The sequence below is a fragment of the Thunnus albacares genome, chromosome 1 (assembly GCF_914725855.1).
Source record: "Thunnus albacares chromosome 1, fThuAlb1.1, whole genome shotgun sequence".
NCBI lineage: Eukaryota > Metazoa > Chordata > Actinopteri > Scombriformes > Scombridae > Thunnus > Thunnus albacares.
The window spans coordinates 22,500,321-22,644,499 of NC_058106.1; the positions used below are offsets into that span (position 1 = coordinate 22,500,321).

Genomic DNA, 144,179 nt, shown 5'->3' on the forward strand with positions numbered 1-144,179 from the left:
CACCCTGCATTACAGATATGTATCTATTCTCCATCCTCTGTCTAATCTTGTGCTTTATACAGCAGTGGAAGACGCACCAATACAGTAATGTAAAAGTACTCCATTACAAGTAAAAGTCCTGCATTACAAACCCTACTTAAATAAAAGTATTAGCAGCAAAATGTACTTTAAGTATTAAAGTACTAATTGACTGATATATTATTATATATTACATCATTAGATTATTAATACTGAAGCATAAGTGTGTAAGCAGCATGTTACTGTTGTAGCTGCTGGAGGTGGAGCTAGTTTCAACTACTTTATATACACTTAGCTAGTTTAGTCCAGTGGTTCCCAACCTAGGGGTCGGGCCCTTCCAAAGGGTCACCAGATGAATCTGAGGGGTTGTGAGATGATTAATAGGAGAGGAAAGAAGAAAAAACAAAAGTTCTGATACACAAATCTGTTTTCAGTTTTTGGGCTTTTTCTCTAATCTTTGATTTTTGGTGAAATATTGTATCATTTGAACATTTATTGAAATGAAACCATGTGAGAAGTTTAGAGGGAAAAATCACTATTTGGTGGAGCTGTTAACAACTCATAGACATCTGAAATGTGACCCTGACTACACACTGCTTTTTGTAAGACGTCAAAAGCCAAAAAGGTTGGAAACCACTGGTTTCATCTTTAACAATGTGTTGTATTTTAAAAGCTTGTTACATTATCCATTGTGTCAAATCTTCATCTGAAAACTAACTAAAGCTGTCAAATAAATGTAGAGGAGTAGAAAGTACAATATTTCACTTTGAAATGTAGTGGAGTGGAAGTATAAAGTAGTAATAATAATACTCAAGTAAAGTACAATACTTAAGTAAATTTACTTTCCACCACTGGACTTTATATTATAACTCTAACTCTATCGTCCCGTGATGTTCCGCGGGCCAAAGTTTGGTTATCAGACTGTTTACCATGATGTAAACCAAAGGGTGAGTTCGTTATACTGTCTGAGGTACTATTTCGGGAATCGGTAGGGGCGGAGTGTAGCTACGCGTGTATGGGTTTACCAAATTTAACTAAAACTCATTAAAAGCAACTAATTCAGTTGTTCAACTGTACATCTTTTTTCCCGAGCTAGATTTGATGTGAAACCAAAAACCGGCCGCTAGATTGTAGGAATCTGATGTGTCACCGCCCGCCGGGACGTCACTATAATAATAATTGAGCGCATCCAACGGTCCAGTATGCGGAAACTGACCTTCATCTCCGGAAACTGCCAGTCAGCTGCTAGGAAGCTGAGGGTGTTTATCCCTGAGTTAGCTCGATGGCTAACGTCGTCAGTCATTAGGCTGTAGCTTCTTCACATCGCTGGCGCTGTTTGTGGAAACAGTTGAACGTTTTCTTTTATTTGGAAACTGAAGATCTGAGACACACTGAGAAGATGAAGTGTGCGTTTCTGCTCCAGGTTCTGGTGCTGGCGGGTTTTGTGCCGTTCATAGAAGTGACAGCGAAGGTGAGGCTAATGCTGGCTAGGTTAGCTCGGGTTAGAGAGATAGATTAAATCTCCTCACCCAAATCTATATAATCGATGTAATAAAGTGTGTTTCAATGAGCTAAAAGACAGTTTGAGGTTGTCTCGTGACGACCAGAGAGGAAAAGTCGCAGGTGACGTCACGCTATAATAAGGACATATGACCACAAACACTCAGTTTATAGATTTTATTAGGTGTAGTTGTCTAGATACAGTATCATATAACATTGAGCATTATAATCTTTATGAAGGGAGGATTTATTGCATGTGTAGCTGCTAGTAAATCACTAACCACTTAGTTTGCATGCAGTGCAGGTTATCTACGGGTCTTAAAGTCTTAAAAAGCAAAGATTTAGGATTCCCTTTAAAAAAAAATTAAAAAAAGGCCTCAGAAAGATTTTAAAGTCTTAAATTTCATTCACGAAGGTCTCAAATATTTTTTCCAGCCTGCCACAGGCATTAATGTTAGTTACAAAATGCTTTTTAATGTAATTTTAGCGAAACCTGGTGGTTAAAATCCCCGATTTTATTGTTCCAGACCTCTGACCTTAAATGAATTAGTTATCTTTTAATAGGTTTATATCCATCCATTCATCCATTCTTTATCTGCTGCTTATCCACATCCAGGTCATAATTATTGAGTCATTGGATACATTATTGGGAATGTTATATGTTGCCAGGAAGTAATGACAAAAATGTTAAATAAATGTAAATAAGCTGACATTTATTTCACATTGTGCTTGGTAAATAATTATAGGCTTTATAATCCCTAGTGGTTTTTATTGATATCTTTAATACTTTGAACATGAAACAGGTATCAAATTGAATTCTATGCGGTGTTAAAAATGTCTTAAAAAGTTCTTAAATTTAACTTGATGAAGCCTGCAGAAACCCTGGCAGTGTGATCTAATGACACAAAGGGTCAGATAAATTAGACAGATATATGTGCAACAGAATGTACAGACGACAACAGGATTAGGTTAGATTAAGATTAGATTAACATTATTATTATTATTATTATCATCCCAGAGAGAAACTGGTTTGCAGTGTGTGCACAAAATTTAACATGCATAATAAAAGAAACATACACACTAAGAAGACAGATATTATGGTACAATATGGCTGACAAAACAAAACAGGTTATAAATTGATGTATATTTGGTGGGAGACGTACATATTGCGGTGCTGGTGTTATGAAAGTGTGTTGTGTGTGTGTGAGAAAAGTGGGGTATATACGAAGAGGGAGAAGAAGAACAAAACAAATAAATGAAAATATATAATATGTATGAACGATCTCTTACAGAATTCCGAAGACATCCGCTGTAAATGCATCTGTCCACCATACAGAGACATCAAGGGTCAGATCTACAAAAATAATGTGTCTCTCAAAGACTGGTATGTAAAGTGTTGTTTCACTATGATTGCTCACTGCACACTTCCCTGAATGATATTAATTTCCTGCTTACTGGCTCACTAATGGGGTTCGTCTTCTTTTCCAGTAACTGTCTCCATGTAGTTGATCCAATGCCGGTTGATGGGAAAGATGTGGAGGCGTACTGTTTACGCTGCGAGTGTAAATATGAGGAGAGAAGCTCAGGGACCATTAAGGTAAGTTGATGATGAAGTAAGTGCTTCAAAGAGTGAGTGATTCATGGTTACTTTTCATTAATAACCAGGGCTGCAATTAATGATTGTTTTTGTGTATTAGTGCTGAAGCAATCAGTTGATGTTGATTAGAGGATTGACAGAGAAATTATCAGCCACTGCTTTGATTATCAGTTTATCATTAAAGTCATTTTTCAAGCAAAAATACAAAAACATTCCTTCGTTCCAGCCTCATAATTGTGAGGTCTTGCAGCATTTCCTCGTCATATATGTGATAGTTAACTGAAAATATTTTGGTTGTTATTTTAACAGAACAAGCAACCTGAAGATGCTCCCTTAGGCTTTAGGAGATTACGATAAGCATTTTTCAAAATTACAATTGATCAATTTCTTCAGAAATGAATTGTCCTATTAATTGATAATAAAAATTATTAATTGCTGCTTTATTTTCACGATCAAATAATCTGTCTATTTTTAGAGATAACTGGTCTATAAAATATCAGAGATTTAAAAAAAAAAACAAAAAAAAACAAGGTGAGGTTTTCAATTTTTTTGTTTTGTCAGAGAAATAATCCAAAATCCAAAGATCTTCAATTTTCCAAAGATATAAAACACAGCAAAGCATCTCACATCTCACGTTTGAGAAGCTGGACTGAGTGAATGTTTTGCATTTTTGCTTAATAAATAAATTAATCAATTCTGAAAATTGCTGTCAAAGAATCTTCTGGCAGTTGACTATTTGCTTATTGACTAACTGTTGCTGCACTACTTCACTACAATGTTTTCAATGTTTGGATTGCTTGTATGTTAAGGGGAAACCAAACTCACCTGTAATCCTTCCATATATTTAGTTCACCATCATCATGTACCTCTCCATTCTGGGCCTGCTGCTTCTCTACATGGTCTACCTGACTCTCCTAGAGCCCATGCTGAAGAGGCGTCTGTTTGGACACTCGCAGCTTATCCAAAGTGATGATGATGTTGGGGTATGTGCGACTCTTTATATCACATACTGTGTCAATAACCTCTCTTTGCATCGAACGTCACGTGTGATTAACACCATCTGGGTAAACTTTAACAAGTTTATGGGTCTCTGTGTTCATTTTCGAACCATTGTGGGAGGCGAGGGAATTGTATAGGTGGATTTATATTATGTCAGAAAGGCATCTAATGTCCAAATTACACTTAAAATGCAACACAGATCATTTCTTAGCCCCATCTGGTTCCACCTGAACAAATGCTGCAAGCAGTCTTGTGTGGTAAAACCACAATCTAAGCAAGAAGGAGTGATGTATATTTTTTAAAAAAAAGCTCCCTCGTTCTATATCAGATAGATTTTTATGTGTGGGAGGGCTCGCTGGATCACTGGAGAATCCATTAGAAACCACAATCACAGGCAACAGACTGCAGCAGGGAAGCTCTTAAACCAAAGTGTGTGTGTGATGCAGGCAGCTCGAAGCATTTTCTCTTCACAACACAATATGTTGACTTGCTTTCGGCATTAACTGGATCGTGAAACATTGTGAAAATAAGTTCCTTTTTTCAGGTTAAAGGGTTAAAAGGTACCTGGTTAATGCAGCTAGATTTCTACTGGGTTATTTATGTGAACATGGACGTGACAAAGACCACAGACAGGGAAAGCACTTTATGTCTCTGATAGTGGTACAGCGGGATTAAATCACTGTTTGTAGCTGTGTGTTGTTGTAGCCAAAGTACAAATCAAATAAAATGTGTTCTCTGATCTCCAATTGCACCTGCATTGTCACGAGTTCCACAAAAAAGAAGTTTATCTTTTTTAGAAAGCACTAAATTAATCACTTGGAGCAAACAGGTGTTTTAGAGTAATTTTACGATTACAGCAAATGCAAACTATTCTTCTTCTTCTAATTTCTGATGGTAATCTTGCTGTTTGCATAGTTGTAATTTTCCAGTTTCTAGCAATTTAAGCTAAACATATTGCCATTAAAATGGTCAAATGCATAAAAAGAGAAGTAAATTAGTTTGGTCTCCTTCGGTATGACACAGTGTTTTAGATATCGACTCCCCTTGTCCTTTGCCTGAGGGGAGAGGGGAAGTGCAGCTGCCTTGCTGAGCACTTTGTGTTTTCACTGGCAGAGTTCAGGGATGAGGAAGTCCTACATGAGAGGTTTCTCTAAAAGCTTTTTGCTGTAAAAAATGTGTCTAAACAGTCAGCACAGAATGTTTCACATGGTTGTTGTGAGTCATTTCTTACAAACCACTTAAGAGTTAGGAATGGAAAATGACAACAAAGTCAACAACCAGAAATTAGCTTAATGCAAGAAGTTGTTCTGGTAAATAAGCTCTTACTTGTAACTTTATAGAAGTTACTGTAGTTAACCTTTGTAGAGGTTACTGCTGTTTGTTTTCAATTAACGAAAGATATGTGATTAAGTTTCTGTTCCCTGTATTTAAAGCAGCAGAACAGAACATTTCTACTGCCAAGAGAAATGACAGTAATACTACAGTTATCTAATTGACCCAAAGTTCAGACTTAATATTTGTTGCACAGTAGCGTCCACTTAAATTGTCACTGGATCAGAACAAAGGAAGAGAGATTTGTAAGCACAGCTAATATAATCGGAAGTACTGCCGCTGCATTAATTATAGAGGAAATGGTGGGCTTGTAATGTTTAGTCAATCTTTGATCCAGAGAGGCTGTTAAGTAAAGACTAGAAAATGTTGGTCTACTTAACTCAACATGTTTGTCACAGATGCCAGTGGTGATCCTCTCGGTCCTTTATTGTTCTGAACTTTGTTTTATCATGTGGTTTTCTGATAATGACAGTAATAACAACCTTATTTTGTTGCCCTTAAAAAAACAAAAAAACAAGTTATAAAATGTTTAACAAAAACACAAAACCAGAAAATGGCCTGAATGAGAGCAAATTAAACACAACATCTTATTTTAGCAAATTACATTTAAAGTATGAATGAATTAAAAGCACAAAAAAGATTCAGAAGAAATAACAACTTATGAAAAGGCAAGTCTATGTTGTTTTAAAAGAGATTTGATGGGTGGAAGGTCAGAAATACACAACAAATACAGTCTCAAGATCCATTCTGAAATGTGCTCGTAACCATTGTCAGAAAGCTAAAACTGTGTTCATATACAATCTCCTTACACGGAGTCTCAGGCCCTAATCACACAGAGTGCGTTTTGCATGCCGCAAAACTCTGCCTTTTTTGTTGTAGCCTACAATTTAAAAAAAGAGCACTTTGCTGCGTCTTTTTTTACATTTTTGCTTGACAGTCCAGTCACCAGATCACCTGTCCTTAGCCTCATTGTTTTGCTGTGAAGTAAACTGACTCCAGTCCTGCGGTTTTCTGTTCAGATCATGATAACTATGGTTGGTAAAGTCATATAGCTCCAGGTATCCAGCAACAGCCACCACTAGTTTGTTCTCCATGATTGTTGTCTCCACTTCTTGTTGTCACCACCACAGAAGACCTGCCTTTCAATTCATCCGATTGGATAATGGGGAAAAAATGCAAATGACATCAGGCGTTTTTCCACTCTGAGTTGAAGTTTTTGCAACTCTAATTGTTTTGGACACCCTTGCAAAGCGTCACTCTTATTGAAAACAATTACAAAAAGGCATCGCAGGCTGCTAAAAAGCGCTCTGTCTGATCAAAGCCTTATAAGAGAGGCTTATTACTGACTGCTGTCAGATAAAACTATGTCAGACCTTCTCAGCTGATCATATTTTTTTTTCCTGTTTGTTTTCATTGTGTGTATTCAGGACCAGCAGCCTTTTGCCAACGCTCAAAACGTCCTGTCCCGTTCACACTCTCGACCCAACATGCTGAACAAAGTGGAGCACGCCCAGCAGCGCTGGAGGAGGCAGGTCCAGGAACAGAGGAAGTCTGTGTTTGACCGCCATGTTGTTCTCAGTTAAACTGCCCCGCAAGAAAGAGTTACAGGTGGAGCAAAACAACAAAAACACTGTGACAGAGCCCTCGATTTATATCTCTTCCTTTCTCTCATTTGTGGTTTGTATCTCATTAAGTGTGACTCTGTAGACCAGAAGTCCCTGGCAGACATTTAATCAAAGCTAGGAACTGTTGCATAGTCTACAGGCGGCACAGGAGATTACAGTGAATTCATTTTTGCACAATGTTGAATGAGAAGTCTTTAAAAGCATTTCCAGAAGTAGAATTTAATCTCTGCCTGCTGTCCAATTTGCAGAAGTGCCAAGTCACTGGAGAATTTGTAATGGAAATTTGATGGTAGAGACTAATAAATGCCAGATAAAAACTTTCCAAGTTCATGTTTCATAACATTCTCCATCTCTATAATCTTCTGGCCAACAGTATGAAGCTGACCAGTCTTACAATTTTACAAGCCAGCGTTTTCAGCATCAAACATGCAGATGTTTGTTGGTGACACTCCACATGGCTGGATAAATGGTCCATCCCACTTGACTGCAGTAATCATCAGTTAGCACATAGCTGGTGGGTATTTTCCACCTAACAACTAACATAATTTAGAACTACTGCTCTCACCTTCGATTTAAGGAAATCATGTAAAATAAAAATCATTCAGCTTTCTTTGAAAATGCATGTTTTATAATAAATCTTTTATAAATGTGTTTTCAATCCTCCATCCTTACCGTAACATTTACTTTCTGATAACTGGTGTGGGATCCATCATTTAATGCATTCAATGAAATTTGATATTTGAGAGTTGTTTCACTTGAACCTCGTTGCAGGTACTGATGCAATTTCTTGGTGATGTCATACAGTAGTAAACGTAGCTGTGCTATTGATCCTTAACTATTGAAGACATTTGAACTCAGTGCCCTCTTCAACTGCCTGAACAAATATAATATGTATTTCCTTTATGTTTGTAGCACGTCTGTGTGCTTGGTTTAACATCACTTCCTTTATCAAGGTCCTAAATAATATTTGTTGTCTAACAGGCAGCATTGAGTGGTGATTTTCTGAGTTACAAGAAGTTTTTTTTTTTTTGTGTATAGCTGGGCTGGAGTGGATGAAGAATCACAGCTGAGAGTCCTTTGAAAGTGTTCTTAACTATTGTATATGTGATACCTTTAACTTTGAAATAAATTTATGTAATATTTGTGATTCTTGCATTTGTATTGTATTGAAACTTCTTTGTGCTTTACATTAGCAGCAGGACAAAGCAGCAGTGCTCACCAGCAGTTAGTACATATAAACATACGGATTTAAAATGGTTACAATCATCAAGGATTAAATCACAAAAAAAGCCAAAAGGCAACAAACAGTATGACAATAACAACATAGTACAAATACAAACATGCCAACAATTATATACAGTATATTCAAATGTGAATTAACATGGTTTGTATCCTCTGAGCTCCCTTCGTTATGAATATTAGGTTATATATTACTGAGAAACCATCTTTTCAAGGCCACTTTGAATGTGTGCTCTGATATGATGAGTTTAGACTTGAAGGAAGGTTGTTCAATATTACAGCTGTGGAATAAAGGAATGTATTTCTACCCATCAAAGTCTTATCACCAAACAAATGTGTAATTTTTCAAATCAGTGGTGGAAGGTAACTAAGTACATTTACTCAAGTACTGTACTTAAGTACAATTTTGAGGTACTTACTGAGTATTTCAATTTGATGCTATTTTATACTTCCACTTCACTACATTTCAGAGGGAAAGATTGTACTTTCTACTCCTCTACATTTATTTGACAGTTTTAATTACTTTTCAGATGACACAATGGATTATATAACAAGCTATTAGAATACAATACATTGTAAAAGATGAATACAGTGGTTTCCAGCCTTTTTGGCTTTTGACGTCTTTCAAAAAGCAGTGTGTAGTCAGGTCACATTTCAGATGTCTATGAGTTATTAACAGATCCACCAAATAGTGATTGTCTCTCTCGAAACTTCACACATGGTTTCATTTCAATAAATATTCAAATGATCCAATATTTCTCCAAAAATCAAAGATTAGAGAGAAAGCCCAAAAACTGAAAACAGATTTGTGTCAGAGCTTTGTTTTTTTCCTTCTTTCCTCTCCTATTAATCATCTCACGACCCCTCAGATTTATCTGGTGACCCTTTGGAAGGGCCCGACCCCTGGGTTGGGAACCACTAGACTAAACTAGCTAAGTGTATATAAAGTAGTTGAAACTAGCTCCACCTCCAGCAGCTACAACAGTAACATGCTGCTTACACACTGATGCTTCAGTATTAATAATCTAATGATGTCATATATAAGACTATATCAGTCAGAGGGACAAAATTAGTATTTTAATACTTAAGGTACATTTTGCTGCTAATACATATGTACTTTTACTTTAGTAGGGTTTTTAATGCAGGACTTGCATTTGTAATAGAGTATTTTTACATTGCTGTATTGCTACTTTTACTCAAGTAAAGGGTCTGAATACTTCTTCCATCACTGCAAATCAACATAAAGTAAAAACTACTTGTGGCCTTTTTGAGGTAAAGTGAAGTATTGTGCGCTGATGCCTTTGTGGCTCAGAAAATCTCCCTTAATTGACCCTTTTGATCATTTTTTAACACTATGTTGGCAATAGTTTTCTGATCAATAAGTATTTCACACTGCTAAGGGAGAAATATTTTACAGTTTAATTTGGGTAAAAAAGGGTAAAACTACGATTAATTGAATGTATTAATTTCTAGCACATTCAAGAAGTAAGCCTCTAAAACATCTGGAAATGACCTATAAAACTCGTCGTTCACATCTGTTGGACCAAAACGCGACTAATTGAATCTGCAGGCTGTCTAAGACTATTTGATTCCCATTAAGTATCTTCTTTTCTTTTAGCCGAGTGATTTACATACCGCTGCGTCACCATTTCCTGTGCAGTCCACTTTTTTTCATGCAGTTATACTGAGGAGACTATTTTTCCACAGAAAAAGAAATCAGCTTTCAGGCTGCACAGACAGAAAAGCGACAGAGCCTCTGTTCAAGAATGGATCACTGAGAAAACACCTCAACAACACAGAAAAGGCAGGTAGGCTTTTGTTTAATCTCATTATATGTTGCAAATGTAGAAATCTAACGAAATCTGAACTTCTTTTTTTTCTTTACAGTAACTTACAGTATTTTCTGGCATGTGTGATAGATATGTTAATAAGTAAAGAAAATGTGCCTGTGTCTTCTATAGTCTGCTGTGTTGTTAACATGGTCAACATGGCAAAGGTTAAAGTTATTAACAGACACTGAGTTTGATCGATGTTGGTAAACTGTCAAGTCCACTGTTCTTTAAGGGAAAACTAGTCCCTCCAGGCTTTAGTGCTGCATTTGCAATATTCAGCCTACAGGGGGCGCCTCAGCCTTTGGATTTGTTCTGTTCTAATAATCAAAGTCTTTTTGCAATCTCCAAACATTTTTCATACACTCACCTTTGCTTACTTTTTTCCTGCTTATCCCAACAAGTTTTAGTTTTCTTTGGACATTTCACCAACCTTCTCTTACAACACAACACACTCACAGGTACAAGCTCCTGCGTATGAAACATTACACCGTAATTCAAGGTTTCTGAGTCCATGATGTTGTGGCTGCTGTGTGGTAACAAAACAAAAAACAAAAATGCCATGAGATAAAGGAATGTCCTTGTGCTAAACTTTGCTCAATTTGTCGCTGTTGTGCTGTCGATGCTGCAGTTATTCAAAGCTTAAAGCGTTTTAGTGACAGTAAGACAGTGTTTTACCTTTTAGACAAAACATTTCAGTTTGTTATTCATCAGTTAACAAAAGAATGAGTTGAATAGCTGCAGATTATTGTCTGTTAAAAGTAATCAGTTCATCATCTCAGTACTTTTCTTTCCTTACTGAGTGTTTGTGTATCACTCATTGAATTGATGATGTGTTATAGCAACAAAAACATGAAGGCATCCTCACCTCTGACACCATCAACACATTAAGGGAGTCATGATGTTGGTACCAGATTTCATAGGCAGCAAAATGGAGTCTGCATGAAAAAAACAACAACAGTCAAAACAGGTTTTTAAATGCGCCTAAGGCTGTAAACTCTTGAATGCATGAATAATCAAACAGCTCACATTCTTGAACAACAACAGAGTAGCTAAAGTAGCACAGTAAGAGTGATGTGCAGTCAAATATTTCAATAAAACTGAAGAGATAGTCGCACTATTTAAAATTCATTCTTTCCACAGAAGACACTTGCAGCTTATTTTCCTTTGCAGCTGCGACCTCTGCCAGACAAGTTGTGTCTTCTCAACCTGACTCCACTTAATCCTGAAGTTTAAGAGTTGCCTCAGGTCGCTTTCCGAAACCAGATACAGTGTTTATTGTACCAAACATATTTTTTATTACAAAATGGAGCAGATAACTGTGCAGTGACTTTGGCCTGTTGCTGTTCTCTTCTCATGTGTGTTCAGTATTTCCATACTCTACTCCACTTCCTCAGTCTTTGTGAAACGCAAAGGCTGACAGAAAGGATTAGAGGTGAATTTTTGGAGTGTAGGTGGCAAAAGCCCCACAGCTCTGTGGAATAATCCCCCTCGAACGTCTGAGGATTTTGGATTTACGGTGGATCCTAAACAAACACACATAAGGTTCAGTGATTTTATATCTGACAATAAATGTTCACTCCTTTGTGACTGCGGTTTTAGCTGGTGTATAATCATGAGAAGCCAAGCATAATGGAGAGTCCTGTAACAGCTGTAAGGATTTCATGTATTAACGCGTGTATATACATGGAGTGGACGCATGTTGTAGTTTGATTTGTTTAACTCTCCTGTGTCATGCGAGAAAAAGGAAGTGGCTTCTCATGAGAAATCCAGATGGCTCCGCTATCAATGGAACAATGAATTCCACGAGTTTAAGCTTACTTTTCTGGTAAAACATCCCACGAAAAAGCAGCGAGTGTCTCTCTCTTTTGTGTTCAGGCGGTGAGGATTCGCAGGAAGGTCGATCTTTACGAGACCTTGAAAGGTTTTGAGTCAGGCTCAGAGAGAAAAGTTGCACAGTGGCAGAGCTGTAGGCTTCCTGCTGACTTGATGCTACGAGCTGTGATGACGGATGTCTGGGTTTTGCGACTTCCTCTGTTCCCAAGTCTGGGGGATGATAAGACACCCCAAGAGACTGAATGGAGCAGGTTTTATGGATGGGTAGTGCTTCAACATTTGGTGTAAAGATGTTACATGTAGCAGCATTGAGAAATACCCATAAATGGCTGCAAGATGCATGTTCAGTTGTGTTAAGGTTTTGATATATTGTCAATAAAAAAAATTGAGCTCTTGAGGAGCTTGACAGTTCATTCTTGAACTTGGAAACCGCCGCCTAAACACCCTCCACTCGAGGTCCACTTATGAGCTCGTTCTGGAGCTTTTGAGTGTATCATACAGTCTTCATCAGTGGATAAAGTTTGTTCAGTTGTCATGGAGATTCCATTGCATTCCATTGCATGAAAAGGCTCAATCTTACTGATAAATCATATTAAAAAGAGACAGAAAATCCCTAATTTGTAAATCCCTTAAATTATGATTACCCCAGTAAATGAGATTATGGTGCATGTAACAGCAGAAGTTAAAAGATTAGCTGAAGACAAAATGAGCTCTTTATATAAGTATGTTTTGTTTATTTTCTGTACTGAACAGATACTGACCAGTGGACCACTGAGAAGCACGCAGTAGAAGTTTGAAATACTTGCTGTTGTCTGGTGTAATCTTTCTATGGAAATGCACAACATGAACTGGACTACATTAGCCGATATATAAAGATGTATTTTCATTTTTCAGAGCCACAGTGAGAGTTAAGAGGTTTCAGTTGGTTGGAGTTAACTCAAACTGAGGGGGGATATTACATTTTGGGCGAATATTGACATTTTTGTGGTCACCTTCACTTTGGTCCTTTTGATTCAGCCCCAAAGCAGCAACACTTGATGTCAAAAAAGTCCAAGCACATGCTATAGAATATGATTAGAGAGAAGTAGTGGTGGAATGTAACTAAATACTCCAGCATTGCACTTGAGTATTTGTACTTTACTTGTGTATTACAACTGTGTATTACTTTATATTTCTACTTCACTACATTTCAGAGACAAATACAACACTACTTTATCTGACAGCTGTAGGTATTACAGTATACAGTAAATATACAAAAACATCTGATCAGTGTCATATATAACAAAATGTTAAAGATTAAACTTCCTTCTTAACCAGCTGCAAACTTAAAATGTTGTTTAACCGTTAATGCACCAGAGATAATAATTCAATAATATAATATCTATAATAACATAATATAGCTAACAGCACTCATTCTTTTACATTATTACATCATCTTACAAATTGCTTGACAGTATGTAAAGTACTTCAAATTAGTTTCAACTGCCAGGATAATATAATACACTGTACCGTGTAGTCATATAACACTGATAAGGACCATGCTACTGCATAATGAGTATGTTTACTTTTAATACTTTAAGTACATTTTGATGATTATGTAAAGGAGCATCTTTAAATTACGGTATTACTAGCGCTACTGAAGTAAAGGATGAATACTTCTCTCTACATTTATCTTTACATTATTGTTATTGGTGCATGTGGAGGTGGAGCTAATTCTACTTTATAATTGGATTTTCATTGGATTTTCATTGGTCAGATCAATGTATTGGAGTAAAAAGTACAATATTTACCTCTGAAATGTGTACAAGAGTAAGTTGCACAAAATTGTAGTAAATGTAAGACAGACGGATAGATAGATAGATAGATAGATAGATAGAAACTTTATGGATCCCAAGGGAAATTTTGGCATCCAGTAGCTTATATGACACCTATAAAACACCAATGCACACAGGAATAAAAGAATAAAAACACAGCAGTGAAGCGATAGTCTAGCCAATGGAGGTAGTGCAAATACAAGATGATCATCAATAACAACAATAATAATAATAATTACTGTAAATAATATAAAATACAAACTGGAGATAAATATATAAACAAATACAAATCGTGTGTAAGCCTCACATATCCAGTAACAGACAGTCCAGCGGTCCCACTAATGTTAGATACATAATACTGTCAGCAACACTGGATTAAAACTAAATTCAGTGCTCTGCTCTGCTCGGTTACAACATTCATCTTCTGACAAATGAAAGACAGCTTTGTGTGTGTGGGTGAAATGTATTCAGACAATGTGTTGCAGCGCTGCCAACCCGGTTTGGTCCCATAAGCAGACCCCATTCAACTGGTGAATATTCATCCACACTCCTGAGCCCAGCATGACAATAAACAAGGGGGGGGGGGGGGAGAATAGGCTGAATGCCTGGTTGAGGAGGGCATGGGGCCAAATCCCGAGAAAAGCGGGGGGCAAACAACCCGTTTCCACGGCAACAAGTCCTGCCTCCCACCCCTGCAGGCGGCTGTGAGAGGGGAGGCAGGAGGCTTTTCTTTTTTTCTTTTTTTTTTTTTTTTTTTTTTTTTTTTTTTTTTGTCGGTTTTGGTTGGAAAGACATGAGTCGGAGTTTATTGAGGAGGGCAGGTATCCGGCAAAACCGGCCAAAGTTTTTCACCGCATAGACGAACGGGATTTGTGCGTCGCAAAGGGATTACAATCTCAAAATGTCAGCAGCGATGGATATGAGGAGAGATTTGGAGGTAAAAAAAAAAGCCGTCAGTTAGTTAGTTACTGAACACGACTTTTCAGCCGGATGGTTAAATGTTTACTTAGCGGTACAAACTACCGAAAAGATCTACAAAACTTGTGTAAAAAGGTGTTGTAAAAAAGTTTAAAGTGTAGTCCAAATCTCCATGTGACCATATTTGGTCATAGACATGTTAAACCATGAAGTGCAGAAGCTGGTTAAAAACACCAGACTGTTGTTTTTTTTTTCTTTGACTTGACCCTTTGAATGGAGAAAAATGTCCCAGCGGAGAGGCTGCGGGTTGTAATTAACCTAGACTAAGTTATCTAAACTAAGCTAAACAGCCATAAAGTTAAACCAGCAGATAAGCAAGACCAGCAGGACTCCAGATCACACCACTCTGGACTGGACTCTCTCAATGTGTCCTTTTCCTGTTGTAGGTTGGACTTTAGGAGGGCAATTTTTTGTCTTTGGAGATAAAACCCACATGAAAAAGTGTGTGACTTTATAAAGCTCTGTGTTCCGTATTGATTATGGTCATATTTTATATAGTTTCATGCAAGACTGCACTCATGCAGCTGTCTCAGTAAGTGCTGTATGTATGTGTATGTATACAGTATACACTGTACTGATGTATGTACTGTGTGTACATTAAGGCTGCAACTAATGATGCTCTCATTATCAATTAATCTGTCGTTTATTTTTTCAATTAGTCGTTTGGTCTATAAAATGTCAGAAAATGGTTAAAAATGTCAGTCACTGTTTCCCAAAGCCCAAGATGCAACCTCAAATATCTTGTTTTGTCAGCCCACAACCCAAAGATATTCAGTTTACTGTCATAAAAGACTATAAGAGACCAAAAATATTCACATTTCAGAAACTGGAACCAGAGAATCTTGGTGTTTTGTCTTGAAAAATTACTCAAAACAATGAATCAATTAGCCAAATAGTGGGCAATTTATTTTCTGTTGATCGACTTATTGATTAGCCTAATTGACTAATCGTAGCAGCTCTAATGTACGGTATATGTACTTACACAGGTATAGCACTGATGTACTGTGTGTACATTTGGGCTCCAACTAATGATTATTTTCATTATTGACTAGGCTAATCTGTCAATTATCTTCTCAATTAATCAATTGAATGTTTGTCTATGAAACAGTGAAAAATGTCCGTCCCAGTTTTTCAGAGCCCAAGACAGAGTGTTCAAATGTAGAGCTAAAACGAATAATCGATTAATCAAATAACCAATTAATCACATAAGCTATTTTGATAATTGATCAATCATTTTGAGTAATTTTTTAAGAAAAAATACTAAAGCTCTCTGGTTCCAGCTTCTTAAATGTGATTATTTTATGGTCTCTTTCGTCTTCTATGACAGTAAACTGAATATCTTTGTTTGGGTTGTGGTTTTGGTCGGGGCAAAACTAGACATTTGAGGTTGGGCTTTGGGAAACAGCGATCGACATTGTCACCATTTTCTGACATTTCATAGACCAAACAACTAATTGGTTAATTGATAAAATAATAGCCAAATTAATCGATAATAAACTAATCGTTAGTTGCAGCCGTATTCAGATGTCTTGTTTTGTCGGACCAAAACCACAACCCAAATTCAGTTTACAACGGTATAAAACAGAAAAAAGCAGCCAGTCATCACATTAGAGAAACTGGAACCAAAGAATTTGGGCATTTTTTCTTAAGAAATGACTCAATTATCTAAAAAGTTGCTGATTAATTTTCTGTTGATCGACTAATCAATTAATCAATAATCTAGGTATTTGCTGATTACTTTTCTGTTGACCGACTAATCGATTTATCAACTAATCATTGCAGCTCTAGTGTACATACAATACATGTAATATACAATACATTGAAGATTTAATGTAATAATTTAATATTGTAAAACAAAAGGCAGTTAAATGTGCCATGTGTTCATTTCAGTATAGGCCTAGTTGTTCTTTTAAATGTATGCATTTGTTTTCACATGTTTATTTATTAAAAGGATATCATTTTAACTTTAACTACGTTAAAGATTTCAATAAAATTTGGTGCAAACCAAGCAACAAGTGATCGATGAACCAAGTGATACGGATGCAGCTCCAGAATTTTCTTCAATTATTCCCTATCAATGAAAGATTAGCATTTTCTAATATTTTCTATTAGCTCCGGCACTTGGATTAAGAAAATATAACTCACTGTTTTCTATCTACTGTGTATTTTGATGCAACAGGTTCTATTATTAGAGTAATTTACTGACTTGGCACCACATTTGTAGTTCAAGTAAGGGGAGTTTTCTGCCTATCATGACTGTTTACATATTAGTTTCCTTGACAAAATGATACATGAATGACTCAATTCTTAAAGGCTGACTTTACAAACAATACAAACGTAACAAACTGAGCTGTTAGAATGCTTCAGCTAATTTTATTTAGCCCTCTTTATTTCCCAAAAGACTTTCTATTGTGCAGATCAAACAATGACCTCACTGGACAGGACTGTCAACATAAAGCTATTGAGGAGGTTCTTCTCTGTTCCCCTTTCAGTGCAACAGCAGTGAGCCTGGCCGGTCACCAGACACATTCAAAGGGACTGTTGTTCATGCAACATCACAATAACACTTCTCTTTCCTCTTTTTTCATGATACTGTATAAATACATCTAGATAGTTTTGCTGCCAATCTTAAAAAAAATAAAAACAATGTCTCCTTATTACATTTTACAAAGATTTTAACTGTGATAGTTCACATCTCGTGAACAGTTTTGACTTCCTGTGTATGTACTTCGGTAAAAAAAGTACTTCTCAACCAGACATTTTTCAACAGCAAGGTCTGTGGATTTTTATAAATAGTAAGTCAGCATGTTTATAAAAAGACATTGCTGATGAGTTTTTCAAATGTACACTGTGTGCTACTGTGTACGCTATATTGAGGCTACAGCCAACCGCTCTAAACCTGAGCATTCACATTCAAAATATGTGTATAAATAAATAGCCTAGCAGTTCAGGAAAGTTTTAATGTGTATTTGAGTGAATTGTCCCCATCTTCAATAGAAAATTGGTACCCTGTTAGTAGCTGATTCATACGCAAATTCACACAGCGATGAATGTAAACTGATCAAACTTAATAACCAGAAGTTGGTAAGATATTTTACTCAATACATTGTTGACTGATCATGTGGCTAAATATAAGAACAAGGTAACAAGCTACTCTGGCAGTGATGTTTGAAATAGTTGCTGTTGTTCCCTCAGTAGAAGCAGGGTAATAATTGGAGCAGCCCTTTGATGGAAGAGAGTATTTTTTGTCCTGTCAAACCTGCAGTGTGGAACTTTTACATATAAATGAATGTCTGTTACGTTCAAGCCCTTGTCAAATGAGTTCACACAATGCTGATTAAGCCTATCACCACCAGGTAAATCTCTCTGTATTTCACAGTATACTGGAGTTTTTAATCTGGTGTTGGTTTGACATTCCCGCTCTGGCTAGATGAATGAATACTGTGCTCTATGAGCAGAGCATGCGCACTAGAGACTTCCATCGGCCGAGCTGGCTAACTTCCAATTAGCCCTCTGCTAATTTGAATAGGATAATATAATTCAATTGTGAAGCTCTTCTAGACTTTCCAAATGTTATTGGACTGAATGAGTCATTTTGCAGGGGTTGTGTGATGCCCAAAACAATTAATCCACCATTTTAGGGTTAGGGTTAGGGTTGCAACAGTAGCAATGGAGTAGGCTAAGGCAGCGCCTATGACGTAAGTGTGTGTCAAAAGTGTTTTTGCAATTACTCTCACTGCCGGGCAGAGACAAAAGTCACACACTCCAGCTATAAGTCTTTGAAAACCTTATTTGTCTAGCTGAACTTAGGTGCTGCAGTTCTGGTAATTTCAGGAATAACTTAGTTTTTGGTAGTAACAGTGATTTACTTTGAGAGTTTCACAGATTTTTAGACAGCACATAACTTTTTAGTCAGTCTGTCTGTTGGTTGGTTGGTCTTTCCAAAACTTTTGTCCAGACTGAAATATTTCATCAACTACAGGACAGATTGAAAATTACATTTTGTGCAGACATTCATGGTCCCCAGAGGATGAATCCTACTGACTTTGGTGATGTCCTGACTTTTCCTCTTGCGCCACCATGAGGTTGATATTTGTGGTTTTGGGTGGAATATCTCAACAACTATTGGATGGATTGCTATTTTACTTGACACAGACATTCATTTTCCTCAGAGGATGACTTTATGTCAAGCACCATCATCAGGTCAAAATTTTAATTTGTCCCCCCAGCATCTCTAGCATGGCTGTAGACTCATCTACATCTTGTTTATCTTCATTTATACTGAAATGTTTTTGGGAAATCATTGTTGTTCATCAGGACTTAACTTCCCACTCATACAAACAAACACATGCCTTGGAGTTGCTGAGTACAAGAGTCTGATGATACTTTTGGCTGTAGAGCAGCTCTGAAGGAGCAGTTTTGTTCAGTATCTTGCCGAAGGGAACTTCAGCCTTTTTTGTATGCATAATTTCCATTTGGCTGATTTCTCAGTCAGGACCATGAATCTTAATCAGGGTTGAGGTCATAAGACCATCTCTTGCTGCTTTACCCCCAAGCTTTACTGAAGTTATCAACCACCGAGAGAATTCTTCCTTTGATACGAAGAAATCTTGCTTCCGTGCTTCATTGACTTGCATGAAGCTACCAAGCCGATGTGCATCTAAATACTCATTCTGTTCAGCTATATTTGTAACCTCCACTACAACCTCCGCTGTGGTTGTAGGCTGTGGCTGTATTGTACCATGTTTCAGCTTTTGTTTCACAGTCACATGGCTCAAAATCACACATTAAATGAAGATGGTTCACACACTTTAAATGCAATGAGGTGAGCAAGTAGAGTATGAAATAGCACAGATTGCTTATAACCTCCCTACTACTTACTAGGATTAAGAGAGAGTGAGTCACTATCCCAGAGGTAATGACGTGCTGGAAGAAAGCTTCTGCAACTGTGTCTGTGTTAAAACAAATGGAGCAGAGTTGAACTCAAGGTCTCCTTAAACAATTCTTTGTGAGTTTACAACATTGAATTCTAATACATATATGTCTGTTTTGTTTATTTATGCGTCTCTTTTTCCTGGAAAACATGTTTGACTCTGCTGAGTAGTATATGAGAGGATGTCTTTTAGCTTGTCCTGTTGTCTCCCAGTGCTAGCTACATTTGTATGACATCATTCTTTTATAATCCCTGGTTATAAAGCCTCTGACTTTGCTTTGACACGCGTTGCTATGGAAACGTGTTGCTATGGCGTCTCTTTAATGGTATTCCTTTAGGTTTGCTGTATAGTAGGCTAAATATATAGCATTATAAACAACAACAACAATTAATAATCTCTGTATACACTGTACATTTAGTGGTGTGATATGTTTTTTTGGGTGCAGAACTATCCTTTATACTGTGTAACCGTAACTTGACATCACCATGTGAACACGCCGCGCTGACTCAGATAAAAGCAGCCCACCGTCAGCTTTGATGTCTGTGATTGCAAACACTGTCAGCTGTGTTTATGAAGCTTTAAGCTCTTTAACACTTGTCAGAACCTGTTGATATTCAGAATTAATGGTGCATGTCATCTGCAAAGCCTCTTTATAAAGTAGACAGCTAATGGCCTTTAATAAATTACTTACTTTGTCTGGGAATATAATTATCATATTTTGACATGGAGACACAATTTCCAGATTGTTTGATATAAGGGACTTGATGCCATTTCTTTTTCTAACATTGACATCATACACATGATGGTTTTCCTCATGAGATCACTTCCAGTTATCTTCATTCAGTCACTGACCTCTTATATCACAAGTACTAATGTAATAAGTAATAGAAAACAGAGGACATTAATTGAGAGACGTTGAGCAAAATAGTGATGGAAACAGATTTCTGAATAAATCTCCTCTTGTGCTGTCTTTATGAACATAAAAGTTGTTGATGGAAAAACACATTTTCTTTTGCTAAGTTTTTGAAATTTGTACATTTAGGTGGAAATATGATGACAGAAAATCCAGTCTCACCTTATAGATTATAACCTGCTTGACTGTTGACTGACTGAAAAATGTGCTCATTGAAGAGAATGTGAGCATCAACGCAGGTGGTGTACAACTTATCATATATTTTTGTTGGGTTAGTTAAACTCTGACTTAAAGACAGGGGCAAACAAGAATACATCTTATCTCCTTTATGTCCTTGCAAAAGTCAAAGACTGTGTGTCAGAAGTCACCTCTGTGACAAAAATTCGAGCCCCCCCCCCCCCTCCCGTCAATGCAGCTCAGATGGATATAAGCCTGTTTTCCACATGCCTGCCTCTGCAGCTGTGCATGCTCATATCTAGGTTACACAGAAGGATTTTCCCTCTTTTCCACAAAGAGCAAACACACCATGATTACTCAAAAAAAAAAAAAAAAAAAAAGCTGAAACGGCTAAAAAAGGAGATAAAAAAAGATTTCAAGAATTGGTTCCACCTGGCCAACTGAGCTATATAGTGGCAGCATGGCAGAGTATGTGGTAGAGTATGAGGGTAATTATGTAGGTATGGCTATGTGCAACTGCCAGTAGCATCAACCTTGGTGGTTTTCTTTTACACTTTTACAGACACATAGAGGCTGTCAGAGCCTTAAATACATACATTTAGAACATAATACATCAGTCTTTCTGTTTCAGCGCAGACGTTTTGCTTTCCCCACCATGTTTTTCCTGCTACGTGTGCGCACATCTCACATACGCAGTTCATGCGTGTGTTGCAAATGCTTTAATGTGAACTCTGATGATGCAACTCAGCCAGCTCAAGTCTCTTTTTGTTCATAGCGCACAAAACTGGTCTGTCTGCAGATATTGCAACAATGGCGTGGATCAGTGTGTGGGCTCACGCTCTCATGTCTGCCAGTGAGTTGTGACGTCTGGAAAGAGTTGAGAATTTACAGAGATTTTCACTCTTCCTTTGCCCATTGCTTCTTGGCTACACGTAAGCTCTGTTGTGGTTTTCAAAAACCTTGAGGACAGGTTGCTGATCAGCAGAAACAGAGGACCGGGTCAGCCAGAAAAGCTGAGTAGCAACAGACTGGATAGAATTACAGTATTAGCCTCTGTTTATGGAAGCTGTTGTGTCTCCCCCTGCATGCCTTTCAGGATAAACAAAGATCTTAAAGGAAACCCAGTTGCAGGAGGTTAATGAAAGTTTGTCCATCATGACATCATGTGCTGAGAGTGTGCATATTTGTGTGTCGTCTTTGTTGCATGAGAAAGAAGCTCTTCTTGGCACCAGGTCCAGGTGTTTCAGCCCCTTTCTTGTGCTTTCTTTCACCCTTTTAAAACATTCTTTAATACTTTGAATGCAGCGGCGGTCTGATGGATAGGGCAAATACTAGTACATTCCTGCATGAAGTGAGGAGAACTGTGTATCAGATGATCTGTCAAATGTGACAGGGCCAAGGACGTGTGGGCGCTCTTTTGAAAAGATATTTAACCTAATTAAGTCTCTCTCTTTCATGCACACACACACACACAAACCCACACACACACACACACACACACACACACACAAGACTGATAAAAGACTTACTTTTTAACCACATCTCCCTCTCAAGGACATATTGAACACAAAGGACTCTTTTATTCCAGCCCCAATAGTCTAATGGAGACACTGTTGCAGTTCCATTTCATGAATATGCTCTTTTTGCTGGGGAAAATATGCGTCACTGATATGCCTCTCATGTAATCAATTAGTACTTTTTGACTTGAAAATGGCAAAACCAGGAAAAAACCCACAAATGGTGAAGCTAGATCATTAAGATGATGGTGTTGAATTTCTCAAGGGGACAGTTTGGCTTTTGGGATTATTTCTCATGTTTTAACCAAAGACAGGCTAACTCATGGATGAGTCTTTACCTCCCTCTGTGTTGAGTTTGAGGTAATGGGAATAACTGCTGGGAATGTACAAACGAGGGGAAGGAGAACTTTTACTGTAAATTCTCTAAAGCTTGGTGTCTTGTGTGATTGGCTGCTAATTGTAACTTACATATTATAAGTTGCTCATTTTAATTATTTAATTTTGTCTCAAATTCCATTAAATTTTGTTTATGGTCAGTTGTGGTCACTAATTCATTCATTCGCTCAGGGAGGGGGATCTGAAGGATGATCCGGGTCAAACAGATGTGGTTAAGTTACTGAAGCTGCGATATGCCAATCTGGAGGACAAATGTGATGAAATTGGTGCTTCTATGGAGCATTGATGTACACGGAAAGTGGCGTATCCTGACATGTTGACACGACCCACGATGATGCACATCTAGCTGTGCGTGAGCTTACTTAGAAAATGGATTATGTGTTGTCCTTTAGACTTGCTTGTGTTTGTTACCAAACCTGGTTGGTCCGTGACATTAAATTCAAAACTTCATAAACACAACACTCCACTCCATTGTCTTTACTTCAAGCATACTTAAAGTAAAGTCAATATTTTATATAACTTGAATATTAAGGGGGCGTTAAAGACACAGTAGATTGCCTGTTTCAGACAGAGGCTGAACTTGGGGGCTGCTGCATGGAGAGCCAGTATAAAATAAATCAGGAGGTTTTTTGAACTGTAAATCAAGCGAGGATTTATACCAGTTGGTCCCCAGAATATAAATATAAACCTGGAAACGTGCATTATACGTCCCCTTTAATGTTGTTTCATGCCCTGCCTAGTTCTGTAGAAGTTTAGCGCCAATCAGTGTTAGCTTTGTCATCAAGACCCAGTTGTGAGTTAAAGAATGCTCCAAATGAGCATGAAACTGTTGACTTTTCACAGTTGACCGTTAACTTGCCTTCGGCTCTGACATCTCAAGAGAAAATTTGTCTTCAATCTGGTTGAATGCACTTTAAAGGTACTCTAGAGCTTTGTTAGAAGTGGTTGTTTACAGACTGTGATTTTGTGTAGGGAGATGGTATCAGACCTCAGGAAGTCAGTTGGCTAACGCCTTGGTGTTTACACTGCAAAGTCCGTCTTGGGCCTCTGTGACCCATTTCTGTGATTGTAGCTTTCTTAGTCAAAAAAAAGAAAAAAAAAGAAGAGAAAATCATGAATTCATAGAAACGAATATAACAAAGGCGTGAAGAGCGGATATAATTTAAAATGTTGGCAATTTTCTTTTCTTGGCTTCTTACAGCTGATTGCAGTTTTTCTCTAATCTATTTGCTTTAAGGTGTTACAAATTAAAAAACCAATGCTTAACGTGTCAGAGAAAAATCTTATAAGTCAGTGAAAATATTCAGTCTCACTACCAAAAACATAGAATATTTTTTCAGCAGGTATTAATCAGAGATAATGTTACACAGCTGCCACTGTGTCTGAATGTTATAGGTTGAAATATTCCACCCAAATAACATTCATTTGGTTTAATTTAGAGCAATGTGTAAGATTATATTTCTTAAGTTACACATATTTTTTCTCAATTTCCTTTTTTACGTTATATTTCCAGAATGGTTTGTTTTGCTTAATCATGCAATCATAGATCAATTATTTAGCTAATTTTTGTTTATTTTTGGCTGGACTGGTCACAGACCAGCCTTCTAACCGCAGTTGTCCATGAGTGAGTGAGTGCCTGAGTGAGTGATGAAGTTACACGATTGGTTGGCCAGCTGACTGTTGGAGTTTCCCCATTGGCTGTTGCTCTTTCTTTCTTTATGCTACCTCAGTACACTTTACCAGCAAATATTACTGGGATCTCTACAGAAAATTGCAGATAAACATTTAGTATCCAGGAATTCACTTTATAGACACTGCCACTGACTATCTTTGTAACATATTGGCCACAGTTTCACACATTTCACACGCAGTCGTCAAGACTCTTTGCCCCAAATATGGTTAAAGCTCTCTAATTTATAGAAATAATTTGAGAATGATTCTAATTTTGGGACAAATGTCATGTTGCTTGATAAGTAACTCTCTCTCTGAGTCACCTGCAAACTTGTCAAACTTTAGTGCATGTATATCAGTGCACTTTTATGTTTAAAATTCTGTCTATGTCACAGAAACTATAGGATCCTAGCGATCCTGCCCTATTTGAACCAGTTTTCTGTAAAAATGCACTTTGAGTGTAATGTTTTTTATTCTCCTCTTGTTCTCTAAAACTCAGAATGACAACAGGAGAGGAGAATTGTGAGCAGGACAGGACAACACCATTCTTTGTGTCTGATGAAAATAATGATGCATGGCCCGTCCTCTTAGCACAGTCCACAGTTACAGGAAATAGCTGACAGCAGGAATGCTCCCTCTCTCTCCTCATCTGTCTCTATAGGACTCAGCTGCACTACTGGTTGGCTGGCTACTTCATACAACAACTTCCTGTAAACAAGTCATGCTGCCAAGCACCCTCCCATCCTCCACCTCTGATCTCTATGGATCTCCATTTGACCTCCTTATGCACCAGAACAATTGCTTTGAGCTTTCTTGAAAGGGTCAATGCTGCATTTAAAAAAGTGATTTTCAGGGGCAGTGGCCTCCAGTTTGAGAAGAGGGTTTAACAAACTAATGGGTCTAATTTGAGATTAAGTCCAGACAGTGTTTATTGTAAGGAAGTGGTCTTCACAGTTCTTTTTTGGTCTGTTAGGACTTGTTGTAGTGTTGAATAATAATAATAATAACAACGTGTCTGTGACTGTGAGAGCATGCTTTTAGCAATACCCAACAGTGACCTGAATGCTTTTAACATCACCTACAGCTGTTCACCTCCATTGAAAAATCTGTTCACCCGCATTGTATTTGGGTAGAGGCAGAAATCTCAGACAGGGATCATTGGAAACCTTGGCATATAAAACCAAACCTATCTGCATGGTTTGATATTGAGCCACTGTAGACCAGTAAATATTGGCCAAGCTGATGAATTGGCTGAAATTAGATTATTATATGTTGGTACATGTCAGCTAATAAGTAACAAGAAATTGCAGAGCAGAAATGCCAAAGATATGATTGCGGTAATTTAGAAACAGTGTCTCCATTATGTTGTCTGTCCAGCAGAGAACACTGACAAGTTTATTTTTAAACACAAGTAAAAAATTACTATTGGAATTGTTATTGGATGTTTCTAACTCTCAGTTTATCTTTTTCTGTGGCAGCAATGTAGTTTTGTGTTGTTTCATGTTGTTTGATGTTCTAGGTGGAAGAATAGCTGTGGTAGAAGCAACAGAGTTTCTCTGGCACAACACTGTCTAGGACTGCAACTAACAACTACTTTCATTATCGATTAATCTGCAGATTTTTTGTTGATTAATCAGTTAATGGGTTTACAATGGGTTTAAATCCCAAAGTGATATAATCTAATTGCTTGTTTTGTCCAACCAACAGTCCAAAACCAAAATATATTCAGTTCATTATTACATGAGACAAAGAAAAATAGCCACCAGCTGCAATATTTTCATTGTAGATTCAACATGGCAGGTGCGGTGAAGTGCGGAAATCTGTAGCATTTCTTTATTAGCTTACCTTATGAAATGTTGTCAAGTGCAATAACTCACCTTTTACTCTACTCTTACGTTTGAAAAAAGTAGAATTTAGGGTTCAAGTTCACAACAATATTGACTATGGGTTTATACTAATCCTTTATTAAGCTTTTAATGCCCTATAATAAACTTGTAGTTATTATAGAAACCAGTGTTCACTCTTTGATACCAAAGTTAAGCAGTCAGAGGTACATTAAGCCAGGTGGTGTGCAGAGCTGGGAAGTCAAATGAGTTGACCTATTCATACTGATGGCACAGCCACTTCTGTCCTTCGTCCTTTCTGTGGTCGTAAAGGAATGTTGGTCTTCTGTTTTTTTATGTGGCACTGGTTTTAAGTCCCTGTTCATCACGGTATTAGATCTTTTTATTACTCTATTGAGTCTTATCCCAGTGCTATTATAATAATAGCATTAATTCCCAGTCTAATTTTCTAATTGTACTCACAAACCCAAACAACCATAGAAGAGTTTTTAGTTGCCGTTATTAGTTCATGTTTTTTGTAAAATACACAGAATGCTGCAGCTTTTCTCATGTTTAACATCCTTGTGTTTGTCCATCAGGTGAGTGGGCGGCTTGCAGACGAACATGACTGCCAACAAGAGTTCGAAGGCTGCGCCTCGTACAGGAGGGGTTAAAACTCCCCGGGACATCCCCGACAGGTCAGTGACTTCTGGGAAAGGGTGGGCTGGTTGGTATGCTCTGCCAGTTATGTCAAATGGTTTTCAAAGTATCTATCTGACTGGATTTTTTTTTATTATTTTGATTCGAAAAAGAAACAACTTTTTTTTTTTCACTGCTGGGAAACTACAGCCAAAGATTGTCAGTCATTATAAGACTCCCAGATCTTTTGCAAGTACGATCCTGTATCCTGGACAAGGGCCCCATCCAACTTTTAACTGTGAGTGGTGAGCTGAAGCTTGTGGTAGCATGTTGAGAGCTGACAGTGTCCTGCTGTGAGAGAAAAACAAACTTTGGGGATGATATGTGATATCTTGACTGTTCAACCTTACAGTCTGTCATCCTGTCCATTTTTACCATGCCCAAAACTGTCTTCAACCAGAAAGTCTCAAAAGGAATAGTCAGTTTGGTGAGAAAAGGTCTAGTCTTGTGTCACAAATAGTAGTTTAACATGACAATTGTACGTCACAACTGTGAAATGTTGTCTGTTTTCACTGTCAGCAGTCACGCCATCCTCTGACAGGCTGATGGCTGATTTTCAAGTAGATGATTGTTATCAGTGGTGCTTCTTTTTCCGTTTCTCACACTGTATATAGCAATTTTACTATTTGACTGGCAGTGTTGCTCATTTATTCCTTCCTGATTTTCTTGGTGGTTAACACACAAGACAATATTTCTCACACAGTGGATCCTGTAAACTCAGGCAGCTGTTTTCCGTAACTGCTTGCGGCAAAAGTTAGACCGACTGGAAGTGGCAAACCACACAAATTTTAATCGTAATGCTAATATTAGGATGTGGATAAAAATCTGTTGCTATCATTTGCTGGTAAAAGTGCACACAGAGTTGTGCAATGTACGTTATTCCCAAGGTAACCTGGTGAATATAAATATAAGAAACACTTATCTCAGAAGCACAAAGCTCTCTCACCCCATTGGCTGCATTCCAGTGAATGTGAATGTGCATTTAACCTCTTTTGATTAATGTATTTGTCTTTGTACTACAGTCTTATTAACAGCTTAGTGGTCTCATGGGCTCATGTTACCCTAGATTCTTTAAGATTGCATTTAAAGCTCATGACGCATGCATGCTTTGCTTCCACACAATTTAACAGATGGAGAGATGTTAGTCGTGTTTGGTAGTGCTGCACAATGTTTCCCTCAAAATATGAAATCAATCCGACATCAGTCTCTGAGCTAAATTACACCTACGCTGAACATTGTAGCCACATGGCAATATGCACCAACATGGTGGGAAAAAGAACAAAAACAACAAAAAAGCAAAAACAATCATCGTCCTGTGATGTGAGTCCACTGTGAGGGGATAAATGAAAACTTATACAGGATCTTTCCTGGCAATTTTCTGACGTTATAGTTTGAATACATGTCCTACACCTCAAATATCACAGTGAAATACAAAAAACAATCCAGAGAGCGATTTACTACCATCTGTGACCAGTGTTTTATATATCCAGAAACGCATATTCACTAGATTTATCTTACTACTAGTTTTATCTTCTTTCCTGATCTATTTGTATATGTACTGTATGTACTAGACATGAGAAAATTTAACCTCAAACTCTCTCGATTAAAATCCTTTGTCCTTTGGATATACTGTTTGCTAATACAAGTGGCAAACAAGGCATGAAACTACATACTTATCTATGTTGAACTATAACAGTAGAAGTACTGCTCCTGTGAAAAGTCTGCTCCCTCCATCCTGGTCAGTAACAGGAAGTGGCTTGTGGTTAACTTGTCCTGGTAGCCTGAATGAAAGCCAGAGGCCAGGTCGTCACTGGCATCCAGTGCTTCGTATGGTACTTTATGTGTGGCCGGCCCAGCTGAAGCTGACTAAACTGGGCTTATTTTTACAAGCATGATCCAGACCACCAGAACCCCCTAAAAAGTCCCCAAGCCCCCAGCAGACCCAAATTCTGCACATATTTTTTTCTTTTTGTGTCTGAAAGTGAGTCTAACATAGTGTTACAGTTACAACATAAAGATAATGAAATGATTTTAAGATTTTATTTTTACTGTTATGAGATCTGTTGCTAGGTAAACAAATATGCTCATTCTGTTTATTAGATACTGGTGAATGAACCGAAACAAGTACACAAAAACCAAATAATGATAATATCAAGATGAAGTCAACCATGTGCATTAGAAAGGATATTAGATGCTCATTAGTGTGTGTTTGGTCTGGTTGCTACTAAAACATAGCCATTGATATTTAATTTCAGAGACGCTGTTCTCTCTCTCTCTCTGGCTTCCTACTTCAGCCACATGACTTGGCAGTTTAGTTAGGAGTTTTATCCTAGGAGCCAGTTAGGTTTTAATTCGCCAGACAAATTCTAATAGCTCCCTATTGAACCACTGCAGCATGTCATGTGTTGGACTGCTGATTAATATCAGAGTGTTCAAAATGTATTTTCTTCATAAAACATACAGTGTGTTTGACTTGCAGTGTTTTAAATAAGAAAGTCTGACCTACTTAAGATTTAAATTTTTCCCTTCAAGCTCAAGTCAGTATACTGTAAAATGACACTAATTACTGTATGAGAGTAAGAATATAGTCAGAAGACTTGTTTGGAAACTGAAATGCCTTAGGAAATAAAAACTATTAAAAGTGAATTTCAGACATACTGACATTTAATAATCAATCAATACCAAATATTAGATTGAAAACAACAGTGGTACTAAACTTCATAAGAACTATCATATCCAATGAATTCCTTGTTAACCAAGCGAGGAAAAATCCTGTTGATTCAAACCATTTTTATGCATTTCTGATTAATCACAGTACCTTGACTACAGAGCCCCTTAAAAATCTATGCATAGCACACCAGAATATGATAGAAGAAATTCTCAGACAGAAGTCGCTTTGAGATCTCATATTTCTTCAAGGGAGGTTAGATAAGATGCATCCATCATACTACTTGCAGTTTGCAGGTTCCTAGGTGTTGTAAAAGTCTCTCCGCCCTGGAGCATGAGGAATGAAACCAGGGAAGGGCAGATAGGTGTGAAGCCAGATCTGCCCCAACCTGCATTTTTGGATCACAGTCCACAGTCCTCAGCTTCCTCCTCCCATAACGCTTGTTATTCTAACCGTGACTATGACATCAGATCTCCCAACGCTTCACTTTCGCAAGACTTAGCCAGATTCCAAGTCATGACAAGGTTCCTGAAAGACTATGAGTAGTAAGGTGTCTGGAATCTACAGGGAAATTTTGTCTCTCTGTGGAAATCTTTAATGAGGCGAGCACCGTGAGAAACTGTGTTTGCGTGTGGTTAAGGATGATACAGTCAGCAGTGAGCTGGGGAATAGCACCTAGTATAACTTAGCTGCAGAAAGCTTTGAGGACCAGAGAGGAGCAGGGAGACTTTTACAGGTAAGACCACTGTAATAAATCTTTGCTTAGAGCTTTCTGTGTGAGGTCCACTATGATTCTCCTCAAGATAGTTTGATTATGTGGAAAAATCCACAGTGGCATTTTAATGTAGTCTGTATTTCCTTTGGCCTTAAGTTGAATCTCATGTTGCCAAAGACAGAATACTTTCCTGTGGTTATTTTAAATAAGTAGCTCAGGTTTTCATTTGGTCTTTGATCTGGGAAATTAATTCAGAATTTTCAGCTGATTCTTTAAGAGTTTTCTTCCATCTGTTCCATATTGAGTTTCTGTTGCAGTAGGGTTGAGTGGAGTTGTTGGCAGCTCCTGTAACTTGCCTCTTTTAGTTTATTCATATCTATTAGACTGAAATGTTTTTTTTATTTTTAAAGAAACATTTAAATATTTGTTCACACCTTTCTCTGTCTTTTTTTAGGTGCCAGTCTACATCACCTTGTCCTGCTTTATCTGCCTGCCAGGGGCAGAGCCAGCAGCCTCTCCTCAGTGACGGTGAGAACTCTGGGAAACAGAGCAGGTACCTCAGGACTGACGGCAGGTTCCTGGTACGTGCTGGCTGGAACAGCAAGGTTGCTACCCTGTGCAGTGGTGCATCTTTCACTGGTGATACTGATTCCCACGGCCGTCTCGTCAAGTCCAAGAGCATCAGTTGCCTGGACAACAGGCTCTCCATCTATAAGCCCCCAGCTCAAACCAAGGAGTGTCAGGAAAGTCAGGGCGTCCACCAGCTGAAGGACAACCAAGGGGATCTCTCTCTGGGAGATGGACTTAATGGTAGGCCCTTGAGTTGGAGCACACTCTCACTAGGACCTTCCTCTAGCCAAAGCCACAAGCGCACCCTCTCTCTCACCCACTCAGTAGCAGGTGTTCCCCCCACCACAATCCGCAAAAAGATCTCAGAATGGGAGTGCAGGAGGGTCGCTCTGCCTAGGATGAGCTTGTGTCTGGATAAAAGGCCAGGAGGAGAGCGCGTAGGGGGCAGTGAGGGCTGTCCGAGCCTGCTCTCTTCTCCCTGTAGCGAGAAGACGTTTGACTTTAAGGGGGTTCGCAGAATGAGCACAGCATTCTCAGAATGCTCCTACACAGAGACAGAGGAAGAAGAAGGAGTTTCAGATAAAGACGGCCTGGGTCGCTTCCAGAAAAGGATAGGCAAGACAGAGTCTTCAGGAACATTTGTACGTTCCCTCTCTGCTCGGAAGGAGACATCAGCAGTCCTCAACAGGATACAAAAGATAGAGCAAGCCCTGAAGGAGAATCCCAACCCAGCTCCTCCACGTTATCTGAGTAATTGCTACGCTCCAGACAAGATAAGACAAAAGTCTTTTGTGATAGGTGATGACTTGGACAGTACATGCACCAGCAAGCGCAGCAGCATTTGCTCAGTGGCCACTGAACCAGACCCTGTTTTGGTGTCTGATAAGCTCTCTAAACTCAGACAAAGGTTTAGTGTGAGTTCAACCAGGTCTGAGAGCCCAGAGCCACCCAGCCAACAGACTTCTGTCGGCACTCCAGTCAACCCCTTACCCAAACCCAAACGCACTTTTGAGTACGACGCCAAACGGGACCAGAAGGGCGCGTTGCCATCCAATGGACTACCTCCAGCCACTGAGTCTCCCCCGCCTCTTCCCTCGACCCCTGCACCCAGCATGACACGCACAGCAAAGTCGGACGGGAGCACCCCCATCAGAATCCAGGACAGGTTAGACAAGGATCAGTGTACTTATGTCTCTCAACTTACTGACATAAAAATACTCAATATTATTGAAAGTCAGCTCAAGCTTGGAGAGCTGTTGTGTATCAGTTTGTTTCCTACCTTCTCAGACAATAAAACATTTGTGTCCTTTATTATAGTAAACAGCATGTACTAGAGATGTGATGCTACTGCATAAATGTGCACTGTACAACCTGCTTTCTGCTGTAAAGCATAGATGCTAAAGTTTCTAACATGTCTGATAGTCTTGTGGGGAACCTGTGGAGTGTTTGCTTTGTTGGTGTTGTCGATTAATAAGTTACTTATCAATGTGTCCGGTGTAGTGTTGGAGCAATTTGATTTGGTTCTCCTGAGTTTGTTTTAGTTAGGATTTGAAGTGGAGATCAGTGTTGAAGCTTTATTATTATCCATTGAACAACAATAGTGTTTTTACTTCATTTAAAGAGCATTGTGTGATTTTATAAAGGCTTTTCCAATTTAATCCATCATGAGTAATGTCATGATTGGTTTATCATAAGGTGATTGCCTATTGGATATAGGCAAATAACATGTTTATTGTACTCTACAGACCAGATACTTCTCAGAAATTAATTTGTACACACTCCTAGCAAATCTATGTTCAATTTCTTACTGAGTTCACTTGTACTCATACTGTAATTGAAGATATTGTGATTCTCCAACTTCCTTTAAACTGGCAGCAGTGAATATCTAATAGAAACTAGTGAAATCTGACACTGAATCATCACGCTCCTCTGTTGTGTTCATATTGGCTTAATCTTTGCTGCTGTACTATTACTACTATTATTTTTATTCTTAACTTATAGTTCTCAGGCTCAGATGTCCTTAGTTTTCTTGCATGAGGGTGGGGCCTCTCCAGATTTTCCCAATGTAAAATGGGGATGAAAATCCTTAAACGTTCATCCCTTGGACTGTGTTTAAAATTCCTGTGGTTCAAGCAATTTCAGACCAAGCTTAAAAGCCACGAGCTGTCGATGGGGCGACATGACCTTACTGTAGATCCCTGCTCTAATGTACCAAAGTTTCTCTGCAGTGCCACAGCTTATGATGTGTATCTTACAGTGTGCAAAGAGCACTCAGAAATAGTAAGATATCTGCATGTTTACTTGTGACTTATCAGGAATTTCCTTGTGATTGGAGCACATGTTATTCATGGCATTTCTCTGTAATTCCCTTCTGTATTTTAGTGGCTTCTGATTTGCATTTGAGGGATATGTTAATTTTTTAAACTTGTGTTTATAAGTATTAGAAGTGTCTTAACCACCTATTCAGCTCTTTTCTGTTAGCACTTGGCCAGTCTCTCTGCCTTTCTTTCTTGTGTTTACAACATCTTTCCCCATCTTGCTCTGTTTTGACTTTTTTCATTTCTAGAGAGTCGTGTGAGTCGGAGGATGCTGCAAGCTTGCCATCTTCGTATCCGTCCTCACCTGCAGAGAATGGCACACTAACCACAGAGACACGGAGTCGACCCAATTCCAAAAGCACTTTAGAGGAGAATGCCTATGAGGACATAGTAGGTAAGCACACTGCTATGCCAGCTTTGAAAACAGGAGAGATGACCTGTGTGGTATATGTGCGGCCTTTTGGATACTGTTTGCTCCAATTCATATCAAGGAGATGATGTCATATTAGACAGTAAACGGTTATGAGTAAGACAGTGAAAGTATGTGAGTAAACTGATAGTTGCTAGTCCAGATGAAGTGTTAATGCTAAATTCTGGTAAGACTCTGCAGCACTGTGAGGAAATGCCTTGAAATGTTTAGTTTTTTTGACACAGGTCTGTTTTTCATGGCTTTGCACTGATTTACTTTTTAGATATGTAATTACACACTGACTATGAATTGAAAATATCCATGATGTATGATGGTGATGGTGAGTGTAGTAGTGGCCAGTAGTCATGTTTTACTGAAAGTGATACAGTAGCCCCTGTTTTGCCTGGCTTAATACAGTTAAATAAGATTGTCAGGGTAGCTCCTCCTCCTGCATCTGCCTCATGTAGAAGTGTGGGTTATAGAAAAAGTATCAGCATGGTAGCAGTCAATGAACACTCCTGGGGTCTGAGAATGAAATGAATGGGTAACATGTGGTTGTATAGGCTGGATTTTACTGTCAAGATTGTCTGGATGTCCACAAATTTCACACCGCTGTCCAGCACTATCTACTGACACATACTGAGAGAGGATGAGCTCTCAGAATCTAAACTCCGCCATTATGTTTTTCATAGAGATGGATGTATCGTTGCAATCAATGATCGTGATTATTTTAGCCATAATCATGCAGCCTGAGGACAAAACTAAGGGTAAAAGAGATCTCTATACTTACCTTAAATTTGGATTATTTAGCATCATCTTCTCACGTTGCAACTCTTTTAGAGACAGGTCGTGTATCTTACTGTAAACAGGACTGACACAGAAGTTCTCTGAGGTAATGTGTGCATGAAATTCTTGATATATTAAAGCCAAATTCCTTTCCACTAGCAAATGACCCCAGGCCTTCTGCCCAGTCCAATTCCCAGTTCCCCTAGTGCATACTCAATGCGGTGGAAATGTGTGTCAGAGTGAGTATAGTGTGGCTTAAATATCATCAATTCTGTGTCTTATGGTGAAGTTTGACTTTTAGTTGTGGTAAAAAGTTTTAACACGCTGAAATATCTTTCATGACGAATGTTCAGTGATGACCAAATAAGGGCTAAATGTTTTTGATATGCAGGTATTTCGTTATTTCATGGTCTTTCTACAAGTAGTCCTGTTGATCTTGAACAGTGATTAGTGCCGTGCACATCAGAGGTTTACTGAAGCTGAGGATGTGCAGCAGTCTCAGAGAGAGCGTAAGGGCATGACTGATTTTCATATGAATCCCAACAAAGCCTCCATTGTTCCGCCAGCACTGTAGAGTGTAGAGTTTGCAGTTTAGAGAGGCACTTCTGCCAGTGTCTGTTTGTTCCTGACAAAGAGATTGTCTCCGAGTGAGTTTGAAATTGTTCCAGCTATTTCCAGCTATTTCAAAACAGGTTTTCAAACTAAGTCCTAATGGAGTAGAACGGTGGTATCCAACACCACTATGCAGTGGTTTACAGGTCAGATGATCCATTTGAGAAGCAGCCACAGCAGTAGGAAACGAGCCATGTTTCAGTCCCTCTGTGCCCTTATTTTCACAAACAACTCACACAGAGAACCAGAATTCCCCACTTATTTCCTTGGAACATCTACTGTATCATAGTTAGCATGAATTTTATCTCATCATCTTGGTTTTTGGTATCTTGTCTTGATGCCAAACCTCAGAAGTAATTTTTGACCTGTGCTACAGTGCTACTGTAGTGTGTAGTTGATAAATGGTGTGTCAATGAGTGATTTCTTTATAGGTTGATGAATCACACCCTGTGTACCAGTGAAGCTGTGATTCAGCTTTCTCTATTATTGAGTCCTGGCGTGGTTCAACCTCACAGTGTTGCGTTATCTTCACTGATGTAGTTTGCTGCTTTGTGAATAAAGGTTTGGAGCCCTGAGAAGGTTTGGTACATGTAAGGAGTGATTGAAATTCAAATCAAGTTGCACTGGCTCCATTGAGCCAATAATTTGTTATTCTTTGGTGCAAAAGAGACCAAAACTACTGTGCATTACTCTGCGTAGTTTATCCAATGTGGTCACAAGCAGACTGTTCTCATGATGGACACACTGTATAGTTTGCAGTGCTGCCAAATGTTCTTGCAAAACTGTAACCTATTTTTTCATCCCATGCACATTTGTGTTTAAACTATGAATGGGCGGGCACCGCAACTATACTGTAGTTTGTCCACTTTATAGGGTAAGCTGATACTGACATTGTTGGTATAGTTTGTTCTGTTCCTCACCCTGCCCAGAGAGTCCATTGTGTACACAGAAATGTACAATCACAGTTTGCAGTTGAGGTGTGTCCACTCCCTACATAATACTGTGTGTCTGGGAGTGTGTTAGAGAGAGATCTGGATGTTTGCAATCAGAGGAGTAGATTAGTACCCTCCAGTATATAAGCAGCTATACAGACATATCATTTTCCCAGCAGGCTCTCATTACAGCGCTGCTTCAGTTTAATGGAGTTGCGGCACAACGTGGGGTCAGACTAAGCCCTCTTATTCCGCTCCTCAGCTTCAATGATGCACAGAAAATCACTCCAGTAAGCTAATTTACAATGTACAGCATTTGAAGTGTATGTTGTCTGCATATGAGTGCCTGAGTATGAGTACTTACCTAAAACAGGTTTAATAGTTAACCTAAAAATAAAGAAAAGAACAAAGCTCTGCCTGTAGGTTAATGTTAATCATTTTTAACATGCACAATCATTATTTGACTTTGTGAGTTCATCAGGTTTTCCGCTAACATACTCAGGAAGAAGGAACACAGCTACTAAATAGGTTTTGTTTTTTTCCTTTCTATTAACAGATAACACTGCTTTTCTTTCTTTTAAAAGTTCCTCTCATGCATTTCGACACCATCTGGCTCTGTTTTTATACTTCAGTGTGGTTTCTTCACTTTCTCACAACCTTTTTCAGACCCTGCCAAAAAGCTATTCTCAGAGCGCATGTCTGAATAGACATGGACTGTGGTGTTACACAAGTTTTCTCTTTATTGAAGTTGGCTCTCTGCCAGGTGACATCAGTGAGAGCTGTGCAGTGCTCTGTAATGTGCCTTTCTTTCCTTTTCTGCTATCATCTATCGACTGAAGTATCTACAGAGAATACAGTAGCAAGGTCTGTGCTTATTGGGACTTGTTTAGATGCAGTGTTGCATTTTTCATGTCAGTCCTTAAAATGAAGTGAGTAAGTAGACCCTAGTCAGAGTCTCAAAGCGTATGGCTCTGCTCTATATTTTTCTTATTGTCATGTGCAGAGCCAAACCAACAAAGAACTCATCCTGCTTACAAGAATTGAGTGTGTATCCAAAGCCTCATATATCGTATTTCACTGGGCCATAGACCTCCGTTGTTGTCCAAAAACTAATAAAAACATATCAATAAGCCTCACTGCTGCGCTGGGTGACATCCTCCTAGGCCCGGAAGAGTTTGGGCATGGTAGTTTGTTTAGAAACAGCTCCTAAGGCTAATGACAGCAATCACGTTTTCAGTCTCTAGAGAGTAGTTCTGTGTAAGGCAGACACCACTGTGCTTGTGCGGGAATGTGGTGCCGTTTACAGAACTTTGCTAGCTTGCTATGCTACATATCTCAACCTCTTCACTTTATACATAAGTTATTCACAGTGGACAATATAGTATAATAGTATGGAAAATGCTTCAGTACTTCACAACAAAGAAAAATAGGCACAGTACCAGTCAAAAGTTTGGACACGCTTTCTCATTCAAATGAATGGGAAAATGTGTCCAAAATTTTGACTGGTACTGTATAACAACGGCTATTTTAATCATATTTCTACAAACATTTAACTTCTATATCCAGAATCATTGTCTAAGAAGATGACCCTCTTCTTCCTCACTGAGAGCAGACAGTTTGCATGCCTGGACAGTGACTCACCAGCAGCGTTGCGTCCAGCAGTTTCAGCTGGGCCCAGTGGGGCCTGTGGGGCCCAGTGCCAACAGCAACTGTTTTGAAAAAAGGGAGTTCACTTGAGCTAGCTGGGAGTGACCTTTGACTTACCTTTAATGACTCATCTCCTTTCAGACAAACCATAGGGAGGCTCTTTTGTGCCCCTCACACCCTTTACTGCCCTGTTTGCCCTATTTGACCCCACAACCTCTTCTGTCTTCTGTCAAAAACAGCCTCTGACAGTTGTTGGCTTTGCTCTTGACATTACGTTTGAGCCACACTGAATATCTACATCATTCCACAGAGAAGGAGAACCCATACGAGGATGTTGACCTGAAGCGGAGGAGTTTGGGTCGAAAGTCTTGTCTTTTGGACAGCAATAGATCTTGGACCACCATGGACAGGAAACTGAACTCTCCACCTCAGGTAAGTCATAAGCCTGCTGGGATTGACAGCACTGGTATGTTTCCCTCTTGTAAATAGAGCTTGTATGTTTTTTTATGTGGAAAAGTGAATCCCCTCACTGGATGTCAGTGCTGAATATCCTAGACAAGATCCTCTAAAGAATCTCATACTTCGTTTGTTATGCTACAGGAAAAAGTTTGACCTGGTGATGTTCCATAGACAGGTCCAGCGGCAGATTTGTCTCCCATGAAGCATTTGTCTCCCTGAAAAAACGGGAATCATTTTTACATCATTAAAAAAAAAGTAAAACATCTTGAATTAATGGACTGGGACGAATACCAGGTGAAATGTTTTAAACCTTCTATATTCTGTTCTCTGTGACTAGTTGCCTTCCAAACCCAGTAGCCAGTCCCTTCGCCTCACTGGGGGCAGCGACAGGAAGAGCCACCGGCTGTCACAGTTGTGCAAACGCCACAGCCATGATGAAATGCTGCTTCTCCCCCAGCGGGGTATATCAGCTTCACCTTGTGGCCTGCTGGATGATAGCCTCTGTGGCACCAGTGATACCCTGGCCTCACACAGGCACTGGAGGATCCCAAAGGTAAACATGGCTAGATCCTACACAAACACCTTCACTAAATCCTTGCAGAGCACTGTCTGTGTTCTTGGTCCTCTCCGGCTTCTCAGACCAGCTCAGGTTTCTGTAGAAAACCCAGTCAGAGTCAGAGCAGATCGGGATCATTTATAATGCCTTCATTTAGACAATAGATATTGTTACACAGTGCTTCAATGCATGTAATCACTGCTTGAGTTTAAGCCCTTGTGGTACCTAACTCTCATTTAAGCCATTAAGTTCTATTTTTCTGCAACCCTTAAAGCATGTACAGTATTTTACAGTGTTACTTTTGGCTAGGTACACCAACTACTTCCTTTATACTTATGATCAAAAGAAACAAAAGTTGAGATTTCCCAACAGAGAATCTCTTCTTTCCTGTGTTTACAGCTGGTCCAGAGGATCAACTCCATTTACTGCACTAAACGTGGGAAGAAGAGGCTTAAGAAGCTGTCCATGTCCAATGTTGAGACTGCATCTTTGAGAGGTAAGGGTTCTTTTTTTTCCCCCCTTTATCCACTGGCTAGATAAGTGTGTAAATATTTGCATCTCAGCCACCCACATAGAGTTCTAGCTGTGTTCCTTCTTGTGACATAAACACATGTTTGTGGAATTGCCCTTTGACCCGTAAAATATCTTCTTGTTTGTCTCATGTCTGCCTCCAGATGACAACAGCGAGAGTGAGAGCGACTCTGATGACAGGTTCAAAGGTGAGTGACCACAGAGTCCATTTCCAGGGGTGAGGTGCTGGACTTCTGTTTGTTCTCAGCTTTTTCTTGGAGCTGTTTTTCTCTGTTTGTGGAGCAGCTTCACATGGCAGTTTTGGTTTTAATAAATTACCTTGCTTGACTGGATGAATTGTGACCAAAACATTTGCCATATGCATGGATTACCAGTAAATCATTCAACATTTATTACATGTCAAATTTAATGAAACAAATGAATACTTATGAGATTTTTGTTTTATGTCTGTTATTGACATGAGCGATCAGTGGTGTCAGTGAAAGTGAATCACAACAGCAAGTACAGCAACATATATATTATAATTTCTTGACAGGCTGAAGATTAATTCACTGTGAGTCTAAAGTTGCATTTCAGTGTGAATGAATGCTTCCTTCCCTCCTCAGCTCACACCCAGAGGTTGTTGAAACTGCAGTCCATCCTTCGACGGGCCCCCAGCTACCGCACACTGGAGCTGCAGCTTATTGAGTGGCAGGAGAGAGAACTCTTTGAGTATTTTGTGGTTGTTTCTCTGAAAAAGAAACCCAGCAAAAACTCCTACTCCCCAGAGGTCACCTATCAGTTCCCCAAGGTAAAGTCATGACAATTGTAACTGAAACCTGCTGTTGGACCTTTTACATCTGGCATAACATATATCCTCAGTGACTGAATTTATTTTTACATGGAGCAAAAATCCAAAACGTCCATGTGTCAGTGCCCCCGAAAATGCTTCATAGGACCTGTTTTAGCTCAGAAATTATAAATCCAAAATACTGCACAGATACATCGCTGCAGACCTTGTCTGTAAGATTTGATGTAATTTGAATTGCAGGCTGGAGGGTCAATATGTAGTTAAATGAGAAAAACTATTTTAAATGGTTTTATTAATAATATTAATAAAAATTTTGCATGTGGATCACAGCAGATTTTACTTGTTGTTTACTCTTTGCTTGTAGTGCACAAGAATATTTGTGCACAATATAAATAAAACAGGGACCCATTCTTAAAAACATTGCTCCCTAGCACTACTAGTGGTCAGAAACTGCACAGGGTATCTTTAAGTTTTATAACACAGTGCCAAGGGAGTCTTGGGAGCCTGTTGCAAACACCAGAACCCATTTCTGTAGCAATTATTCAAAGACATATTTTAAAGATGTTAAGATTTGGTTCAGCAGAAGTGTCCCTTGGGAGAAGTACATGTCTGCCAGCCAGGAAGGAGGAAACATACACTTAATTGTTAAGATGATGAGAGTCGGACAGGGCAAAGGTTTAAGCCTGCATGGGAGAACTGTTAGTCTGGGCACTCTGAGATCTATGGGGATCTTTAAAAAAGGAGGCCAGAATTGTCTGAATGAGTATGAGCTAATTGAAACTCTTCTCCTCTCCTCTCCTCTCCTCTCCTCTCCTCTCCTCTCCTCTCCTCTCCTCTCCTCTCCTCTCCTCTCCTCTCCTCTCCTCTTCTCTTCTCTCCTCTCCTCTCCTCTCCTTTCTTCTCTTCTCCTCTCCTCTCCACTCCTCTCCTCTCCTCTCCTCTCCTCCCACAGCTAGAGAGGCCCACCAAGCAGATAAGGGAGGCCGAACAGAGGCTCAAAGCCATTCCTCAGTTTTGTTTCCCTGATGCAAAAGACTGGAGTCCTGTATCTGAGTACTCCAGGTATGGCTGAGAATCCTCCACATTCAGGGTCAAATTTATTATTACAAACTGGTCTACTGTCTGTTTGTTGTTACAACATATCAACTATTGTATAATGAAAGTTTAGAGGAAATGAACTACCTACCTAACTACTGTGCACGCAGAGCATTGTGAAGCTACATATGTTATCAATAATTATTTTATGTAACGCTTAGCAACACAGCTGTTCAGTGTGATTATCTTGAAAACACCTCCACCCTGTTATTGCTGATATGAAGGATAACATCTTTATCCGTGTAATACAGCAGCTGATAGGAGCTCTGTCTGTACCTGCCTATCTTACTATGTTTATTCATGTTGATTTTCATCTGTATTCACTTGTTCTTTGCTACAGTGAGACCTTCTCCTTTATGTTGACGGGAGAGGACGGCAGCAGGAGGTTCGGGTACTGCAGACGCCTGCTGGTAAGCCACCGTTCAGCTCCCCGTCCTCTGCTCCCTGTTCACACCCTGCTGAGCCTTGTTTGTTGTGACAGACCTTTTCATTCGAACATGTGATACGGTCTTCCTGTGTGTTGCGTGACTGTCCATTGTTGCAGCAGGAAAGAAAATCGATAAAAAAACAAAACAAAAACAAAACATGACGGGTGTGAAACATGTTGGAACACAAAAAAGATTCACACACTTATGATTGCAGCAACTAATCTGCAGGAGGGTGCAGGGACTTCTCATCCTTTTGTTGTTCAGGTTTGTCCAGGAAATAAATGCAACAGCAGTGTAATATTACATGTAATCTGATATTATACATTTAGTTTGAGTGTGATATAATCATAAAATGATCTTACAAAAAGATAATTACATATAATCTTAATAGAGTTAATACTGCAAAAAATTCAGTAATAGTCAGAAAGCGCATAATAATAATTTAAGCTGAACCCCAGTTAAAATTGACTCATTCGATTTAACAAGAGTTTCTCAGGAAAGGCAAGACAAAGAGAAACCATGAAAAATTTTAACTTTGTCATTGTGGAACGTTTCCTCTATATAATGAGGCTGCAGAGCACTTTGAAGTTTTTTGTTGAGCTTCCCATTTAGCTTGCGGGCACTGAGCATGACTGTGTGGGATTCTGTGAATGTGGTGGTGATTTTGTTTGCCGTTTGGTATTTCTGAGTGTGTTTACAGTACTGCAGTGTGTATGTTCTCAGAGGTTTACTGGGAGTGTCTCTACAACTCTGTATGTGCTGGGTAACATCTTTTTGAATTCTTTGACCACTAAGTTATGCTGCTCTCATGCATGATGTCCTCTGATGGACTGAAATTCCTCTCAATAGAAGCAGATTTTAATGAAGGTAGAGGAAGAGGTGAGCCGCTCTCCTCCAGTAACTTTGTTTCCTCCCTGCTGTCTGTCCAGCAGTTGGCAGTAACCAAGCATTCCTGAGGACTTGAATCAAGCTCCACATAGTTGATTTAATCATCCATTTGGAAAAGCGGAGGAGAAACAAGAGGAGAAAATTGTATACCTAATATGGACAAGTGGTTTGGCGTTTCTTGAGTGCTTGTGTTCATTTGTGTCTGTGTGTTTGAGTGTCTGTGCCTGCGCCCCCAAAGTCTGGAAGCACATAATGGTCTCTGAGTGTACATAGGAAGGTAGATACGATCAGCAGAAGCAGATAAATCACCTGTGTTTAGGAAGTTGGTATCCACATGAAAGACTTTCACCTCAGATGACTAGATTTTAGACTTCAGCTGCAGTATTTAAACAATTTATCTGTATATTATCATAGTCTGATCCTTTATGTATTTGTTTTTTAAATACATCCCACACCCTTTGATAAGAAAAAAACCACTGTCTCCTTATTAAAACCGAGTCCGTCATCACCAATCAGTTTCTTATGCTTTCTCTTACAGCCGAGCGGGAAAGGACCTCGCCTTCCAGAGGTGTACTGTGTCATCAGCAGACTGGGCTGTTTTGACTTGTTCTCCACGGTGAGCTCAGTCTTGTCCATTCACATGCACACAAACACATATAGGCAGCCACAGTCAGCTAGCTGTGTGTGTGGTGTAGCTGTGGTTAACCCCTCTCATAGCTGAAGTAAATGACATTCAGCAGACCTTCTGCTGAATGCCTGTTCATTGATAAACCTTATTTCAGTCTCTTTTTTTCACTTTTCTGATTTCATAGAGTAATTGTTTCCTTCGCTTTTGTCTCAGTGGTGCTAACAAAGAGCAGAGCTGTCGGTGTGTTTGACTTTTTCAGCCTTATCTGATTACTTTTTAATTCAAAGTGATTGAGTCCAGACTGGTGAAACAAAGTAGCTGCTAGATGACGTGAAAATAAAATAGCATGGTATGTTTCAATATGCAAACATCTGCGGTATTCAGTGTTTAATAATGGCGTCCTTGTGAAGCCTTTTAAGTCTGTAGGCGAAGTGCGATCAAAAGTTGGCAAATATGAAACCTGAAATGAAAAGTCTGAAATGTTTTAGTTGAGTTAAAGCAGAATAGTTGTGCCATGTAGCTATTGATGCTTTTATAATTTGTCGTTTAATTTGCAAATTAAGTGTGTACTTGTACTATGGTTTGTCTGGTTTTACATCATGTGATATTTCAAGAGTGAATGTCTCAAATGGCTCTATTTTATGGATGGTACAGCAGCACACCTGTGAATGAATCTAATTTTTTGCTTTGAAGACTTTTAAGTGTTTTCCAGGTTAATGAGAGAGGATGGCAGTGTATGATTTCAGAGGTAGTTGTGTGTGAGAGAGACAGACAGACAAACAGAGAGATGGAGAGCGAGGTGATATCATATGACCTTGAATACGAGTGATTCTCCAATCAACTTTCCAGACAGGAGGCAGCTTGGACCAAAACAGGCAGACAGGCAAACTGGGTGGAATTTTCCAATCACACAGGCATGGAAAGAAATGAATTTGCTATTTTTCAAAACAGAAAACGAATACTGAGTTCCAGACAATTGCTAGTGCTCAGATACATAACAATATGTTATATTTCCATGGTTATTACCCTTGATGTATATATATATGTATATGTATATAGACAGATAGGTAGATAAAGCACTATGGACCAATTTATAGGAATACATTTCCACTGAGACTTTTGTGTTGTTGATGTTACTTGAAATATGTTGAGGAAATAATGCTTTTTCCTCTCAATGTTTAGATCCTGGATGAGGTGGAGAGGCGGCGAGGCATCTCCGCAGCCCTGGTCTATCCCTTTATGAGGAGTTTGATGGAGTCACCCTTCCCTGCACCAGGGAAGATCATCAAAGTGAAGACCTTTCTGCCTGGTGCAGGAAATGAGGTCAGAGCTGCTGATAGAGCAGAACACAACTCTTTTTTTCTGTTCTGACTTTTATTATACCCATCACATGGTCTTGGTAGCTCTCATCTGATAGGATGTTTCATTAAAACTTCCTTTAGTTACTCGCATTGTTTTCACAGTCAGTTGTGTGACAGAAAATGTTAATGAAGTCTACAATCTGCGATGACTTAAATTCCAGTTCTTTGTGTTTGTTTAGGTCATCGAGCTGAGGCGGCCCACCGACTCCAGACTGGAGCATGTGGACTTTGACAGTCTGTTCAGTTGCCTCAGTGTACGGCAGGTGATACGTGTCTTTGCCTCGCTGCTGCTGGAGCGCAGAGTCATCTTTGTGGCTGATAAACTCAGGTGAAGCTCCACCACCTTCAGTTAGTCATAAGTCTTTCCCCCTGCAGTGAAATGCTTTGATGAAGAGAGAAAGGGAACATTTTTCTGAAACAGGCAGTATAATAAATACTGATAACCATCTCAGTAATAGTATTACACTAGCAAAAGTGAATCATCTTTGTCATTATCTGCAAAATATAGTAATTTCACTGAAACAAAGGCATGTCACGACAGGGCATTCTTGTTCCTCTTGCACTGTGAGAGATTTGGTCTGTTACCTTTGTTTGACCCTTTGTACATATTTTTAAATAATTTGTTCAAAAACAAGATTATTTCACAATCGATGATTTCATGAATTTTTAACAAAATAATGCAGTCTCAAGAACAATGGAGTGAAAGTTCATTTAAATGAATTCATGTGAGCCCTCACAGGCTTCAGCCCTCCCGAGAGCCTCAACATGGATGAATGGATGAATAGATGGTTAAATATCACTCATGGATGGAACTTTTACAGAACTGCATTTCAGTGTTCAGTGTACAGAATACATCTTGTATTTCTAGATTAGTTTGTCCCCATAAAGTCATGTCGGCAGTAATATTTCTCAGCAGTTATTATAGTTAGTTTCTGACTTTTCTGAAGAGAATTCACTTAATGTCTATCATCCAACATACTTAAGGATAAAATTTCCTCTACATGACTGGCTTTTTTTATTTGTTTTAATTTCCATTGCAAAATAACTTAAGTTAGTTGGCATGGCATGTGACTACAGATATTATGATCATATGACAGTCAAAAGACCATATTCAGGTCTGGCTCACTGCAAAACTCATAAATATCTCTTTACTTTCACAAACAGTCACTCTGACAGAGTCAGCTTGTGTCCCTCAGCCTGTCCCAACTGATGATGGAAGAATTGTAGTTACTTTTCTTGTAACTTCTGACAAACATGCATATACACCTAGCCGTATACTTGTCAGCTGGGGTCTAATGGTTGCCTCATGTGTGGAACTAATTGATTACATTGATTAGAATGCAAAGGTCAGACAACAGGTTATTTAGTCAGTCAGTCAGTCAGTCAGTCAGTCAGGCCTGAACTAAAGTGGGTCACAGAAATGAGCGTCACTGCCAGAGGAGAATAGGGTGGGGCTGATAAGATGTGAAGGGTCTCTGAGGACTCGGTGTCCCAGTCTGTCCTCTTGTTACAGAATAGAGAGGGGTACTTTTGGAGCGTTGGAGGCAAGGGTGGAGTGGGAGGAGATTTGAGGAGAGAAGTAATCTCTCCATGTATCAGAGCCCAGTTTAAACAAACATCAGTGGGGGCAGTGACTGTGAGGGGAAGGAATGCACTTCCTGTGTGCGCGACTCTGCCCTCTGATCTGTGGCTCGACTGTCACCGTTTGACTTATGATGCCACGTTCACTCCCTGCGTATGAGCGGCGGCACTCTCTGTGTCCCTTGAGAAAATCAGTCTTAGATGCTCATTACCAGAGGTGATAACATCAAAGAGACACTGGGTGGGAATCATGAACTAACTCATGACTCATAACACATACTATTATAATATATTGTCCAAGACAGTGATGATGTCCCTTATATACATCTTTCAAGACAGTAATTAATCACAATCTTTGTAACTGACTAAAAGAAATATACTTATAAACTTCTAAAAAAACTAATTCAATCACCATAAAAGATTCAGTCATATAGTACATAATTTAATGTATTATAAAATGGTGTTTTGTGTAACAGAGCATGCAGTGTTTGAGCCTTTTTAACATACACAGTGCCACCATTCAAATTTAAAATGGTCATAAATTTGCACGTGGTTAAATTACTATGAAGCAGAACACTAGTTAAAATACTTGCAGTGAAAGTAGATACATATATTACATTTTCAAACTGCAAATTAAGTTACAGAAAACTGAAATAACTACAAAAAAGAAAATTACAAAATGAAATCTATAATTTTGTGGCTTAAACATACAGTCACTATCCTTGATTGATGCCGTTTACTGTGTGATCAGCTCAAACCCTATGTGCGTGTATGTGGATTTAAATGTGCAAGCGTGCATGTATACATGCAGAGCTCCTGTGTTTTGGTTTCTTTTGAAAACAGTGACAGGGCCTCACTGCAGCATTAATGACTTCTATGATAAAAGGGCTGCTCCCACCGGGGCTCTTGTATAATAATCCATTCCCAAAATACCTCGCCAGTAGAGCATGATGTATTTTTCTTTGCCTTGAAATGTATATCCAATACAAGCAGGAACTGAGAGGAAAAGCCATGTTAGGAAATCGTTCTCTGTGGGATCTTCTATCCTCTGTTTCTTTGGCATGTAGCGTTCGCTTACCTGTTGTAATATTACACCGAAACCTTTGGGTTTTGTTTTTTTTTATCAAAGGAGGTTGTGGCTTCTACATGAAAGTCTGCAAAGACAATTTCTTTTAAGTGATCGTTCACCATCTGCTGCCCGTAATAACACGTCGGATGCCAAGTCAGATGAATTTATCATCAGCTATGTCACTCAGTAATTGCTTAATTCAATTGGCCTGCAGATGCTGGGTGAGTTTTGTCGGTGCTGTAGACTTATGTAAACAACCTCTGTCAGTCCTCAGGCAAAGGTTGAGGACGGTTACCAAATTGTACGTGCATGTCTGGATTTATCTCTTGGCATGGTGATGAAGTACTCCTACAGTAAGAATTTTACGCATTTTGGATCTTAATGACTTTCCCTGATGTGACTCCATTGTTCGGTAGTTCTCAAACCTTTTTCTGTCAAGTCCCACTTTGGATGACCAAAAAAAGCAATCACACCCTCCCGAGCATAAATCCAATAAACTTTTTATCAACCAATAAGACAAAAATGTTTGCACAAAAGAAATGTATGTTATATTTTCAAGTAAATTTATTTATTAAGTTATTTATGGCATTTCTTATGCACTTGTATTTGTTTTTCACTTTAATAATAATAATACTTTAATAATAGCGCTCACTGCACTTGTACCAGGTCAGCTACTTGAGAATTTGTACCATGGCTCTTTTTGAATCGCTGTCCTCTAACGCATGATTGTCTTGCCTCGCTTTTAAGTCGCTTTGGGTAAAAGCGTCTGTCAAATGACAAAATGTAAATGTAAAATGTATTAGACACACAAGACACAAATCTTTACCTCTATATTGATAATGAACTTGAGAGCAAGATAGGCTTCGTCATATTTTGGCTACGACTGATGTGTTTACTCTGAGCATCAGCTCTTTATTTCCCTGCAAGCATCAGTGCACATGGTTGGTTATAGTCCTTAATGAATTGTATTATTTTAACTGTACATGTTTCTACATGTCACAGCGTCGTCGTCCCTCCAGTTTGAGAACCACAGGTTGAGATGATTCAATCCTCCCTGCATCACAATAATTAGATTCACCACACTCACATAATATTTGTTACAGTGAGTGTGTGTCTCACATACTGATTTTGGTAGCAAAGAAGAAGGGAGGGATATAATGAAAGCTGAGAAGTCTTTGTTTGAGAGGAGGAGAGAATGGAATAGTGAAAAGGAGGGGACTGTAGAGGTAAACTAAACAATGGCTCTGAAAGCTTTTCTCTTGGCCATGTTGAATTAATCATGCTCACTTTTCTGTGGTACAGGCGGCTGCTTGGGTTTCTGCATAGACCCTCTCTGGTTTCTCCTTAATGCTGTTCATTTTGTTCATCTCCATCTCTGCCAAAAGCAAACTCAAAACTGATTATTGAGGAGTGCCCTGGTAGCCGAATGCCACAGCACATGCCACATAACCGCAACGTCCCTGGATTGACTCTGGCTTGTAGACTCTCGCTGCATGTCATATCCCTCTCACTCTCCTTGTTTCCTGTCTGCTTCTCCACTATCAGCTCTCCATTAAAAAAGGCAAAAAATGCCCAAAAACATATCTTAAAAAAAACAACTGGATAGTAAAAAGTTTGTTTTGCTTTTGTTATAATCTACTGTTCTGAAAGTGAGTTCGAGGCATATAGAGCACCAACATGTTTAAACCTCAGACAGGTAGAGTTATCGTCACTGCTGCTGGCGTTTTTCTAATCAAGTTCATTTCATTTAGTCCTCCATTATTCTCAAACACTTTTTCTAACATGCTCTGCAGTGCTGGCAAAAGGCCAAAACCACTTTTAACAACTTAACTGGTTTCCCATGTGGTATTTAACTCGAGAGGTAGAGTGAAATCCACACACTGTAAACATGTGAAATGTTTCTGTTTTTCAAAGAGAAGAGGAGGTACCCGGCCATTACCAGAGCCTGAACAGCTGATTTTTACATCAGTGTCGCTTTCGTGAATGTTTACATCCCTGTGTAGACGCTCACATACACATGTGGACGCTCGTATACACAAACACCTGCACACATTCATCTGCTCTCTAGACAGCCTTGATCAAACTCAGACATTATTGTAGTTTTAATAAGAACATGTATAGGGTTTCCCATCGGGAAGACATTTTTCATTGTAAAATGGCTTCTGCTGCCGTCTGTGGAGAGAGGGAGCCGAGACAGAGAGCTGGAGGTGGAGAGCCTTATAGACAGGAAGAGAGGGAAAACCATTTGGGGACTAAGGGAGCGGAGAACATTCTGCAAGAGGATAAAAATACACCCTGCACAGCTTGTCATAGAAATCCTATAGGTCTATATGTACTCTACTGCCTCTTTATATGATTTCTAGGTGTTATTTTGACCTTGGGAAGCGCTTTAACATTGAAGAATGGTTTTGCAGAGCTTTGCAGCACAGCTGGTGTCTGACAGCTGTGGATCAGTTTGCTCTCAGCCTAGTCCTCTTTGTCCTGTGGAATCAAGACTTTTCAGAGCCAAGACTGGTAGACACAGTGCGGTGCTTTAGTAGAGCTGTGAAGCATGTGGTGGCACAGGCTTTTGTCTCCCTCCCTCTCTTTCTCGGACACTGAAATTTTCCCTCCTCCTCTGGGTTTCACTGACTAAGCCTCTCGATCCCATGTTTCCTGGAGTATCTGCCAGTTTAGCCTCACACACACTGAACCAGGCCTGGCAGACCTACGAGAGCTAATATGCCAGGATTAGCTCCCAAACCTCAACACATAACAGCTCTGCACAGACCTCACCTCTGAAGACCTGCTTCTTTTCTATTTTCCCAGGATATGCTGGCATAATAACTTTTATATGTATTTCTGTAATTAAATTTAGTTCTTGTACTATAATCTTAGAATATTTATGCTTGTGTGATGTTTTGTAGAATTGTGGGGTTACATTTCTGTTTCATTAAAGTTGCTCTGATCAATATTTCTATATTAACAACAGTTCAAATGACCATGTGTGATGTGAAAGGTGTGGCTTTTAGTAACCAACTAGAGTTAACAGCCAACTCTGCAGTTCCCCATCAGTTTTAGCATCTTTCAGCTAATTGTTTTGGTTTTACGGCCCATGACTTTACTGGGGTTTTTTTCACTCTCACTGCTCTCATGAGCTTCTTGTTTCCAGCAACAACAGGCAGCTGTTTTCAGTAAAAAAGGCTCAGATAAATCCACTGTATGCTTCATGCCTAGCACTAAATGGCAGACAGGAAGAGTTAGCAACTAGCTGGCGAACATAGAGGAACGTTTAGTGGCTGAAAGCCAGATATTTCCCTCAGGAGTTGGTGGAGACCAAATGAGAGCTAAAAGGAGAGTGAATATTGAAATTATATTCGTCACATAGCCCAAAATACAAATCAGTGCTAATTTGGCTCCATATCTGCTTAATATATAAAAGGGCAACTTTTTGCTCACACTACAAATTAGTCCTCTTTTAGCTATGCTTTGTTAGAAACTAGCGAATGTAGCCTAAAAGGTTTTGAGTTAATTTGTCCTTCTCTTGTATGTTTTAAAGAGGGACAAAATAAAAAAAACATTAGTAGTATGTACATATATACACAATATACACATCATATACATATCACAAAATAACAAAGAAGTGTCAAATGCTGAAGTAAAAGGGGACATTGCCCACAAACTCTCCTTTACCCACTCCGCCTTAATTCAGGATGTTTAATTTCCTGTTACTTGTATGTTATCCTCACCTTTTAGAAGTCATTTCTCTTTGTATGGCTTTTATTATGACCCATGTGTGATGTTGGAGTCTGGATATAACACGAATGTCCCTCACTTTTTCCAGAGTTGAGTGGCAACCTCTGGTAGTGCAGAGTGTTTTCACTGCAAGTTCATCTCCTCCCAGGAGTGTGTGGTTGAGGAATGAGTGTAATTGATCCTTTTGGTATCAGTGTTGTGTCGGACCGCGTGTAGCCTGTGGCGAAGGTTTTCAGAGATCTGTGCCCCATCACTCCCTGTTGGAACTCGTCAAACCCAGGAGACGGGATCTGTTAGGAATTATAAAACCCTCCTCAGGCAAATGGAAATTAGACCGGCCAAAGCAAAGCTGCAAGTGCTTGATGTTATGAGTGAACTGGAAGAGGCCTAAAAAGACTGAACGCTGTGGTTATTATAGCCTTTGGGTTTTCACTGGTGTAATTCTATTTTACCCTGTCAAGAAAACACATTTTAATCTTGGCAATTTGACTCATGGGAAGTTAAGATGAAAAGGCCTGTGGCAAACATATAGCCTGGGTTTGTCGTTTATCTCAACACATTGATTATGGATTAAAATACTCTCTGTTCTCTGTATGGTCTTCAAAGGTTTCTCCGTCTGAAGCTGAAACTCAGTGTAAATGAGGTCACATAAAAGGGAGTAACTTGTGTTTACTTGGATGTTCTGTCTGCTGTTGATGACAGCAACCACAGAAAACATTCCTCATTAAAAGTGTATATATCTCAAGTGGGGTGCGTTTGCATACCATGTTTGATCCCTGGTCTTGTTCTTGATCCATACTGATTTAGTGCTCCACTGTGTGTGTGTGTGTGTTTGTGTGTGTGTGTGTGTGTGATTGGACCCACAGTTTATTTTCACTCTCTTTGTGTACATGGACTGGACAGTATGTAGAGGACAGAGGGGAGGAGGGTCAGCCACTGTCAACAAGCGACGGATCGTGAGAAAGACAGGCTGCTATTTGTGATCTTGATGTTATACCACAGCTGTCAAAGTTAAACCGAATTGGTGCTTGTTAGTATTGCGTCAACAAGCCTCCAGTTTAACTACAGCAACATGTCAGAGTCACGCCACCCCTGCAGATAGAGTAGAGTAATGTCATAATAATGCAATTCATGGGAATCACTCACATCTATGTGGTTTGTATTAAATGGATTCACACTCCGGGAGAAGTTGAAGTGCACCCAGATTAAGCTTTGAATCATTAAGAGAACTTGTCCAGAAGCTGTTGTATTGTTGAGTCCTTCAGAAAAAATCTTTTTGTCAAAGTGTAAGAACTGTCTGTTTGCTCCTGCTGTTATTCAGATGGGCTGCAGGAAGAGCAAAGTGTCAAAGCCAGAGTACATAGTTGTGCTGATATGCCTCATATAAAAGTAACCGTTTCAAGGAAAAGAGGATCAAGTAGTCAATTTAACTTTGGGAAAGAACTTAGAGATGGAAATAGACTGTTTAGGCACTTATGGTACACTATGTCCCCCAGTCAATGATTTAATGATGGTGATTTAAACATTTTGAAGCAGCGATATTCTTTTTTTTCACTTTATAAAAGTTCCTGATTGCAGAAGGCTCTGTTTTAGGAAAAAGTTTAGGAAAACTCACCACTCCCCTTTCAGCCTGGGAAAAAAAAGGTTTTCATTATCTCATGAAACATCTGCCCTGCTTTTAGTTGAATCTGGTGTGGCCCCTGCAGGGCGGTGTTGTGTGAGTGTGAAGGTTATTGATGTTGTGTGCCCTCTTTTTTTATCAGTACCCTGTCCAGCTGCATGCTTGCAGTGGTGGCGCTGCTCTACCCCTTCTCCTGGCAACACACCTTCATCCCTGTGCTGCCGGGGTCCATGTTGGATATTGTCTGCTGTCCCACTCCCTTCCTGGTGGGGCTGCTGTCCAGCTCATTGCCTAAACTTAAAGAGCTGCCTGTAGAAGAGGTAAGTTCACTCTCTCTGGATTCTCTCTGACCATCTGGTTGCAGTTTCTTTCCCAAACGCTGTTGTCTGTTAGATTATATGGATATCGGTGATTGTTCAGTCTGTTTCTTTTTGTTCTCTTTCTAATTGAAGCTTGTTTTTTTGGAATAGTGAACATTTCTGTCTTGGCTGATAAACTAAAGCAATACAGATTCAGAGTAATTCCATTATAAGTTTGGCTGGCTGCTGCTGTATCTGTTCAACCTCCTCTGCCTCTGGTCTTATTATATTAGGGAACCAGCCAGGTGACTTCCAACCATAGGGAAGGATTCAAAACTGAGGCCACAACTTTAGTTGGTAACATTCAGACCATGTGCGCACTGCTTTTACGCAGATCACAAATGACTGTCCCTCGCAAATTGTAGATGCATTTAGTTTAGATTTAGATAAGTGAAATTTAATGAGCAGAAATGATCTCATGTTGCAAATTTGGTGAACAGCTTCACATTTCAAAATATTGTATAGTTCAGGTTAACTTATAAGATGTGACTTTTTGCTTCTTATTGATTTCCTTTTTAGTAAAAGCGTTGAGTGTTTTAAATAAATGGCTTTCAAAGTGTTTCTTGTTACCTGCAAAGATCTATAAACTTCAAGTCCTACCTTTTTTGAACTTTGACTTTAGTTCAGACAAGCCTGTGAAGTGTTGCTGACCCTGAAATAAACCCTGCATATATTACATTCATACTGTACATGTCTGTGTAAGCATTTCACACAGATACACAGCAAGTCACCTCAAGTAGTTCTGATGAGGTCAGCTGGTAAAGAGCCAGTAAATAGCAGCTGAAGATCTCACAAATAATTTTGGCAGAGGAATTTGACAGGCCTAGTGAGTCATGCTACTCAATTAGTACATATAAAACACAGAAAAATGAGGAGATGCTGGTTTTTATTACATCTGAAACATGACACACTTATCTTCTTCTTCTTCTCAGGCTTTAATGGTCGACCTGGGAACTGACCGCTTCATCCGACAGGTTTGTCTGTTAACTTGTGAAGCAAAAGATAAAGGTTAAGTCAAAGTCAAATAATTTTATTTGTATAGCCAAATATCACAAATTACAAATTTGCCTCAGGAGGCTTTACAGTCTGTACAGCAACACAAGATCATCTATTTTTAGACATTTGATTCTGATAAGAAAAAACTCCCCCCTAAAAAACCCTTTAACAGGGAAAAAAAGTAAGAAAGATGATAAAACATGCAGTTCTCTGCCTTTGAAATTAATTATCCAAACGTTGTTTATCACTGGTGACTGCAGTGTTTTCTGTTGTTTTATAGATGGACGACGAAGCCTCGCTGTTGCCGCGGAAACTTCAGGCAGCCCTTGAGCAAGCGCTGGAGCAGAGGAATGACATCATCAATCAGGACTCTGATAGCGAGTCAGACGAAGGTGAATAAGTGACAAATCATCTCACTCTATCAAGACAGATGTTCTCCTTGTTAATTTAAACAGTTTCTGTAGCAGAACATGTTCAGTCAGTCCGTGTGAAACTCACTACTTACATCATGTTGTCGTCTACGAGACTCGTCATCACTGTGAGTCACTATTGCTCACCTGGGAAGTGAAATAATATGTTTTTTTCTGCTGATGAGAGGTATGTGTTGAGCTGAACGGTAGTAAATTATACGTATTTTTCATGTGATCCACAAGGTTTTCATTATTCTAAATAATTTGGTCATATAACAACCCTGTAACAACCATATGTGCAATTATGAGAAGAAAAAAACAGTCAAAGATGCAATTTTAAAGTATTTTTCTTTTCAAAATATTTTTTTTAAGATTTCAAACACAAGGACAGTACCAGAGACGCAGCAAACTTTTTCGCATCATTTTTATATATTTTCAATTTTGATTAATTCTTTTTTTATACGCATGTGGAATTATATAAGTTATTTAAATCAGTATTTCCATATGCCTCAGGCTCAGTTTTCTTTCAGTTCATATTCAGTTGCTAAGATTAAAATATTGCTGTGAATGTTGTCATGTTTTGCAAGTTGCAGCTGTAACCTGATACCTGTACCCACACACATGTACCTCCCATATGGTCTAGCGGTTAGGATTCCTGGTTTTCACCCAGGCGGCCCGGGTTCGACTCCCGGTATGGGAACTTGAATTTTGTCAATTCCTCCCAGGGGATCAATAATATCTTTATTTTGTAAAGCAGCTTTTAAAACAACAGTAACAAAATACTTCATAGAGCAAAAATGAAGTCAAGAATATGGAGATGAGATGCAAGATGCTAGATGTTACTTTTTGAATGACGTGCACGCTTTCATGTATTTACACTCACCAGGAAGAGAGCCCAGACGTGGCAGAGACTTTCTGTCTTTCTGCTTTCCACGTCTCTTCCAACATAAAACTTTTACCCAACAGTGAACACTGTTGTTAAATCTGCTGCCTGTCAATCACATCGTGTTCAAGCTGAAGCAAGACACTTGCGCAACCTATAGTTTAGCTAAAAGTTTAAGCTTGACTTTACACTATTACTACCACACACAACAATTAAGTACCTCATAATATTTACAGTGTACATTTTCCAATATTTACTTTCAACAATAGACAACTATTAGAAGAAAATAGTAATGAGTTAGCATAGTAAAGTTAAGTAGCCAGGGAATGCAGTAAAAACCCCAGTATAGCTGGAATTGTCCTTTAATGACTCTTGACAAGGCCCCAGAGATGCAGTTCGGGTTCCTCGGTTCTTGTGGATTTCAGCTATTTCTGTAATATTCACAGAGTTTCTTGGCAAGTAGCTTTAGACAGATTTCTCTTTTGTTCCTTCAGCTTCAACTCATACTTTAAGAAAGTCTTTGTCAGAAACCTCAGAGTTGTAATTCACTGTCTTTTGTGCAGTCATGAAGGTCTGGGCCTGTGCCTCTATAAGCATGCTGAGAGATTTAAATAACTTCAGGGTAACAACCATTTATCATCAACAATACTTTGACCATCACCAATGTAAAAGAAATAGTTGTAATAAAGAGGCAAATGCATCATCATCATTATTATTATTATTTTTATGTCTTTTTTGTTGCTTAATTGGATTCAGGCTGTAGAATCATGAGATATGTCTCTGAGTCTCCACACAGTTAACAAGAGTACGATAGTTTTTATTGTTTGTGTGGCTGTTAGTGTTGAGCCAAACCATGTTTCTATTTTAATCTAACTCTGACTGCTCTGAGGCCACTTAAAGACTCGTCTGACAATTTCTTTGAAACATGTAAACATGCCAACCACTATGAAATGTCTGTAGTGAATACCAATATACTTGTAATAATGTGAATACTCTCCTTTTCCTTGTGTCTGCAGAGTACAACTCCTTAAACAGTCTGGTGTCAGAGGCTTTCATCCGCTTCTTCCTTGAGACCATCGGCCATTACTCCCTGTTTATCACTCAGAACGAGCGTGGAGAACGCGTATTCCAAAGAGAGGCCTTCCGCAAGTCTGTGGCGTCCAAGAGTATCCGTCGCTTCTTGGGCGTCTTCATGGAGTCTCAGATGTTTGCAGGGTTCATTCAGGATCGGGAGCTGAGGAAGACCCGTGCTAAAGGTAGACTGTCCTTCTCAGAGTGTCACTTATTTCTTACTTAAAAGTTTTACTGTAAGGCAAAGGCTGAACTGCTCTCTATGGATTTCCACCCCTGCTCTAACAGAAGATACCGCTCTAACACTGACCTCTAGTGGCTCCCTTGCAGATAAGAGTAATTGTCCTGTTTGTATGTTTGTATAAAGACTAATGTGTCTTTGGAAATGTTTGGAAGTAACAAGAAGGAAACATTCCCTTTTCATATATATATATATTTAAATGTCTTGTATTGTTCTGTTGACAGGTCTGTTTGAGCAGAGGGTGGATCAGTATCTGGAGGAGCTGCCAGACACAGAACAGAGTGGAGTCAACAAGTTCCTCAAAGGTTTAGGTGAGTTCTGCAGGAGACATAAAGGACTGGGCTCAGACAGGAAATTAAAATGAGGCTGCAAACAACCTAAAAGAGAAATTCAAATATTTTTTTTTATTTTATTTTGTCTAACATTCTTACACTACAAGATTAGATTACTGATGACACTTTGTTATTACTGTTATCTTACCAACTACACCAACTTTCACCTCTTTTCATGATCACTATTTGTTGTTGCTACTAGTTTGCTAAGGAAGCAGACAGTCCAGATCTTAAGTCATAAGTATCTCACAGGGAAGAAAACATCCACATTCATGATACGGTGTAAGATTTTATCACGTTGGCAGATATTCAGATTTCTCCACAGACTACCGAGGGACAATTTGGGGTAATTCGGCCCAAACTTCCTGTAATCTCAGTCTGGCTTTATCACCATTTACTGTATAATAACTAGACTTAAGAACATTTACATCACTGTGATTATGCACCTCATGTGTTATGCATTATACATGATTTAATGGATTTGTTTTCACTGTTTTTAGGAAGTAAAATGAAGTTTCTCCACAAAAAGAACTGAGGGGAAACTGTTTTCAGTTGTATACCAACAACAAACTGAAGACCTGATGTCCCAAATCTCTGCATCATGATGATTCTCACTCTGTTTTTTGTGTAAACTTGTACATATTTCACTGCAAGCTGGCTGCGATACTCTTCAGTGTATGTTTATAGTCCCTCATGAGATAGTGATAGCAGGGCGGTACACACCAGGTGAGCCGTAGAGTAACCACTGATGTCCAGGTGTGCTTGTAAAGAGTGTTATCAGAATGTGTGAGCGTATGTGACTTGATATGGGCATAGATGTACAGTTTCTATGTTTTCATTTTGCATTATTTCACCACAGTGTTGTCCTCTGTTTAAGGAGCGTAGAACCTATTCGAAACTGTACATGCATTAAGACAATGAAGAAGATGATTGTAACTGTTCATAAAGTCTTTTGCAATCTTTTATTAAAAAAAACAATAATTCAAATGCAGCAAATGGCTTAGTGTGCTACTGAGTTTACTAATAATATACATGTTACATATTTATGTTGGTAAATGTTGTTTAATGGTGAATCTGAGATCCAGACTTGCTGCCATCCTGAAGTTGCTCTTATTTTTCATACATCAAGACTTCAGAAAGAAGCAGAAAGTTACTTTTCCTGTCATATGAACCAATTATCAATAACAACAATCTGGCTTTTATAACTTTCTTCATATTGTTTCCCAAAAACAAGTCCCAAATCATGTAGATATCACTTTGGGAAAGAGAAATGTGCAATTCATGTTTTGCCACATGATATAAAATCACCTCATTTTACATGTGACAACTCAATGACAGCTTCCCCCTAAGCTATGCATTAGGAGAAGCTGGTAAGATCCCTAAAGGCACAGTTAGTCTAGCACCAGCTACCACATGCTGCTGCTAACCTAATTATGTCTGTGCACATCACTCTGGTGGCTGTCACTGCCATGCTGTTATTAGCTCTACTAACTGAGAGGCTCACTGTTGATTTCAGCCGCCATATTACTTTTCCTCTGCTTGTGCCCTTTATGGCAATTAAGGTTGACATTTGATGTCAAGTAAGTGTGTTCTGTGTTTAAGATAAACCTGCACACCAAACTTATCTTACAGGACCTATAGTCTGTGATGGAATATAGGAAAGTATATTAAACAATTATGTAAAATTTCATGGTACAGTAGAAGCACTTTATTTCCATTTTGTGAAACTTTATACTTTCACCTCAACAGCTACATTTCAAAAGAAGATATTTTACTTTCTGTCCACTGTGTTTATTTGATGGCTATTGCTTTACATATTAAGAATTTACATATCTACACAGCAGTAAAGGACATGTGGTAGTGATACTGGACCACCTGCTACATTAAAAGACCTTTTGCAAGTTAATGCATCAATAATTTAACACCATGAAGGGGACGGTTCAGAGTGACTACTTTAACTTCAGTGTATTTACTGTCACTGCTTTTATCTGTGTAATAAAATGATTGAATGCTGCTCTTTTTATCAAAAAAAGAAAAAAAAAAGTTACATGTGGTAACTTGACTCAAGAAAATGGTAAACCTTCTCCTCCTGACTGTCATTTATTTTTTTTAATTGTTTTGAAATTTCCTGTAATTTGATGCCAATAGGAAATTTCTAGACTTTTTGTTTTCTGTGATGATTGTTTCAGTCCATGTCTTGGTATAAAATATGACAGTAGATGTGAATCATTCACATATATTTAGTCTTTAATAATGTGTCAGCAGTAGGTAATGCACCTGTCTGATGTGATTTCTTACCTGCAGGAGCAGGTGGAAGGTTACCAAGTACATTTACTGTACTTAAGTACAATTTTGAGCTACTTGTACTATATTATTTAACATTATTCCATTATTCCATACTTCACCCCATTTTCAGAGGTTAACATACTAATGTACTTTTTATCCCACTACATTTATTTGACAGCTATAGTTACTGGTTGCTTTGCACAAGATTAAAACCTGTAATAAGCATATAAAATATGATTAATTGTCACATAGCACATTAAACGACATTAAAATGTTGCTTATATGTCAATGCATCAGTAATATTATCCAATTCATTAATATGATATATAATAACGTCACACTATTTTTTTGCTTAGTAAGTATTTTTTTAATACAACTTTTAGCTAAAATAGAGAATTTTCTCATTATAGTATTGCAACTTTTATTTATCAAAAGATATGAATACTATACATAAAGCCATTCTTCTAAACTTTATAAGAATACAGTGTCACGCTACAGCTTTGAGAAACGTCAGAAGTATTGCATGACTATAAAATCTCACGATTAACTGCGAGACTTGCAAGCTCCAAAATTTGGCCGGGCCAAAGAGCGACATCCGATGGGGGGACCGACACTCGGAGCTGCACGGGTCAAGGTAAAAAAAAAAACCCTCTCACTGTAGACAGACACATAGCGCAGGACAGCTGACATGATTGACAGGCTGACAGCAGAAGTTGCTCCGCAGACAGACTCGTCTCCTCTGGACTGAAAACATCCTCACACGCGCTCACACTGATGTCTACTTATTGGTTTTGCATGAGATGTGCACTTGACATATATATATATGTATACACACAGTTTCTAGATGCTTTGTACTGCGTGCTGTCCGTGCGTGCCGACTTTGTGTTTGCAGACTGTCCTCTTGTGTTTTGGATTGCACCACGCACGATGCCATGATAGGGGCGTAATCTCATGCGCACTTTCTAAAAAATAATATCACGCTCAGTGATGCGCTGGAGGTGAAGCTGCCAATGAAACGCAGAGGATGCGGGGGCAGGCACTCTGCAGCTCTGACTGACACCCTTGTTGTTATTAAACGAGGACGCATTAATAAAGTGCTGTCAGACTGACACGTTTATGAACAGGTGGAACATGAACGTGCCATAAGGAAAATCACTGGAAATCCCTAATTCCCACATCTTAACAGTGAGTAATAAGACACAACACTGTATTCATACAGGGATGTATTGTTGTATAGTGATAAATAAGCCTCTGACAGTGACACCATAAATGATGATGGTTGCAAAAATGAAGATGAGCCTGAGTTAAAGCTTCCTCTAAACTTCACAATCACAGTAGAAAGTCTTGAATGTGGCAGATATTATCAGGGGAAAGTTTGCAAAGACATGCCTGTAAATTATGGCTGCACCAGCAATATAGTCTGCATGTTATGATTTTTTGACTGAGTCCACATTCCCTGTGAAAAAAAGCCTGTGAAATAGTAAAAATTCTGGTGTAGAAATACTAAATAAGTTTATTATATTTTATTTATATGTTTATAAAAATGTTGAAAATTCAAATTTAAAGATATGTAGTCTAAAAAACACAAGAATCATCCTTCAAATCTGTTCAGAAGAGTTCAAGAATATCTGATACTAATATCGATGTTTAGGAATAAAAAAATGTAATTGTATATTGGTCAATATTTCCTTAATTTATTTAACATTACACATAATCTAAACATATTTTAGGATCCTTTAGATTTGGTTATTAAATAATTTTGACCATGATATGTACTGAGAGGGACATCTCAACATGCCAGTGCTCGCTGGTGGATGGACTGGAGACACATCTGGTATGTCTGTAATGTCATTTGTTGTTCCATACGGCCCACATGTACACCGATACTGATCTATATCAGCGATAAGCTAAAATTGTTCTCTTATTAAATATCAAAATGCCTGCCATCTGTTTTATGTATTTTCATTGATAATTAACAGTTTTGTTTGGCAGCAGGTAAAATATTGGCACAGATTGTAGTTACATTTTTAGAAATGAACTTGCAAAAAGCTAAATTAACTCTGCATTCATCACTACTTTTTATATCAATATATGAGTAAATTGCTACAAATAATGTGAAAAATATTACTCACAGTGACAAAAACATAGACAAAAGAGAAAAATTATCTGACTCTGCTGCTCTTTGAATCTTTATATCTCATTGTTTCAGTTTCATGGCCCACACTTCTGCTAGTTTGCAGGATGTGCAAATATGTAATTGTTTACTCACACGTTAGCTGACTTTAAAATAACTTCAAGTCCCCGTCCGCTCAAAAAAAAAAATTTCTTCTTGTTTGTTCAGTTGGATATTTGAGCTTCATTGTGCAGAATGATGTTTGTGCAGAGTTTCACACTAGAAGGCTGTTTTCATATTTATCTGCCGAAAGTGGAAAGTTTCTCTGAGCTCACTGAAAATCCAGTTCTAAGGGGCAGGCCTACGAGCAGGATTTGTGACATCACAACTAATTTTGATGCCAATCCTGGTCCAATATTCAACTTACCCAAGTGTGATGTGGAAACTTGAAGCCTCCAGTGCACAAACACTGGTAATAGTCTTTACAGTGAAGTAGGAGACATCTTGTGTCCAGCAGTTACGTTTTTTAAATGAACAATATTTGCATCTTCATAGATTCATAGATTCTGAGAGTTTTTATTGAGAAAGAAGGATGTAATGTAATTTTAAGGATTTAAACGTAGTAATTATACTTTTTTGTGGAAAAAACATATCAGACACACATTATTGTTCAAAGCAGAGTATTTTTATATGTCTTAATACATGTCTGGAGGGGATCTTTATAAGAGCGAGAATATGTCAGAGCTGTGTGTCTCAGCTTGTGTTAAACTTCTTCTGGCCTCCAGTAGCCAAACAATAAATGGCTCTTTTAACTGCATGATGCAGGTTATACTAAGTTTTAAAATAGAAGATCTCTGAATGCACAAGAGTGAGGTGTCACAACAAAGAAAGTGAAGCTGCAGTAACAAGCAGGACAAGCAAGTGGATCTGCTTTAACCGTTTGACAGGAGGCATGGTGAGATCCCATCAGCTGTAGCAGTTCAAGCACCCCATGAGTACAAAATATTTAGTGAAAACATCTCATAACAGTCCAGTTTCTGTGTTAAACTTACAGTGACCGAAGCTGACATCTTGAGCCAAGTCGGTCACCAGGAGTTATTATCATTCAGTAAGGATTTCTTTACAATTTAAACTGATAAGCAGAAGACTAGTGAAGACTCTTTTCTGTGGATGAATTCCTTGGCAGAACAGAAAGTGAGTTGTCTGAGGAGAAAAATGGTAAAATGTCTTAATATTTTAAGACTGGTTGAAGATAATCCTGCTTCCTCTGTGATCTCATCAACCTAATGTTAATAGATGTTACATAGGGGTACTTTCAAGGGAGAGATCACTGCGCAGGTTTCTATTATTGTGACATCTCTTGAGATGGCATGCATAACTGGTGCCAGGTTCACTTAGCTGTGCAGGGAAGCTGGCGGGAGGTTTCTGTTTGAAAGATAAATGCATGGAGAGTGCAGTGAAAGTATGTGCGCAGTCTGAAGATGCTACAGAGCTGAGTGAACAGGAGGCAGCGTGCACTACGACTGACTAATTGTGTTTCAAATTGGGTCTTTGAGTGCACAATGGGGAATGGGATTGCTCTAAGCTCCCCACTGAAGCACCCAAGGATGAGAAAGTTGTCAGATTTGTAGGTCAGGCTGCAGGGGTTGTTGTCAGGCAGACTTGCTCACAGCTTCGATGTCACAGCGGTTTGATTTTGGGCTATATTTGATGGTGGGTGTGTGCTTTAAGTTTCGACTGGTTATAACAGTGTCCTGTTCCCTGTTCCTTTTTTCAAGTTTCATCTGCAAAAGAGAACAGTTGCGTGTTTTGCAGATATACAGTCAGAGTATCGTAGCATTATCCTCTCTGTGTCTAGATTTTACAATTAGCTCATTTTTTTTGCTCTTATGGTATTTGCTGTTCATTTTCTCTAACGTGCTGTTTGAAAATCTTAATTGATTTCACAGTGTTAGAGGGAATTACAGGAGTGTAGCCTAGTCCCATCTGGAGCTTATCAGAGCCTGACCCGGTTTTGGTGTGCTACGTTAGCGTGCAGCTCCGCTGGGACCTGTCCCCTCCTCGTGCTGACAAAGGGATGAGGAAGAAGGCCACAGCCAGCCCAGTATAGCCCAAAACAACCTGAGCCTCACATCACCTAGTCCTGCCTCACACTGCTTGCTCTAAAGACCTTAACAGTGCTTACAGTACAATTCTTCCCTCCTTCCTCATTGTAGGTCACTTGGTCTTCCTTCCTTCATTTTGGAAAGCGCTTCCGGGGATATTTTGCCCTACAAAAAAATAATTATCTTATCTCCCTAATTCCCAATTATTATGCACAGGCTTATTTAAAAAAAAAGGATTAGATTTTCTCCCTTTTTTGGTGGCTGCACCAGCGAGCAGGGGATGAATTTGAATGTGACACTCCTCTCCTCCGCTGCAGCGAGGGGGTCCTACACATGGATGAACTGGGGGAGGAGAGAGCACAGTGAGGCTGTCATGTAAGCCGTCTCCTCTGAGGCCACCTCTCGGTGCGCACTGCTTCCTGCCTCAGGTAGAAACCTCAGTGTTTCTGTTGCTGAGGCGTCAGACTGCTCGCTCTCCTCTCCTCTCCCTCCCACTGAGAAGGCGACTCCACTCTCCAAGGCACTGAAATGGACAAGGTAAGGTATTTATTTTAGCGTTGTTTCCTATCTTGATTTTAACACTCTTTTTTTCTGACACAACTAGAGGTTGTTTCTTTTTGTGCAGCAGTTTCTTAATTTTGCACTGTTGATCCTGTGCTTGAACCCCTTCAGGGCAAACTGGGGCCTTTTTGTGTGAAGTTTGCATGCTTCTTATGTTTGTGTTGGTCCCTTCTCACCCCGTCAAACTAGTCAGATATTAGGAAAACCCCTGTTGTTGCCCTTTAAAAAGGCACAGTGTTTAAAACTGGAGTTGGGTGCTGCTCAACTGCAGAGGATGAATTTCTCCACAGGGAGTAATGAAGTATAACTTAGGTGAAAATGACTTTACTGTGCATCATCTTACAAGATTTCTGGTGACAGCTTTTGTTCTCTTTTACTGCTTTTATAACAAACTCAGATGTAAACACCAGGGACTACTTTTTTGATAATGACTATGAAAAATTATTCTTTGATTTCTTATTTGAACAGAATTTATATCCTCTGTTTTTAATGTTTGACATCATAATGTTGAAATGCTTATGGTTGAAAAATTAAATCAGTTTCTAAATTATAGTACACCAACAATGCTCCTGCACAAGTTCAGTTTTATCACGGTGAGGTTTCACTCATATGCTTCTGAAAGTCTCCGAGGCATGCATGAGCAAAGAAAACAACAACTCTCTGGGGTGTGATCTAGCCCAAAGTAAGGTGCGAACACGTATGTTTCTGACATATGCCACCTCCTCTTTTTATCACTTGGCCCTGTGTGTGTGTGTGTTCAGTGTATACTATATTTTCAACACGAGGTTATTCTTTGTGTGTCTATCAGAGCTGCTCAGAGTGTTCAGAGCCAACACTTGCACAGAGCCTGTGTACACTCTGCAACAAGTGGTTGTGTTACCAGTGCACAGATGCACATCAGCATCAGAGAGCCACTTCAACTTCCCAGTACACAGACTTGCACCAACAACAGAGGCCCAGTGCTGCCCAGTGTCCCGACATGCACCAGAGAGGCTCCAGCTCCCTGCCTCCGACTGGACAAGGCAAGCATGGCTATTTACATACTTCAAGAGTGTGTTACCTCCACTCTCCAGGCCAGTATGACAGATTATTAGTGGGGCTGTACAGTCTGTCTCTCCCCTTGTCATCTGAGACAACTGCTTTGTTTTCTTTCTTGTGCCCTGTCTGTTTGTTAATCATGTGTCAGTAGGAACCATTGCAATGAATTATGCATGATGGCAACGATGGTTGATAATCGTTCCTGGAGATCCCTGTTTTATTGCACCTTTATTTAACACGTGGCCCAGATTCTTAGGGGCCTGCATGATTTAATTTTTTCTAATATTAGTGTGTTGCTATTTAAAGACCCTCCAGTATGTGTGGCAGCTTTGTACCCAGCTGCTTTTGCAGATCTTCTCAGCACTAGTTATCAAATCATAATAAAAGGACCGTAGATGCTTTATTGTGATGTGGGAGTGTTACTGTTTGGTTTGTATATTTGTGAGAAAAGCAGTGTGACTGCGCTTATAGACAGGATGTGGTCAGTCACGTTGGGTTTTCTGCACACAGGATGATGCTCAGCTCTCTACCACAGATCTGTGATAAGCAGCCATATACAGGCAGGAGGGGGGTTGGTTGAGGTGAGGCGGCCAGCAGAGAGCAGTAGGGCTGCGTTCATTAGCCTTAACCAGCTATTGTTAGATTAACGTTCTGTGGGCCAACAGTTTCTACAGTGACCTATTTAAAAAGGTGTGAAAGATGTTTTTGAGTGTGTGCCTTGGTATGTGTGTGGTTGCTGTTGCATCAAAAATGGATTGGACAGCACTGAAATATTATGCACTCACATCTTGGTCACTCAATACTCTTTTAAACGGTCCCCCTGCAACCTCAACTTGCAGCCTAATTTCCCACAATTGTATCATCCTTGCATCAAAGTACAGATCAAGGCCAGCCTTAATATTACATGCATGCCAATATAAATCATCATTTTACTTTTACCCACCTACTGTTTTGCCTGTGGGATTCTTCACCATATAGAAGTGTCACAGACTGCTTATACTGTGAAAAGTTTCATGATTTTAAACATGTAATAAGTGTATCAATAGATTAGACCTTTGCCTTTCAGTCATTTTAACAAACCCCTGTGGAAAAAAAATGTCCAGGTACAATTCCTGGCAGATTATACAACTGAAACCTTAAAAACATGCTGTCTACATATCTTCAAAGTATAGTCTAGCAATCCAAGCATGTAATAAATCCTTGAAAATTTAATGTCCAAATTCCTTGCAAGGTTCTAGCAATCAAAAATAGACCATCGGTTTTTACAGGGTGCTCCAGCGATTTTGGTATTGCACTTCAATAATGTTCCGACTTGCAAGAGACAGATTTTTAAAAGAATGGCCAAAATGGCCAGTGGCAGAGCCTGAAATATCCTGACTTTTAGTATCAGCTTTAGGTCAAACCCCAAAAACACATTTCCCATAATGTGACTCAGTAGTGTCTTTAGTTTAGAGCCTCCCTGCCTGGTAAATGTCTTTGTCATTCAAAGTCTTTGTCCCAAGTTTGTAAAGGGGTTTTCTGTTACAGTTTTGTACACTCCAAGCCTAAGCAGATAACCTTTGCTGACACCACAATGATGTCATCGGGGTAATTTTTCTGACTGAGCCCCTCAAGATCCAGAGACATTATAAAGCTTTTTTCACTTTTTCAAATATGCTTAAAATAGTACCAGTACAAGCATGTGTTCTCCCCAAATGTGTTCTCAGCTTTTGCTTACACGCTGCACACTTATGGCGCTCTTCTAGCTGTGGGTGTGAATTGCTTGTCGACTGTTGCTAATACTCAACGCTCTCTCCTTCCTTCCTCCCTCCCCTCCCCCCCGTCTGTTTTTTAGGCCCGGGGTCGTATCCTTGTTCCCTCCTCATGTGCCACTCTCACAGACAGGAGCCCTTGGAGCTGTTTTGTGAGTCATGTGACCTTCTGTGCTGCAGCAGCTGTCACCTGTCCTCCCACAAAAACCACAGGTCAGTCCTCTGACACCCAGCACAAGGACACTGCCGAGAAGGGCTAACCACAGGTTAAAAACTTCCTCTGAGCAACAGCACTCTCTAAACGCCCTGTCACTTTTATCATCACTATCTGCATACACTACCCTTGGCCCGCCTAATGCCTTTTAAGTATTCATACACTTTTGTTTTCTGTGATGTTATAGTACAGTAGTTGCCTCTAAGGTCACCTGCATAATGTCTTGTCCCCAGGAGAAACAAATTTAATTCCGGTGTTCTTCGAGGAATAAATTAATGAACTTTCTATCTGGCTGATGCTGTGATCTTGTGCCTCTCATGTTCAGGGTGGTGCAGATTGGGAAGGCCCTGCAGGATCAGCAGTGGTTGTTTGAGAGCCTGATGGTGCAGGTGGAGGAGAGGAGGTCTGCAGTGGAGAACAATGCCAAGCAGATAGAGGACAGGTTGGTTTAGACTCAAAAAAATACTTAAATCTGAGCAGCATCTGTCACAAAAACTCAAAAATTGAACAGTGTTGAATATAGAAAACTAATGCATAAATTAATGTCTGGAATGGTGCTAAAATCTTCTGCATCTGAGATTTTTCTGCTAGGAGTGAGACATTTATTTTCTCTTTTCTGTCTTTGTAGAGTTCATGGAGTAAAGATTGCACACAGGAAGGCGGAGAACCAGATTAAAATGGCAAAGATGATTATGATGAATGAGCTTAACAAACGAGCCAACCTATTAATAGAGCAACTGGAGGTAATTACTGTCTCTCTTTCTTTCTTTCTTATTGTTCAGCCAGTCGTGAATCTGAATGTAAAGAATCAGTAACCGTTGTGATGCAATCAGTCTTGAAAGCAAGCAAATGCGAGTCCAAAGTAATCTGTCAAAGCTGCTTAATCCAACATCTCAGGAACTATATCTGTCAAAAAAAACACAGAGCCATTGATTAGTCCACAGTCTAGTCATGACTCTCTGTGTGTGCCAGTGATTACACATAACTGTATGCATTTTATTGGTTCTTGCAGAAAATCTCAGAGGACTTCCAGCAGCGTCTGGAGGACCAGCTGCAGGGGGCAATAGAGATGTGTGGCCAGCTGGACCATGTGCAGAAGTTCATCACCTGGGCTACAACTCACCATTGCAGAGGCCCGGTGCTCTTCAGCAGGGCACTGGTATGCTGACAGGCCAGTCAACAGATGGCCAGTGTCTTACTGTAACACACACAGTCCTATGAGGAAGCAGTAATTCATTTCTGTGGGGAAGAAGAAAAAAAACCCAGTGCCTCTTTTTTATTCCTCATTAGTAGTTACGTGAAGTCAGTTAAAGGGATTGTTAAGCCTGCTGTTTTAGCACACGTCAAATGGACTAAGTGTAGGTTTATTTTTAAAGGGGAACTCCACCATTTATACTCATAAAGGTCAGTTTACTAGCCACACAGAGTACTACTCAGCCTGTTTTACAATGTATTCTATATCTCTGGAGGACCTTTGTCAGTGTTGAAAACACTGTTGTCTGGTTTTTATGGAACTTGATCCACATGAGGGACAAAAAGTTAGAATATCTTTGCTTCTCTGCTTCAATTTTGAGAATTCTCTTTTAAAGTTGTCTCTTGTACTTTATGGAAGTGCAGTACTAAAGTGCGACTACTCTTTTAACCTAAAGTTGAATGTTAGATATCTGTATTATTGGCGTTTGATCCCAGTGGCTTGAGTTTCAACGAAAATCATAAATCATTGTCTTTCCAGGTGTGTGTTGAATGCTCATCCGTAATTTTACTATGGAAGTCAGTGATGACATTTGAATACAGAAGTCTCTGAAATGCAATATAGAAAATATATATTCTTCTTTCAGATTTCACTCCAGATGCAGCAACTGCTTGAGCCATCACTTCACCCCGACTCTTGGAGTCCCGTGAAGATCAAATTCAACTGGGATGCTAGTTACTGGACGAAGCAGATTTCCTCTTTAGGTAAAATGAATGTCGTTGAAGCAAGCTGGAATATTACAATACTACATGATGAATTCTCACCAATCAAAATCGAAGTAATGCATTAGAATAAAAAAATGAAATGTTTTGCATGACAGAATTCAGTGAATTTCTTAAAGGTTTTTAAAAATGTTTATGATGAAATTGTCAGTGTTTCTGATTTTGTTTTCAGTATCCTATTAATATTTTTTTTTGCAAAAGGAGATCCCTACCCATTCAACAGGACTTTATACAATGTAGTTATTACTATTAATATTATTTTATGCATGACCTATGCCATGTTGTTTTTGAACACAGCTCTTAATGTGACTGTTGCTCTGCAGGCCAACTGACTGTTGAGGGAGGAAACTTCACCTACCCTCAGGGTTTGGCCTGCTCCAGTATTCTGAGGCCGCAGCCTATCACCTGCTTGGCTCTGCCGTCTGTGTGTCACAGAGGACTAGAGTCAGGCTGTGGGTACCAGACCTGCTATGAGTCCCAGATGTGTTGCCTGCATGGTATTCCCTCTCAGCCAGATCTGCCCAGACTGGACAAAAGCCAGCTGGGAGCCACAATTTACAACTCCAGCTGTGTTCAGCCCACCCTTCTCGCTGCCTCCCTGCACCAGAACCAGCAGCTCCAGAGGTGCTGGGACCCAAACAGCTCCTCAGCCTTACAACCATCCTCACAATCATCCCCTGTCGCGATGATCCAGCTCAATTGCAGTCGTGCATCCTCATCCCAGCCACAAGCCGCTGCCTCCCAGCCCCTGTCTCAGACTAAATCTTATCTCTATCACCAACACCAGAGGGAAGCTCTATCAGACAGCCAGGCTCAGCCAAGTGCAGACCGTAGCAGGCCAGGCCGGGGCCAAATGCATGGCCAGCGTCAGGGGAAGGTGCCCACTAGCACAGCTCTGCAGCAGGAGCTCAGTCACACAGCTGTGGACCGAGATGTGATGACTGAAGAGAACTGGGAGGAAAGATGCAGAGTTGAGGAGACTCGCGGACAAACAGCAGCGGTTGAACGTAGAGAGCTACTGGATGAGGAGCTGCAGCAGAACAGGAGGGAGCAAAGTCCTGTCCAACAGCAACATCACTTCCAATTTTCTCCAGCAGCAGAGCTGAGAAAAGAGAGGACAAGACCTACACTGATGCTCAGAGACCACAGAGATGGCAGGGTGAGAGATTAAGTTAACAAAACAGCTTGACTGATACTGGATATTGGCAATAAATCTATTTTTTAGCTACCATTAAAAATTGTTTTGGCAAGGATCTCTCAAGTTTGTTTTGGCAGACATATAGTAATATTTGTAACAGTTATATATGTATCTTTGCTGGGAATAAAATTATTATAGACACCTAAAATTAGCAAAACTAATACAACAAAAATGCATTTAACAAGAAAAATAAGGGATAAATTCAGCCTGTAAAATATTCATGTACTGTAATTTCTCATTTAGCCAATATATGCCCTGCAGATTGGTCAGGCTGTACTTAACAGCACATCAGTATATAAAATACATTGTTCTGGTTGGAATAAAATTTCATAGTCATGTAGTGAAGCAGCATAGTTATGAACATCATTTAAAAATTTGGCAACAGCAGCTGCTGTGAGATCAAAGTAAGGCATGCGGTGGGACTTTCTGTACCTTGGTCTTCAATTTTTCATTTCACACGTGGTTCTGCAAAGTTTCTATGGGCACAAGAAGTTTCAACACAGCTCACATCTCATGATATGGTAAAAACCACAGAACTCTGTTTACAAACACCTCTCAAAACCACAGTGCATCGGTCAGGTTCAAGCTCATTTCCTATGAAACACAGAAATTCAAACACTTCCTGAGAAAACACAAGCAACAAGACAGGCTGATTAATAGGCAACAAAGCCTAATTTGGAAATAGTACCATTAAGTGACAAATGCCATTTAAGTCAACACAAAGCCAGTAAGAAAATGTTATATTTATGGGAAGCAGTTATTTTATTTATTTCTGAAAAAAAGAGAGTGTTGAATCCAAGGCAGGACTATATGTTCACTATTAATTATAATCCATTAACGACCGAAACTAAAAGAAAACTGTTTATTTTAATGCCAGAATGATGACTTCCCACAGATGACAGCTAGTCTGAAAACAGATGGTACAACAGAAAAATGCTTCTTCTTTTATGAAGAAAGGGTGACAGGAAAACAAAGAGCTGCTCTGACAATTAAAGTTGAGCTGTTTATAGCAAAGCATCCTAGAAACCAGGAGAGCACTGTTCAACATAATCATACTTCATGTCAGAGATTTGAACAACCGCATAATCGCCTCTCTAAAAATCCTCAAAATGTCCGATTACAAACACAAATATCTATTGTCTTTACGTTTTCAAGTCACATCATCTGAAAATGACATGAAACCACTTGGGTGCAGTCATTTACTGTATGTACTTAACCTGTCATTAATGAGTCGCTAAGGGAATAGTGGGAGCTGCCAGTTTGATTTCAGCTCTGGTTAGCGCTCTGAGATAAATTCCAACACCCCCCACCCCCATTGTTCCAGAGAGAAGGATTATAGTCTATTTTCCTCCACAGTCACAATCTTGCGTACCTCTCCCGAGGGGCATGGATCAGGTAAGTGTTTTAATCGCATGATACTTAAGAGCACATGCTCTGTTGTCAGCCTGGCCTGAATATGTATGATCGTACACTAGAAAAAGAAAAAAGAAAAAAGAGGGGACGCTTTAAAAGAACTGGTGTGAAATGATTTGTCAGCCCTCCTGCTTACATTAGCTGAAGACAAGGCTGATGTGTGTAAAGGAGCTTTTTGGGATACTTGCATTAATTAAATTGAGGAGGAGGAGAGTGGAGTAATAAGTGATTTGCAGTTGGCTTAATCAAAGGGCCACACTGCAACCCGAATGGTATATTTACATATGATAATTGGTGTTGTAACCAATCCTTTCATTGCCTGTACAATAACAGTAATATATGCAGCCATGTTTATAAGGATTGAGTTGTTTTGAATTAGTCTTAGAATAGGCTCTGAGTGATGTTTTTGTTAATTTAGTGTGTGCCTGTGTGTGTGTGTGCGTCCGTATGTGTGCCTAAGTGACACTCAAGGTTGTTTCCTGTGTGCTCCTTCTCTCTCCTCTCTGTTGTTAAGGGCATGAACAGGTGCATCTGTGCACGTGATACAGCTTGAAACCGCTGCTCAATTTTGTATGTTTTCTGCTCCTGACAGAGATCCACGTCCCTGGAGGTGTCCATGACAGCCCACGAGTGTGGATCTGACGTACAGAGCAGCAGGCTCAGCCCTAGTTCAGTGTGCGCGAGGAGGAAGAGACGCTCCCAGAGCATCCCGGCAGAACTGGCAGCCCCATCCACCAGGCCTTACACTGAAAGGCCCACAGGATGCACTCCCAGCCTGGAAGCAGGAGCTGCACATAAGGTATCAAAATATAATCATGCATGGGGAGGAACTGAAGCTCTGCTGTCAGGAAGAATAGAGGTGATTCCCACAGAGAGAGCAGATATTCCAAAAGTAAACTCGCAGTAGTTGACAGAACTTGCTCAGTTGTCATGGACTTGTAGATGTTCAAATTTCGATATTTTCTGACCACTTTAAGGTCTTCTTGTCCATGTTAAATAATAAAGACGAGAAAAATGGAAATTTGAACATCTATAATTTCATGACAGCTGGACAAACTCCATTTGCCAATGAAGCTCATGTGATTGTAAGCTCCAGAACAGCCACTAAAGAGACCTTGTGGTGAGTTTGTTTTCTCAACTGCTGTGTCTGAGGTTGAGAATGAAATCTGCCTTTAGCTTCAGATTTGATCCAAATATATATTTTATAACACTTCAGTCAGGGGAAAACGAGTAGTAGTGGCTCCAGTTTTGGCAATGTTTGTATTTTAATACTTAATTTGAAAGATAACATGCTTCTATAACCACCTACAAAACCCTTTACAAGTCAGTGTTTGGATGAAACCCTCCCACTGTGGTCATGTTATGAGTAAAGGCAAGTTCTTCTCAGCCTGAGAAGTTTTTACAGTAATACAAGTTTTACATGATGTCTGTTTTGTTCCTAGTTTGCTGGTAAGGATCCCAGGCAGAGGAGAGCTTCAGATGGCGTGCTTTGTGTTGTCAAGGAAACTTCGTTTGACATGGCCCCCTCCAGAGGCTACCGGTCTCCATTACTGTCCTATAAGACAGAGCCAGGTGCTGGAGAATTGCTTTCAACCATTTACTTACATCTTTGATTAAACAAAATACAGAGTTTGTGATTACATGCATCATACAATACATCTTCCTCTTTAATAGATCACTGTTTTACTTATGTAAATGAAGAGATTGACTATGAAGCCAAGGAAAAGTGCAGGGTGTCACGAAACAGTCACAACAGGTACGTATTGTAAAAACATCTGTCTGTGCAAAAAAAAAGTCATGAAAATAAGTTGTAGTTTTCATTATTTGTTGTCTGCTTGCCTCTAAAGCAACATAGATGTTCAGAAGGACTTGGGAAGGCCCAGGGTTCCAATGGTTTGCTTAGAGCGCCTCAAAATCCTTGTGTCTCAACTCCCTCCACATGGAAGACGGCAGAGTGACCCTTTACCTGCCAGCACGACAGAGAAGAGTGAAAGTTTGCTGCAGCAGAGGACCTGGCATGATGTAAGTATATCTTATTAATTTTTATACAGTAAAGGCAAGATTAAGATCATTTGAATTTACTGAGCTCATAGGACTTGGTTTTACAATCTTGTATTGTAATCAGCAATCATTCAGTGAGTGGGGCTAAGGGGTAAACCATAGACTGTGTAAAAATAATGGACGTAGCCACCATGACGTCATGGGAGTTTGCGGACTCCTGTTTCAAAGCCTGGAGTTTGGCATTTTGTGATGAGAAGTGACCATATTTGGACGAGAGTGTGGAGCTGGGGAGGAGCTCTCCAGGGTCCAAATACAGCACCTCATGCACCCCCGTGGTAGCGACTTGTCAATCATAAAGTTGCAACGCTCTGAAGCATACCCTGCTTGATCGTCTATTTTACTCTAAATGGAGCCATAATTTACAATATGAACATCATGCTGTATTGAAGAAGACTTGAAACTAGCGATTGAGACCATAAACCCATTAGGAAAGTGTTTACTGAGGTAATAAAAGAAGTAGGGTCGTTTTCTCATAGACTTCTATACAAACAGACTTCTTTTTTGGAGCCGGTGGAGTCACCGCCTGCTGGCCATTTCAAGAGAATGCAGGTTTAAGGCACTTGTGCACTGGCCTGATTTTTCATATATTTTAACAGAAAAACACTAAAGATATGATTATTGAAGTATATTGAAGTAGTATTTTTTTCAATTAAAGGCAATATTTTTTCATCCCTGTCAAAATGTGCTTTTAAGTGACATGACATCATATTATGAAATACCCATGTCATGCTGAGAGCTGACCAAGTTCAATACTTTTTGAAGTAAAAAAACTACTTTTGAATATCGAAAATTGTTGACATTAAAAGTTACATTCTCGTTTACTTATTTTTGATCAGACAGTTCCTGATTTTAATCAGGAACTGTCTGCGATGATCTTGCGATGAGACAACATTCAACATTTGAGAACTGTTGCTTCTTTTGTTAACAGAAAAAAAAGTGCTTTCAAATGATACATAAGGTTTACACATTTGCAAATTATTCTTGTTTGGTCTTGGAAGGCAGTTTAGATCAATACAAAAATGATTTCAGGGTTTCATCCCCCGTAGATGATGTAAATTGTTTCCTACAGTGTTGGGGTGATTGCTACAAATTATTATTTTATTTCATACATCTTAGAAATCACTGAATATTCTAGTTAACATGCTGTTAAGAGGTTTTATAAATAGATTTTAGACAGCATCAAATATCAAAAATAATAACTCTCCTCTCCTCTCTTCTCCTTGTTATAAATGTAGGGTATAACTGGAGGCTCTGAGACCATGAGGACCACACACTCAGTCACAGCGCCACCATATGCAGAGCGACAAACTTGCAATCAGTCTACCACACACATAACCAGCAGTGAGTTTGACACCCGAGGAAGACTCAGCACTCGCACAGTATCTACACTGCCATCCACTGACCCTGAATATGTGCCACAGGGTTGCTCTGCACTTGATCTGGACTCGGACTCTGATCCCAGGTCAGTCTCAGAAGTAGCAGTTGTTTCTCTGGTAGATCCAGACTGTAACACACAGCTAGACTCAGATGCATCACCAGAGTCTGACTTAAACGCAGAGTCTTCATCTGAGGCTGAACTTGAATGTCTGGCTGCGGAGAAATCAGCAGCTGCAGGGGCAATGGGGCCCCGTGAGGAAACTCACATTGTGGGGGATTCAGAGCCAAGTCTTGAATATGAGGCAGACCCAGAGTCAGATGCAGGAGCGGGATCTGAGGATGTCCAAGGGCTGGACGCTGATGCAGAATCAGGCGATGCTGAAACCGAGTCAGATGTCCAGCCTGAATACGATCCCAGTTTTCAGGCAGAAACTGATTCTGACGTTGTATCCGATCAGCCACTGGACTCTCAGGGCTCCTTGGAGTCTGAACTCGACATTGAATCTGAACCTGAACTGACAACAGACGACCCACAACCGCTTCGCTCTGACCTGGAAGAGGAGTCCCACATTGGACCTAGTCAGAGGCCGCTTCTAATCGCAAACCCAGTCCTGCAGAGGGGGAGGGAGGAAGTCCAACCTGAGCAGGACAATGCAGAGATGGAGAATGAGGACTTCTGCGCTGTGTGTCTGATCGGCGGGGACCTGCTGTGCTGTGATCGCTGCCCAAAAGTCTTTCATCTGTCTTGTCATATCCCGTCTCTACTAAGCTTCCCTTCGTAAGCTTCTTATGTTCTCACCTGAAATACAAATGTTCACTGCAATCCTCTCATGTCCTATTAAACTGTTTATGTGAAGCTGTTATTGTTAACCTTTCTTATCCTGCTCAGAGGTGACTGGGTGTGCAGCCTGTGCAGAGATGTTGTGCAGCCAGAGGTTCAGTATGACTGTGAGAATGAGAGAACGTCGGGGGAACACACATCGGCACATGGACTGTCTGCATGTGACCAGAGAGTAAGTCAAATTTATTAACCATCATTAATAATGGCGGTGATGTTGTGGTGCTGGACATGTTCAGTGTTTTCTGTGATTGAATTTCCTGATTTTTTTCTTTCATGTTTGGTTTGTAGAAATGTGAGCGGCTGACTCTTCTGATCTTCAGTAACATCCTGAGTGCTCCCTTCCATGAGCCTGTCAGTCCACTTGTGAGTGATCGCCCTTTTCTTACAGTCCAGTTACAGTAAAAGCCAACTCCCCTTCATTATCTCATTTATTTGTCATTATACTGTGCCTGTAGCAAAGTAGCATCATGAACAGTTTTTCTCATGTTTCTGCTTACATCAACACACTTTTTATTCATTTTGGGCTCAGAGGGATTGATAACGAGCAAGCTCTACTCAAAGAAATAATTAAGCGTTTTGGGAAATATGCCTATTCATTTCCATGCTGAGAGTTATAGTGGATGAGAAGATTTATACATTAGTATCTGTTCCTTGAATATGAAGCTACAGCAAGCAGGTGTTTAGCTTAGCATAGCATAAAGACTGGATACAGGGGTAGTCTTTGCAGGTTTCCTGGCAATGTTGTTGTGATGACAACACTCCAGGAAGTCATTGGTCCCGCCCAAGATTGCAGTTTTACAGAGGCACAAAGGCAACTGCAATCTGTCATTTTTAAACTTTGATTTTGTCCTGATTAAACAAACAAGATATAACATGTTAATTGGTGAGGTTTAGGTGGTTTTTCTTAAATTTGCACAGAACCAGGCTAGCTGTTTCTCTCTATTTCCAGTCTTTTTCTTTGTGCTAAGTTAAGCTAACTGGCTGCAAAATTGTTTTTTGGCATCTTGGCCTTTATTGACAATCAAGAGTGTAGAGAGAGACAGGAAACAATGGGAGGGAACAAAGGTCTTTCGACTTAATTTTTAGTGTACAGACATGAGAGTGATATCAATCCGTAAGCCTAGTGAAAGAGAATAAGTGCATTTCCCAAAACTATTCCTTAAAGCTAACCTCCTCTTGAGTCCAGTGAGGTTAAAATTGCAACCATTGTTTATCAATGACACTATCAAGACTTGTGTGTGCATCGCTGATCCATCATCGTTTGAGCCATCAGCATATTTAACAAGGAATATTTTATCAGCAGGAGGAAAAAGGATTGACTGATTTAGATTAAGACTCTGTTAGCATGGACGTACAGTAATATTCTTCAAACTGCAGTGGCCTGATTTACGTCAATTTGTTTGATGCATTTTGAAGGCAGAAAGATCTACGAGGCAATTCAGTTTGAATGAGTTAGAGGAAATGAAAGTGGCTGGGTGGATTATATAAAAGTCTCAGATACTTAACTGCTTTCTCATGCAGGCTCGTCATTACTACCAGATCATCAAGAGGCCCATGGACCTGTCTGTGGTCAGGGCCAAACTCAACAAGAAGAATACTCGACATTATAACTCGCCAGACCAGTTTGTTGCTGATGTCTGTCTTATGTTCCACAACTGTGCTAAATTCAATTATGTAAGTTAAAATTTGACGACCTCTGTGTGTATTCAACATATCATTTTACTCATACTGAAATTACAGTCATTATCATGATTATAATTGATCTCAGTTAAAATTGATCATACCTTAAATTGCACTGATCTGTGTGTAACAGCTCTTTCTCTCTCTGACCACAGCCTGACTCTGAGGTGGCCCAAGCAGGACGCAGCTTGGAGGCGTTCTTCACCTCCAAGCTGAAAGAAGTTTTCCCTGACAGAGTTTTCCCTGTGGCTGAGGCGGACAGTGACAGTGACGAGTACGATGAGGCCTACAGGGCCGCTGAGAGTGGTTTCCCCTGGCCGGAGAGGAGGGAGCAGTGTCACAGGAAGAGGAAGAGGAGACACTCTCTCAAGTCGAGGAGACATCACTTCTAACTCAGAGGTGAATGGAGTGCAACCAAGGACACATGAGTATGCTGTATTTATGTGTAATTATACTGCTTTGTTGAGCAGCCTTGGGTGGGGGTGTGGGGGGGTGGGGGGGGTGGGGGGTTTTCATGCCGTAATCTAACAGGAACAATGCAGTATGTTGTGGTTTGCAATAATATCACAGTGCTGCCATCTAATGGCAGCTAAACGTAATGAAACAATATCTTAACAACAACACAAGGCAACTGAACATCCCTGCAGATTTCAGTTGAACATATTACAGAGAGTGAAAAAATGGAGAGTAAAACAAATTTAGGTCACATACTATAAGCTGTGTATTTGAACGCATATCCTGTTGGAGGAAAGGGGTCAACAAACAAGAATCCAGAGTTTGTTGGGTTGCTTCTGCAGCCTGTTATAGAAGAAATTTGATGTTGTAATTGCCACCATCTCATATCATATTTTGCCCATGATACCCCTCTGATGCACTGGAAATTACTTAAATTAATTAAAATCATTTACCTGAAGCTTTACGCTATATTGTACAAAAAGAATGCTGTTGTTGGATGTTTAGTAAACTCACTATGTGTCTTTATTAAGTGGATTTCTTGACTTTTTTTTAGGTGAATATAGCCCTGATTATACACAGCACTTTGAAATATTGTATTTACCACCTTGGTAAATGTTCAACATATTTATACATGTGTAACTGTATAGAAGTTTATTTTATTATATTTGCCCCTTTCTTTTTAGTGACTAAATGATTGCAGGCAATTATCATAGGTTTGATTATTTGATATAATTATCAGTAGCTTTCTTGAAAAGCAGCACTGAATCTGACCCGAATGATGCAGAGAATGAATGATAACCAGTGTTAGACCTCAACAGGTCATGGAAATGTACATGTTTCTGATATGATTCAATATCTGTGGATTCAGATCGAAGAGAACAGTACAGTAACTGTCTGTTAGTTAGAGGTATTAGAGGAAATCTGAGGAAATTGTACATTTAACCATAAATTAAGTTTGTGTACATTTTTGTTCCACCAGTGTTGAAAAAGAAATGTTTCCCTGTTATCTTAAGTATCTCAGGCCTAGTAAGAGTGAAATTGATATCATTCATCATTGATAATTATAAAACTATCCTTGCAATTTGTAGTTACACAGTAGAGAGGAAACATATCATTTTATATTACCCGCTGCTGTAGCACATTTCCTCTTTTTAAACATACTTTAACTTGCTTCCTGCAGCTTAAGATAGAGTTTACTTGACTTTTACAGTTTTACTGCACAAATTATTGTCTGTGCACTCCTTGATTGTTGTCAAGACTAGTGAATATACAGTATATGTAATGTTACTTCCTTTGAAATCAATAGATATAATAGTATTTCCTACAGTATGAAGGAAGACTTATTATACTGTAACTGTACTGACTGTAGTTACTGTCACTGTTTCAGGAGAACAGTCTGGTACATTTTTTTCTCCTTTTTTTTACTGTAACTATGAGCCATAAATGCACATATATGAATATCAATAAAATGCATTCAAGAGAAAATATGTTTCTTATTATTTTGCGTCTGTCATTATTAATCATTATACAATATGTTTCATAAGATGGATGAATGTAAAAGCAAGTTTTTTATGTCCTCATAGATGTGTTATTTATTGTGTCACTGTGTGGCTATCTAATGTATGTGTTTCGTATTTCAGCCATTTATGGGGTTGGATTTATAGTTTTGGGATATTGTGATCTCTTTCAGCTTCATTTACAAAACAAATACATATAATTCTTCTGAATAAAAATAGTGCTCATACATGTTTATTCACATTTTATTTTCCCTTTATTTACTGTGGTAGTAGCTCGAATATGATGACGTATCACATTTTTATGGAGATAATTTATTCTGAACGCATTTCAACACTGTAAGATGTATTCAGATTGTTCAATTTGAATAAAACTCTGTGGACAGATTTGGGTGAGTAGTGGAAAAATAAGAATTTTTGGCTCCCTATAAAAAATCTTCTGAGCTTCATCTTCTAGTCTAATTCCAATGTGTCTGCTCTGATTAAACTCAGTGATAATGATGATATCCAGTGCTGAAATCCCTCTTAGGTACGGGGATAATAAATCCGGTGTGTTTGTGTTGGATGATATAACATGGTTTGGATTTCAGAGTGGTGGAATAGAGGCCGAACTTGTTATTGCAAGGATCTGCAGAGGATGATTTCTGCAGGTTTTGGAGATAACGGTCCAACTCAGGGCATGAATATCATGCAGAAAATATCGTAAATATAGTAAATAGCAACACCATTAACAGAGGAATGTCAATGCAGCTTTCCCTGATAAAATTAACAATGTAAGGATCAATTTTAAGGGGATGCTGAGCCACATAAGCAGATACAGCATAAGGTGTAAAGCATATGTAACCATATATAGTTCCAAAATAAATCATGCCATTATATGTCAGTGACATCATAATCTGTCAAATGCACAAGTAAGTCAATAAAAAGGTTCTGGGTATGTTATGGTTAATATAGTTTGGGTGGGGCTTTGACTTGACTTACCTCAAACAGAGCTAATGCTAATGCCAAAACTGCTAGCTTAATTGTGGCCTCACTGCTTCTGAAACCATTCTTGCATTTTTTGGAAAACAATTAACATCAATGTTAATCATATAACATCATGATAATAATAATTTCGGTCTCTGTTTTAAAGCCACTGTGACTCATAAACAGTATTGAAGGAATATTGAAGTCAATCAACTTCCACTTAATTAATTTTTTAAGTTGTGGGCATATACAGTAGGCTTGTTTACTATTTTTTGGAATACTATGAAAGACACTGATGAAAAAATTATGAAACTGAGGAATCACATGTACCTCCATGTTTCCACATGTGTAACCCCTCTAGCAGCACTTTGATGGGGCCTGGGGGCGTAGTGCCTCCTGGAAGACCTCACTCAGGGCAAAAGTGCAATACATTTTGGATTTTGGCTCCCAGGTTTATGAGGCCACCAGCAGCACATTATTGCTCCATGTCATTTTCTATCTTTAATCTTTTTATGCTTGCCTCTCATTAATTTTTGTCTGCTCTGAATTTCTAGACCTTTGAGACCAGTTTACAATCCAAAACATAAACTTTTTAATCATTTTGTACCAATGTAGATTCAGTCAATTATCCAATTAAGAAAGCAAGAAGCTCTCAAAATGTTCTTTCATTGCCACTTTAAATAGAACTTTAAACAAATCACTAACATGTGATGATGAATAATTGGCTGGAAAACAATGAGAGAAGAGCGATGGAGCTCACTGGAGACTGTCTTCAACACAGACATGATGTCACCCTGCTGCCTGGCCCTGCGGCTTTTTACCCAGGAGACACTGCTGGCTGCTGCCTCAAATCACGCACAAGAAATTAGATAAAGGACTTTGAAAGATTTGTCTAGAACATTCAATTGCATGTAAAACAATGTTGTGATTGTGGTGCAAATTTAAGGGGAAAAGTTCAGAAGTCTCAGGGGCACAACATTTCTTTTAGCTAGATTTTGGTATCTGGATATCTGGTTTATATTTTGTCATAATAGAATGAGGGATGTAGTTTAATATGTAAATTCATTTCTGGAGTAAGGACAGTGTTTAGGACAAATCCCTGGTGGTGTGATGGAGTGTTATTGTTGATATAATAGGACCCCCTCAGTGCAAATGCTGTCCAAGTGGCAGTTTGACATCAGTTCAGTGTTGCTGTAGATATGATATATATTTATATTATATATATATATTAGTTAGGTTAATCATTAATCATTAATCATTAATAATCATTAATAACACTACACCGCTCATTTTCTTTTTCTTTTATTCTTCTGTTTCTTTTTTGAGAGGACATACAGGTATAAGTCAAAGTTTTTATATGTACACTGTTTTGGTCAGGGGGGCATCTTGCTACGTTTTATTCTTGAATAAGGTTTGTGACCTTTCAGTCAGCAGATTTCGAGTAAAATATTACAGGATCATAATGAGACACTACTGTGACCTTTGGTGAACAATGAAAAGGGCAGAAAGAAAAGCACCGAGAGTACTGAGAGAAAAATGAGAGCTGACCACTGAAGCAGTTGGTGAAATCAAAGTTTGGAGTCTTTTTGTGCTGTGGTGGGGTGAGAGAGGGGAGGCTGAATTTTTGGCCTCACGGAGGTCAACTCACATGTTATATTTTTAAAATGTTTTGCTAGTCTGTGGATTTGATTCTGCAACTCTAACATGTCTGGGATATCATCAGTTTTCTGGCACCCTAATATCCTCAAAGTGACTTTAAATTTTGTGCTCACATCTCTTTTGATAATCATGCACGATCAATTAATTGCATGACCTTTTACCACTTTTGTTTAATAAGGTGTTCCTATAATCATATTTATTTATTTGTTTTTTTTTAAAACATTTTTTTCTTCTTTTTTTTCTTTTTTTTTTTTTTAAAAAAGGTTGCTTGTTGCTCCAAAAACAAAGAGAATATGTCTGTATTATCTGTATTATGTTGGTTGGTATTATGTCCCCCTGCTTGGAAAACTTGTTTCAGTGGCTGAGAAGCGGCAGAGACTCTGCATGTTTTCAGTTCTCACAGGGGGACATGTGGTGGTAAAGTAGCTCTTCTAAACACTTGTGTGCGTGCAGTTTCGTAGAGTGGGAGTTAGTACAGTAGAGAGAGAGAGACAGACAGACAAGTAGAGGGAGAGTTTGAACAGCTCACTTCCAACTTATCATCATGAATGACATCAAATTGGCTCTACTGGGGAGCGAGGGTGCTGGAAAAACAGGTGAGCAAATCACACACTGACAACTGAGTGTTTTTACAGTGAAGGCTGACATTATGTGCTGTTTTGCTGATCTGTCTTTGTTGTCTGTAAATTATGCATGGTAGGATGCATGAATGTAGACAATATGAAAGTGAGACAACTTTATTTATGTGTCTGTTTATCTGACATACTGAATATTGTAAAATACACAAATTGTAACTTTTCGAGCCATGCTAAACCAAGACAGATGCTAATGGCAGAGCATACCGTTCATAAAATAATTTACTCCACAGTCAATGAAGTGATTTGACATGAATGTTTCCCTTGAGACTAACCAGAGATTTTCCAAACTTAAGCTGAGAGGAAATTAGATGGCATTTCAGTGGATCCTGCTTTCATGATCTCTTTCTAAGAAAAAAAATAAGTTTAGGAAACAGTCAACCCATGTCACGATTTTTGTGTTTTTGTGTGGGAAATCATTTATTTTGTTTTACTTAAGATTATACTGCCACAAGACTATTCAATAATGACAAACATGCCTAACCTTTATGGAACAGACTTATACAGACATACTGTTCATTCGAAAATGTAATGTAATAAATTCAACCCTATATATTTTGCAATACATGTTAGTCTAGTGTGATTTTTCTTCAAAAACATATAACAAAATACAATCACAATGAAATAAAATATATTCAAAGTATATTCCTCTTAACTTCAGATATTAAATGTACAGAAAAATACCTTTGAAAACTGGTGATATCAAAATGCAAACACACATTTAAATGCACATGTACTGTATAAAATACATTTTGTTCGCATAGAGCTCTGCAGGATGAAGACACAAACACACATGTATTTGATGAAGTCTATGAACAATTCCAACTTTCAGCTGTCTTTGCATTTGAAATCTGGCATTCATTTTGAACTGCTGTATGGTTTGCAGAGTTTTGCATTAACTGTGATAGTATAAGTAGCCTGCATGTACCTCCAACACTGAATCTCTCTTTCTTACTCTCTTATTCCCTCCAGCTGTTCTGGTGAGATTCCTGACAAAACGTTTTATTGGAGAGTATGCTTCCAGTGCCAGTAAGTAAATATACTCATAACAGTAACGTTATTACACCACAGTAAGATATATCATATATTGCACTCATGGGTTTTCCATAGTGTGTCTGCTGGCCCCACACTAATTGCATTATATTTAAGGTGACTCAACTAAATCCTCTTTTCAGTCTTTTTCATATGGGTTTGAAGTCAATGACGTGCACATTTCACCATCACTCAGTGTTTATCTTACAGGCTGGATGACTGTAATAGAATTACAGTTTGCAGAGGGATATAACGTTTCAGACCTTTCCACTTCTGGCTTAAATTAATTAGCTTGTTTGCCCCCTCTGAGCAATCATGCACCACAGTAATTATAGTAATCATTGTTCCATAGTTTGACTAAACTGGCACCACACTGTGCTCATTGCCTCAGCTTTGTGCACTTTAATTTACTAAAGTCTCTACTTTTATTCATGTTCATTGGTTAATTTGATTCATAGCACATATTGCTTTTCTAAAATAATAAACATATTTTCTCTTGATTTGTTGCAGATTCTTTATACCATAAAAGACTGTCGATTGATGGGAGACAGTTAAACTTGGATATATTTGATCCATGTTCACAGGTAAATGAGAGTAAAATGTTATATTATTTTGGTTGATTAATAGTTATTGTCCTCTGCAAATAATTTATGCTTTGGTCTCAAGTAATTTATAACTTGTAGCTGAGGACACACTCAGCCTTTAAAGGTTTATTTAGTGACTATATGGCAGCAGAATATGTGTACAGTGAGCACACATGGTTTCTTTAACATCAAAGTTCTTACTTTTATTGACTGCAAAACTCTCAAATAACAGGATCTCCAGGACTATACTGTGCTGTGGCTAATTTATTGTCTCTTTTGGCTCCTTTTTTGCTTATCTTGCAAATAAGAGGGATCACTTTTCACAGCCTCTCAACAGTGGGGTGGACATAAATATCCTATAAACTTTTCATTGCTTCTGTAGTCAAATAAGTTGATAGACCATGTGCTGTGTTTGAACTCCACATCTACCTTTGCTGTGCCAGAGTGGAGGCAGCAGATGTATCCTGGAGGAGCCTGTGAACTGGGCAGATGGATTTGTGGTGGTGTACAACATCAGTGACCGAATGTCCTTCCTCCATGCCAGAAGCATCGTGCGGCAGATCAAAGAGGCCCGAGAGGAGAGCTGCAAAGGGTGAGTGACCGTAGTCTGCTGGGAATGAAGCCGAGCTGAGGGATTTACTTTGATGAACTAATGAGTCCCATTCCTGAGATGAGCGTGTGTAGGCCTATCAGGTTGAAGATCAATATGGTATGCTGCCAGTTAAGGACTAAATTCCAACACACTGTACTGGGATGAGCAGACATATACTTGTATGAAGTACAGTTTCAAAGAGACAATATATACATAAACAGGATTGAGGACATTTTGACTTTAGGCTTCATAATGTTTCTTTTATGACTCCTCCAAGTTAATTAATGAAGAATATTCATTAATATGCTCAATTAAATAATCCTAGAATGCTTTATATCAATTTTTTTTGTCTGAGTTAACAGAATTGTGATAAAATACTCAAGTACTTGGTGAGTTGTAGTAAGATTTTTGCAAAATGGCTGAAGTGGGTGAGTCATGACAGAAAGAGAGGATGAAAACTCCCTGAATTTGTATTTATTTATTACATGTTTTTAGAGACATATAAAATAGTCATCACCTGATTTGTAAATTAAGTGAGGCACTGTGGGCATTTCCTGCACTAGTCTGAAAAGCACACACATACAGTACAAATTAATAAACACAAATCATGCTGAAGTACTGACTTCAATCAAATTTTATTTACTAACTACAAACTACAACTACTAACTACAACAACTTAGATTGACACTATTCAGGTGTTTTGTCCTGTAACATAGTGTAATAAGCACCCAGCATTTCACATTGTTTCTGAACTGTTTGGATCAGGTCTACTGTTATAAATCTGACCTGCCTTATGGGACACCTTCAGCACCTGGTTGACTGATTGTTGTATAACCCTCGTGCACTCTGCTGTGACAGATTGGTCGACATCCCAATCTTCCTGGTGGGGAACAAGCAGGACCTCTGCAATGCTCGGCAGGTAAGCGAGGAGGAAGGCCGATTTGTGGCTCAGGAAGACCGCTGCCACTTCCAGGAGGTGTCCGCAGCAGAGGACTACTTGGAGATATCCAACCTCTTTACGAAGCTCATTCGTCATGTGATGGAGCACCTTAAGCAACGTGCAGACCGCAGACGATACAGTGGCTCCAAGTCCATGGCCAAACTCATCAATAATGTCTTTGGTAAAAGGCGGAAGTCTGTCTGATGGAGAAAATAATTACGTTCATGGATGTAACCAACCACGCTATTAGACTGAATAGTCTAGCCATTATGTATTGGTAAACATATATGTGGACATGTTTTACTGAGCATTTCAAAATGCCAGTTTAAATGAAATTAAGTAATGTCAGGCTCTCAGATATGTCATGGTTTTATGTTTCACCTCCGTTTGTGAAATCTGACAATCTGACATCTCACAATAAAACAATTAATTTAATACATACATACAGAACATAAGAGGCACAAGGTTGGGTCAAAGGTTAAAGATGAGATTTTTTCCTTCAACACAAACATGTTATGATGTATGCTTCAATTGTAATATTCAGTGAATTTTTGAAATTCTCAGTCAGTGTTTTAGTTGAAAAAAAAAGGTTGATTTATGCTAATTTTGCATTGTGACTGGTTTGGTTTGGTGTGGGTTATAGACACAGATTGGTTGAATTTCTGCTGAGAATGTATTGTAATCTGCTTTATATATCTGCAAGTAAAACTGTTATTTTGTATTGTTTCATAACTTTTGGAGAAAATTATATCAGAAACATTCTTAAAAATAAATCACTTTGCAATTTACAGTTAGTACCTGAAAAACAGTTTGCAACATGCTTTTTTCTTTCTTAATGTATAGAAGATGAGAGAGATTCATCCAGAGGGCCTGCTGAAAAGCAGATGTTATTCTAGTAGGATCACTTACGGTCAAATATGGTGTGCTTGGGTGTAGTTAATGGTCATGCCTAAATAACAGTCAAGGTTAAAGATTTACTGAGGCCCCATTCCACTGTTCACTCTAAACTGTATGTGAAAAGCTCCGATTTAACCTAAATGTAGCTATGGCCTAATTCAGTTAAAACAGTTTTTCAGTGGGATTATTGTTGTCCCACAGTTAGATAAATGAGCAGTGTAATGATGGAAAGGAAGAATAAAAATTGTAGACAAGAAGTATATCAAAAATCCAAACAAATGCGTGATGAAAAACATTTGAAGGACCTGAATGAAAACCAGACAACATTAAAGAGGCAATTCAAAATGTGGCTGCTGTTCTGAGTTTAGAGTAGACATTTCAATTGTGAAACAGTTGCTAAAATGATGTTCTATATTTCTTTTTTGCAGTGCAGTTAAAGATCTGAGGACAGAATTGTAGTAACAAACTAGTAATGGTGTGAGATTGTGCCAAATGATTTGCAAACAAAATTAACAGTATGTCTTAGTAAAATATTTCACAGTGTAAGAGAAAGGTGGTTGTTAACGTTTGCTCCCATAGCTACTTTAATCACAGACATAAACTAATTCTTAACCTCTCCTACAGTACATGTCAAATTATTATTATTTTGTCAGGGTATTTCCTGGTTTCTTTAGATTTAATTGCAATCTGTGATCAATCACAGATCACAAACTGCAAAATACTGTTAAGTGTTGACCTTCTAAGGCAATAGTTATCCTATTTACAAAAAGGATAACAGTGATTGCTCCAAAATCTAACACCGCCATCAAAGACAACCCTTCAGTAACAATTTTCTCCACTAGATGGAGACTAATGACCAGACAAAATCCAGGGTGCCACTGAGAGAAACCGTCCTCATCACATAAAAGAACTTATGGTTCTTATGCAAACTGGAAATTCAGTGCAGTTACCATGTTTATCGTGAAGTAAGGTCTGCTTTAGGTCAGGTAAACAGGTTTAGCTTCATACACGATCCACCGGGGGCGCTGCAAGCCGCTGAATCAGGAGAAGCCCCGTTCATTCATAAGAATTTTGTCCCTCTTCGCCATCCGTAGTCACTCGCCGAAAAAGTTTGGGGTTAAAACCGACCTGCGGACTTAAAAATGATGTACTCGAAGAGGTAAGAAACTTTTTTAGTTGAATTTGACAAAATCGACTGTCAGGTTGTCAACGTAAATTAATACTGGTATCATTTAACGCATCCTTATCCGTATGCAAAGACGTTTGTACAAGTTTATGTGTCGTTGCCATGACAACGTGTACCACGGGGAATGCTGTTTGCCTGAATTTCCTGACAGAAACTTAAGACTGACTTTTTAAATAAACGTTATTACATGATCTCTTACTTAGCTAACTAAATAGCTTATCGTTAATTAGCGAATGTTAATGTTGTTGAACGGTTGTGTTTTACGGAGCACGAAAACACCTTTTATAGGTCTATAATAATACTTAATTAGAGTTAGCGTACGGTAACGTTAGCTGCAGCAATTGCTGTCGAATGAGAGTAATCTTTAATGTTTTTTGCACTTGTATAACTTAGTAAATATGTTCGCCAGCTGTTCATTTGTCTTCCTGTACAACCCCTTATCGAAAAGGTGTTGATTAATTTTTGTTTTGAGTGAGCTAAAGCCTCAACTGTCATCATTTGTTATCGCAGATTTCTTTGGTGTTTGTGAAGGCTGTCCTGCATCTTTTGTTCTAGTTAAACAAACATTACGTTATCAGCTTGGCAGTTGGACAGTGAATGATTTATAAGTGAAGGTGTTGGACAGCTGTGTGCTCCGATATGAATGTGCTGAGTTCTCTCCGGGTTGTCACTGAAATGAATTTGATTTGTTCTTGTTTCTGCTATGGCCTACATTTTTCTAGACGTGTGCCCTCCTAGCCTCCTAAGGCTGAGCCCAGCAAAGGCAGAGATTAGCCTTAACCAGGATTAAACCAATGAGAAATTTTGAATTTGTTGGCCCTTATCTCCTAGCAACATGTGGAGTGCTCTGAGCAAATGGCAGAATTTGATCGTTTGCTTCCTTTTGGCAAAGCATGTTTTCATGCCAATTGACACTTATCAAACATGACCATTGAAGACAGAGGGAATTCCTGAAGGGAGGTATAAATTATTTATTTATTGGGACACTACATGCATTACTTTTTTGCTGAGTGTAGGAAAAGGAACTTGAAGGGAAGGTTCACAATTTTTCCAGTCTCTCTTAAAACAACACTCAGGTGCCCATATGAACAGTGAAAGAGGTTTTCCTCGCGATAATCATTCCTGCTGTTCATACTGGTTATTAAAAGATCCCCTTTCAGTGTAAGTGATGGGGCCAAAATCCACAGTGTGTCCACACAGTCATTTTGTGCAAAAATGCATTTAACAGTTTGTGTGAAGCTTATATGAGGCTTCAGCAGTCTGACTTAGTCATATCAAATGGATATCTGACACATTTACAGTCTTTTTACAATCAAATTCCATCTTTGTGTTTCCCTGTTAAGCTGCAGTGGAAGTAAAGTAACAACAAGAGGGACTTTGGCACTAAAAAGACTGTAACGTTGAAAAATATCTACTTGATTTGACTAATTTGGACAGCTGAAGCTTCATATTAGCTTCAGATCAACTTGTGGCTTGTGGATTTTGTCCCCGTCACTTACATTGTAAGTGTATAATGAAGTGATCTTCTAAAAGTCAGTATGAACAGGAGGAATGATTACGGCAGGAAAAATCTATTTAAATGTTCATTTTGGCACCTGACTATTGTTTTAAGACAGACTTGAAAAATTGTGAACCTATCCTTTAAAGCACCTCCAGTATGAAGCGTCATTTGGTCCCTCAGCTGTCAGGTACAGTATATTTTCACAGCTCTTTAGTAATGGCTTAATGTTGATGTGTTCTTGGTATATTACATTTAGACCACAGGCTTTGATAATCTCTCTGCATAATATTAGGATTCACCCCATAACATAGTGAAGTAGATGGGCTCTATATTTGCATTCTAAACATGCAATTTCTTGCCTCATCAGGTAATGTAATTCCGCGCTTCATTAGGACTGTGAAGTTTATCATTTGTCATCAAAGCCAAGCTGTCAATAAATGATTAAGTTTCACATGAGGAAAATGTAATATTTGGGCTCAAGCAAAACGGATAGAGTGTACATTTTAATTGCAGTTAGTAAGACTCTGTTTTTTGTTTGATTTTCAGGCTATATTTTAGCGGCTGCTTGTTACAGCTAGAGGCACCGTCATTACAGAGCTGCTTAAGCCTAATTTATTCAACTGCCTGTGCCATTAAAGAAAACAAACTTCTAAAGGCCCTGCACAATAATTGAAATGTGTAATATTTCGATGATGTGGTTGAGACTTAAAAGTGGTAACTGGTTTGACACTGTGGTTTCAGCAGCATATGCCAATTCTTACTGGGATACACTACTGCTGACTTTTGGTGTGCTGCAGTTGTACTACAAGCAAATGCCATTTATAAATAGCACTAAGTTCACAAATAAAAATTATTTTAATCATTCATTAATCTGGCAGTTATTTTTACGATTAGACAGATACAGCATTTGATAATTACTGTATTAGAGCTGCAATGATTAGTTGATTAATTGATTAGTTGATCAACAGAAAATTAATCGGCAACTATTTTGATAATTGATTGAATTGTTTTGAATCATTTTGTAAGAAAAAATACAAGAAATCTCTAATTAAAGCTTCTTAAATGTGAATATTTTCTGGTTTCTTTAGTCCTCTATGACAGTAAACTGAATATCTTTGGGTTGTGGACTGTTGATGGAGACAAAACAAGACATTTGAGGTTGCATCTTGGGCTTGTGGAAACAGTGATCAACATTTTTCACCATTTTCTAACATTTTATCGACCAAAGGACAAACTGATATATTGAGAAAACAATCAGCAGATTAATCGATAATGAAAATAATCATCAGTTGCAGCCCTGCATGGTATTTTTAGATAGAGTTCAGAGTCTGTTCAACACATTTATATTGTGGGATGTAAAGAACATTGCAGCCTTTAGAGGCTAGTATCTAGTACTCCTACTGACATTAAGGGTGGGAGAAAAAGTAAATATACATTTCCTTGAGTTAATGAAAAACAAGCTAGTTTTAGTGAAGAAAAGTTACAAAGGATCAGAGCCATCCTTTGTATGTTCACGCTCTCTTTGTTCCAAATTGACATTGATTTTGTGTGCTTAGTTCTTACACAATATCCCCCACACTCACAGTCACTGGGTCCTATTGTTTTTCGCTCAGTAGTATAAATAAACAGAAATTGCTGTCTGACAGAATGATGGAGAGATGAGGCAAGTAAGGACTTGACTTGTGATGTACCGTCAGCTCTAATTACTTCCTGCTGAAACTGAAGATGAAGCAAACTCTCAGTGTAAAAGGTGGACCACAGCCTGTGTCTCCTTGTGGTTGGAGTGTGTGTGGATTTTTCAGCATGTCTGCGTGTGAACAAAAACCATTATGTTTTGACATTGTTACTTAGAAAAGAAAAAGAAATCCATACAAAGGATTGGGTGATACTGTAGCTCTCTGAATATAATCAAAACAATAAAAATGAGGATAAGCAAAGTTTCGATTGTACAGGTATAGTTACTGGACAGAGAATTTGCCTTAATGGAAAGCTTTATAGATACACAGTTGGCACAGCAGCAAAATACTGCTCCATCATTGCAGAGAGGTTTATTTCCCAGTTGTATTTCTAGCAATCGGTCATGCATTTCAACAAACACAATTTGATGTGTGTGCGAGTGGGAAGCCAGGAAAGGATCATTTCCTTGTCACTGCGCTAGCACCTGCCCTGAAGAGTGGTGGTATACGAGAGGAAAAGCAGGAACTGTCTGCCTGTTCCTTACTGGTGGGTGAAAAGAATTGGAAGTATTTGTCAGTAGCATTTATAATACACAAGATTATTTCATTGGATAGTAGAGGCAGAGGAACTGTGTATGTTTCTCATTTATGAGAGTTCAAATGCAGTAATTCTTGGGTGCATTTGGGCCCAAGTCTGATCCTTTCTGGGGTCATCTTCTTCCTCCAGCCCTTCAAGTCCTTGGTTTGGGTTGGTGGTTGGGTGCAGGCTGCAGTGTGTAAGTTATTAAGTTAAAAAAAAGCATCAAGTAAGTAACCTATTTTGTGTTTCACCTGCAGTTTGACCCGTGGATGTAGAAAAACAGGTTTAGAAATTGCAGATAGACAACATTCAACCCCTGTGTCTGTTTAGTGACCCTTTTTAAGGTCAGACTTCTCAACCTGACCTGACCTTGATATCCCATTTCCTTTGCATCGGGGATCTGGGGCCAAGGAACCAGACACCTCTGTCTTGGAGACACCTGAGGTAGACAAGACCCTTCTCTTCCAGTCCTTCAGTTCCCCAGTGATACACTCATTGCGTGCCTCTGTCTTCCACAAATGAGCTATGATTGAGGTGATTGGAATTTCCAAAGGCTGTCACAATCATTTTGATTGGAAAATAGACAGGAGATAATGGGAGAGACAGGCCTGTTATGAGAGCCCTGTCAGGGCTAAAATAATGCATCAGAGTGAAGAGGTTAAAGACACCGCTTCCTTGTTAATAATTAATTGCTGTGCGTGTGGTGGATCCACTTCATCGCTCCCAGTCATCACTTGATAATTGCTTTACATTTAATTTGGCTTTAGAGACTGTTTTTCAAGCTGGGTAAATTGTGCTTAAAGTTGATATGGGCTCAGACAGAGACAGCAGTTTGGTCATAAACTAAGGATAAAAAAAAAAAAGACTAGTTAGAGCTTGGGAACTAAGAGTCAGTGATAGAGTCAAAGTCACTTCTTGAACTCAGCTAACTTAAATACTGACAAAATCAATGTTAAGTGTCAATATTCTGTTCATCTCTTTATGCTCTTTTACTAGCAGAAGTGATTACTTGTAATAGACAATATTTTAATATCATTTATATTTAATATTATCAAGTTTTTTTTCAGTATTGTATCTTGAAATTTAGGCAAAGTGAAAACAAAACGGAGTTGATTTGATATACACAATCTCTCTGGAAAAATATCATTCTTTCAGTTAGTGCTGCAACAATTGGTCAAATGAAAATTTATCATCTTAAAAATGATAGACAAGTGATAATAGTACTCTTGTCAAATGTCTAAAAACGTCAGAATTTACTAACTTGATGTGCCAGATGGTTAGTTACACAGAACCATTTGAGAAGTCGTCCTTGGAAACTGTTTGGAAAAGGGCAGGAACTTTCACTTTTTGGATGAACCATCTGTCTATCATTGTCTATCACCGTCTTACCTTGCAAGGCAGCTGGATTTGTGAGATCACACAAGAATCCTCGTAGGACACCGACACAAGCGCATAACTTGAAGCCTCACAAATGATGATCTCATGACGTCATGATCTCGCAAGTCCAGCTGCCTGACATGGTAAAGAATTTACTGCTTTTTCTCTGTTTCACACCGTATCATTGCAAATATAATGCCCTTGGTTACCCAACTGTTGGTTGGCCAAAAGTCACTTTGGGCACTTGGTAGTTTTTATGGCCATTTTCACTATTTTTGAGCTATTTCAACCACTGTTAACTATTAATTGATTGGTCAACAATATCAAGAAATTTATCAATAATGAAAATAATTGTTAGTTGCAGCCCTATTTTAAGTTGATTGGACAAACTAACAAATACTTAATCTGTGTTTTGGTTGGTATATTCTCTTTCCTGCCATGTTGCAGTGGTGATTTAAACCATCTACTGAGATGCCAAAAGTCTAGTATTGGTTGGGCTCTATTGATTAGGAATGACAGTAAACTGGGTAATGAAAGAATGGAAGAGCTTTTAGTGCTTATTGTCTTGGTCTACAAGGAAAATGTTTGCTCAATTTGTCTTTTTTTTAAGGTTGAGCATGGGCTTCAGTAATGTAAAATGATGTATCACATCTGTGGCAACAAAACAATATTCACAAATGTGTGTCGGTCTTTACTTAAAAAAACAACAACAACAAAAAAACCCCAAATCCCTCTGCATGACTGCATTCATCTGCAATAATAACATTACTTGAAAAATAATTTCACTGATTGTTCTATTACAATAACTCAATGATTCGTCAAAGAAATGCAGTTATTATTTATTAGCTAAGGATTTCTTTAGTCATGGCTTGACAAGGAATTGCAGAGAGATAATGACTTCTCCTTCCATCTCTAGATGACACAAGCAGATGTTAGTGGACTATGCAAGAACATGGTGTCCCAGCGGACAGGCAGGAACACAGTGGAGAATGATGCACCTCACATACGTCTGGATGATGACGCTGACCTTAAGGTTTGTAGAGCTTCTGTACATGAATCCACTACAGTCCTGTGTTTTGCTTTGGGCCCACCACTGAATAAGTCACACTCACACACCGGTGAACTCTATAGTACTGCATCTGCACCAGAAGAGGATCAAACTTCATGTTGCTGCTGTATAGCCCCGCTTCACTGGGGATTTTTACTGCTCCCTTTGCCAAATCCAAAGCAGCCAGTGCTCAGCCTTGCATGCACACAGATAATGATCAAGTTAATTAGACCTGAGATTGAACGAACTGCAGCAGCAACTTAATCATTTGTAACTTGATTAGAAATACTATATTCTGCAGCTCCAGAGACCTGAAAACTTTCAGTTTTTTTAGAATGCTTGAAATTAGGATGTACTGCAGAATTCAGGTCTTGAGCTAAGACATAATGTTTTTGTAATCCAAAGCAGTGAAATGATCCTTAAGTCTTAAACACAAGCTCAAGGGAAATCCCCTGCTGTCTCTGACTGACAGTGAGCAGGTGTAGATTGCAAAAGCGTTAATTTTATTTTCTCCTCCCCCTAGGAAATATATACATTTGGAAGGAAATTGGGTCAAGGTAGCTTTGGGGTTGTTTATGAAGCCACCCACATTGAGACAAAGACACAATGGGCTATCAAAGAGGTTTGCAGACCAGGGGTGAGTGCATTTCGCAATCCCTCTGGGAAAAGTTGAGTTTAATGTTTGGAGAGAAACAAATGGCCATAGCAACTCAGCTGTGATTGACTTTCTGTTACTTCAGGCAGGAAGTTCAAAAGTCAAGCTGCTGGAGCAGGAATTAAAGATTCTCAGACAAGTGAATCATGCTCATATAATACATCTCAAGGAATCCTACGAAACAGCTAAGGTGAGTCTCAATGTAATCTACTATTACTGTGCAACTCTGCATAAATATCTCTGATAAGCATGCACAAATTGGCTCTGTGGTGAGATGTAATTCTCTTTACTTGTTTTCTAGATGACTTATTTGGTTACTGAGCTGTGTGTTGGAGGTGAACTGAAGGAGCTGCTGCAGAGGAAAATGTTCTTTACAGAGGATGAGACAAGACATATCATCCACAGCTTAGCTGATGCCATCGTCTACCTTCACAAAAGAGGTAATGACATTCTACAGATTGACATTTTGATAGTACGTATTACCTTTACAGCACTTGAAAATCTGTTTTTTATGACCTCCATAAAAAAGTGATTTTAGTCCTCACCTTGCTTGTGATGTGGATGTGTACATCCTGAAATCACTGTTAGGTGTGTTTACAGGTGTAGTTACTTGTGCAACAGACATGAAACTTAAAACAAGGAGACAAGTGAAACAATGCTTTTCAGCTTGGTGTAAAGTTATTTTTTTAATATATTTTATATCTTTACCCTTATTACACTGTAGTGTGGAACTAGTGGTATGAATTATGTTTTATTGTTGTAGGTATTTTATAAATTAAACGCCCATTTTAAATTGTGTGTTGAGCAAAGTGTGCATCAGTTACTCTAAGTTGTAATAACACCACGGTACCATGATTCCACTCAAATTGTGTTGCCATTCATTATAGAAGGATGGCTCATTTTAATAAAAGTAATAATAAACAACTGCTTGGAAAAAACACAACAAACATTTTAATTAAATCTATGTGTTTTATTGGAAATGCCGCTTCCCCTTTTAATGGTGAAATCTGTGGTTAGAAGTAATTTAGGACATTGCCTGGCAATGAGGCATCATTACATGTGTCTAATGACTAATTTACAACAAGCTGGGGAGCAATCCTGATTAATAGGTGTGTTTTCAAATAGAAAGTCCCTCCGTGCTGGTTTGTTTTACCTCTACAAAGACTAATGATACTTATGAAAATGTGCTGGCTTTGAATTAGGTAGGCAGGTCCCTTTTTGTTATATGACCAATCATGATCATGAAAGTCTCTCAGCTTGATGTTGTTAGGCTTTTCTCAGATTATCAAATTTTTGCTGTCCATTGTGAGCTTCAGCTGCCATTTGTCATTAGTCTTAGCTGTACTCAGGCTCAGCTGTGCTTTGAGCTTTAATGCTAACACATGCTACAATTAAAAACATGGTACATGAAATGCTTAATTTCTCAGTGAGTTAACAGGATGATTACCGAAACGTGATGCACCCCAAAAGCTGTCATAGTTGGTAGTTATTAAGTGATTTCATCTCATCAGTATTTTATTAAATAACCAAAAGAAATGTATAATTATTAAATAGAGACAGTTATAAATATGAAATTGACAGATATGCTGCCAGCAAGCAGTTGAAAGACCGGGCTTTAATGGAAGAAAAAATATCTCAAGATGGCAAAAAGAACATTTTCAGGTGTTTTGTGCACACCAGTTGGTCTAACTTACCTTTCACACACCATCAACACTGTTGCGTTGTATAATTGGTTGCTTCAAACAGTGCAGTGAAAAAGCCTGCCCAGGGCAAATTGTATTTTTCCACCTGCCATCTCTCACTTCACCAAGTTTTGTTAACGAGGCCCTTTAGCCTGGCATACTGTAAGCAAGGTAAACAGAGCACTGTGTTAGTGTGTGCGAAAAACAGTTTACTGTGGTGACTGACATTAGCAAATCATGTTGCAATTAACTATGATCACAGGCAATATTTGTTTTCATCAGTTGTCCAACACAAACTCCAACCCTGAATCTATTTATTAATCAAATCAGATTATTTTCATATTATATATGAAGAGAAACCAAAACATGTTGCAAAAGCCTCCACATATATTCAACAGTTTTAGGATGCCACGTTGGGTGACGTTTCAATACATCAGCATGTTCCACTGGCCAAGTCAATAAATATGCTCACCATATTGTAGGGCTGTAGTCAACCAAAGAAAATGTTGGTTTACTAAAATCGTACATAATCTTCAACTAATCGATTAGTCGCGGGGAGAGGGGGGGGCCTCCACCGTCACTTCTCTGCTCCTCGCTCTTTCCCGCTCGCTACGCAAACATAGTCAGGAGCCACGCTACCAGTGGTTTCACAGGCAACGACACGGAGCTTGACTGACGTACCAGAACAGCGCTGCACAGAGACTCCCAAATGCTGTTGATTTCAAATATTAAAAAATATTTTTTTTGGCCTGGCGGGGGTTCTCGTTGTGTCATTATGGAGAAACACAGATTCAGTAAACGTTCAGTATGTTCAGTAAACGTTGAGTACAGTTAGACCCTGCAGTCTCCATTAGGTTGGGCGAGTTCAAAGTTGTGAAAACAACGGGGGTGTTTTGAATACACCCCGTTTTCACAGGTAATTTGTTAGTCTGTCCCTACCGCCGCAGGAAATAATGGATTACTCCTGGAGAGCTATTGATGTAGCACTTTTCTCCTTATGAAAATAACACGGAGATTATTCGACCAATGAGAATTTAGTTGGACGAGAGCATATCGACCAACTAATCGACCAGTCGACCAGCAGACTACAGCCCTACCATATTGTTTTCTTTACCACAATGTGTTGTTGAAATGGTAGGTTTAGATAAATTAGTCTTTATTAATTCCCTGTAGGGAAATTTGTCCTCAGAGAGATCAGCTCTTGGTCAGTGCCTTGGTCAAGGTCAATGACTATTACCAACATGTTTGTCTTTTGGGTGGGGAGAAAACCTGAGAGGTCACAGGGAGAACATACAAATATCCAGTATGGTGCTCATCGATGATTTACCTTGTGACAACGAATATGAGGGATTGGGGGGAAAAGAAACTCACTAAAGAGTGGTGGTTATCTCAAGTCTTTAAAGACATCAGCAACAACTCAAAATGTCATGAAGTAATAAGATAATTGACTTGTGAGGTGCTATAAATTGTAATTTAAAATTCTAATGCATTTTGAGATTGCACAGACATATAGAGATTAACTATGTGGTGAAAGCTTGCACAGTTTACTGTATATAAATTAAAAAGGGCCTTGAATTATGCGTCTTTAGCTTTAAAAACAATCCTGTGTTTAAAACTGCAGTAATCAATTTTTGCCACTTACAGCTTACAGTGAATTTATTTGTTAAATACATGATGATAAAACTGTGTTCAAACCCATTATGTATGTGTAAAGGTTTTGTTTCCTCCACCTACAGACATAGTGCATCGGGATTTGAAACTTGAAAACATTCTTGTGAAAAATGATCTCGATGAGGATGATAATGGCAAGATTAATATCAAGGTAAGATGGTGACACAAACTGTGAAACTTTCCATCACTGCCTCTTATCCGTTCGTTTCTGGACTGAGCACAAGCCTCTGATGGGAAATCTTTCCTTGCCCACTATCTCCTCTATATTTAGTAAAGGCTTTAAATACTACCTCATTATGACAGACTCCCTCTGGTCTGCCTTTATAGTACACCTGCACAAAGAAAGGCTCAACTGTATCTTTAAACAAATTACCAGCTGAGCACAGCATGTTGTATGCATTGACAATGAGCCAGCCAGAGAAATACCTGGTGTGCGAGCTAAAATGAGGCTAGGCCACACATACACAAAAACACACATAAATATTATAAGAAAATGTTGTCATGGCACAGCATAAATGACTTCCATTTCACAGGAGTTGATCTGTTCTTTCTCTCGTTTTGTAATTATGTGATATCCCGTAGTAAATATCTGGACCCATACAGCCTTTACAGCTAATTTGTTCTTAAGGTATAGCCTTGTTTTCCTTTAATTCTGTCAGAACATCTAAATTATGTTCATCTATATTTTTTTCTATTTTGTTCTTTACCTAGGTGACAGACTTTGGATTATCAGTAATGACAGGTGGTGTCGGGATCGCAAACATGATGACGGATGCTTGTGGGACTCTTATCTATATGGGTAAGATGACATCTGTATCTTCTACAGCATACTTGTAGGTCTGACAGATGACCACAAGGGTACAGCTCTAAGTTTGAATGAGTATACATTTCTACACTTTTTGAGCTGCCAACGCTGGAAAATTTTAAATCCCACTCATGGCAGTGAGTGTTATTTTAATTTTTGAATGAAGAATGTATCCTGTATATTTTATTTCGTCACTTACTATATACTTATTATATTTATATTATACTCGAATGTTGTATCAAAAGTATCCTACTACTAGTGGTGCTATGGAGCATCGTTTATAGGAGCGGGTCCCTGTTTTATCTGCTTCCTGTGCTCTACTAGCATTCGTAAAATCATGATACAGATGTGTAGAGTATGCAAGCTACAATGTGAAATCCTTTGTTTTCAAGCTGTTTCACTGATTGACAGTTGGTTACAATTGGAGGTAAAATGCCAAAAAATGCTGAAAAATGTCAATGTTGGATGGATATTAAAAAAAACATGGATATAAACAATGCAGGTTTCAAAATATCACAGATTGGCTTTGTGAATATTTTATGAGAAAGGAAATACATTCAAAACGTTTGTTAGGCCTCAAGGCACAGCGTGTTTAGGGAGAAACACTGAACATAAAATTATCCACAGGGTATCTTTAAATCAGGCTCCTCTCTTTACCTACATCATCACTGACCTTCAAAACATTTTATTAAATGTTGTGAAATCTGCATTATTGCCAGCTTGCAGTCTTCTTCTTCTCCTCCACTTTTAATGGTGCTTTACCACCTTTTACGGTTCATTACTGCCACCAGCTGTGGATATGCCTTCCTGCCCTGTTTATCACATAACTCATGTGTGCTGATAAAGCATGATATAAACAGTATGAGATTTACTCACTGAAACATTGCTCAACAAGCAGTGCCACTAGTGGTCAGAAACTAGTTTTAACTAGTAGTCATTTTAAGCCCTAAATTTTCCATATCTCCATACTGTACGTTTGTGTGTGTGTGTGTGTGTGTGTAAATTTTAGCTCCTGAGATGATGAGCGGTCGTGGTTACAGCCAGTGGTGTGACATATGGAGTATTGGAGTAATTATGTATATATTGTAAGTACACACACACACATTCACACACACACACACACACACACACACACACACACACACCTACACACACAGTGGAATACATGTGTCTTTATGTGATTCTGTGTTCCTGTAGGCTGTGTGGGGAGCCTCCATTTGTGTCCAAAACAAGGGCAACCCTACTTGAGAAGATTACGAAGAAAGAACTCAAATTCGCTCAACCCATTTGGGCCACAGTCAGTGATGCAGGTGACACTTCATCTCTATTCTCATTCTTAAATAAATGTAATCCTGCAAAAAAGAAGAAATTGTTTGTGATATGTAGTGAGGGAATATGTTTTTTCAATGACAAGCAGTACAGGATGGTGCATACATTCAGTTTTATCAAGCAATTCAGATTGCTGCTAACAAACTCACCGATTGACTTGAGTTTGTCTCAACAGCAAAAAATGTATTGACTTGCCTTCTGAAGGTTGACCCTGCCTACCGCATGTCAGCTAATCAGCTACTGGAAAACCCCTGGATTACAGTAAGGCACTGATTCTTCCAGCTGCATTCAGAAACTTTACCAGATGAGTCACATGAGAAGCTCTTATGGGGTGCTTTATCCAACAGGGTGACACTAATATGCCTGCTATACCGTGCAATGTGCTGGAGATGATGCGTCACCACCTGGAACAGGAAGAGAGTAAGACTGATGAAGATTTAACTTAGTTCAAATAATTTGGTAACACTTTCTATGACGCCCATGTCTATAATGCATTATAAACATACGTTATAATCTGATTATGTCAATCTAAGTGGTTATTGGATGCTTTAAGTGAAGTAATGAAATTCCTGATGTATAGGCAGATAATACATCACAAGCTGGTTATAAGTCACTATAAGTGGTCATCGTTTGCTTTAAGCAAAGTGAAAAAAATATCATTAAATCTATGCAAGAACAACACAAAACTTAAAATTAATTTATTTGTTTAATGGGTCATAACAGACAATGAATTAAGGTCACCAATTTGACACAACTTTTTGATGATGAACAACTGAATGATTGACATTTACATTTCACTAATGTAATGTATCCCCCAAAAACACTAGATTGACTTAAATCATAGATAATACCTGAAACAATTTCTACTTTACCTGTAGCTATATATTTTACTTTTATGTAAACATTTGATCAACAGTGACTCCTTAAAAAAACTTGGTGATTATAATGCATTATAAAATGATTATAAGGTATTACAGCTATGAGAATCATAATACACTATGATCCCTGCAAAAAAAAATGTTGGTCAGTGACCAGCAATGATGAAGTATTATGACACTTGACCTTATAAGTCATTATAAAATGCTCAATAATGTGTTATGATTATTGTTATAAATCATTATGAATATTTATGGGCGTACATAGGGCGTCATAGAAAGTGTTACCAATAATTGAATTCAAATCTTCCGGGTCATGATTTGATCATTTTGAGAAACAATAATGTGACAGTGATAATATCCAACAAGTTGTTCTGGTATATAAAAGTAATGGATGAAGTGGAGGCAAAAAATGGAAAGTTTTTAACTATTTTTTAAAAAGTTTGTATTCTGTTTAACTCACGGTTGTTGTTCTTTTTTTTTTTTTTTTTTTTTTTAGCAATGAGAGTTAACTTGTAATGCAGCATGAAGTGTTAATATGAGTACAGATTACTTGATGTTGATGTTATTTAAAATTGTCCACAATAGTAACAAGGACTCTGGGGGACTTGTCCTTTACTTCTTCTGAGGACACTCTGGACCCATCTCTGCTCTACAGTGCAGCTTCAACAGAAACAGACAGCGGCTGCAAGAGCCACGCTAAGCTCAGCCCTGAGAGAGACGACAGCTCCTGCACACCCTCCACATCCACCAAACCGGTACTGTATGTCTGTATGTCACAACACTGTTGACCTGAATTGCCTGTGTGTTTTCTTATTCAGGACTAAAGACTAAATTTATATGCTAGTAAGTACTGTAGATAACACTTAGAGCAAAACTGCTTTTACAACATGTTGAGGTTTTGGCCATTATTTATAATGGTTATGATTTTTTGTACCAACTTAGAGAGCTCACAAGGGTGAGCGACATTAGTGGTCAGATGATCAGGACAGTATCACCTTAATAATTGTGTCATCATTATTGGGAAAAAACCAAATGAGAATATTAAGGTTATTACACAATCTTCTGTTAGAATTTACAAAGCTCCTTTGTGGTTTATACTTTAATTTTCAGTATTTCCTGCATGTGGTTTTACATTGCAATAGGGAGTTAAAACATTTTATTTTGGGTGTGCTCATGCTGCGCTCTTGAAAGTGACTGTATTTATCAGTTTCTCATTTGTAAATATCATTAATGTCAATATCCAAATAGTAATTAGAACTGTGACTCAGGAGACAGGTTAAAAACAAAACAAAACTGAATTTTCCACTCTATAGATCAGCCTTTATCTATTATTTATGGTCATGGAATCCAGCTATGGATCTCTCATGTTTCTCTTTGGGTTATCCTTGTATCTTGGTATGAAGAGTAAAGAGGGTGGTGGCCATCTTCAGCAGGACAAGCGCAAAAATGTCTCTGAAACCCAGGGACCACCTCAGCCCAGCACCACACAGGTCTGTTGAACCTCTTACAACTTTTCCTTTTCAGTTCAACTTCAATTTATTCTTTAATTGATATATTTTTTAAATTTATTACCAGTAACATATATTGCACTTTCCATATTTTGTAGTTTTTAATGTTACATGTTTTGATATAAACTTTCAAACAATAAATGTATATTTCTGTACATTCCAGATTTTAAACACCAACTGTGTTTTCATATTGCCGTGCATGCTGCCTTTCATATTCAATCACCACTAGATGGTGCCAGATTAACCTGTTACAGCAGATGGTTATAAAGGTGTAGTCATGCAGCTGTTTTTAAATTAATGTGATAGTTAATACTGTTATGTAAGATGAATATGAATCTTATCCCTGCAGTTTCATGCTGGTCTGAAACCCTCAAGACAGCCGAGTGCAAAGCAGCGCAGGCCTCAGGACAAGAGGGACGTCAGCACAGTACAGAAACCAGCCCCTGACCTGAGTAAAGCAGGCGACCAGAGACCTTCTACCTCCATTAAAAGTAAGACTGGTTTCCGCAAACCACCTGCTGCCTCTAAGACCACTACCCCTTCAGAACGAGACAAAAAAACAAGCCAGATCACATGAGAAAGCGTGAGACAGAGCACATAAGTGGGTGAGGAAAAAAAAGTGAGCATAAAAGAGAGAAAAACTAAATTAGAGGTGGACTTTATTTGATATAAATTTTATTTAATGTTTAATTCTGGTAATTGTATGTCATTCTGTGGTTTAGCAGTGATGTGAATGTAACTACTGTGAATGGTGCCACCTTTATGGTGATGACCAGAGATCAAGCAGTGACAGCAGTGTCAAATGAATGGGCCTTATACAGTGTATACAGGTTCACTGTGTGAGAGTAATAGAAGTCTAGTTTAGATGAAGCTCCAGCCTCAGCTGTGCTGCGTGCCAAAGGAAAGGGCCCCAGTCTGAGGTGATACCCCGGATGGGGCAAAGCTGCTGCACAAATGCTTACTGTTACACGGCCAACTGTTTGAGAATGCCAAGCAGCACAAATACAGACTCTTCGAGTGACCAGTAAACATAGAGACTGAATGGGTTTGTCACATTTTACTGGTGGCCTCTGAATGTTTTTATTATAAAGCAGCAAACTGGAGGCACTCAGGAGATTTGAGCAGAGAACAGCTCAGTCCTTACTAAAACTGCTATTTAGTACTTTACTCACTACCTAGTAGCATATCATTATTGTAATTATCAATGCCATCTCTTTATACACACTGTGAATGTATGACTTTTCCATACAGAAAGTAATCGTCACTTGAAAATGATTAAATCTCTTCTGTTAAAAGGGAATGTTAATTTATTACTTTGGGAAGAAATACAGGGATGTACATTAATAAGGTTTGTGTATTGTGAGAGTGTGTTTTCAATATCCAAACAGATATATTTGTAAAAACAAATGTATAAATAAATTCCCAAAGAATTAGTGTTTGTCAAAAATGTGATTACAATTTGAAGCTGTTTTAAAATCAGTAATATTTTTGTAGCCGAGGGATAATTCAAATATGTACTCTTTATGTCTGTATGGTTTTTTTTTTGTTGAGAAGAAGACCTTTAAAACAATGTGCCAAATATCATAAGACATAAAACTTTGTACAACAATTTTTATTAAAATACATCTTGTTATTTAAAAAAAAACAAGATATTTTTGTTGTCTTGTAATTATATGCTAAATTTCCCAGACTACTCAAAGAGTACAGGAGGTTTCACTGTACATCATTTCAAAACACCGCAGTGAGCAACGGGGATTTTCTTTTTTCTGTTCTGACCTCTCAATTCCACGACACCCTATATGCAGTGACTGCACCCACTCAGTGTCAAAACAGAAAAACTGTCACACAGGCTGGTTACGCTCCATCTGAATGCAGAGGATTGGGACTGAGGGCAGCCACGGGTCTAATCTCGTTTGGAGGCCATTGAAAGCAGTAGGAGCTACTTTGAGGGCACTGCCATTCAAGCACAGGTTTTTTCCGCTGTAGAGAGAATAATCCCCAGCATAGATACAACATTAAAGTAGCCAAGCATAACACACAGAGGCTGAATTTCAAATCCACCCATTTGCATCTTGAAGTGAATGAGTGCCAACAATGGGGCCCCCCCTGTTCACGCACAAGCTCTGTGTTTTTAGTGCATATGTGTAAATGTGGTGCGCATTTGTTAAAACTGTTTTCAAAAGGTGTTTCTATATTTCAGGGTAGCGTTGATGGTCTTAAAAGTGGGGACACAATATATTTACCTTTAATAAATTCTGTCCAGGTAGTTCTCGGGTGATGTCTCTCAATATAGTGAGTAGATATGCAAAATTATTTTTCCCTTTCTGATTTTGATGTGTGATTAAAAAAAAAAAAAAAAACAGACAGAGAATAAACAAATGACACATGAATTATCTTTGATTCAAGCTACTTGCCATAAAGACTGCAACATTATTATCATACTGTATGCCTTTGGTTTACTCGGACTGGTATAAACAGCAGATGGAGCTGTAGTAAGTTGCTGAATTCATTTCCTGGAGTAAATCTGACAGGAGAGTGCTTTCCCTAAAGCTTACTACCTGGTTTTATGCATGAAGATGTGTAATTAGAATTGATTGCTTGAGTCACTGCCCATTAAAAACTGTGATGTTCATGTAATGTGTCACTAATTAATATGCTGTATGGTTAAGTCTTGATGGTCCATTCAAACAAAATAAATGGTTAAGACATGCTTCTGTTTGGCTGCTGTCTTATTTTACAACATGTGATTTTTGTTTGTGGATAATTCCAGAAATTCAAATAAAAAAACACACAAATGATTCATCCAGTTAGATAAACCTCTTTCCCCTTTAGACTACCAAACTGGATTTGCATAAAGTCTGTTTAGACAACCTCCTGTATGGCTAATTTTTTGTCAGAAGAGGAGATGGGATTTCAGCATATGGTCCTCATTGTCTTGTGCCAGACTTTTAATTAATTATAGGAACACAAAACAAAAAAAAAAGGTCCAAATTGATTTGTGCAAGTAGAGTATGACCTACAGCAAATTATAGGAGTGCTTGTACATGCCTCAGGGTAGAACAAATTTAAAGAGACTGAAACACATCAAGAAAGTACGGAAAAATCAGTGCCTTCGTATATGATAGAAGAAGGTTCAGGTGAGATGAAAATACTGTCAGTTTGTGTTGCTGCAAGCGAACTGGAGCCTCCAGTTTTACTTTTACTGTTTTGGCCAAAACAACAGAGAGAGGATGTGGGAGGGGAGGGGGGACAGAAGGAGCAAGGCTGTATGGTGGATAGGTTAGGGGCGTGAATTTGGGACAAAGCATGGAGGCAAAGGAAATTAGAAAATTCGTCGGGATGGAACAAGGGATGCGCCCCCTGCCCCCTCCACAGTCCTCCCCCCCTTTCCTCCAGCAGTGCTCCTGACAGATGGAAGTAAGGGTGGGTGGGTTGACGGGATGGAGGGATTAAAAACTCTGCAGCCCCATTTTGGAGCCTGAAGAGAGTGTCACTCCTGCAAAGGTGGGGTGCAGAGAGGCACTTGTGGCAAGAGTCGTGGGGCGTGTGAAGTGGGTGCACGCAGGCTAATGTCAAAAGAGGCCCCCCCTCTGCTCCATCCACCTTTATCCACTGAGGAGCGTGGAGGGGGCTGCTGAGAGAGGGGAAGGGGGGTGCATCTCAATAACCTTAATAGAGCTCCCTTTAATTAATCAGCTCATCTGCAGAGGCCCGATACCTGCAGCTGACCCCCCACCCCCTCACCTCCCTGCCTCCTGTACTCCCCTCCATCCTCACCCCAAACACAACATCCTCACACTGCTGCTGTGACATTGTGGTAATGAGGTAACACAGCTACAATGTCATGGAAATGTTGCGGAGACGTTATCTGTGGGAGCTCATCACACATGCTGATGTTCCTGATCCCCTTCAGTGTTTGAGTTACCATGTGTGTGTGTGCGTTCATTTATGCTACTGCCCCCTCCCCCCCCAAAAAAAACAAAACAAAATATGGCCATATGATACATATGATACAAGATACATATGGCCAAATGGCAGGAGGAAACCATGAAGCTGCTATTTCCACAGAAGAAGAGAGGGGGTAAACCCCGCCTCAAGTAAACATTTGAAACAGATGGCAATTTCAATGCAAGAAACGATAAGAAAGACTCAAACATCCCAATACCCAACAGGATGGGTGCTGGATCAAAAAATACCTTGCAGAGTATAACAGAGAGATCCGCACACCAAATAGCTCCCGTTTAAAGGACTTTAACTCAAATTTCAAAGCGAGCCTCATCAATCTTTGTTGACACTACCCTTTTTTTTAAAACTACACTTATTTGGGATATTTGCAATTATAATAAATACTGTAAGCTCATTTGAATATCAAATTAATTACTGAACACACTGGAGTAAATACCTCTTTTATAAGTCCTTGTTAAAAGTGAAAAGTTCTTGACTACGGTTGGATGGCGTGTTAATTTACAGTGATATCTAATCCCAGGTTACTTCACATAAAAGGCATTACTATACATATTTTAATGGGGAGGAGGTTGTTTTCCAAGCAATTTTCTGCTAGAGTACATTTTTAATTTATTCATATTTAATTTATTGGTCTCTGCATACCCGCTCAGTAAAACTAATCAACACCATGTATGGGCCTCTTAAAGCCGCATCTCTCCTTGGCAGACAGACAGACAGGCAGCCTCTGCATTAGGATAAGCTCTCCTCTCTTGTGCACAGAGCTGGGTGAAATGCCCCCCATTCAGTCAAGCAGGAGGATACCACCTCCAAGGAGACTGTTCAGTTCTCACAAACAACCTTTTAATCACAGCGAAAAAAGGGGTGGAAAATGAAAAATGCCCAGCCTTGAATGATCCAAAACATTTCAATTTCTGTGGATAGTGACCACCGTCACTATCTGGGGACAATGCCCCCCCCCCCCCTCCTCTCCTCTCTGTTACTTCTTGCCCTCAAACTCCTCTGCCCTTGAATTGGTTTTATGGAGCTTTGGCAGTCATTTAGCACAGTATGACTGGAGTTCTTATCACCTGACTCCACTATACACTCCAAATATCTATCGACCCATTGACACACCTTGAGGAGGGATCTACACAACCTTACACATGGAAATGATTTCAATTAATTACCATTCCCCTTTGACAAGGCAGAGAGGACGGGGTGGGGGGGAAACAAAAGGAGCCCAGACAACAGGAGCATTTCTCTGGTGTAATGTGCACCATGTGTAATGAGCAGCGGAAAGGTCATTTGACACATTTCTGCCAGAATGAATTCATTTATTTCAAGCACTTAATTCTGTAGTCACCTCATTGGTGCACGGCTTGGCAGTGCACTGAGAGGGTGCATTAACACAAGTGGAGGCCTAGTTTCTTCCCAACAGCTAGTGCTGACCACAGGTCTGTGAGAATGCCTGAAGAGCAGAGAGATAGGGAAATGGAGTGTGGGGGGATCCAATCACCCCTTCTATCATAGGAAAATCACCTCCATCACCTTCAGCGTAATTGGAGCATTCATTACAGTTCAGTAAAAATGCAGGTTGCCATTAGATGGGCAATTTAAAAGTAGGCTTCTGGAGAATGAGAGACTTGAGGGGTCATGATACGGGGTCACAGTCAAGTAAATAATGGGAATTGGTCCCATGAGGCTTGGAAAACCACAAAGCCTGTGGTCACGCACCAAAATACAAGTCGGCGTAGAAGAGGGGCAGAAATTCAATCATCAGACAGAAAATAAAATGCCCCCTGTGCCCTCTCAACATCACAATAATTACAATTAGAGAGGCAGGCTGCAATTTACCGTCTTACATTTACTCTAACCTCAATGAATTTAGAGAGCACTGAAATGTGACAAGTGGAAACATTCTTAAGATGTAGAAATTCAAAGTCACACTGTAGATTAAACAGCATTTTGCCCCATCAGAGATGCTACCTATATATACTGCATGTTCAATCTACAGAAGATCTTCATGTTGATTATTAACACACTTAAGCACTTCATGAATGAAGAAGAAGAGTAGTCAAATATGGAGGATGTTGCCTTCAGCTGCCACTAGAGGCCTCAGTCTGGCTAAAAGTTGTACCACTTTGTTTTTACATGCACTGTTTTGCTGCTGCTTATGTTTTGTTATGTTTTTACATTTCTCTAGCGGGAAAATGTAACTGTAAGAAAAACCAGAAACATTTGGTTGATCAAAGGAAGCATATTTAATATGTTTAGGTTTGAAAACGGAGTTGTTACTTATGTTCTGAAGGTTATTTTATAAAACTTTGTTCTAAACAAAGAAAGCAGAACAATAGCTCAGCAGTCTATGTGTGGCAGCGCTTCACTAACTGCAAACATGCCTGCAGTCACTACTGATAACACGATTTCAGATTCTCTTTGAGAGATTTAAACACTCTCACAACAAATCTACGCGTTTATTCTTTTGCAAAGCTCCCACTAATGACCATGTTTTTGGGGGAGAAAATGCATCTGCATTAAATATGAATAAACACATCATGATGAAACAATTAGGCAATAGTCTTCTGTGTAGCTGGATTATATATTTGGATGCCTAAAAAACTGTAATAACAAAAACAAAGCTGTGCTGTATTGACAAGCTGTGGTGAATTCACAAATTAGCCTCTCTTCTCAGTGGAACAAAATGTAATTAGTGAGTTTTGCTGCGAAAACCCACACAGGCCCTCTCCTGGCAAGACTGAAGCTTCATGCTTTATGGAATAAGATAATAATCAATGAAAAGTATGCTTACCTATCGGAAAGGATGCCCAGAGGTTCATGGTGGAATGACACGCGGCCTCCAAGTCAGGAGCTCTCACACAGCATATGGGGTGTACTTTCCCTCAGCCCTTTTACCACTCAGGAGGCAGATTGGACTTCTCACTCTCAGCTACTCCGCATTATTGTCCATTATCACACCGTGGTCCATGTGTAAGGTGACAGTGGTGCTCTGATGGAGAGGCGACAGGGGGACCTAGACTGCAATAACATATTATTAGCTTTTTTCACAGCTCCACTGGGCTGGATTTACACTGGATATCCAGAGACCTCCGAGGGCAGCCCTCTGTCACAGCGGTGTCCACCAGCAGCGCAATTGCCAGAGATACACAGGGGTGTGTGGACTGAATAGCCGTGCACCCACGCAAGGCACGCGGGACATATGTATACACACACATAGACACACAAACAGAGTGTCTGTAATCAGTAACAGGTCTTTTCCAATTAGCCTCAGTGTGCTCGTTGTCATTCTTGTGTGCTATCGTAGTAGTGCATGTTCTCCTTTTGTTCTGTAAACTGTGAATGCATCTCCTGCCATCACTGTGGTGTTTCAACATACAAACACATAGATAAATAGATGTAATGGATACATGCAGTATATGCTAAAGCAGAGTATCAGAGTGCATTCAAATTCCATATGAGGGAGAGCGCGGCACATGTGCTGCTCCTGTTTAATGCAGGATGTTCTTGTCCTTGGTAATGTTAACAGTCTCCCTTGTGACTGATGTCTCTTGTCCCAGCCCTGTTTATAAAACAGTCAGAACTTCGTTAAGGGACAATAACATCAGCCATGCTCAATTATAGTGACATTTTGCTGACATGCAGATTGCCTCCCCTCAATCTTTTTTTATGTAAAATACTGATGTGCCAGTCACATATGGATGGATGAACTTTGGGAGAATCAATGGTATTGATGAATCATAGATCATACAAGTCAACAAGACTGACACCAGCAGAGTGAATTCATTGCACGCGGAAAGTCAATATTAAATTGTAATCATAATCAGACAAAGTGAGTTATGTATAATCAATAGCACAATTATGATAGTGCGTAGCACTTGTCCTTGAATTGCAGACAATAAATGCATTCAAACAGGCTGCATTGTGTTTATTACAGTATGAGCCTGTGTAGATGTGTACATGCATTCATGCTCTTCAGTTATTTATGGTGGCATACATTGTCTCAGGCAACTTATTTAATGATATACCTGAACAGTTAATCACCAAATGTAAAAAAACAACTAACTAACTAATAAATATACCAGTGACTCTTCATTGCAACATGTGTAACTCTAAGAAATAAATCATACACTGCCATAAATTGTTGGAAACTATGGAAGTGACCACTTTTGTTCTGAAATATGTTGGAGGGAGATTGTCAGGAGGCGAACACAATAAGGCTGCTAAATCCAGTGAGACGATGGCATTTGATTGTCCTTTGGTGTGTCCTGAAATATTGGAAGGATTGCAAAGTGTATCAGAGGAGCTACACTCAGCAGCTTCATCTGATGTTGGCGATCTAACAGTACCGGCAAAAGTAACCAAAACTAATTTAGAATATTATGTAAATGAAAAAATGTAAAGTTATGAAAATATAAATTATTAAAATATGACACACTTACAAAGTTCTCTAGATAATTGTCTACAAATTATTTATCATTTCTTTCCTGAATTCTTTGATTCTGAATGAAAATAAAGTTACCAGCAAAAGTGTATATATCACCTAAAAATATAGCATAGCAAATGGACAGAAATGCCTATTTGGCACAAGTAATCCCGCACTGAATAGCGCAACGCCCTTAAGAGAAGAGTAGCTTAGGACAGCCAAGAGTAAAGTTTTGGTGGTGCAAATAAATTACCAAGCAAGACGTAGAAAGAGCAGAGCAGAAATAAGAACAGATAATGAAGTGATGGAAGACCAAGCTCTTTCGTGAACACCTCTGCACTCGATGGACTGAAGGAAGAGAAAAAACAAAAATACAAAAAAAGAAAACAAACAAACAAACAAACAACAAAAAAAATCTGCTTCTATGCACTCTATGTGTTGCCTCTGTGCACCGTCTGTTGGCATCTACATCAGACTCAAACTTAGCTTTATGGTACTTCCTTGTGTTGTTCTCTCCTGACTAGATCCCTGCTTGTGTTGTGTCAGCTCTCAGATGTATGTCGCTTTGGATAAAAGTGTCTGCTAAATGAAATTGTAAATTGTAAGTGGTGAAAATGATAAATTGCAGTTTGTTAGATAGACCTTGTATGAGTGTATCTGGAGTTATATTTAGTATTGGTGGATGATCCATAATTGGCAACTTGGCAACTTTGTGATTACATACGTCCTCTATGTTCACTAACATTAACAGGTGTGTGTCCTGGTCCAGGTACAAGGACTCTATAATTGTTGTTGGCAAGTGTTGAACAGTAAAAACAAACAGAGATCAAACTTTTCCCTATTTAGAAAGAGAAACCCGCATTTCAGATTCACTCTGTACGTCATATTAAACGAGTCAGAAGGGAATTATTGTTGAGCAGACACAGGCAGGGAGAGCTGAAGGAAGCCAGGGATTGGAAAATGTGAGCTGACATACTGTAGAGCAGCAAATCAAGACAATATATCTAGAAGGTGGACAGGTATCTACACATGCCTACAAATAACTTTCATAGATAGATGTGGTTGTGTGAATAACTGCACATTTTTACACATCCTGTAGATAAACTGTAATGTGTCACATATTTTTTCTCATATTCTTGTTGCATACTGTTGACACTATGTTGACATTCTGTTTTTTGTGACATTTTTACCATTTCACATTTTGTCATACAATATCTCAGTAAGGTCAGCTGTTTTGTATATATTATGTAGATCTAAATATTATTTCCAAAGTCCAATACTTCATTTTGCACATTTTCATAAAATTTAACTTGATATGTCCAATGTTGGAATATATGTTTATGTAATACAGTATTTTTCCTTGTAGGTATATTGACAAAATTGCGTCCACTGTTGGCACTGTAGAGCAATATTCGGATGGGCAGAACCCCGTCATTTTCATACTGTATCTCCGCATGCACAAGGATGGCGTGATTGGATATATTTCTGTTGATTGAAGAGCATGAAAATTCATGTTGACTATTGGTGGCAGTAATGCACCATAAAGGTAGCAATGTGCCAGTAAAAGACTAGAAGAAGAAGAAGACCACACATTAATGTAAAATGATGCAGAATTCAAAACACCCAAAGCGAAAAGCCTTTGCAATGACTGAGGAAATGAATTCAGGTTGTTCGTAAGGCCTTCAAAATGCATTTTGGTGAGGAATGTTGAATGTAGACTAAACTGTGTTAGTTTACAATGCAAACTTTAAAAGGTACCTTTAAAATATTACATTACTGCATTACTGCTGCAGTGCCCCATTGCAGTTTAATACAACATAACATGATGTAGGTGATGTAGTCTGATCTGACACCAGACCTGGTGCTGTAGTCTAACATTTAAGTACCTGTTTTACCTGTGGGTACTTCTCTCTTCTGGGAAGACATGTTGTTGTTGTTGGATGCAGGATGTAGTGGAAGAAAATCGCTCAAGAAAAACCTCCAACAGCCTCCTTAATTCCTGTGTCACGTAATGGTGTGTACATCATGGTAGCATGAGTCCATGATGTCCACATTGTCCTCAGCTGCTGATGTAATTGTTTCACACTAGTTGAATCTATTGCTTGCAGAGACAGTTCAGTTTATGAGCAGCAGACGGTATGTTTCATACTTGGGGGTCAACCATCTCAGTCTGTACCTCTCTTTGTACAAAGTGGTCCGCCAAAGCCGCTCCTCAAAATAATTTAAGACCAAAGCCCTCAAGCTAGCAAAACTCTTGGCCAGATGGCGTACTGTACATTTTGTCTTAGGAAGTTACTGAGCAGAAGACACCCTTCTTTCCACTTGCCATGTGTGTCACTTCTGTTATAACGTGTGACAACACAGACTTAATGGCTCCCATTTTCAGCCTACTTATGCTGTATAGTATCAGTTTACAATCAATTTCAATGTTTTATCAACTTTAAGGTCTGAGTTTGAAATATTCATGGCTAAGAACTAACTTTTTGACTTCATACCACTTGGAGAAAGTGGGAATACATTCTGTGATTTGGGTGACCTTAACCTTTAAACACACATTTTTACCCTAACCTTAACTTTAGTTGTTGTACTGTCAGCTAACCCTTTCATGTCACAAAGTGTGTGTTTTAGCAGCTTCTTCTAAATAGCCCATAGAGTTCTCCTACCGAACTCGACAAGTCCTGATAGAGCTTCAGGCTTGGGTTGGGTACAGGTGTGGTTATTTTAAAATGTAATTTATTAAGAAAGGAAGAGACAGATAGCCAATGTGTTTTAGCCTTGAGAGTTAAACTTCAGGTCCTCAGGTCCCAATTTGGCAGTACCAGTAGGGTTTAGTAGGTTTGGGTCTTAAAGACACAGGCATTACCCAGGTCTGGGTCTCAGTTTTAGGCTCATGTACGTGATCTGACATTGTAAAGCTACTATGCTGATTTTTCACTAGATTTTGCACATCAAGTGCAACTGAATTCAACTTTGACCCCAAATTTCCTGACCTCCATAACACAGATCCAATGGGATCCTGGTCTTGATGGAAAGCGGATGTTATGGCGGTAATAATTTTACTGTACAGAAAAACAAAGGAAAAGTTCATTTGGAACTGGGAGTCATGTAACTCTTCTCTCTAATCCTACCTGAACTTGGGTAAAAAATCACAAGCATAGCAGGAAATGTCAGAGAGGATGGGGGATGCCAGGTTAAAAAAGTAATACAAGTAATGATTTACATTCCTATCTGGTTCTCCGCATCCTAGTTAGCCGCTTTGTAGGATTACATGCTGCTCTTCAGTTTGCACTCTATCTCACACAAACTATTTGCTCTTGCATGTTTGGTTTGAAAGTACCATTCTGCACATTTGTCATTAGTTTGATTTCAGTTTATTTAGACATTTATTAACCTGAAAGGGACATAAGACCACTTTCATAATTCAAGTAAAACGTACCGACATGAATTCAGTTCAATTCAATTTTAGAACAGCACAAAGGATAACAATTACATATACAATTTACATACACATATGCACTATTATAGATGGGCACACACAGATGCAGGATGCTATTTCTCTCTCTCTGACACACACACACACACACAGGCACACACACACACATGCACGTGCGCATGCGCGCGCACACACACACACACACACACACAGGATTTATGCAACTCAAAGAGATATTAATATATTTTCAAGAGTGAATATAATCATCAAAACAAGCTCTCCCTCCCTCCCTTGCCTGTGACTACAGCAATAAAAAGCATTACATATGACTCACATGATGTGAGGCTCCTTTTTCTAAAACATTCCCCAGAGAGTGAGACAGCCTCTCTGTCATCTTCATTAGAAGATGACAGCTTTTCTCCATCAAAAAGCTCATCCCAAGGATGTGTAAGTGCTTTGAATCAGATGCTGTAATTGCTGACCAATAAAAATATTCAAGGCTGTGCACAAACAGTCTTCACTGAAGCTTCATTTTCTGTTGTGTAGATTGGATGGAGCTACAAGGTCTAATAACTTCAAAAACCTGATAGGTGCATACTGCGATACTCATCCTCTCCTCTTCTATTAACTTTTTTCTTTATTATTTCCACTTAAGTACTGACAGTTTAGAGGCCACAGATTTTTCCTGTTCAGTGTGCACTATTAGAGGGACAACCCATGAACTCTACCACATCGAATTAATGTAATATCCCTCGGATAAAAGGTGGGTGAGGTTTAAGACCTGCACCTCAGTTTTTCTCCATTTGACATCCCTTTGCCCTTCACTCTGTTGTCTTTCATTCACTGGCTTTTGTTGATTAACCATAATGAGGTGACTTACTATAGACCCAGGGCCAGCCCCCTCCTTTGGTAAGGTGGCACAGATAAAAAAGTCCTTCCAGGCAGCCGTCATAGGGGGTCAGCACAAATCAGATGGAGGGGCTTTCTTGTGTCTGGCAGCCGACACTTTCAAATGTTAATGGATGGGGGCGAACAAAGTTGAAGTGGGTCTGAAAATGCTAATTGTCCCTAATTCATGTAAATAGGTTTCTTAATGGAGGAATTAAGCATTTTAAATATGCAATTGGAGGCAATCAGTCCTTTCATTTTGCGGGGTGGCACAGGTGTAGTGGATTGAAATTCATCTTTCACACAGGGTGGCTCATTTGTCATTTGGCTGTGTTCAGGCATGGGTGACGGGGATTGGAAGAGAGGTCCTTCTGCACTGATATGTACAGATATTGGGGAGAGAAACACGTTGCAAAACCTATAATTGTGTTCTTGTTGTTGATCGTATCAAGACAGAAGGAAAAGCAATTAACGCAGACTCCAATCAATACTGGTAAATACAGCCAGTGTAAAAATATAATTTGTTCTCACCACTTAGTTGTGTTTTTATTCTATACTATACATGAAATTATACATATGCATATTGCTACAACTACAGCAATACAGTATCGTGTTTTGACTCAAAAAATGAGAAGAACCAACAACAAAGGAAGAAGGCCTACCTACATATCACAGACAGAGGAGCAGCAGAGTAGACAGCTCTGACTTATTATTCTGATCATCTCAAACAGACAATAAACCAGGAGGTCATGTTTCAGCATGTAATAACATGGTGTAGCAGCAGGACCAGAGACAGAGGGAAACTCACAGACGCTGCGTATGGGCTATGAATCAAACGGGCAATGCATTGTCTCAGAAAATGACTTATTAGTCAATATAAAGGGGGATACTGTGTCTTTGAGGTGTAAATAGCTGTGGCTCTGCAGAGAAAAGGAGGCAGCCCTGGTTAATGAACGAGACAAGAAAAACCTTGTTTAAAAGGACAAATCAGATCACAAGATTTCAAACCCATTAGCTGCTACTCACAGGGAATGATAATAATGATAAAGGATGGTAGGGCCTTTTGATTTCGCAGTAGCAAACTGTGTTGTCTTGGGAAAAAATCTTTTCCTGGAGGAGAATCAAAGAGCAGTTCATTTTCACACTGACCTTCAGGGCTCAAGGCGGCCAGACAAGGGCACAAACAGATTGAGAATTAATTGGTGCAATTAACATTTTGTGATTATAAGGACTTCAGATCAATACCCTATGCAAATAGCAGTATTGATGTGCAGCAGAAACCTTGTTAATTGTGTTTGGCGAACAAACAGGCCCCTGTGTTACTATTCCATAATGGAACAGGAGGCATGGACAGGTTCAAACTGCTGACCACTTGAGATGCATGAGGACATGCGGCCATTTCTCTCTCCTCCATCCCACCAGTCCACCCCTTCACCCTCCACTCTGCTCAAGACTCTTTAGAAAAGTTGCAGAGTTTGATGATCTTGGTTGCTTTTAAGTTGGCCTTTTAGTGACTCTTTGAAGAGGCTCTTGAAGGCTCGATGAAGATTTTTCAGTGTTTCTGTGATCACCACGCTCATGTCAGGCTGCAGCAGATTACACAAATGGCCTTCTGCCTTCTTTATTTTTTACAGTTTTTAACAGTGGGAATGGGCATGTAAGGAAGAATAGAAACACTCTGTGCCGACAGCCATTGAAATGAATTAGTTTCAGCTTTATTGCTATGGACTGGATTTTCCACTCTCGTTATTAAACTGTGTTAAAAATGCACTTTCATTTCAGATAAGTACCAGTAATCCTGTTTGCGGACCACAGCAGATGAAGTTAAATATAATTTAAGCAGAAACGGAAACGGGTGGAACAATGTAATCACTGAAAGTGAGATTGAAGTGATGCTATTCTTATCATTATTATTATTTTCATTACTGTTAGTGTGGAAAGACACTAGTGATGGCAGCAGCAGCAGCAGCAAGCAGAAGGTGAGAAAAGAGAAAAAAAAAATAAAACACTCCATCTAATAACTATCAGAGCCAACAAATCCCTGCCCACTGCTGCCCATCTCACTTTTTCTTTCTGTGACAATTGGCTTGCAGATTGTTGCAGATCCTGTGGCCTTGAAGAAACACACAGAGCTGGCAACATACAAAAAGCACAGAGCTACTGTTAATTAGCTGAGTTTACAGGCCGAACAAACAGTTAGCAGGGTCTTTTATGTGCTGTACTGCCTGCTGCGGCTGTGGTGTTGGTGTAATGATGCTGCACTTGATATTGGTTTACCTGTCTTTAGTACTGTTATGTCACATTTGCTAACGAATGAAGCTCAAAAGGTAAAGATTCTGGTGAGAAAAGAGTGGAGCTGAGAAAGAAAGATGCTTTTTTTACCCCTTATTTATTAGATGTATGTATTTTCACTAATTAAACTGATTGACATTTAAGTAACTCTCTATCAAATTTCAGCATACTTTAAAATGAGGTTCTCAAGAGTAAGATTACAGGTTATATAAAAAAATATTACAATTGCCATCATATTAGCCATTTGTTAGCTCGCTAATTATAGTTAATTCTTTTCAATTTTGGGCTGTGCTCCTTTAGGCATTAGCTTTAATCTCCCTGGTGATGAAGTTGGTGTATTAAATAGAAAGCACTAGAGGGAGGGGAGAGTGGACATGGAATTAAACAATCATACTTATACCCATGTTCAACAAACACCAGCAAGAAACTCACTTATTATTGGGCTATTTGATAATGATTGCAAATACCTTTCTGTAAAATGCGTTTGTGGAGTGAGCCCTCATTTTAATAACAGTAATTTAGTAAAACAAATATATAGTGACGGATTCTGACTTGACACTTTGATGCCCAAAGAGATATTTATGAAAAAAATAAAGATTAGATTTGTTTTGTAAAATATCTCTTTGTTAAATCTGATGTTGAATGTATAGAAATGAAAGTTCAGTTTCAACAGACCCAGCAATATCCAGACGCAACATATTTTTTCTGTATTGGAAATCATAAGGTAGTTAATATGTACACCAGACTCAATCCTGTGGGGCTGTATAGTGACCTTGTGGTTTTACTGAATCCGTTCATAAATTGATGCAGTTGCAAGCTGATGAACTTCCTCTTTGACTGGATCAATTAATGGCAACGGTCAAGAATGTAAAAATCAAGATTCAATAGAAAATACAAATACAGGAGGATGAGGAGCAATCCAAAATCCATCTATTTAAGGTGACTGAGATGTCTCTGGAAGATGAAGCTGGTTTAATAGTAAAGTAAACATTGCAAAGAGTATAAAGATGATTGTGGTGATGATGACATTGATTTTATCAATTATTGCACCTGTTATAAAATTGATTGTATCTCTGCTGTAGGAAGAAAGAGACAAGTTATTCTACCTAAGCAATCAACATATAAAATATACAAAATGATGACATGTGAACCAATTCCCAAACACTACTATAGAGACAAAAATAATGCAGATAGTAAATCATAAACCCAGCAGTAGAAATACCTATCTATGGTCAGGCTGTGGAGAGCAGGTGAAAAATACACAATGGTATTGCATTTTTAGATGTGGTTCAAAAAGACCTTGTCAAGATTGATGTCTCTCTTGTAGCTATAGTTAATAGTAAGGGAACACTCCTGAAATTAGAATCCACTTCTTTCTAAATGCACCCCCTGTGAAACGAGGACATCTGAGGGGAAAAAAAATGGAAGGGTACATGTCATTTCTATAGGTTGCCAAGACACAGGGAAAGGAGAACAGCCAATCTGTGAGGTGTAATGGATATGTCAAGAATTGCTAAATCATAGGTGTCCAAGACAGAAAGACAACTAACCCAAACATAATGTCATTCTGGAGGCAGAAAAGAGGCGATGCGAGAAAGAAAGAGGAAACAACACGGATGGATAAAGAATTTCATTTACATTTGGTGACCCAAAAATGAGAAAAAAAATATTAACTGTTTATTTTCTTGTGAACTGTTCTTTATTATTACCTATTTGGCATCTCTGTCCGGGTGCATTATGGAAATGAAGTAATGCTACTTTGCTTAACAATAACACACTGACTTTGAATCCTCTTACTTAAGGTTTGATTGCTTCTTGACGGTGGTTTTAAATGAATTGTGTTGAGGAGTGATAAAGAGCTTATTGCCAGGAATAAAAGCCCAGAGCAATGAAGAAAAGCTACACATGGAGTGGCTAGGCGATACAGGCTATTACGGTGAGGGAATGGTGTCCTTGACTGCCAGGACGGCTTAGAATTTTATTTCATCTTGTTTTGCTGGCTGCTGACAATGATGCGTGACTCTGGCACCGGAGGAAGAGGGCAAGCATGAGAGCCATTTTAGATCTCATTTACATACAGTGTGTCTAAAACAGCATGCATTTGTATAGTATAAAGTATTGTGAGTGTGCATGTGTATGAGGAGCCATGAATACAGTATGTGTACAGGTGCATTTGTGCATGTAAGCATTTAAAAGTTTGTTTTTTAAGCTTTACATGGTGGGATTTAAGGCAAAGTTATTATGCCTGCTGTATCGTTCTCCTTGTGCTGCATGTGTTTGTGAATACACACTTGCTTTGACCTCTAACGCTCACATGAGCAGAAGCCCCCAAACCTCATGTAAATTCGGACAACGGAGGACTCAGGGACTCTGGGAATTGTTGTTTATCAGCGCAGTGAAAAGAACGGTTGAGCTGTAATGGCCCTCCAGTGGGTTCAGTATGCAAACTTCTCTGTGTAGCAGCAGTTTGAGGCCTCCCTTCAGAGCTGCCCATCTCTGTGTTATGTTGGCTGGCTGCTGGATTTGGACGGGATCAGTTCAGTTAGAGGTTATCGCTGCTTCTGTCAAGGTGAGTCAGTGTTTTTGTGGCATACAGCAGTGCAAATGAAGCAGAAAGATCTTCTAAATTCATCTTTACTGTTTTGTTTCTGCCTACAAACTGTGCCCAGCGTACATTCAGGCACAGTGGCTAAGTTGTAACTTTTAATTGATGTTAAAGATAGATCTTTAAAATGTATGATTTTCAATAAATTTGTAACAGTCAAGTTAAATGTCACACTGACTTTAATTAGTTGCTTTTTACCAGCAGATATAACTGTCTCCGCAGTCTGTGGCTTTACATTAAAAAGTCTGCTAGAAATTAATAGTGACACTGAAAATACCGCAACTGCTTCGAAAAAGAGCTGTAGCATATCAACACCACTCTACAGCTTTAGGTAGAAAACAAGTTATATAACTGACAAAGAAAGCAGGAGCACTTTAAAATAACGGCTATGCAGTGTAGACTGTATTACATCAGCAACCGCGTGCCTCCCTCAGAGTTTAAAGGGAAAAGCATGACAACATTGTGTTTATCGCAAGCAGATGCATGAAATCATCTGTATAAAGTGAATATTCCATTCAGTGAAAATGTGGACTAAAAACAGCTAGGTCCACAGCTATTATAAAGCTTTTGCATTATATTTTTTATAACATTAAATTGACGGATTTGAAAGCAATATATTGAAACAAGATGAGCATCTACAGCCGTGCTCAGGGGTCTGTGCTGTACAGCGGTGCTCTGAGGTACGGTAAATGCTAACGACAATTTGCTAACATACTCACAATGACAACACTAGCATGCTGCTGTTAGCATCAGGTATAATGTTTACCTTGGCCACCATCTTGGTTTAGCCTGTTAGCATGCTAACATTTGCTGATTATCACTACACACAAAGAAGGTTGATGGGAATGTCATTAGTTTGGCTGATATTTGGTCATAAAGCAAAGTCTTGGACAAGTTAAAATTTTGACCTGATGGTAGCACTGGAGGAAAACTTTAGTGTAGTCTACTTTAACGAGTTGTCGAGACATTTCACTAAAATCCACAAATGTTAACCTCATTGTAGTGCTGGAAGAAAAGTCAGGGCATCAAAGACATTAGGCTTCATCCTCTGGTGACCATGAATATCTGCACAACAGTTTATGACACTATGGCCAATAAATGTTGATTTCTTTCAGTTTATGTGGTCTAAGTGGTGGACTAACAGACTGACCAACAAACTGACATCGCCATCCCTTGAGCCAAACTGCTAGCATAGCTTAGTGCTACAGTTAAATTGTTGATAAAGTGGTCGAGTTGAAGCTGAAAAATACTATGTAGAAAAATATTATGTAGAAAATCAAGCATACAGTGATGAAGAAAGTATTACAGAAGAACAGTTTGTTTATAAGCAACAAACTCCAAGCACTGACTTCCTGACTTTCTGAGTCAGGCATGCCAAAAGCTGTTACTCTTTAAGTAAAGTATATGTCCAGTAATTATCTCATATGATGCTGCGTGTTTTCAGGCATACAGAAAATAATGATCGTGTGCCACAAAGTGCTTGAAGAACTGCAGGGGTGAAACCTCTCCCTCTGATAGGTTTAGGCATTTCAGACATCCTTTTCCAAAGAGATTTGGTCAGAGCTTTTCCTCCACTTAAACACAGAAACACTGAGGATCAATTTGTGGGATTAGTGGACACTGCTGAGATAAAGTTGGTGCTGAAGAGGCCCACGTGACTATCGTCCCCCCAGTGTCCCGCTAAAGTCCTCTTAGCTCCATTCCTGGCCGCAGAATAAGCCCATCCAAACCCCAAATGCAATCACAACCCCAGCTCAGTCCGGCCCCTCAGAATCATCATCTCCAACAACACCAGCCTAAATTGCAGCTCTGTCCCCGATCTCCAGCCCTCCCTGTCTCGTCTCCTCCCAGAACTTTATTTAATGAGTGAAGTTTTGTGGTGGGTGTTCGGGGGTCTCACGCCAGGCCTGGAGCAACAGAGGAGGAGCTTTCATAAACCATGGGCGAACAAATGGGATTTAACACACAAGAGGCTCTGATGGCCTATTAATTCTGCTTTGGCTGGCATCCAGAATGAGCCCAGCCTCTCTCCTAATTCATGGCTAATTTCTATCAGAGGTATCAGGAGACTTTTTTTCTCTGTGCAGGATGCATCCACATAACTTTAATGGATTCATTCAAGGGCTACGGCACGCAGACATTGATTAGATTGCCTCTAAGGCCCTGCTGCTGGTCGCTTGACATAGGCAGCAAATGAAATGTGACCTCTGGTAAAAGGCCTGAACCAGCCAGCCCCAGTCTAATCCATTAGCTCAGAACCTTTCCCAATCCCATTTAATTAATGAAGTGATTTGAAAAAGGGTGAACATTTACCAATCCCTGGAACTGGAAAATAGTGGGCATATAAAGTAACCGAAACAACACGAGCAACAAGAACAGCAACAGTCTCGTTCAGAGAACAAATACCCTTCACAAAGTAAAAGCATAAGAGTTGGGTTGCAGAGTAATTGTTTGCAATGAGATGGAATATTATTCCAGCCCTGAGACAAGATGGTCCAACCACAAAACACATACAGATGTGAGGTAATGAGTTGGGTTAAGGAAAATTGCCTTTCTTTGGCTGGATTACTTAAATATTTGTCAGCAAGAGAGAAGTCAATTTATTCAAATTCATCAAAGCCAAACAGTGACAGCAGGGGACGGGGGAGTTAATCAGTGAAATGTAAAACAGAAAGAGAAGAAAATATTTTCCACTTTTGTCTGTAGAAAGATTTTAACAGTATGTTCATTTTGGCCATGCAGCTGTGATCCGCACTCATCAGCACCACCTCAAATCTGCTCTCTGGAATTCACATTTTCTACAGTCGTTCCCTTTTAACAAGGATCTCTTTCTGTGTGCAAGTTCTTTATTCAGACAATTGGACATGGGGCCGTGGCACAGTATTTTTCCAAAAGCAAAACCTCAATGTCAAAAGAAAGACAAGCACAAGATCTCTGTTGGTGCATATGTTGCATTACTTATTTTTCTAATTGAATTCATTTATTTATCTTCAATTAATAATTTATGATGCAACACACAGTGATATGCAAATGAACAATTTAAATTTAATGAGTTTTTAATGACCAAACAAATAATTAGTAGAGCCTGGTGTGGAGTGCATGTAATTTGAGAGGGAATGAATTTGAGAGCTTTGTTCAATGTTTGAGTACAGACAGGCTAATTTACTTATAGACCAGCTTATGCAGCAGAAGAACTGTGTGGTACATACAGAAGCATTGGAAAGTCATTACCTCAAGGTCATTAGGAAGTCTCCAAAAGGCCAGTACTGCACATTTTATGCTAAAGAAATAATGTGAGCCATTATATTCCACACAATCATAGCAAATAGCAAAATAGAGGCACATGCTCTGAATACATCTCACATGCTGACAAAGGAAAAATCCACTATGGATATCCTAAATATTCTAACTATTCCCATTGGTGTGGGAGAAAAAGGCAGAGGGCTAGATGCCACTGGTGCCAAATGGCATTTGATAATGGCTTTTTTCAGCAAACCCAAAAGACATTGTTAAGATTTACATTTTCAAATATATGCTGACCTTTTTTCCCTCCACTCCTCTGTTCGCTTGTCATCAGCACTGTAATTGAATCAATATATTTCCTGATCAGCCAAGAGATTGAATAAGGTCACGGGAAGCCATGTGTGGACATTAAAAATCATTATTCTACTCAGATTGAGCAGAGATGGCATAGACCATTCAGGGTTCAAAATGAAATTATATTAGAGTCTATTACACTTTTACAATTATAGAGACGTTCCAATATTACAACGGGAAATGAAGTCATAATAAAAAGCCCAGGGGTGTATTACAAAGAAATGACCCAACTATTTTTTTTCACTTTTGCACTGTTATTGAATTGATGAAGAGAACTTGGTGACATTACATTCACTGATAAGTGACCTTATTCATGAAAAATAGAGGTGCCTGTTTCAGTTGCTCCATTTTCTTATTTCAGGTTTGCCATGGAGCCGTTTTCCACCTGAAGTCAGTAAAAGTGTGCACAGCTACATTTCCTCACAGACACTTTCCAGGACAAGTGGTACTAATGCAGCAGCTAAAGCAGTTACCACTTTAATTGCCTTTAAGCATACATTTATTTTAATTATTCATTTATTTTCTGGGATATGGGATTTTGCTTTATGCACATGTCTGTGCAGTAAAAATGGCTAATTAAATAGCCCAATAGAGTTGTGCAATGGGAAGACAAAGTTTCAATCCTTTTAATCCAATATTCCAGAAAAAAAGTGGAAAATTAAATTAAACCACACTATTAACTGTGAATTTTCAGTCTAAACTCTTGCAAATTATGCCTAACTATTAAATTAGATAAAACTCCATTTTTAATTGGCTTACTCATTGAAATGAATAACACTTATCAGCGATCAACTTATCAAAGCTGCATGAAACAAGAATGAGCAGGACAAGAAAAAAACCACCAAACTTTCCCCCCGGCTTTACAGTCATTCTTATAGTCCAGTTTCTTATAGCTTACACACTGAAAGATCAGGCTTAGTGTATCTCAAATAAGACAATTACATGGCTTCACACATAACAAGTGGTGACCTGTGATTTGTCTGCACTGTCACGTCCATCTGGTAATGTGGAGGAAGAGGTTCATTTCTTCAGTTGTTATACTTCTGTTTCGCTTAAGGCACAGCCCCTCTGGTCAATTAGGCGTGATGGTCACAATGTCTGCAGAGCTTTAACAGTGTGCTCCTTAAAGCCTGTCAAATGACGGTGAACAGGGAAACCCAGTCGCCTGGAAACGTCGCCGGCTCCCACAGCCATCATCATCATCGCTGGATGTAAATAGCCTTTCATCTCAGGTGGAACAGAGCCATTGAGCGAGCACATCTACGTTGCCCTGTTTAAACTCTGCTTACAGAGGGATGAGCGGTAATGAAAGGACCATTTACACCGTCTCTCCCACCGCCACCTCTTCAGATTTTTTGAATATAAAACCTCAGAGTGGAACGTTTATGAAACACATAATGACAATCTAAATCAGTGGGCGGCTTCAATCTACAAGGATTAGTGGGCTTGATGTAGTTCAACACGTGAAGGAATACTTGTCGCCTTATTACTGTAAGAGCTTCAGAAGTCCTCCCTGAAGGAGTGAGTGAGGGAGGGGGAACACTCAACTACACCACAGATCTCTGGCAGCAAATTAGGGACTGTGTTATCTATTCAGTATGGGGAAAAAAGAGGCTATGAGATACTTGGCCTGTCACATTTTTCAGGTAGAAGAAAATAACTCGGTGGTGGATTTTTACTTTAATGATATGCCCCGAACATTGCTGCCTCACACAGCCAAGCAACTCCTTGCAGATGAGGAGTGATATATGTATGTACACTGGCATGTTTAAAATGACACCTCTGTTCATTAGAGGTCTGCAGTTTCTGGGTTTTTATAAATGTCTATTTGCTAACACTCAGCAGTGACAAAATTAAAGGCGTCACCCAGGTCATGCACAGCACTCAGCCCCTTGTGAAGATCAGTAGAAAAGAAATCACAGAAAAAAAGTAATTACGGTGATTAAATAGGACTGCAAAAAATGTTTGTATGAAAAATGTAAAGTGTTCATAAAACTGTGCAAATTTTTGTATTTATTTAGTTTAAACAGTTGATTGAAAGACTTGCAGTCACATCTTATTTGGCTAATAATGCTTCATGTATGACCCATCTTTATTCAAAAATGTCTAGTTAATTGACAGGTTTCTGAGCAATGTCAGTGTGAGATGCACTTGTATGTGGGGGGTAGAAAACCATCACTGAGAGCAGATTGGTAGATAAAAATGAGACAATCCTTAGAAGGAAACAGCTCAGAGTGCATAATTAGCTATTATTAGCATCTAGCGATCTGATCAGAGCTCTGGATTTTAAGAAAGCAGTGGATAGTTTTGCACAGAAGTGTGAAATATCTATTTCAAGGAAAGACCAGGCCACACTGTTACTCTGCAACTGAAACACATCACAACAGAAATTTCCTGGGGAAAAAAAAAAAATTGACCACTTATCAAAATGGGCTAATAATGTCTATTTAGTTTTAACTTTCTGTTTGCTTGATTCTGACATTGGCTCAATAACTAATTTAAACCTTTTATTAACACTTCAATCAGTTCTTAATATGTCCTGGAAACTTATGTTGTGTTGTAGCTTTGTTCTGTTGGACTGCACAACTTGCAGCGTTTCTACTTGCTTACTTGTTTCCTTTATTTTCATCGTGTGTCTTTAGCTAGCGAATGCTGCAAATGTCAAATCAGTGAATGTGTTTCATAATTTGCTTGTATTTACTTATTTGCAACATTTTTTTTCTAAATGGATGTACAATGAATGCTGTCAAAGTGATGAAGATGTATTTTTTATTTGCTTGTATTTTGTCTATTTACACGTGTTTTCTTGAGCTGCATTGTGTTGAGCTCTTTCAGCCAATGGACAACCCCTTTTCTCCTGCTATCTTATCTGCTATCTTGTTCCCACCAACTGGCAACTACTTCTATTGACTCTAGAAATAGTAAGTCAATCATTTTTTTTCAACGAGTCATTATAGTCTCAATCGCTAAATTTGGGCCCTCAGTTAAGTGCGCTGGTGGCCATTTTGGAAATTATTGCTCCATTAATAAGGTTTAAAGACTTATAGTAGCTTTGATGTCTGCTGTGTGGGCGTTGATTGACAGCTGTGATTGACAGTTGGATCACCTGCTCCTCTCCTTGGTTCTGCGACTCACAGAGTCTGACTGTTGTCGCATTATTTTGGTTTAATGTTACTTGATTACGATACCTGCCCTGTTAGCACAATTTAGCTAAAGTAGCTAACATTAGGTCCTGGCTCCAAACGGAACATATCATGACGTCACACCTCGCTACATCCATCTTTATATACATTCTATGGTTCCTACAAAGTTATAGCCACACTATGACCTCACAATAACCACAAATGTCACTCGCAACCTACAATAATACTGCAATAATATGACGACAACAACCTGTTTTAGAGGACTGCGGGTCATGATGGATTTACTTGATCCTGCCCCACTGAATATCTCAAAATATAAATGTATCAACAGCTTATATAGATACAGTATGTTGGTACATGCCAGTCATGGTGGTGTACAAAGATTAGGATGAAATAATGAAAAATAAAAGGGTGGATTGTGCCACTGAGAGCTCTTGGAAATTTGTGTCATTGACTCATGAATGAAATAATTAATGATCACACTCCAGGGACTGAATGTACAGATGAATAGACGTTTATACATGGACACACATGCAATCTCCAGTGCACACAAAGTGCTTTAGCCATCGTGCTCTGCAGTCTGATCATCTCCTTCTTCAGCCAAACCGGCTGGCTCGCTCTGTCACCCTGGTTTGTTGGAGGCCCGATGGTGATGAATGTCTTTTCCTTTTTGTGAAGTCCCCCTGAACTGCTACAGCATGCCAGGCAGAATGAAAAACAGATTAAAGAGGCAGGAAACCGACACAGAGAGGATGTTTGGCTGTTGGCTATTGAGTTATCAGCCCTTTTCACACCTAATGAAACAACTTTCAGCACTGCAGCTTATTAAATATCCCCCAGTCACTGGGCAGAGCTGCAGAGTTGCCAGGCCCTGAGAAAGCTACATTAGATTTTAATTAAAAACAAACAAATTACCCAGAGCTGCATGCATCCAGGAAATTTAACTCCGTCATCCAAATAGGACCTAACTTTTAACTGTGGAATGACTCTTGTGAGGAGGTCTACAGGTACACTGTTAAAAAAAACACACCTGAATATCTATTAATGTTTAGAGGGGAATTATATCAAAGAAGCATGAAAATGGCATGCGATAAGATAGCAAGGAAACTGAATCCAACTACATCAAGAAATACATCCCATGAACTGAGCAAATAGGAAATCATCATTGGCTGATTTATTATTTGATAATCAATTTTATCTCATTTGCCTTCACCATGGACCTTCACCATCTTCAGTACATCCACAATGATTCTGAAAGTCATACTTAAAAAAGGTAAGTAAATATTTCAGTTCCTTATGTTCTTGCAGAATTTGAATAGATTTTATTTTAGAAGTTAAATTCAGGTGTAAATTGTTCTGTAAGATGTACACATATAGCTGTTTTTTTCTCTCGAGATCCAGGTCTTTAACATAGAAATATAATACCTGTCTGTGTTTATAATGATGTTTTAAAAAAATCTATCCATCGCTCTGTCACAATTCCTCCTTGTGCAAGCCAAGTCATATCATTACTTAGATTTTCTGTCTCCCTCCAGCCTCACCAAAGCAAAGCTCACACATCCGGCTTTAAAGGGCATCGTCTTTCCTCAGAGCAGGGGACAGTGTTTGTTTTAGCAGTGGACACTGTACAGATCTTTCATGTGAAAGAGATTCAGCTCATTATTGAAATACAGATACTGTATGAACAAGTAAATTTGCAACAGGAGACAAATAAAGACAGAATCGAGGCGAGGAATCGGCTGCAAGGCTGAAGGGTATCTATCCCAGGCTGCTAAACCAATGTGGACTATTTCTTCCTCTCCAGGCCTTTCCTCCCAGCATCACTCTTTTTCTCCCTCTGGATTTCTGCTGCCCTCCAGCTGCACACATAGCAGGCTTGTTCGTTTCATTTGGATTTGACCCCTGCTTACCTTACTTCCGAGTGGGCTTCATTAAATGTCTTTCTGGCTCTTTCAGGGCCTTCTCTCTCTCTCTCTCTCTCTCTCTCTCTCTGAGACACTCTAAGTGGGAGAACTGTAACAAAAGGAAAGCCTCCAATGTGCAATTCTCAGTGGAGAGGGTGACCCCAACTTTAGGGAGAAAAAGAACCTGAGGATAATAGCAAATGAAGCCAAGGGCTGCGTTAATGGGCAGACGTAGCACACTGAGTTCCTGGTGCTGCTTAAACTGACAGACATGTATATTAATACTCAGCACTTTTTTTATCGAAGTGGAAGAAATATGAATATTCATCCTCATTTATATTTCAAGGCATTTCCATTCCTGCGGGGGCCTTGGTGGGTTTTGACCAATTTCCATCCCCATTACGGAAATGACAGCTCTCACTCTTGGGCCCTGACAGAGGTCTGCCCAATGCACAGGAGGTCCTACGAGGAGGGAGCCTGCGCCCGTTCCCAGCTGTCCACAAACACTCATTAACAGAGGAAAATATCCAACGGAATCTCTGTGAGAATTTTTAATCACACAAAGGCCCTGCTAATTAGGCAGCTGATGGGGCATGGAGAGCACAAGGACGAATTCTTTAAACAAAGGACTAGAAACTTTAGGAGCCTTAATTACTCGGGCAAAGAGTTCATTCCAGAATGGCAGAGCACATCATTCCACTAATGAGACCAAGTGGCAGCACATATTAGTGAGAAATAATGTGGAAAGTTCAATTATATTGTGCTTTTGGAGCCTTTTCCCTCTTTCCCTCCCTGCTACTTATGCACACACATAAGACAAAGCCTGGGCCAGCGCAGGAAGGAGGCAGGCAGGGGCGGAGGACACGTAATCACTGGCACCAGCACTCCGTTCTTCACGTGTATCTTGGCAGGCTTGATCATCTTAATTGCCCATTAGAATGTTCTCCTGTTTGAAAATGAATATCATTATGGCACCCAGTTCTGGCCTCTGCTGGAGAAAGACTTGCTGCAATTTCACCATTCAATACCACATGTGTCTTGAATTCCAAACACACAATTGACTACCAATTTGCAGGAACTAAACCTTTAGAAATGTTATGAATTAAAAGGGCAAAGGTGGAGTTAATTACGTATTATTATGTAACTCTTTTTTTTTTGCCTTGCCACATGAACAAATATTCTTAAATAACACGTTGTATGAGGTCCTGTCTGTTTACTCCCTGTAACGTTTTGTCATTGCAAATTCTGTCACCACATGGGGTATTTCTTTAGGGACAAGGATAAAAATCATTCTCTGTTGGTTCTCCTGACTTAATCTGCTGCCTTTCATTATTGTGCTGCCTTTCATTACTGGTCTGCTCATGCTGTTATAAAAACAGTGCAGTCTTTTAGTGCTACATGCAAACCTGCGTTCGTGGATTTGGTTCTATTTCAGAGCTGTTGCTTGAAAAAAATCACCAAAGTTTTTAGTCCTCAGATGACGTCATTATCACCATTGTGCAGTAAGTGTGTGGAAACAAAGTTATGCTTTCTTGTATTTAGCTAATAACATTAGCCACAATCTTTAACTTTGTTTCACAGAGAGTATGGGTAAATAATTGTGAATGACAATCAAATAATGTGCTTCTGAAAGGGTAATATATGCGCATTCTCACCTGCGTAAAATATTGTATTAAAAATCCTAATGCCCACATCAGGAGGTGCCTACATACCAATTACAGCAAGCAGGAAGCAAATTTCCCGTGAAATAAAACAGCTAATGGGAAATGGAGGGTGGCAGGCAGCATTCCTTATTGACGGCTAAGCTGGAACAAGTAGAGGAGGCAGGCAGAGCTGCCAAATGTCCACAACTGGCCTGATTTTAACCACACTGGAGCCGAATACATCATGGGCCTTTGGAAATGGGGCAGTTAAATATGTTTGTCCTCAAGATTATGTAATTTCTCCTCATATACTGTAGGACGACATATTTTTTTCTGTGTTCAAAATTAGACTCACTGCTGAAGTAAAGTGAAATGTTTTAATAGTTTGTTTTTTGATAATTAAAAAAAATTGGGGGGTATTTTTTGGTTATTTCCCCATTGAAACTGAGAGAGAACACACATACATATAAGACAGAGACATGAACTGATCACAGGTTCTGGGCCGGACTCAGATCAATGATGTTATGATTATGGCAAACACCAAATGAATCTCAACACTGGTCCTCATAATCATTGTTATACTTTAAACAAACTAAAACCAAGTCTACTCATCTTTACATAAAAATCCTCACACATGCAATATTTTATACTTTGAAGTATCTTTTTATAGATTTGATGCAGAAATAAGCACCAATTATGGACATCAGTTATTCACTCAGAAGGGTGTACTCAAGCAATTTACCATTGAACTTCCATAACACAGGGAAATGTCTAAAGATGGATTAAGAAGAGAATGGTCCAAATCTGTGCAGCAGAGATTTTCTGACCTTTAGACCCTGGTATGGGGGCCGAGCTCCAAAAACACTGGATCCTAAAATTACCATAATGCAACTTCACACAGTCTTTTATCTTTTGACCCTCCCTGAAAATTACTCAAATGAGTAATAACTCACTTGACAAAGCTCCACCAGAGATATAAGAGACATTAAACAACTGTCGAGTTCCCCTTTAAAACATGAACATGAAGTAATTTGAGTCTGTAATAAAACTAACCTGCATCTTTTGCTCGATGCTGTTATCTTTTTGTGAGACGAAACCCCAGTCAAACATTTTTGTACTTCTTTTTCTCAGGTAGCTGTATGGGTTAAATGCACATGAGCTGTACTCGCAGGAGAGCCCCATTATAAAAGACATTTGGAAATCAAGAGCAGGTTGACTGTTTGTTCCCCTCCCTACTGCTTGCAGACAGCTTAACCCAGAGAGAATAGTCTGACCAGAGAAGACCCACCAGTGAGGGAACCTATTGATTTTTTTCTCCCCATGTTCTGTCTGCCAGAGTTGTTTGTTTCTTTTTGCCCATTGCCCCTGTTTTATTTACAGGCAGTAGGATCAATAGAGACACTTCCTCACTTGCTTGTTTCTAGCTTTATGAAAACACATCTTTCAGCCTCTTAAGCACACTGGCAGATCTACATCATTTCTCCAGTGGTTCAAATCATTTGAGTTCAAATGATTGACAAGTGTAATTGTGCAAGAAGGCTAGTGTATAGAAATATGAAATGCTGTAGCACTCAAGTGAACTCTTAATATGTATATTTGTTGTGCACTTTTCTGAGCTGTCATGAAAGTTGAAAAAATATCTCCTGAATATCGACCTTTGCAGCTGTCAGTTCTAAAGAGAAACTTTAAAAATGTGCAATGAAGACTTTGGTAGGTAAAACTGATTTTCTGTAAGGTTGTATGAACCTGTTGGTGACAGATCAATAGTTGGTTGTGATTGTGGGTTTTTTCATCCCGCAATTACGATCGTATACATCGCATACAAAAGCAGGAAAGACCTGGTTAGAAACATGGTTGATGCTATTAAGCAATTACTTCATATTGCTAAAAGTTGGTGTAGGCCTTTACACCAACATCTTCACTCCTTGTTACATAATTCTCAGATCATTCTTAGTGATAAGAGATTACCTGAATAGTCTTTCCCTCATTTTGTAAAGTAACTAGCATGTAATCTACAGATTTAAAAAGCTTTGCAACTCTTGTTATTGGGGAAATAGTTGCTTCTTGTTGTCCCGCCCAGTATCCCTGGAAAATTTTTTTCATACTGAGCAATTCCACAACACATAATTTATGTTCAGTGCCAACGTTCAGGGCCAATACATGAAGAAGCATGCCCTTTAGGTAGCAAGACAGAAGGTAGCAGGAGATTGGAGGGGTGGACAGGTGTCTAATTCATCCCAATGCAACTTTCATTTGGGAGTTTGTGTTCCATCACAATCCAACAGTTCATATTAGCTTTTTTCTAATGATGATCTGTCCCAAAATTTAACCTTAATCTTAAGTGTTTTCATTTCCTAACCTCAGCCATAACTTCTGTAGTTTATTTGCCATAACCATAATATTTCCCTAAACTTATCCATACCATATTTGTTATGAAAAAACGTCGGCATTGGTTTAGCATTGTTGTTAAAAAATGTTGCCATTGGATGTAATCCAAGCTTTTGCAGAATTGTCCAATATCATTGTTTTGTCCGGTGATATAGTTGCATTGTTATACATACATGCACACATGAGTACATGCATTCATAAGAGCTGACACTCTTTTTATGGCAGGAAAAATATATATTCCACATAATCATTTCTTACATGTGTGATAAAAAGTATAGTAATATAAGTAAGAATAGAGTTACTGCATGCATTAACTCAAACAAAGGAATAGTAATGCTTATTTTAATATATTATGATATTTCACCTTTACATCCATTTTATGAGGATTTGGCTGCTGCAAGTTCAACAGCAATCATTATCTATCTAAAATCCTGAGAGAAATGACGTTTGGATTTTATAAACTGGCCCTCCTCTCCCACCTCCTGTTGACTGGCAGGCTGTTCCTGCCCTGATACACAATGCTTACACACTCATTTTGGTGCAGAGGGTGCTACACATTGAATTAAAAGAGTTCTGATTGATAAGGTAGTTGAAGGCAAATCTGCTCCCACTAATTGTCTTTCAAATGCCCTCATTAATCAAAGCGGAGCCGGCCCGGTGACGGGCGGTCCTGTCAGCCGCTCTGCTACAGGCTCTCCTCCGGCCACTCACCTCCCAGCATGATGCCTGCTTCCCCTCTGTCAGGCGCCGCTGTCCGAGGACTACGGGAGCACAGGCCATCCGTCCGTCCGCTGCACACCTGCCTTCTGCCAGACAGGATTTGACCACCCCCTGCCACTAGGATGGCCCCAGAGACCAATTTAGCAGCCACTTAATGATTCATGACTTAAAGTGGTGGAAATGAGGGCAGCATATGATAACAGGAATAAACACATTTAATTAGCTCCTCATATACATTATTTATTTATTTACTTGCACTCTGATTAATTTATACATTTTGTGTTTGTGTTGTGGGGATTTTTTGTATTCACAGCATCTGGCAGAGAGCCTTTGTTGTGTGGCTGAGAGAGAGCACGTTCTCCCACACCTTTCTTTTGGGAGGGGGGTTAGTGGTGTACCTACTCCTTATCTGGGGACCTTTTGCAAGGGTGCAGTGGGGTGGGGTATCAACAGGGATTTGGCAAGCCCCCCACAATGAAATGAAACGAAATGGCTGGGAATATTAGACTTTAAAATATACAGCTCCCTGTGCTCTAGGTAGCCTTGTTTGTGAATTTCCTGACAGGTAGTTACTCCCCCAGTTTTCTTTGAGCATAGGGCATACATTTTCATGGAGGCACTAATCAAAGCTGCGCTGTGGCAAACAGCACAGCCACAGTAGGCCCAATCAAAGCCATGTACCTGGCTCTCTTCCATAAGGCTCCGGGAACGCTGATGACAACTCTTACCCTAGCATCTGCCATCGCATCCATCACAGGTTGACTTCCTTCACTCTCACTCTCCACATCTCTCTCTCATAGACACATGAGCGCACGCTGCACTATGAGCTCTCACTCAACAGTACGAACTTCACATTTCTAGGAGTTGAGTAAATGGAGGAACAACAACTTACATCTTGCAGTAAAGGCACTAAATAAGTCTGGCAAAGAATAAAGCAAAATTACTGTTGAGCGTCAGATTTTTGTGCAGAATATTTTGTTATTATCATTTTATGGGATATCTTAGATTTGTGTTGAGATTGTCTAATACTTACACTGATTAAAGAGGCTACAAAGGGAGGAGGAGGTACAAAAAACCAAAGACAAAAAATGCTTTAGACAGTGTCACAGATATCATATCCTCTTAATTAGGTGTTGAGGAAATACGCTATAATTGTCTGCATGGCAGGGAATTAAAATGTTGGGTGTAAAACAAGCACAGAAACACTAAGGGCTCCACACTGTGGGAGTGACCTCTACTATTGTCTTTTCAAGGCTTGCTCTTGTTGTCACTTATGTGAAAGGAAATCAGTGAGAGCAGTGGGAGTGTGATGATGACAACGAGTTGAGGAGGTGAGAAAGGCCTGTGTCCAAAGCGGTGGGCGCTGAGATTCCCACCGCCTGCTCTCCAGCTCTTCTCTTTTCCGTCTCTACGTCCCCCTCTTCTACTCTAATCCCCGGCCGCTGAAGACCTCCAGACGCCCTCCTCTCATAATGACACGGCTATCAAACCCAATTGCTGTGGCTCAGACCCAAGGCAGTGCATTAAACCCCTTAGTGTCTGATTGCTTCTCTAGAGTCAAGTGGTTGTGTCCTCCCTGTCATTCCCCTGGCCACCGCTCATCGCCGCCCCGGCTGCTTGGAGCTGCTGAGACGAGAGCCCTCACACCGGCCTGGTTGACCCACTCACCCCATTCACACTGACCTCATACATGCAATGAGGCGAGAGCCCACACAAAAAGAGTGGTGATTTCACTGAAGGCTGCCAAGATTGTTTTTAAGCAAAATAAATTGAATACAGGAGACTTTCAAGATGACCTGTATGATGAAAGAATTCTCTGTAGATTTACTATAAAGCCTTCAGTTTTGTGCGGGGAACTGTGGGCTTCAAGAAGAAAAATAAATGACATTGTTTTCATTTATATATTGAAATAATAAGATAAAAAATGCACTAAAACTTAGTAACTGCTTCCTATTTCATTGTGTGCTCATTGTTAATGGCATCCATGCTTGATGCTCAAGGAAAACACATTTCGGCAAAGAAATATTTATTTAAAAGTAAAATGACTTTCAAAAATACTCACAATAGTAGAAATACACAAAAAAGCTTAATTTACAGTTATCAGTATAACATTTTTTTCATTATTCAAAAATTTAAATGTAATAGATGGTGTTATGGATTAATTCAGTTATCTAACTGACTACACTCCTAATATCTGTTTTAACAGATATAACAGATTTCATAATACCACAAGCGCAAACCGGATGTCAGGAAAACCCTCTTCTGGTTACAGCGCTAGCTTAACTCGCAGTCGAAACAATGGCAGAGTCCAAAAGCAGTCAGGCATGTAGTGTGCCTTATTGTTCAAATTCAAAAAAGAAAGGGTCGTATTTGTCGTTTCACAGCTTTCCAACCAATGAACATTTAAAAAGGAGATGGATTTTGTCCGTAAGAACAGACAAGGAAACAGGATTTGTGAGGAGAGGCAGTACTTATGTGTGTGCTTTGCACTTTAAGGAGGATGGGGTCCTTGCCTACGAAGAATCCGGTTGCAAATATTTAAAACTGCAGGCAGTAACAGCGGATGATGAAATAGAGTGTGTTGATGTTACACAAATTTGACAACCTAATGTTTTCAATATAAAGTAGCTTTTAGCATATGCTAGAAGCTATGCTAGTTAGTAGTCAAGCTAGGGTTGTCAACCTATACATGTTAGTAAGGTGAATGTCCTAACATTACTTTTTCACTATTTCCACTATTTAATAATGACACGCGAGGGTATTTAACTCTTGAAATAGATGTCAGAAAAGTTCAACTAGCTACCATTTAGGGTTCCAGAAAGTCTAGGAAAATCTGGTGTGTGTTTGGCTTATTATTCGCGGCTGTAAATTGTATCGTTACAGCAGTTTCGAGCAATGAGCAAAAAACTATACAATACTTATCAACAATAGCTTGAAATAAGCGGGAGAATTTTTACTGCACATATATACATGAGTAATTATCTACAGAGTGCATATAGTGTAGTGCTGTTATGGATCAGACAACACAAAACATTCATGTTTTTTTTACTCTTTGCTTTTATTGAATTAGGTACACTTGATGAGGCATTGGAAAAAATACAAGAGTTGGGAACTGGTGACATGCCTTACTCTCTCTGGACCCCTACTGGATAGATGCTGTGTGTCAGTGATAATCACTATATCAGTCTTTTTATTCAGGACTGAGTTCCTCAGTGTCTACCGGGTCTTGCACTGCCATTCAGGTCAGTGCCACTGGTGGCATCATATTTTTCCTGTTAGACATCAAACATAGTAGATATAATAAATAGTCTTAATAGTTATAAGGTAGTTTTTGTTTTTCATCAGGTCTTACTTAACAACAAGAGATGTGTGCCATATGTAGTGAGAACACATGACAGTCAGAGGGGCCCCCAACCAAATTTTGATTAGGGCCCCTGAAGGTCTAGGGCTGGCTCTGCATTTAGTAGTGAATCATAGGCAAAAATTACTCGATAACATGCAGTGAAGGAAGTGCTGGATAATAAAGCTGTCCTAGTGACTAACAAATGATCAGGGACTCCCCGCAGAGCATCTGAGTGCAAATGCAAAAGGTTGAAGACATTATCAGCAGAGGAAGAACAATCAAATATATAAAAAAAGTTGATTTATGAAACTTTCAAGAGTCAAGACTTCATGACACAATGAATATCGCCTCAGTTTGTCAGAAGCCTGATTTTTTTTCAGTCTTTTCATCTGCAGATCTTCACACACGTCACACTGTGTTACAAACTGAACTTTTTGTATTTTAGATGACGTAAGTTACATAATGGCATAGTGTCAAAGGACTATATTTCAAAACATCTTGTTTTTAATGTTATGCATAATTTATTGCTCAGTGTTGTGAACCACCACTACAATAATGATTGAGCAAGGGAGCCGTCACCAAACATTGCTGAAGGGAGGTTCCTACAGTGCAAATGGCAAAGTATTGCACATGTTGCCTGCACACCCATGGTTGCACTGAAGGGAAAAAATAATAGGAATGAAAGCGCAAATATCTGTAAGTATTTGTTTGTCAGTGTGTGTGTGTGTTCCTGTACGGATGTGTGTACATGTGCATGAACAGTGTATGTGTGCGTGCCTCGGCGCCGGTGTGTAAGATGGAGTGCAGTGTCGGAGTTTGGGCAGAAGGTGAATAACTACAGTGCTTACAGTGTAATCATGGTTCCTGTCAGCCTTGCTGCAGGAGAGGAGGGGGCGCCCAGCAGACTGAGCTCCTCGGTGATGAAGTACAGGCACCGAGGAGTGCTCTACACCTGGATATTTATTAACACAGGCCTGACAGTAATGAGGCCTGAACAGGTGGGCTGGGACACACATATCAGAGTGAGGAGCATCCGCCAGGAGGCAGTGGGGGAGACGGTGAAGACGAGTGGGAGAAGTTCACCCTGCAGGAACGAAACCCTACAGAGAGCTGAGGCTGCACACCCACCCGTACCTACACACATGTCCGACTTGAAACTAACAACATCTAAATGTTTATTTCTCCTGTGCTGCTCTAAGATTTGCGTGTCATAGCAGTTTTGGAAAAACTGTGTTTCATTTGGAATTAATGAATCACTGAAACATTGATTTTAGATTTGAGAAATGGGTCAGACTGGCCAATTGGCAATTACAGAAATGTATTAAGTTGCTTGTTTTTGTGGCACTTTTGGTGTTATACATTCTAATAATTGAAAACAAACTCTGGGAATGAAACAGGATGTGAATACAGCGAGAGGTATAATTTGTAAGCCAATAGCTCCTGTTATAAAACAGTCTATGAATATTTGGAGCAGTCTTGTGCATGGTTTACCCTTTAATTTGACAGGAAAATACCACTGATCTTCTTTTGTTATTTATTATTTTGTTATTTTGTTAGAACACCATTTTACTACTTTATTTAAAAAATATACTGCAAAACTACTTTGTTAGCATTTAAGCTTAACAAAATACTTGGAAATTGTCTGCAATTCAGTTGGACACTCAGTAACAAGACTGGGTCAAAACCTGGTATATGGCTGGACCGTGTATGAAATGCTAGAGGGCTTTCAATTTGTATGTCATCTGGTTATTATGTAAGTTTAAGTATTTATTTGTACAGCACTTTTCATACACTAGTTGTAATTCACGGTGTTGTACACATAAGAAAAACATTAAAAATACTTACACAAAAATACATTGCACCAGATCTTGGGTGTAGAATATATGATGCTGTTGTTGTAAGAAGGGTTAAGTTAAGTTTTAGGCTATCTTTTGTATGTTTTATATATTATTCCACTTACCTACAACCCAAGAAATAGTTTTAATACGGTAACTATTAAGTGAATCATTAATCCAAAGTGTAAATGACCCGATACAATGTGTTTCATGTTGTATTGCTTTTATTTTATTTACTATGATAACGGAAGTGCTTTATTTTTAAAAGACACCACATGCATGTGACGTGAAAGTAAGATGGTGCATAGATCCTCCTCTCATGTAAAGTCACACAAAAAAGAGGTTTTATTTTGATAAACTGACCACATATTGGCAATCTAAATGATTACTTTCTCACCTGAAGAAATATGAAAACTTAATCAAATGAAATATTAACAGTCCTACAGCACCCTGTTTACCAGTGTGCACACTGTCAGTCAAAAACTATTTTCAGCAATACATTGCCTGAACCAGTTGTCAATCAGTTTTTAATTCAGCGAATCAATTAAAGCTGGTGGGGGACTTTTGTCTCCCCCTTCTGCCAGTGTGAGTAAAAATACTGTCAACACATGCTGACATCATAGGCTCTGCCATAGCCTACTCTGTTGCAATTGTTGCAACTGTAAAATGGTGGATAAATTGTTTTGGGTCACACAACCTCTGCAGTATGACTCACTATCAGAATTTGAACCATTCGGTCTGATAACATTTGGAAATTCTAAAAGAACCGCCCGATTAAATTATTTTATCCACATTCAAGTTAGCAGAGAGCTAACCGGAAGTTAGCCGGCTCGCCTGGCAGAAGTCTCTGGGTGTGCGTTCAAACAGCGGGAATGTCCTGCCCGACATGAGATTTAAAAACTCTGTATACTGTGAAATACAGAGAGATTTATCTGGCGATGATTAGCTTAATCAGCATTATGTGAACTTGTTTGGCAAGGGCTTGAATATAACTGACGTTAATTTATATGTAAAAGTTCCGTACTGTAGGTTTAACAGTATGATAACGGGGGAGATACACAAAGAACTCATGCTCCATCGATTTGTTTTGTACGGTTTAGGCCTATACTACAGGGATTTCCATTACTGTGCAGACATTATTGCTTTTATGCTTCATTCGATTCAACCGAAGAGGTTGTGATGATACAGCAGGCTAACAATAAATATGCGTTACTGTAAAATAACATTAGCCTTGGGTTTGAAATTTGTGTCCCTATTGATTAAAAACATTGCTGTCTGTTGATAATTTGATCCTTTGACTAGAGCTAAAACAATTTTTTGTCATAACAGCTGACTAGACATGTGACTCTAGATACCACAAATATATACCATAAATTATATACTGATGCAATTAATATCATTTTGTGTCAACTGCTACTATTCCTGGCTCATCCACAGCCTAGTAACTGGTGAACTGACTTGCATCAATTTACATAATGATCATATTTATCACTTTTCAGAGAAATGTAGAGCATTTATATAAACCGAATAAAAATATATTCATAGCATTACACAATTGGAGCTAACTGTTTCACCTGAATAATGAATATTTATGTTTTTATAATAGCTACCCCTCTTCCGCCCTCCTCCAGTCCTTAGAGGAATTAAAGTAGAGGAAATGTAAAAGAACTTAAGTAGAGTGTTGAAAGAGTTTATTGCAGCTGCTAAAGTACAAATTTACATTCTGTTTAGAAAATACTCAGATTTGAGGACTCTTTCCATTTTTACTATAAAAATGGTAAGCCTTTCTATTGCCACCTCTCTCAAATTTTATTGGAGATTCAGGCCAAATAGTTCCAATTCACTGTCAAAAAAGGAAAGAAAACAGTGAGTCGGTAAATAAATAGTATTGTAGACTTTTATTAAGCTACATAACAGTTTGGATTTTTATTATAGCTACATTACAGACTGAATAACATAATGTACTGCATCTCTCTGTCAATTAGGCTATTTTTTGTGAGAAAAAAAAGTGTTAGTGGAGCTTTGAGTTCAGATTATTTTGTCACAGTACAGTCAGGTAGGTGTGTTGTAGGCAAGTTCGACTTGGGAGTACAAACTTCTGAGGGCGGGATACGATAAAAAGAAATTTAATATAGTATATCTGTACATACAGAGCCCCAGAGGCAGCACTGTTGTTCTGTCCAGTAAAAACATGAAGCTTCACTTTACATTCAGACAAACTAATGTGGCAGTTACAATAGCTCAGCTCAAAATCTGTGCCATTGTGCTGACTGAAGAGACGCAAATCTCTTTGAGTCGAACCTCCGCCTTAGGAGGTCCTATGAGAAAGATGATTAGCCGAATTAAAAAGTAATTGACAACTAGTTCCGGTGGTTTCAGGCGGCATAATGGTGAAATTTGTTGTTGATTGACAGAGAATTGTAAGCCTCTGTTTGGCAAAATTAAAAAATGATTGATAGTTACCCTGCACATTGAAAGTAGTTACTCAAAGTCTCAAAGTCTCTGGTCTACTCCTACTCCTACTCCTCAGTCCCTCTGAGAGTGAGCTGTGCTCGTGGCTGCACGCAGTCCCACTGAGAGGCTGAGTGACTGCGTGGAAGCGCTGTAAACGCCCCCACATAACGTAATAGAAAGCTGTTTGCGCTGAATCATTTTGAAAGATCAACAGCCAATGGGGAAACTCCAACACTTGGCCGTCCAACCAATGGTGTAACTTCATCACTCAGTGAGTCATTGAGTCAGTGACGGACAGACATTCGGGGTTATAGGGCTGGTCCACGGCCAGTCCAGCCAAACATGGTTAGAAACAAAGGATGGAGAAACATTCAAAGCAGTGTGAGTTTAGGCCCTGAATTCATGCTTAAGTGCTCTTGGATTTAAACCAGAGCTTGACATCAAGGGAAAGTTACAGACAGGATAAAGGAAATTAGAATAAGTGGTTTATGGCTTTTGGTCCATGCAGTGTTTACTTCGGGAAAAGCAGCAGAGATGGGATCTGGTTTGCTCCTCTCTCTAAATCACCAATACTTGGTGATTTAGAGAGACCTCTCTAGGGTTAAGGACAAAACCCTAACTATGAGGACAACTCATAGTCAGATAAGGTTAGCAGAAAGGCTGGGTACGTAGTGATTACAACTGGGTGATCCGGTGTGTTTGTGTCTGCCTTGTGCTGCCTTTCTGTACTCTGGTTGTCTTATTAAGACCCTGAGTGAGGCTAATCAGTGTTGTCATCTGACGCTGAACAGATGCACTGAACAAAGAAGAGGAGGAGACCACTGCAGGCCCAAGGTGCATCTGCGGGGGAGGAGAGAGCTGTGCTGCCTGAGCTGATGCTAGCTGATGGCACTCCCTGTCAAGTACCCCTATCAGAGACTAATGGGTGGAGAAAAGGTAGAGGGTGACTACGTCCAACATTTCATGTCAAATCCACCCTAATAATTCGTCATTGCCAGCTGTGACTGACACAAACTGTGGGTTAGACGGCCTCTTGTGTCCACCCAAAATGGCACATGGGAAAATTAACTTAACTAACGTAGTCGGCTCTGGATCCAGTCTGCAGCACTGTGGGTAATTTGAATTTCTGGTGTGTGAATAAAGAGTGAAACTTGTGCTTTACAGAGGGGACATGAATTTGAAAATGATTAGAGGAAAGGGACGGATGATGGTGCCACATGAACACTCCCTTATTCTCCATTGTTATGTCTTTCTTTCACTATCAATTCTATCTCGGTCTTCCTGTCTTCCTGCTCCTGTGTCTCTTTCTTAAACACTCTCTGTACTACCCATGGATGGAGGCTGAGAAACTCAACTAGGGCTGCAGACAGAATTTAAAACCAGAGCAGTGACTATTAACTCATCTCTGCAGCCTTCCTGCTGAGTCTGCTGGGAGCTTGCACTCATTTCCTATGCAGACACTCCTAACAGATGACCTTGGTCTTATCAGGACAGGTCTAGATCTCGCCAAAACCGGCAAGACATAATATTACTATTAAATATATTTGTTGAAAGTAGACAAATATCATTGTTCATCTGTCTTTGTGTTCCAGTTTAGTCACTATAAGCCACACTACGTGGTAGCAGTAACGAGAAGTCAGTGATCTCTGCCATCTAATCATCTACAACAATACTTTTAGATAAGTCTAATTTCAAAATGTGCGATACTGTAGCTTTTGGTTAATCTACACAGATGCATATCTACCGCAGAAGGACCATAAGCTACTTTTGTAAGTGCACGTTCTGGAAGAAAGTCCACTACAAGTGTAATTGGAAAGGCATGCACTCTACATGGATTTAAATGAATACTACACATGTCCCACTTTACACGTCAGTAAAAAAGGGCTTTCTCTTGTGCACTGGGTTCCATTTTTAGCCCTCCAGTCAAACCAGTCACATAAGCATACAACAGGGCTTTATTAGCCTATCCCCCACTTTGCTGTGCTAGGAGGACAGATCTCCAATCTGACGAGAACAAGCAGTTCCCTTTAAAGATCCTGTGTCTGGGGCTAATCTGGTAAACTCCCATTTATGCTCTTCAACACCCCAGATGGAAGGAATTAGCAGCCCCAGACAGTGCAGAAAGGCCTTAAGCCTGTGATATACCTCTGAGATTAATTAGCTTCTAACTTTAAATATTATTATAGAATCTTAGGTTGCCACAGAAATTACCATGTCTTCAACTCCATTAGACAGTTTTGTGCCGTGGACCAGGCAGAAAGCCAAGGCGCTTAGCAAGGCACTGTCTTCCATAATGCATGTTGGCCTCATCCGTACTCTGACAGCACTTAAGAAACCTACAGCCATTTGAGTGACAAAGATCTCATCTATTTTTCAGTTTTGACTCTCACTGCATGAGGGGAGATCTTATGTGCCAAGGTGTATGTGTGTGTGTGTACGTGTACGCACAGGTGTCTGAAAATGTGCACGAGTGTGCGTGAGTTTGCAGGGGCAATTAGAAAATATGTTGTTGGACAACAGCATTGGATTTACGCACAAATTATCTCAAATCAGTGCAAGCTGGGGTGTCTCCGTGTGTGAGTCACAGTTTTAATGAGTTCTTTTCATGCAGTCCTTCGCAGCCTCGCTCGCTGGCGCTGCAGATTCACTATTTTGCTCGTACAAATCTGTGTGTTTGAGTATATGTGTAGGATAAAGCTTCCAATTGAAGGAAGATGAAGGATACACACCGAGAAAGGAACTACACCTTTAAAAAAACAGACAATCTGCTGCCAGTAAAAAATCTGTAACAAATTGTTTTGTGGAAATGACCTAGAGTGGGCAGCTCAGACCTCCATCTCTGTCCGTGTCAGAAAGCTTAGATTCTGAGTCTCCCAATCATCCCCTCTGCTCCCTCTGAAATGAATTTTATTTGATGTGGTTTAAAAATATATTATTAAAACCAGACTATCACCACCCAGATAACAGGCAGAATGTAATCCAAGCATGTTATAGACGTTCTATATTGAATTAATGTGAAATAAATTTTCTAAATTTCTCAAAAAACTCATTCTGAAAGCAGTTATTGCCTGGTTGTACTCTGTTTGTCAAATTTGTTTTTGTTGCATCATATGAAAAGCTAAATCTCAGATTTGAATTTGTTGCATGCATAAATATCTTTCGACAGCACTGCTCTGC

The 144,179-nt window shown here is 39.1% G+C and overlaps 5 protein-coding genes, 1 long non-coding RNA gene and 1 other non-coding gene across 12 annotated transcripts; 6 read left to right on the plus strand and 1 right to left on the minus strand.

Annotated features, from left to right (window-relative positions):
• Positions 1-1,247: 1,247 nt before the first annotated feature.
• tmem9b (TMEM9 domain family, member B) lies at positions 1,248-8,218 on the plus strand. Its single transcript, XM_044350118.1, has 5 exons — positions 1,248-1,489; positions 2,811-2,902; positions 3,007-3,115; positions 3,964-4,098; positions 6,874-8,218. Exons 1-5 carry the CDS (start codon positions 1,418-1,420, stop codon positions 7,027-7,029), a joined length of 564 nt encoding a protein of 187 aa, XP_044206053.1. The 5' UTR covers positions 1,248-1,417; the 3' UTR covers positions 7,030-8,218.
• A 1,761-nt stretch (positions 8,219-9,979) lies between these two features.
• On the plus strand, positions 9,980-58,278 carry dennd2b (DENN domain containing 2B). 4 transcript variants are annotated; one of them, XM_044350146.1, is made up of 20 exons: positions 9,980-10,118; positions 26,798-26,896; positions 30,735-32,015; positions 33,417-33,562; positions 37,865-37,986; positions 38,351-38,566; positions 38,969-39,065; positions 39,244-39,288; positions 39,706-39,890; positions 40,843-40,952; positions 41,326-41,395; positions 42,840-42,917; positions 44,112-44,252; positions 44,470-44,618; positions 52,439-52,616; positions 53,588-53,629; positions 53,932-54,043; positions 55,961-56,200; positions 56,481-56,567; positions 57,089-58,278. In XM_044350146.1, exons 2-20 carry the CDS (start codon positions 26,823-26,825, stop codon positions 57,121-57,123), a joined length of 3,408 nt encoding a protein of 1,135 aa, XP_044206081.1. In that variant the 5' UTR covers positions 9,980-10,118; positions 26,798-26,822; the 3' UTR covers positions 57,124-58,278. The 4 variants fall into 4 exon arrangements, with proteins under 4 accessions (XP_044206081.1, XP_044206073.1, XP_044206064.1 ...); XM_044350138.1 differs by having other exon boundaries at positions 9,980-10,114; XM_044350129.1 differs by lacking the exon at positions 9,980-10,118 and adding an exon at positions 14,471-14,726.
• On the minus strand, positions 10,130-12,126 carry LOC122981436. Its single transcript, XR_006403239.1, has 3 exons — positions 11,961-12,126; positions 11,008-11,077; positions 10,130-10,668 (listed from the first exon to the last, which is right to left on the minus strand). It is a non-coding gene; the product is annotated as an uncharacterized LOC122981436 (long non-coding RNA).
• Positions 54,690-54,761, plus strand: trnae-uuc. The gene has a single exon. It is a non-coding gene; the product is annotated as a tRNA-Glu (tRNA).
• Positions 58,279-59,429: 1,151 nt separating the features above from the next.
• On the plus strand, positions 59,430-79,127 carry trim66 (tripartite motif containing 66). Of its 2 annotated transcripts, none has more exons than XM_044350182.1 (18): positions 59,430-59,508; positions 63,410-63,629; positions 64,462-64,675; positions 66,526-66,655; positions 66,982-67,098; positions 67,285-67,399; positions 67,669-67,815; positions 68,495-68,612; positions 68,954-69,789; positions 71,834-72,040; positions 72,684-72,813; positions 72,916-72,997; positions 73,089-73,263; positions 74,538-75,457; positions 75,569-75,692; positions 75,809-75,883; positions 77,042-77,194; positions 77,356-79,127. In XM_044350182.1, exons 2-18 carry the CDS (start codon positions 63,621-63,623, stop codon positions 77,590-77,592), a joined length of 3,789 nt encoding a protein of 1,262 aa, XP_044206117.1. In that variant the 5' UTR covers positions 59,430-59,508; positions 63,410-63,620; the 3' UTR covers positions 77,593-79,127. The 2 variants fall into 2 exon arrangements, with proteins under 2 accessions (XP_044206117.1, XP_044206107.1); XM_044350172.1 differs by lacking the exon at positions 59,430-59,508 and adding an exon at positions 59,554-60,059.
• Positions 79,128-82,339: 3,212 nt separating this feature from the next.
• rerglb (RERG/RAS-like b) lies at positions 82,340-85,782 on the plus strand. Its single transcript, XM_044350211.1, has 5 exons — positions 82,340-82,391; positions 83,403-83,459; positions 83,973-84,063; positions 84,504-84,638; positions 85,497-85,782. Exons 1-5 carry the CDS (start codon positions 82,340-82,342, stop codon positions 85,780-85,782), a joined length of 621 nt encoding a protein of 206 aa, XP_044206146.1.
• Positions 85,783-87,537: 1,755 nt separating this feature from the next.
• stk33 (serine/threonine kinase 33) lies at positions 87,538-105,081 on the plus strand. 2 transcript variants are annotated; one of them, XM_044350203.1, is made up of 15 exons: positions 87,574-87,634; positions 91,749-91,862; positions 93,712-93,828; positions 94,367-94,480; positions 94,584-94,688; positions 94,800-94,938; positions 97,917-98,002; positions 98,563-98,650; positions 99,666-99,741; positions 99,854-99,966; positions 100,161-100,246; positions 100,333-100,405; positions 101,449-101,618; positions 102,267-102,353; positions 102,721-105,081. In XM_044350203.1, the coding sequence occupies exons 3-15, from the start codon at positions 93,712-93,714 to the stop codon at positions 102,946-102,948; spliced, it is 1,482 nt and encodes a 493-aa protein (XP_044206138.1). In that variant the 5' UTR covers positions 87,574-87,634; positions 91,749-91,862; the 3' UTR covers positions 102,949-105,081. The 2 variants fall into 2 exon arrangements, with proteins under 2 accessions (XP_044206129.1, XP_044206138.1); XM_044350194.1 differs by lacking the exon at positions 91,749-91,862 and having other exon boundaries at positions 87,538-87,634.
• The last annotated feature ends 39,098 nt before the right edge of the window (positions 105,082-144,179 follow it).

Bases quoted from the DNA above. Each gene is read 5' to 3' on its own strand.
- tmem9b (XM_044350118.1), top strand. From the start codon at position 1,418: ATGAAGTGTGCGTTTCTGCTCCAGGTTCTGGTGCTGGCGGGTTTTGTG. The intron at 1,490-2,810 runs GTGAGGCTAATG...GATCTCTTACAG, and splicing joins TCATAGAAGTGACAGCGAAG to AATTCCGAAGACATCCGCTG. The intron at 4,099-6,873 runs GTATGTGCGACT...GTGTGTATTCAG, and splicing joins AAAGTGATGATGATGTTGGG to GACCAGCAGCCTTTTGCCAA.
- dennd2b (XM_044350146.1), top strand. From the start codon at position 26,823: ATGACTGCCAACAAGAGTTCGAAGGCTGCGCCTCGTACAGGAGGGGTT. The intron at 39,891-40,842 runs GTAAAGTCATGA...CTCCTCCCACAG, and splicing joins TCACCTATCAGTTCCCCAAG to CTAGAGAGGCCCACCAAGCA. The intron at 44,619-52,438 runs GTGAAGCTCCAC...TTTTTTTATCAG, and splicing joins TTTGTGGCTGATAAACTCAG to TACCCTGTCCAGCTGCATGC.
- trim66 (XM_044350182.1), top strand. The intron at 64,676-66,525 runs GCAAGCATGGCT...TCTGTTTTTTAG, and splicing joins CCTGCCTCCGACTGGACAAG to GCCCGGGGTCGTATCCTTGT. The intron at 75,884-77,041 runs GTGAGTGATCGC...TTTCTCATGCAG, and splicing joins ATGAGCCTGTCAGTCCACTT to GCTCGTCATTACTACCAGAT.
- rerglb (XM_044350211.1), top strand. From the start codon at position 82,340: ATGAATGACATCAAATTGGCTCTACTGGGGAGCGAGGGTGCTGGAAAA. The intron at 83,460-83,972 runs GTAAGTAAATAT...GATTTGTTGCAG, and splicing joins AGAGTATGCTTCCAGTGCCA to ATTCTTTATACCATAAAAGA. The intron at 84,639-85,496 runs GTGAGTGACCGT...CTGCTGTGACAG, and splicing joins CGAGAGGAGAGCTGCAAAGG to ATTGGTCGACATCCCAATCT.
- stk33 (XM_044350194.1), top strand. From the start codon at position 93,712: ATGACACAAGCAGATGTTAGTGGACTATGCAAGAACATGGTGTCCCAG. The intron at 93,829-94,366 runs GTTTGTAGAGCT...TCCTCCCCCTAG, and splicing joins ATGATGACGCTGACCTTAAG to GAAATATATACATTTGGAAG. The intron at 100,247-100,332 runs GTAAGGCACTGA...TTTATCCAACAG, and splicing joins TGGAAAACCCCTGGATTACA to GGTGACACTAATATGCCTGC.